The 144,179-nt window shown below is 42.5% G+C and overlaps 5 protein-coding genes across 5 annotated transcripts; 4 read left to right on the top strand and 1 right to left on the bottom strand.

Moving 5' to 3' along the window:
• The first annotated feature begins 10,733 nt into the window (after positions 1 to 10,733).
• LOC115457181 (olfactory receptor 11L1-like) lies at positions 10,734 to 11,687 on the top strand. The gene has a single exon (XM_030186605.1). It carries the CDS (start codon positions 10,734 to 10,736, stop codon positions 11,685 to 11,687), a length of 954 nt encoding a protein of 317 aa, XP_030042465.1.
• Positions 11,688 to 33,460: 21,773 nt separating this feature from the next.
• On the top strand, positions 33,461 to 34,396 carry LOC115457674 (olfactory receptor 11L1-like). The gene has a single exon (XM_030187209.1). The coding sequence runs from the start codon at positions 33,461 to 33,463 to the stop codon at positions 34,394 to 34,396; it is 936 nt and encodes a 311-aa protein (XP_030043069.1).
• Positions 34,397 to 42,185: 7,789 nt separating this feature from the next.
• LOC115457180 (olfactory receptor 6N1-like) lies at positions 42,186 to 43,193 on the top strand. Its single transcript, XM_030186604.1, has one exon. It carries the CDS (start codon positions 42,186 to 42,188, stop codon positions 43,191 to 43,193), a length of 1,008 nt encoding a protein of 335 aa, XP_030042464.1.
• Positions 43,194 to 64,243: 21,050 nt separating this feature from the next.
• On the top strand, positions 64,244 to 91,828 carry LOC115458317 (cytosolic phospholipase A2 gamma-like). The gene is made up of 16 exons (XM_030188199.1): positions 64,244 to 64,313; positions 64,691 to 64,737; positions 67,326 to 67,360; positions 68,948 to 69,062; positions 69,990 to 70,132; positions 73,693 to 73,891; positions 75,016 to 75,133; positions 78,223 to 78,363; positions 79,630 to 79,683; positions 81,484 to 81,561; positions 83,335 to 83,448; positions 83,535 to 83,660; positions 84,113 to 84,208; positions 84,665 to 84,822; positions 88,387 to 88,552; positions 91,525 to 91,828. Exons 2-16 carry the CDS (start codon positions 64,723 to 64,725, stop codon positions 91,683 to 91,685), a joined length of 1,719 nt encoding a protein of 572 aa, XP_030044059.1. The 5' UTR covers positions 64,244 to 64,313; positions 64,691 to 64,722; the 3' UTR covers positions 91,686 to 91,828.
• A 10,933-nt stretch (positions 91,829 to 102,761) lies between these two features.
• LOC115457584 (cytosolic phospholipase A2 gamma-like) lies at positions 102,762 to 128,272 on the bottom strand. Its single transcript, XM_030187044.1, has 16 exons — positions 128,169 to 128,272; positions 127,802 to 127,846; positions 125,167 to 125,201; positions 123,486 to 123,600; positions 120,086 to 120,228; positions 116,138 to 116,336; positions 114,918 to 115,035; positions 113,638 to 113,778; positions 112,290 to 112,343; positions 110,758 to 110,835; positions 109,903 to 110,016; positions 109,691 to 109,816; positions 109,143 to 109,238; positions 108,515 to 108,672; positions 105,786 to 105,951; positions 102,762 to 103,065 (listed from the first exon to the last, which is right to left on the bottom strand). Exons 2-16 carry the CDS (start codon positions 127,814 to 127,816, stop codon positions 102,905 to 102,907), a joined length of 1,719 nt encoding a protein of 572 aa, XP_030042904.1. The 5' UTR covers positions 127,817 to 127,846; positions 128,169 to 128,272; the 3' UTR covers positions 102,762 to 102,904.
• Positions 128,273 to 144,179: the final 15,907 nt, after the last annotated feature.

The following is a 144,179-nucleotide window of genomic DNA, read 5'->3' as shown; positions in this document are numbered from 1 at the left end:
CAGCCTTTCCTCATTACCATATCAGCAACCATTTTGCCTTTTGAAATGCACAAACTACATCTGGTCTGCACTTCCAAGATGACATTTTTAAACAATGTAAACGCTTTATTTAAATATAAATTTTTCTTTTCAAGTTAACAGATTTTCAATGCCTCAGGGTTTTTTTTTTTTGCCTATGATGAAGAGAGGACCATTGTGTCAGATCTATTTCATAGTCTCTAAGCTCTTTGAGGCTTTTCCCCTGATTGTCATTTCGTATCTTGTGGATTTTTGTTTCCCTTTTCTGAATTTTGATCTTTATCCACACCACACATTATTTTTTAGTGGATTTTTAAACAATGTCCATGACTTATGTAGACTCCTAACCTTTACAGCTGTTTGTTTTAGTATTTTTATAAATGATTTTTCTCATGTTGTCCGTCTTGGGCTTACTGCCACTTAGTAAAAGAGATCTCTTTCCTATATAATTTTCTTATCCAAGCAAGCCAAAAGAAATAGTCAACTCCAGGCTCTGCCCTTTCTGCCTCGTCTCACCCTATGCTTGGAATCAACTTCCTGAGCCCTTACGCCAAGCCCCCTCCCTACCCATCTTCAAATCCTTGCTCAAAGCCCACCTCTTCAATGTCGCCTTCGGCACCTAACCTTTATACCTCTATTCAGGAAATCTAGAGTGCCCCAACTTGACATTTCGTCCTTTAGATTGTAAGCTCCTTGAGCAGGGACTGTCCTTCTATGTTAAACTGTACAGCGCTGCGTAACCCTAGTAGCGCTTTAGAAATGTTAAGTAGTAGTAGTAGTAGTAGTAGTTAAGATAGTTGTTTTTGCTGATAGCATGGGCGTATCTGCGTGGGGCCTCAGGGGCCTGGGCCCCCGCAGATTTTGCCCTGGACCCCCCTACCGCCGTCAACCGTTCCCCGCTGCCGTTGCTTACTTTTGCTGGCAGAGGACCCCAACCCCCGCCAGACGAGGTCCGCTTCCACCTGCCGCTGCCTTAAAAACTATTTCTTCAGCTGGCGGGGGACCCCAAACCCCCGCCAGCCGCCCTGAGGTGTTTAAAGTTCATCTTCGGCCTCCGTGGCCGTGCTGTTGTTGATAGGAGCTGTTGAATCCAGTTCGGAGTCTGACGTCGCAGCTTTAAACATCTTGGGGCGGCTGGCGGGGGTTTGGTCCCCCGCCAGCTGAAGAAATAGTTTTTAAGGCAGCGGCAGGTGGAAGCGGACCTTGGCTGGCGGGGGTTGGGGCCCCCCCGCCAGCAAAGGTAAGCAATGGCAGCGGGGGAGGGTTGGCGGTGGGAGGGGGGGTGGAGAGAGTCGTTGGTGCCTGGGGGGGGTCTGACAATGGTGGGGGGGGGTCGGTGGCGGCGGGGGAGGGTAAAATGTGCCCCCTCCCTCTGGCTCTGGCCCCCCCCTACCGCCGGAGTCCATATACGCCCCTGGCTGATAGCAAACTAAAGAAAGCTGAAACCAATCAGTATGGTTTTTGAAAAAAACAAAATGGGATAAAAGAGATGAAAGCAAAAAATAAATGAGCCTGTAGAAGGTTCCGGGGATAACCCAAACAAAAGGAGTATAGGGAAAAGGCAGAAAATCTAAAAGAAACTGGGATAGAGGGGGTAATAAAACAATCGAAATAAAGAGATGAAACTAGGAGGATGATTTACTAAGGTATACAAAAAATTGTCTGCCCTATTAAGTTTCCTCAACAGAAAACAATCTCTCCTCAGGAAATGTTAAAAAATTACCTAAAAGAGGTTTGGTGGTTGGGGATGATAATATCCCCCCCCCCCCTCCATTTTGACAGGTTTATTACCTCCCCATTAAAGGTGATGGAAATCAACAATTCCGGAACAATCAGGCTTTAGATGTTTCAGCGTTGCTGGAAACATCTGACTTAGGACATGTAACATCAACTACTCTGGTGGCTACAGTCGCCTTAACTCCAGATAAAAATTTGGATTCTAAGACTATTTTTTTTCAAAATAAAGAAAAGACCTTCAAAGGCTTTAAAGTTCGAATTTACCCGGACGTTTCAAGGGACACGCGAAAAAGACGTCAGCAATTTCTTCAAGTGAAATCTGAAGTACTTCAAAACTAGGAGCAACTTTTTTACTTAAATATCCATGCAAATGTTTGATCGGATACCAGTCACAGAAATTTGCTTACTATGAACCTTCTCAACTTGCAGCCTTTATATCATCGAGACGAGATGCTGGAAGTAGCAACACTTAGCACTTACTCTTATTAATAACGAGTAAAAAAGGCCCGTTTCTGACACAACTGAAACGGGCGCTAGCAAGGTTTTCCTCGGCGTGTGTATGTTTGAGAGAGTGTATGTGAGATTGACTGTGTGTGTGAGAGAGAGTGAATGTGTGTGTGTGTGTGAGAGAGAGAGAGTGAGTCTGGGTGCGAGTGTGTCTGTGAGAGAGAGTGTGTGTGTGAGAATGAGAGTGTGTGCAAGTGCGTATGTGAGATACAGTGTGTGAGAGAGAGTGTGTTTCACACAGATACAGTGTGTGCGAGAGAGTGTGTGTGAGACACAGACTCTCTGAGAGACTGAGTGTTTGAGACCAAGAGAGTGTGTGAGTGACTGTGTGACACATAGAGAGTGAATGTGATACAGTGTGAGACATAAGAGTGTGTGAGAGACAGTGTGTGACAGTGAGAGAGAGAGTGTGTGAGAGAGAGCGTGTGTGTGACAGAGATAGCTCTGCCCCCCCCCTCTCTGGTGTCAGGCCCCCCCCTCCTTCCCTCTCTCTGGTGTCTGAGCGTTACTGTGCAGGATGCTGAGCTCTGGCTGTGCTTCAAGGAACTGAACAATCCTATTTAATAGAATGCATCTCCAACATTCTGAAGCCGAGAAACCTCGTGTGGTTGGTCACTTCTGCTTGTGACGAACCCGGAAGTACGTGATGTCAATTCAGGAGATGGATACAGAGAGCAGGAATGCCTCAGCCATGCAGTCAGCGTCAGAATGTTGGCGGTGCCTTTTATTATATAGGATTATAATCCTTTACACCCCTTGAGTTTTCCTTTTTACTTTACTTCCTTAAATTCCATTTGTTAGGAATCTTGGACCCATATTGTGGACTTACGTAAGAATACATATTTTCTTTTTCTTATATATTACTTTGGTATTAATATTCATAATTAACCGAACTTCTCTGTACAAGTATTTTTGCTTGTTTAATAATGTAAATTAATAAAAATAAAATTAAAAAAAAATTGTCTGCCCTAAAGCTTGTTATTGTTGAATGTCAAAGACCGATTTTAGTACAAGTTACCTTACAGCAAAAGTATTTTGTTTTTGAAGGTACTCAATGTGTGTTTTCATGTTATCTGGCCACTAGATAGCAGCATTATTCTCTGCATAAAAATGCAAGGCAGGGGCATGATAATTTCGGTTAAGAAAAAAAGGATAGCGACAGTCATAGCAGCTACAATTCTTTTGATTCCAAGCATAGTAGTAAATTTATCTATTTATTTATTAAGGATATACCGCCTTAAACTAGTGGGTAGATCTAGGTGCTATGCAATAGTAACAAAATATAGGAAAGGAACTACAATTATTGACAGGAAAGTACACAAACATCCATTTATATAAAATAAAGCAAAACCTAAGAGGGAATTGGGACTTGATATACCACCTTTCTGTGGTTTTTGCAACTACATTCAAAGCGGTTTACATATATTCAGGTACTTATTTTGTACCAGGGGCAATGGAGGGTTAAGTGACTTGCCCAGAATCACAAGGAGCTGCTGTGGGAATCGAACTCAGTTCCCCAGGATCAAAGTCCACTGCACTAACCACTAGGCTACTCCTCCACTGGAGCTGATACTGTGATGTCATAATGCCTCATTCCACCAATGCCTGAGCCAACCTCATCAGTGATGTCACAATGGCTTGATTGCCCAATACTTGGCTCACTTCTGATATTATGATGTCATAAGGGAAAGGGGGAAAGGGAATTGGGACTTGATATACCACCTTTCTGTGGTTTTTGCAACTACATTCAAAGCGGTTTACATATATTCAGGAACTTATTTTGTACCAGGGGCAATGGAGGGTTAAGTGACTTGCCCAGAGTCACAAGGAGCTGCAGTGGGAATCAAACTCAGTTCCCCAGGATCAAAGTCTGCTGCACTAACCACTAGGCTACTCCTCCACTCCTTACTCTTTGGGATTCCGGCAGTGGTGTAGGAAGGGGGGGGGGGGGCGGTCCGCCCCGGGTGCACACCGCTGGGGGGGTGTTGTTTCCGTTGGTTCCTTGCTCCCTCTGCCCCGGAACAGGTTACGTCCTGTTCCGGGGCAGAGAGAGCATGGAACCAATGGAGGCGACCCAGCGACGTGGACTCAAGGGCGGATTGGCCCTCCCGCCCGCCCCTCGCTTCTAGTAGTAACAATGCGCTCCGGGGGGGGAAGGGTGCACGCCAGAGGAGGGGTACGCGCGCCGAGGGGGGGGGGTGCGCAGCGGCGACTCGCCCCGGGTATCACCCGCCCTCGCTACAGCACTGGATAAATGGACTTGGGGAAAATCCACTATTTCTGGGATAAGCAGTATAAAATGTTTTGTAGTTTTTTGAGATCTTGCCAGGTATTTGTGACCTGGATTGGACACTGTTGGAAACAGGATGCTGGGCGCGACAGACCTTTGGTCTTTCCCAGTATGGCAATACTTATGACACCTAAGTAATGAAAGGATGAAACTGAGGTAATATGTGTCTCAAACAAAGTTAGAGCTACAGTAGGCGTAGGATTTCCTTCCGTGAGCCAACAGGCCACTGTTTTTTCTGTGATCTTGTGATCTAGAAGCCAGTTCTGAACAGCAGACAAACAATTCTGTAACGGATGAATGAAGGGGGGAATACGGATTGGTTGGAAAAAGTAATAAGATGTTGTCTGCATAAAAATGAAAGGAAACACTGTATGATTGAATTAATGTAGCAAGAGGGCTAAAGAATATGTTAAAAAGAAGAGATGAGAGGAGAGAACCCTGGGGAACACCACAAGTCAGTACACAAGGAGTGGCTTTAGAAGAAGGAGTGACCACTAGAAAAGGGGCGGGGGGAAGGCCGACAGTCGCTCAAACTACAGTGTAGTAAATTTAAAACAAATCGGAGAAACCTTTTCTTCACCCAACGCATAATTAAACTCTGGAATTCGTTGCCGGAGAACGTGGTGAAGGCGGTTAGCTTGGCAGAGTTTAAAAAGGGGTTAGACAGTTTCCTAAAGGACAAGTCCATAAACTGCTACTAAATGGACTTGGGAAAAATCCACAATTCCGGGAATAACATGTATAGAATGTTTGTATGTTTGGGAAGCTTGCCGGGTGCCCTTGGCCTGGATTGGCCGTTGTTGTGGACAGGATGCTGGGCTCGATGGACCCTTGGTCTTTTTCCAGTGTGGCATTACTTATGTACTTATGCACCTGGTAAGTGCGACTTGAGAGGAAAGATATGAACCAGTGTCAAGAAAAATATCTCACAGCCAGCTACCCCCTTCCTATCTCCAAGTGCCTTGCTCTCAAGAAAACAAGGTTTACAGAATATTAAGGGGGTCGAATAATACATTCTGTAAATTAGACCCTTGCCCTTTTTCTATTTTTAAGGCCATGAGTGACAGATTAGTTGAGTCTATAACTGGCCTTGTGAATAGATCTCTTACTGAAGGGGTAAGGCCTCAGGGCCTAAAAAGAGCTCCATTTCTCTGCTTTTAAAGAATGAAAAATTGGGCGCCTCCGTTCTAAATAATTATCATCCAGTTTCTTCCATTCCTTTTTTAGCTAGTTTTAGAGAATGTTGTTCTTCAACAATTCATAATTTCCTTGACAAAAATCATTTTGAATTTCAACCAAAATACAATACAGTAAACTGTCCTTCTATGTTCACAGAAAAATATGGAAATCTAGAAACTTCCAGATTGATACTCAAAAGATAAACAGCATCGAGCTAAAGGAGTTAGGCGCTTAGATCTAGTAACACTCAAAAATTCTGCTCATTTCCTACGTTTAGAAAGACTCCTGAGGCAGGTCTTTGGCCAAAACACAGTGCCGTGCCAAGTTTTCTAGCAATAAAACTTGTGTTGTTAAGAATTTGAAGACTCTTTGATTTGTCCCCGGAGAACCTGGTCCGTTTCCCACTCTTCTTCTTTCTTTGTGTTCTCCGTGGGATGTCAGTGTTCTTCCACCTAGTTGGACTTTCTCTGTACTCAATGGCACAGTCCCCGAGATTCTGTAAAGGTTGCCCAAATTTTGGCACGCAGGGCAGATGTGCCTCCGTATTAATTAGTTAATGAGCCATTAACAATCAATTATTGTTAGTTGGCACTAATTTGGATTTACAGACACATCTGCCTATGAGCTATTCTGAAACGCTGTGCACCCAAAGTGTCTGGCACGCAAAAGGGGGCGTGACCACGGGAGGGGCATGGGTGGGTCTGAAACGTTCCAAACATTTAGGTGCAGTGTTATAGAATACTGGGGTTTTTGCACCCAACTTGCATGCCATGATTTCAGCAGGCATAAGTCCTTGTTCCCAAAATTGGACGCAGGAATTGATTCTAAGTGCTAGTCTATAAATATCACTTGGCGCAGAGTATCCTTTACAGAACATAAGTTTAGCGCAGATCTTTCCGGTGCCTACATTTTGGTGCTATTTATTGAATTTTTACTTATGTATTATCTATTTAAGCCTAGACCTAAGCAGTTTACTGTTTCTTACAGATACTGGCACTGTCCCAAATCGACTCACAATCTAAGTAGTACTTAAGCCAATGGAGGGTTAACACGCTTATTTTTGAAAGAGAAGGACGCTCATCTTTCAACACAAATCGGGAACGTCGTCCAAATCGGCATAATCGAAAGCCGATTTTTTTTGACACCCTCGACGGCTTTCTGTCGCAGGGACGACCAAAGTTCACGGGGGCGTGTTGGCAGGGTAGTGAAGGCGGGACTAGGGCGTGATTAGGAGATGGTCGTTCTCGGCCTATAATAGAAAAAACAAGCGCGTCCCCGATGAGCACTTGGCCGGCTTTACTTGGTCCATTTTTTTTCACAACCAGATGACCGGCCCAACGTGAGTTCTCAATGCTGAGTCACGTCAGGCTTCTTTATTGCCAGCCGGTTTCTAGAATTGTATCAGTGATCATTCAAAGGAGCAGAAGGTCTTCAGAAAATATTAGCTCCTTCAAGTCTTGACTTCCTGGATTATTAAACTGGTGTTAATGAGATTAGAGTGTCTGAAGGTCTTTGGAGAATGTTAAACACCTCTCAGGCTTTCAGAGGCTATATAATGTGTTGGAATACAAGCCCTTGGCGTGGCATTTATCTTAATAAGAATGACATCAAGGAAGTCTGTGTGTATGCATATGTCCATTGATGAAGACATAATCCACATATGGCTATGCACCAGAGTAATTCATTAGCCATTAGCACAGTGCATGTGCACCGTCTCTCAAGCCACAATGACAAACAGGGGAAAGTTCATTTTTATTAAAGGACAGTAAAGACTTCCTGATTATGACTGTGGGATTTTCGCCCTTTCTGAGCTTTCTATGTTCCACTAACACCATGCTTGAATTCTCTGGAGGACAGAAATAATGTAAGTGTTTCTGTCCTACCCACGTTAGTCACTCAAGGAGGGCCAGGATGCAAATTTGGAAGAAAAAAAGCACAGAAGAGATGAGAGGAAATCCAGATGCAGAGAACGTTATTGGCACGACAATTTTGCAAGTCTTTTGAGGTATACATCTGATAGAGCTCATTTAGAAAAAAAGTAATATTAATAAGACTTGCATTGGATTTTTATTTTACTTGTAATTCTCATTGAACTTTGTGGTAGTTGCAGAATATAAGAATAAATATATTATAACAAAAACAAATTAGCAGGGAAGACAAGAACAACCTTAATTCTCAGGTTCTGATTCTGTCTTGGTCAACATACATTTCTGCTCCAGCTTCCGTTTCTCTTCTGTCTTCAATGATTATGCAGAATTTTTCCTGTTTAATTTTTTTTTTTTTTTTGTGGGAAGCCTTGGAGCTTCTCTGATATCGCTTTGAGATAAGTGCATCTCTGATATCCTTGTCATTTGCACAGTGCAATAGGAAAATAATCTCAACTTGCAGAGTCTGGCTTCTTGAGATTTCCAGTCTACTATACGCCTGCATTATTTTGCTGAGAGGGTGGCAGATGCCCGGCATCACCCTTTTTTTAATTGAAATTGTGTTATATATGCATTACAAGAATGCAAAGGAACATAATTTATTGATTTATTTGCTACATTTGTATCCCACATTTTCCCACCTATTTGTAGGCTCAATGTGGCTTACATAGTACCGGAGAGGCGTTTGCAGACTCCGGTGTAAACAAATACAGAGTGATGTTGTGGTAAGATAAAGTTCATGTGGCACAACCACACTAGGGAATGTACAACGGAAGAGTTGTGTTATGTCCATTACGTACTTTAGTTTTGTTGTGTTGCAGAGATCAGGCATTTATGTTGGATCGGTAGGGTGTGCCTTTTTAAACAGGTTCGTTTTTAGTTTTTTTCTGGAAGTTTAGGAGGTCGTACGTAGTTTTCAAGGCTTTTGGTAATGCGTTCCACAGTTGTGTGCTTATGTAGGAGAAGCTGGATGTGTAAGTTGATTTGTATTTGCGTCCTTTTCAGCTTTGGTAGTGCAGATTTAGGTACGTCCGTGTTTATTCATCAATGCACTGAGCCAAATTCATGTCAATAAACAACACAGCAAATCATAGCTCATATCGTGAAGAAGGTACAAAACACATCAACACTCTAACTGCAATCTAGGATTAAAACAAACAAAAAAAATCTCAGATTTGCCAAGAAGGAAAGTTTCCAAATCCATCGGTTCCAAACCCCCCCCCCCCCCAAAAAAAACAAATCATCCCCTGATACCCAATTACTGAAACCTTGAAAATAGTCATTCTGAGGGCCAATTCCCTTGGTTTAAGTTCGGGAAAATCTCTTCTATGCACCTGAGTAGCCCTAGAAACATCAGGAAAAATATTTAGGGGTTGATATTCAAAGCAAAGTAACTGGACATGAACCATTTCTGTCAGGTAAACTTGCTTATTCAGGGTCAACTGGTCATATTCAGCAGCATTTAACGGGTTAGTGACGTTAAAATTTTGTCCTACTTCTGTTGTATTATTGGGGCAGGAAATGTTTGCTCAAGACAGAGAAAAACGTGGTGGCTTTGGTTGGATTATATTTGCCGTCTGTCCTTTGCTGCTTTCAATCAGCATCAGAACATGCTCACTGCTTATAAGGTTAATGGCCGCAAGTCTCATCTTGACCCTTTATCTTCCCTTCTTGCTTCAAGGCCACTGATATTCCTCTGATTATACTTATGCTTCATTGCAGCAAAAGATCCTCTGTTTCATAGTCATTACCATGGGCTGGAGAGAGAAGTTATGAAGGAGTCAAATATCCCACCCCCCACCCCCCAAAAAATAATGCCTCCTTTTCTCCCTCCACTCTTTCTTCCACTTTCCGAAAAGACCCAACAAATGGAACCAAGCAACATTACCACTCAAGAATGGACAGGAAGTGCTTCTCGGCCCCTTGCCGTTGTTGGCTTATTGCACCCAGTAGAAGCAATGGAGAGAGATGGGGAAGAAACATTTGCTGCTCGGAAGCATGTTACATAAGTACATGCCATACTGGGAAAAGACCAAAGGTCCATCGAGCCCAGCATCCTGTCTCCGACAGCGGCCAATCCAGGTCAAGGGCACCTGGCAAGCTACCTAAATGCACAAACGTTTTATACAAGTTATTCCCGAAATTGTGGATTTTTCCCAAGTCCATTTAGTAACGGTCTATGTATGTATGTATGTTATGTACTTTTGTATCTGCCACGTCTGATGAAGAGCCATTACAAGAGCTTTGTGCCACAAACCTAGTTAAAAGACATCATGGGCCTTATTAAAAGTTATGCTTCTAAATTTATGTTCCTAACATTTATGCTCCTAAATTACAAGCATAATCTATTTTGGAGCATAGAGTATGCTCGTAATTTAGGAGGATAACCTTTATAGAATAAGGCTCTATGCTCCTAAATTTACGCTTTTAAATTTACGTTCTTAAATTTACACTCCTAAATTTAAGCTCCTAAATTACGAGCATAATCTACGTTCATAAATTTATGCTCCTAATTTAGGGCCTAATATGCTTATAGATTTAGCATACGTTTAGGAGCATAAATTAAGGGCCCCTTTTACTAATCAGCGTTAAGTCCAATGTGGGCTTACTGCTAGCTAAACAGGAAGTACCGCTGGGCTACCGCCAGCAGCCCGGTGGTACTTCCCACTCCTAGCGTGCCATCATATTTGCGCACTGCCCGGTTACTATCAGGTTAGCATGGAAGCCCCTACTGCCACCTCAATGGGTGGCAATAAGTGCTTCCCCCTGAAATGGCCACACGGCAAGTGCTTTACTTGCCACTTGGCCATTTCCTGCAGTAAAGAAAGACTTCCCTTTACCAGCTGTGGTAAAAGGGGGCCTCAGCAAGTCATTGCAGGCCCCCTTGTGCTGCAGCTTGGTAAAAGGGCCCTATGCTCCTAAATTTATGAGCGTACATTTAGGCGCATAACCTTTATAGAATAAGGCCCCATGTAACTAATTTCATTTCAGTAAAATGTAGTTAAACTGACAACACATTTTCCATGACTGATTATTTCTTACTGCTATTTATTCTTTCTGCAGGTATCAAAGCCAACATGGACAGAGGAAATCATACAAGTGTGACTGAGTTCATTCTTCTAGGGCTCTGGGACCTTCCAGAGCTTCAAGGTGTATTTTTTGGGTTGTTTGTGGTCGTCTACAGCATCACAGTTCTGGGGAATCTCATCATTATGGTATTAATAATGGTAGACCCTTGCTTTCACATTCCTATGTACTACTTCCTCAGTAACTTAGCCGGCCTGGAAATTTGCTATATAACTGTCACTGTACCTCAGATGCTGGTCAACTTCCTGGTCGAGAGAAAAATAATTTCCTTCAGTGCTTGCATAGCACAACTATATTTCTTTGGTTCATTTGGGTCAACTGAGTGTTTTCTCCTAGCAATAATGGCCTATGACCGATATTTGGCCATATGTTCCCCACTGCATTATAATATGCTTATGAATGGTAAGATCTGTACTAAACTCGTCCTTTGCTCTTGGCTAGTTGGCTTTAGCTCCACTTTGCTGTCAATAATGTTAATTTCCAGTTTGTACTTCTGTGGACCTAACAGGATCAAACACTACTTCTGTGACATTGCTCCGCTCTTAAAGTTGGCCTGCTCGGACACTTCTTTTACCGAAACTGTGATTTTCCTCTTGGCATCTGCTATCTTACTGATGTGTTGTTTTCTGACAGTGCTATCGTACATCAAAATCATAGCCACCATTGTGAAAATACCGTCTTCCTTAGGACGAGAAAAGGCCTTTTCAACCTGTGCCTCGCACATCTCCGTGGTTTTGGTGTATTACGGGACCATGATTTGCGTGTATGTTCGACCAACGGCAACCAGCGTTTTTGACGTCAGCAAAGTAGCCTCTGTACTGTACACCGTAGTGACTCCACTGGTCAATCCATTCATCTATACCCTACGAAACAAAGATGTAAAGAGATCCATCCGAAGGCATGCTAACAGAGCAGTTGCTCTCTTGGAGACCATAGGAAAATAAATCAAATGTATATATATTTAGTAAACATAACAAATATATAGGGGTAGCATTTATTGTGGAATTTAGGTGCTTTATGAACGATAAAACATTCTAAAAGAACAGTTTAACATTGTTTTTATGGGTCTGCCACTGTCTATCATGAAAACATTACAGGCTCAATATTCGAAAGGGTTTAACCGGACTGGAGAGCCTCCTGCCTGGCTAAAACCTATCGAGCTAGCCAGCCGCTGTATTCATCAGCATTTAACTGGGTAGTACCACTAATCGGTCAACCCCTTACTAGCTAGGTTAGGGGTGAGCCGAGGGGAAGGAGTTAGGGCAGAGTGCCAACATAGCCAGTTAGTAGCGATATTCAGTCTGTTACCCAAATAAATAAGCATGAAAAGTTAGCACAGTCTTTTTGCAGTCCTAACCGTATGCACCGAGTTAACCAGGCATCGGTCTGAATTTTGGCTTGGCGCCTGGAACTGTTCCCCCCTAAGCTGAGCTGGTGTCCTCCAAGTGCATTGCTACCAGTAGGGGGTGGTGCTTCAAATATTGTGCTTTTAATCTCCAGGGACAGGCAAGTTCCCTGGAGTCCCTCACTATTAGAAACAGCACCCCTCACTGGCAGGATTGTAGGTGAAGCAGTGGCTTAGGAAGGGGGGGGGCGGGAGGGCCGGTCCGCCCCGGGTGCACGCGCTCGGGGGGGTGGGGGGTGTGCCGGCCCCGCTGGTTCCCTGCTCTCTGTGCCCCGGAACAGCTTACTTCCTGTTCCGGGGCAGAGAGAGCAGGGAACCAGCGGGGCCGACGCAGCTCCGAGTGACGTGCACTCGGGGCGGATCGGCCCTCCTGCAGGTAAGAATGCGGTCCGGGGGGGGAGGGTTTGCACTCCGGGGGAGGGTGCGCCGTGCTGCACCCGGGGGAGGGGTGTGTGCAGCGGCGACCCGCCCCGGGTGCCATTAGCCCTCGCTACGGCACTGAGGTGAAGGGCTCTCACTTAGAGGGAACAGTGATCACCGAGCTGCACATGTCCTGGCATTGAATATCCAGGGCTAGGTAAGCCACTTACCACAGCTGGCTGAAAATTACTGCATGCAAATTTTACAGAATGTTGCTGCTCAGATTATCTTTGGTATTTCTAAATTTGAACACATAACTCCATTTGCATCAGCTTCCGATAGCTTTTCAAGCAAAATTTAAGGCAGTGATGCTGATTTTTAAGGCGTTGCTTGGGATGTCCTCTCCCTGTTATCTCCACTTCAGCCATTTTTAGATTGCTGTACTATGGTAGACTTTTGTAGTTCCGTCGGTGAAGGTGATGTGGAGGTAGCGCACCTGGAATTGGAGTTTTGTAGCAGTTAGTCCAGTGATTTGGAATTTGTTTTCTCTTTAGGATTGAGGTGAACGTGGTTTTAAGCAGTTTCATTGAGAGATAAAGACTTGCTTATTTAGGCAAGCTTTTAAGGCAGAACTGGAGCTAAATTGTGAATGTAAGATGTTTGTATGTTTTATGTGTGGTGTATGTTATAATTGCTGTTAATGTTTTCTGTGAACCTCCTAGTACCTAGGGCTGCACACTGATTAAAACTTTTAATCGCATGATTAATGGCAAGCCCCCCCCCTCGCATTTTCTCCGGTATATTGCAAAATTTAAAGACAGCGGATGTAAATTCACAAAACTGGTGGTCCAATGGGACCCTTGACAGCCCCCTGCTATCCCTGATCTAGCAGTGGTGTCTCCCTTCCTCCTTTCCTCCCTGAACCTAACCCCTTCCCCTCATGCCTCAGAATAGAGGAGGGAGGGACTAGCACTCTCCCCCTCCTCCGGGTGCCACCTCAAAATGATGGTGCCCTGCCCAGTACATCCTGGGATACACTGGGTGTGGCTTAATTTCCATATAAGGGAGTCTCCAAGCCTTGTGTTTGGTGGGGGAGGTTTACGTGCTGGAGGTGAGGGGTCTGGGGGTCCACTGGACCTCTAGCTCCCCTGTATTTGAGGCTTGAGGTTTGACAGATCTGGGCTTTTTTATTTTGACAGCCTGGACCTGTCAAACAAGTGCAGGAGGATCGTGCCTGAGCACATGCCCAGGCACAATCCTCCCGCGCCTTTCCCCCCAATGATCAGCGCTAAAAATGTGACTAAATTTGCATGTTATTAGCATTGATCATTTGGGAACTAATTCCTCGCAGTGTTCCAGCACTATTTCTTATAGAGCTGTTTCGGAATTGATCATCGGGTCCTTGGAGTGGAAATTGGCTCTAAGCGCTATTCGATAGACAGCACGCAACTCTGAGCGCCGTCTGCAGAATGGGGCTCTACTTGGATTTTTTGGGGGGCGCCATTTTTGGAGCACCATTTACTGAATCTAGGCCATTAGGCATGACGTAATGTTTTCCTTATGATCTATAGCCAACTGGTCAACACCTCTACGTTTCAGCCAAGTATGGAAGTTCATGTGCCTGTTTAATGACATTCCCCATTGCCAACGTCACCAAATCTGAGTTTCTGACTAATTTTAGGAACGTGGCTTTTATTTTTTTTTATGAATCACAATGAGCTATCATGATTGCAATTCTTGCCTCTGCAGTTGTAACATTGCATCACTTTGCAGATTCTTTGAATTGAGAGTTACGAGGTGTAGTACTTTGGCATTAAACCAACTAAATCAATTGCTTTTCTTTTTTTTAACTTAATCTAATTGTCATTATCCTACTTGAACTGCTTTGCCCTATACTTCAATCAAGCTAATTGGGAAGGTGCCTGAACTGTACCTAAGTCTCTAATGGGCTTAATTAACCGCCAGTTTATTGACCTGGGAGTCACTATCAGAAGACTAATTAGTGTTTGTTTCATTCTTCCTCTGACAAAGTTTCCTGAATCCCCCAGAAACTAATTAAACAGAGATAGAAGGCTTAGCAAGCTGACACTTAATGAGGAAATGCTAAAGTTAACTTTGTAATTGAGCAACCATGCGATTGCTTAGAAGCATTAATGCGTTGCCTGGCTACGCTGTTGTCTGCAGGCCTTTGCTGACAATGTGGGCATCTCATAGTACCGGTTACGGACATCATTATACAGAAAGAGAACCTCACATCTTCTGCACGTTAATTACAATGCCAGGCCCAGGGTATCACTCTAGTTTTGGTACACATGAAATTGTAATTCTGTTTTTCTTAGGACACGTAGCTCTATCAGTTCATCTGTGCAATGGGCTATGACCAGAACAGGCTCACTATATCCCCTTTGAAATAAAAGCATTGGCAGCTCTAACAGACACTGTTTTTTTTTTTAAGAACCTAAATTACAACTTGGGATATGCAAGAGCTGAAACTGGGGTTGCCTTGCTCTATTTCTGTTGCACAGGAGTCATCCGTTAATTTTGGCTGAACAGGCCAACTGAAGGCCGTGACTTAATAGGATGTTGGCACAGTTCCTGTTGCATCCTGTTACATAACAAGTGGCAGACTGCCTAGGGAATTGTGGTTAGAAAATCCTGGGCTGTGTTGAAATCATCTGTCAACACGAAATCAGCACAGTGGAGCTTTTGTTTTGCATTAGACTTCGCGTATAACCTCTGCTGCCTGGCTCTAGGCCATGCTGTACGATTTCAGCCTACTGTTATTTTTCATGTTTCTATGAGAATTCTGGGGTCCAGAGTCCTCTTGTTCCTCCTCTCAAAATATCCACAATAGGGCTGGACCAATAGTCTCCTTCCATGTGTGGATTGAGCTACTTGATGTTTAAAATAAACAGTGTACAGTTTAGCTATGCCACCGCACTGCACCTCACCCAGCCCAGCCCAACCCAGTTCATCAGAGTACCCTAAACATAACAACTGCAATAAATTATATATATTAAAAGTTGAATCCAGGATACTCAATGACGTCTTTTAAGCATCCATTTTTACTACCCTAAAGGATGGGTGCGCGTGCTTTAATTTTCCATTGCAGTCTAAAATCGCCGACAAATACTTGCATGCATGCATTGAGCCAATTGGCACAATAATTGAGATCTTAATAAGCAATTATCGGTGCTAATTGGAATTAATTAAAATTTACGCATGTAAATTTAGATGCAGGATCTGCTGATCAGCTTCCTGGCAGACAAGAAAGTGATTTCCTTCTATAGATGGGCTGCTCAACTATATGTTTTCCTTTTCTTGGCATCGACTGAATCAATTGTCCTAGCCTCTATGGCTTATGACCGTTATGTGGCCATCTGTAAACCCTTACGTTACACCATCCTCATGGATAGAAGAGTGTGCACCCAGATGACAGTGGCATCACGGATAGTTGGAAACATTTATGTGGTTATCCACACAATGAACACTTTCCGATTACCTTACTGCAGGTCCAACATCATCAACCATTTCTTTTGTGGTATCCCTGCCTTGTTAAATATAGCTTGTGCCGATACCTACATCAGCCAAGTAATGGTCTTTGCTGTTGGTGGTTTTCTAATGTTAGGCTGTGGTTTATTAATAGTAATATCTTATCCTATATAATAATTCTCACCTCCAACGTTCTGAGGCTGCCTGGAACCATGGTCTGCTAGGTGCTGTAGATCAAACTGACATCATGAATACCACTGATTGGCTGTGCCTTGGGTGAAGTCACAAAGCAAGCAAACCTATGAGATGCTGCAGGGCGTTTAATAGACAGGAGTGGAAGTGAGCAAAGCAAGTCTATGGTAAGCAAGGAAGTCCATTGGGTAATCTCTGTTTCCACTCCCCTACGCAACCGTCATTGGTATACACTCAAAAACAAGCAAACCTAGGAGCTGCTGCTTCACATTTTTGTTTTAAAATTGTTGATCCATCTGAAACAAGTCTAAAGCTGTTTCAGCTGGATAGACAGTGCCTTAAAACGTGGAGGACAAAAGGAGGGGGGAGACAGACAGACTCTGCAACTGGGAGGGAGGGAGGGTGACCGACCCTGCAACTGGGTGGGTGGGAGGGAGGGAGGGGGGACCCTGCAACTGGGAAAAAGGGAGAGAGGAAGGAAGGAAGGGAGGGAGGGGGGACCCCCCTGCAACTGGGAGGGAGGGGGGACCCTGGCACATACTATCATTCTCACACACACACACTCGCACCAGTCTCACTCTCTCTGTCACACACACACACTCGCACATTCACTCTCTCTCACACAGTCACTCTCACACACACTCTCTCAAACATATACACTCCGAGGAAAAGCTTGCTAGCGCCCGTTTCCTTTAAAACAGAAATGGGCCTTTTTTTATTAGTATTCATATAATTTGCTGTTGTGGAAGGACTTGGATTCTTCATGGTCTTGCCAGTCTAACCTCTCAAGCATGGGAACCTTTCTTTGTTTTGTTGGTAGTATTAAGAGAGTGACTTGTAGTGGAGGGCAGCTTAGTGGTTAGTTAAAAAAAAAAAAACCCAGTTAAAACAAAATTCACACAGAATTGCACCTGTTCTTTGGTCTGCATAATTTTTCAATAAAAGTCTATTTACAGACATATAAATAGGTCCCCCAACTCAGTTCTCAGAAATGCCTTTGCTTAAACAGTGTGTGCATAATTTGCAAGAAATGATGTAAAAATATTTCTGCAGTGCAAATTGCTCTGAAATTTATCCTTTTAAAACCCACAGCAATTCTAAATACATTTTAAGACTGTCTGTTCTTCCATTTAGGTGTGTTTCACAAAAAGGTGTGAGCTGTTTTTGGGGAGAGTCTTTCTATATATTTGTTAGGAATGTACAGGCCAAAAATAAATGTTTAGTTTCCCATGTCATTTGTGGGATTTTTCATGTCATTAAAGATTATTGATGTTTTTGTTTGCTTTGGGTAAAATGTTGTGCAATATTTAGAATCAGTAATCTCAGTGTTGAAAGATGTTAACTGCTGATATGGAAATTAGTACTTGTAGTACCCAACTGGCCTTCACCAGTCTAAAATGGTGCCTGAGGAAGAAGCATATTACACTGAAGACCAAGATGAGAGTTTTGCGTGCCGAAATCATGCCACTCCTTCTCTAAACATCGAAAGAATGGACACTGCTAGCTGAAGATTTGCGAAAACAACAAGACAAACGGTCTACAAAATCCAATATGGAGAATAGAAGATAAGCAGATTATTATTTTATTATTTATTGCATTTTTGTCCCACATTTTCCCACCTATTTGCAGGCTCAATGTGGCTTACATGATTATGTTAACATTGTCATATCAGGATATCAGATACAGTAGAATTGAGCATAGTATAAGTAAGGGAGGATAGAAGAAGGAAGGGAGTGATTAGGGTAGTTGTAGAGGGTGGGCTTTCATAACTGATTGGGTTGTGAGGTATGTTAGTGAGGCTGCCGGTTATTGGATCTCATTGTAGGCTTTGTTGAAGAAGTATGTCTTCAGAGATTTGCGAAAGATAGTTATTTCGTTGATTGTTTTCAGGTCTGTAGGTAGTGCGTTCCATAACTGCGTGCTCATGTAGGAGAAGGTAGTGGCATGCATCAGCTTGTATTTTAGTCCTTTACAGCTGGGGAAGTGCAGGTTGAGGAATTTGCAGGATGATCTTGTGGCGTTTCTGGTAGGTAGGTCTACGAGGTTGAGCATGTAGGTTGGGGCGTCTGCGTGAATGATTTTGTGTACCATCGTGCAGATCTTGAACGCAATTCGTGTGAAAATCATATGAAAAGCACAGTCTTTATTTGCCACTTTTAACTCCGAGATCTAAACAAGGTTGCCCAACATGGCCATGTTTCGCCACATGGCTGCCTCAGGGGTGGATGAATACCAGCTGGTGTGAAATCTCAAGCCTCGTCAAACTGATGAAAACAGTATCTCCAACCTGGGGCAGCTTGTGGCGAGTCAAAACCTGGCTGGAAGATTCTAGAAAGTCCTCCAAGAAAGTTTCTGGCATAGGCAAATTGAGGCTGAAGCAAAATGGCTCTTCTTCAATATGAACGATTTTTATTGAAGCTGCTCAGGAACAACTGAATTGAAAGAGACTCACTATGGATGCCTTTTACATAACCAGCACTTCACCTGGGGACTTCTCTAAAAACTAAGGGTGTGCTGTACCAAGACTAGAGCATTAACACAACAATTCTTGGTTCAACCCTCTGGATGCCTACAGAGTATAATATGAAACACTAGTTGTATGGTATTGAACTGTGTTACAATTTGTATTGGCAATTCCTTTTCAGATTAATACAACAATAACTATTGAACCACTTATTGACAGAGTGAAGCCGATATCATACCCTGTCCTTTAGAAAGACCTTCATCTTATTTGGTTTAACTTATGATGTTCAAGCAGTGGCGTAGCCAGACCTATCATTTTGGGTGGGCTCACAGTTAGGATGGGTGGGCCTCCTAAAACTACCCCCCCCCCCCTTTGTCTTGCGTCTCTCTCCCTTTTCTCCAACCCCGGATCCAGTTTTATCCCCCTGCCCATGGCCTGGCAGCCCTGCAGGTGTACCTCAGCATTTTCTCTGGCACGGGAGCAACACGGCTTCATTGTCTGCACCGTCGCCACGATCCTGCATCTATCTCCCTATGTCTCAGCAGCAGCGGACCAGTGGTAGAGATTCATGCTGCCTCCTGCTTCGTTCTAACCCGGAAGCATCTCCTCTGCCGCGCGCCCGCATCCTGCCCCAGCAGAAACAGGAAGTTGTAATAATGGGGGTGGGACGCGGCAGAGGAGATGCTTCCGGGTTAGAAGCAGGAGGAAGCAAGAGGCAGCATGAATTGCTACCGCTGGTCCGCTGCTGCTGAGACAGAGGGAGGTAGATGCAGGATCGTGGTGGAGGTAGGCAGCGTCTGGGAAGCAGATGCAGGATCGGAGCTCAGCCTGCTCCCTCCGCTGCCGTTCTGACGAAGGTGCTCCACTGCTGGGTGGGCCTGAACCCAAACTGGGTGGGCATAGGCCCACCCAGGCCTACCCGTGGTTACGCCCCTGTGTTCAAGGTCTCTGTCATTGTACTGTGCCTGTGTCTTTATGTCTTCTCTGAGTGAAGCTTTACCTTTTGTAAAACACTGTATAAATATGTATTTAGCAATGGGGGTGCAGAGAGTAGGCTCGCCCGGTGGTAGCCCAAGAAACATATGTGTGTCTTTATTTATCCATCTCTCCCAGTGCCAGGTTGTACAAAACATTTGCTGCTCTTGCTGTAGCTCAGAGCTCTGGGAGCCATTTTGGTTTCTATAGAAAACTGAATTTTTGGGAAGATTTGATTTGTGTCTTTTGTTAACTGAAGTAAGGCAGCTTGGTTCTGTTCCCCTCGTTCCCTTTCTTCCATCTGATTCTCTGTAGTTCCTGGCACTTGTCCAAATTATCATTAGACATGTCTTGTCCTGTACACAGTCATATATATTATTAACTAAATAAACACAAGCACACCTTTGTGGTGCTTCTTAGAGGGCTAGCATATGAATTATCCAAAAATGCTGCAGGGTAATCCTTACCTCAATGAACAAAAGACACCGATCGTGTCTTGCAAAAAGTACAGTTTTCACTAGAAACCAAGGGGCCTTTTTACAAAGCTGCAGTAAAGAAGCACTAAAGCAGCAAAGGACTCAAATACAAATCAACGCATGCATCCAGCTTTTTCCTATTTAAGCGCACAACTATGGAGCGCACTGCCCAAAATAGTAAAAAACAACGTACGACCACCTGAATTTCCGGAAAGAACTAAAAACAAACCTGTTCAGAAAGGCATATCCCACCGACCCAACATAAAAGCCTGAGGACCTGCAACACAACCAAACCAAAAAAATCATTAATGGACACACCCCAACTTCCCTCTTCCTTCCTAAGTTCCCTAATATACCTACCTTACGTGAACCAATTCTACTACAATAACACCTGTATTAGCTCATTCCGGAACTGGCGAACGCCACTACGGTACTACGTAAGCCACATTGAACCTGCAAATAGGTGGGAAAATGTGGGATACAAATATAACAAATAAATAAATAAATGGTTTACCACAGGGTATGCTGAGGCGTCCTGTGATTATTTTTAGATGTGCGCATGCTACCCATGCACTATAAAGTTATTTTTTAGCACTGGGGGCAGGCCTGGGGGTGGAGAGTGGGTCTGTTCTGCACTAATGAGTTAGCGCATGGATATTGCTATATGCTAACCAATTAGCGCAGGTTTAGCGCATGAGTCCGTACCGCCTACAAAATAGGTGGTGGAAGGGGCTGTCACGTCTGTGGCCATGACCCCTCTCAGGTTCACCTTATTTCCTGTGGTCAGCTTCTGAGCTGGCTTCTGTCTGTTCTTTGTGAGTTAGTTCTGTCTCTGTCTCTGTGTGCTGGCTGTATTAGATTGTCGGTGTGCTGTCACCCGTTCCAGATTTCAGCTCAGTCCAGTCCGGATCTTCCAGGCTGCCCGACCCTTAGTTGCTTGGTGATTGTTGCACCTGAGTCTCAGCTGCCTGCTGGGCTTATTAGCCATTTGGAACCTCTCTGCCTTTGCCTTTGCATTGCGTCTAAGGCCCTGGTACGTTGGTGCTTGTTGCACTTCTGCTAGTCCGGTTGTTGCCTGAGATTCTTGCCTGTTTCTAGTTAGTCTGTGTTTAGTTTAGTTTAGGTTTTTCTTGCTTTCCTTGCCTGGTTTCTTGTTTGTAATTCTGTGTTTAGTTTCTGTTTGTCTGTGTTCTGCCTTTGGGGCTGCTTGCAGCTCTTAGTTCTGTGTCTTGTTAGTCACTGTTTGTTCCCTGTTTATTGGCTGTTCTGCAGCTTTCTGTTCTGCCCTTTAGCTTTCCCTTCCTTGCCCAGTCTCCTGCCTTGCTGCCCATGTTCCTCCCTTTCCCCTCTGACCCTCAGTCCCTGTGCTGCCTAGCTGTTATCCAGCTCCTGCCCTGTCCAGCAAGTCCTGCCGGCCACCTGAAGCCCAGAGCTCAACTCTGGGTGAAAAGTGGCCAAGTGCAGGTGATGGACCGCTTCATGGTGCCAAGAAGTATTTCGGGGCTAGTTACCCCGCTGCTAAAACTCTTAGGCTGATTAATTTTCCAAACGTTACTTCAGTTGCACCATTTAAGAAATATTTGTCTGAAATTTTGAAGATTCCAGAACAAGCCTAGCCACCTGTTTCAAAAATATTTTATTTACCGCCGTACAAGAAGGGGAATAAAGAATCTAATACTCAAATTGAACGAGCAGAAGCTTCTTTTGATATACTCAATTTAACTCAGATAATTCAAGAGGATGAGATGGGGACACCAGCAACACTAATTGTGACATTTGTATTAGAACCTGATCGTGATTGGATCCTGACACAATTCTTTTGTCACCGAGATGAACTTTTCATAAATTGTAAGATAAGAATATTTCCTGATATTGCAAGAGTAACCCAAAAGGGACGCCAATTATTCCTAAAATTACGCCCTAGGGTTTTACAATTGGGTGCCTTATTTTGGTTAAACTTTCCCTGTAAATGTGTATTGAAAGTTAACGCAGTTAGATGTATCTTTTTTGACCCTACTCATTTGAGTTCTTTTCTAGATTCTAAGATTGCTATTACACCTATGGTACAACCTTCAATACTATTCACATCTACTCCGTAATTATTATTGATTTGGCACCTTAGGTTTCCCTTTAGAATTCTTTCTTTAATTAGTTGAAATATATTTCATGGAATTTTACCTTGTTTTCCCATATTTTGTGGACTTGAAATGGAGTAAGAAATAATATATATATATACACTTATGTATAACTATATTACTTTGTTTATTGTATTATAATTTTTTATTTCTCTCCATTTTTGCATATCAAGAGTTTTCTTGACATATTGTTAATACTTATATAATAATAATAATAAAAGTGATATTAAGTAATTGACAACTACTAAGAACATGCATAGAAATAAAGAGGAGGTGAAATAAACTCATGTACTCAAGAGGTGTAATACAAATATATCACTAATTGGTTAAAAGCTAAGGGCCGATAAGAATCATCCATTAAAATAATTGCAAGACCATCCCTATATTAAACAACAAATCTTGCAGAAATCAAATCAACCAGCTCAACAAAAAACCTAATATAACATGGATGTAGTGAAGGGAAATCTTGCCTTACCAATCTACTACATTTCTTTGAAGGGGTGAACAAACTTGTGGATAAAGGCGAGTCAGTAGATATAGAGGGGCATAATCGAACGGGGGCGCCCATCTCTAAGGACGGCCCCGTAAAGGGGTGTCCCCGACCACATTATCGAAACAAGATGGGCGTCCATCTTTCGTTTCGATAATACGGTCGGGGACGGCCAAATCTCAACATTTGGGTCGACCTTAGAGATGGCCGCCCTTAGAGATAGCCAACCTTGGTTTTCGCCGATAATGGAAACCAAAGACGGCCATCTCAAAAACAGCCAAATCCAAGCCATTTGGTCATGGGAGGAGCCAGCATTAGTAGTGCACTGGTCCCCCTCACATGCCAGGACACCAACCGGGCACCCTAGTGGACTTCACAAATTGCTCCCAGGTGCATAGCTCCCTTACTTTGGGTGCTGAGCCCCCCAACCCCCCCCCCCTGAAGTACACTGCACCCACTACAACTGCTCCAGGGACCTGTATACTGCTGCGATGGGCCTGAGTATGGCATTTGAGGCTGGCAAAAAAGTATTTTTAACCTGTTTTTTTATGGTGGGAGGGGGTTAGTGACCACTGGGGGAGTAAGGGGAGGTCATCCCCGATTCCCTCTGGTGGTCATCTGCTCAGTTCAGGCATCTTTTCACAGCTTGGTCATGAAAAAAAATGGACCAAGTAAAGTAGGCCAACTGCTTGTCAGGGACGCCCTTCTTTTTTCCATTATCGGCCGAGGACGCCCTAATCACACCCCAGTCCCGCCCCAGTCCCGTCTTCGCTAACCTGCCGACACGCTCCCGTGAACTTTGGTCGTCCCCATGACGGAAAGTCGTTGAGGTGTCAAAAAATCGGCTTTCGATTATGCCGATTTGGGCGGCCTTGCGGGAAGGGTGCCCATCTCCCGATTTGTGTCGAAAGATGGGCGCCCTTCTCCTTCGAAAATAAGCTGGACAGTGTATCTGGATTTTCAAAAGGCATTTGACATAGTACCTCATGAAAGACTCCAGAGGACATTGGAAAGTCATGGGACAGGAGGTAGGGTTCTATTGTGGATTAAAAACTGGTTAAAGGATCTATTCTTACTGTACACCTCCTTGAGTGAATTCCTTCAAAAAGGTGGTAAATAAAGAAAAACAGAGAGTAGGGTTTAATGGTCAGTATTTTCAATGGAGATGGGTAGATAGTGGGGTTCCCCAGGGTTCTGTGCTGGGACCACTGTTTCCAACATATTTATACATGATCTAGAGATGGGAATAACTAGTGAGGTAATTAACTTTGCTGATGACACAAGCTTATTGAAAGTTGTTACATTGTAAGAGGATTGTGAAAATTGCAAGAGGCATCCAAATGTCAGATGATGTTTGATGTGAACAAGTGCAAAGTGATGCATGTGGGAAAGAGGAACCCAAACCGTAGCTACATGATGGAAGGTTCCACATTAGGCGTCACCGCTCAGGAAAAGGATCTAGGTGTCATCGTTGATGATGCTTTTATGTGGTGAATAAATTTTGGGACTTTTATTATCATCAATCTACTGTTTTGCTGCCTATCTTCGATCTTATAGATTGCATGATCATTTGTATTTAGCTAATACATATCTTAGCCCTTTAAGATGCATCAAAATAGCAAAAAACGAGAGAGAAAACAAGCTATGTTCATTTTCAATAATTATATGTGGACTTATTTAAGACATATATGACTTAAATAGGTCCATGCACAGTTGTTTATGGTCTAATGTATATATGAATATACGTTAGACCAGAAACAACTACATCACATTAATTTGAAAAAAAAATGGCTATTACTATGGACAATCAAAGGGAAGGAAGGAATTGAATCAATCAGCCGCCAGCCCTGCGATTCTATATATTGCGCCCTGGGATTCTATATTTTGAGTGGAAATCGAAGCCTGTTTACTAAGGCGCATTAGCGTTTTTAGCAGGCACTAAAATTAGTGTACGATAAACACTAGAAACACCCATAGTAATATATGGTTGTCTTTAGCATTTAATGCATGCTAAAAAGGCTAGGGCGCCCATAGCACAGCTTGGTAAACAGGGCCTCTAATTTGTTAACAAGCTAATCAACGCTGATAATTGGATGTTAGCAACCAGTTATCAGGGCTTAAATGGCATTAGTTAGAATTTATGCACATACTTCATTCACCAAGCATATTCTGTAAGGTGGTGCATGCAAATTCTAATGCATGCTGCTAAAAAGGGGGTGGGGCCATGGAGGTTTTGGGCGTTCTGAAAAAGTATGCACAGGGATATAGAATACATCTGCTCAGCCCATAAGTTAGATGCCGATATTTATATCAAGTTTTACTTGACATAAATGGATACACCTAGAGTTGCCCGCATTGGGCTTACGCCTCTTAGTAAAAGGAGCCTTGTGTAACTCGATGTAAACAAGAAATCAAAAGTGAATTATAGTAGAACATTCATGCCTGCCAGTGACTTGAATCTAGACATGTTAACGAGGGATTACACTATCATTCTATTATGGAGTCGGAGAGCCCAGATACTGTGAGACGTCAATGGAATCACCTCCATTGTACTGAGTTATTTTTTGAGGCTCTTTCTCCTTCCACGTTTTGAATGTTGAAGAAAAGGTATCCGTGGAATATTGTTAGTAACCTTTCTTTAGTGGGTTAATATCCAGCTCGTATTAATCCCTCGAAGTGAAATCTAAATCCTATTGGACACCTTTTTGCAAAGTTTCATCAGCACTCAGATATTAAATGATGAAGTTAGGAATTATCTGAGATAATTAGTCAGTAGTGGCCAGAGTTATCCCTGTTGTGTGATTAGAGCTCCATCCCGGGTGGGGTCTGCAAAGTGTTGAAATACTAGTGTGCTGCCAAGTCTAGGTATTGGTACTGGTTTGGAGTCAGAATACAAGAAATTTCTCTCCAGTTGGTGAGAGGTAAGATTCCATTTCTAGCACTGGTTTACACAAATAACGCAGAGAAAGGATAACCCTCAAAATGCAACTTTCAGGAATATCTAGAACTAAGACAATCTAATGCCTAACTAAAATTAGTATTTATGGTTTATTCATTTACTAGCCGTTAAGCCCGTAAAAACGGGCGAGTATTGCAGCCCTCCTCTCTCCCCTGGCCTCACCCCGTCCACCGATCCTCCCCCCATATCCAGCGACCTTCCTCTTTCCCTTGGCCTCCCCCCTCCCCCATGTCCAGCAACCCTCCTCTGTGCCCTGCTCTCACCCCAATTCCAGCAACCATGGCCTCTCCCCCCTGCCCTCCCCCCATGTCCAGCTACCCTCATCGCCACCGCTCCCTCCACCCTCCGTGCCGGGCCCCCTGCACTGACCTGACAGCGCCTCTCACCTCGGTGTGAAAGCGCTACAGGCAGCACCAGATCGCGGGAGCGGCGGTGGAGATAGGGGGGGAGGGTGGAGGTTGTTTCGCGTGATGTTCCTTTCCAGGTGGCAGCGGTGGCGGCGTCCAACAATTCGGCTCCGTTTCCCTCTCTGTTCCGCCCTCTGACGTCATGACGTCTTGACGCGAGGGCGGGACAGAGAGGGAAGTCTGTACTGTGCATTTGCAAGTGAGTATGGTCACTTGCCGTTTATATGTTTGATAGTCCACCTTTAGAACTTACATGTTTAAAACAATGAGCTACAAAACAACAGAAACGCAGTGAAGTAAAAACAGTCAGTAAGGCTCATGCAAATCAATGCATATCGTAAGCTTGGCCCAACAGATACTGTTTTAACATTGCTTTGAAGAAGGCGGCTTTTTTTATTTTTTGTAATTTTAAAGCCCAAGGCAACTTGTTCCATTCTGTGGATCCTGCCTTACTGAAGGTACCAGTTCCGGTAATGTCTAGTCACAAGTCTCTCAAGTTTGGGACAACAAATGCACAGGCACTTGCCGAACGCAGTGCCCCATAGGAAAATGTTGAAGCAATTTATGATTTCCCCAGCGTCCTCCAGCCTACTCTCTCCTTCCAACTGAAATTTAAATCCCTTACAACAGCACAAAGATTCGCGATACCTTGTGATGATAGATTTTGAAACGTGAAGCCATATTTTTGTAAAAAATGGCTTTAGCGCGTACTTACACAGGTCATTCCCAAGCTCTAAAGCCATGTGGGTAAAATGGGCAAATTTCTGAGGGCTCCTTTTACTGAATAGTGGTATACAGGAAGTACCATTGGGCTACTACAGCAGCCTGGTGGTACTTCCCAACCCTAACGTGCCATCATTTCTGGTGCTACAAAAATGTATTTATGTAGCACCAGAGTGTACCCGGCGGTAATCGGTAGTGCTGCACGCTGCCTGGTTACCACCAGGTCAACACGGGAGCCCTTACTGCCACCTCAATGGGTGGTGGTAAGGGGTCCCCCCCTGAAATGATCGCACAACAAGTAATTTACTTGCCGCCTGACCCTTTCCTATAGGAAAGCGAGACTTCTCTTTTACCAGCTGCAGTAGAAGGGGACCTTGGCGTGCAAGTAAAAGCATGCCGATGCTAGAGCCAGCCCCCTTTTGCCATAGCTTGGTAAAAGGGGCCCTCAGTGAGCAGCGAGCATGGAATTTTGGTACATTCTTTTACCCATTAAGTCTATAGATTTAAGGTCCTTGTTTGGAGAATAAGGCATACGGTCTTTAGATGTTTTGTTCCTCCTCATTGCAGATTTGACTATCAAAGAAACATGAGACAATTGTTGCTTGCCGTGTCCTAAAACTTCCTACACTCAATATTTATTATCTGAATTTCGTTTACTTGGTCTAACTAAATAAGGAGTTGACCAAATGGATATGTACAGGTCTTGAAGTATTTCATCTCTAGGGAGCCGCAATACTCTCTCCTTATGAAGGTCATATAATGGACATAGAATAACTCTTCCACTCTACGATTGCCTAATGTGTCTGTACACACGAACCTTATTCTACCACAACATTACTGTATTTGTTCATACCGGAATTGGCCAACGCCTTTACGGTACTATGTAAGCCACATTGAGCCCTGCAATAGGTGGGAAAATGTGGGGTACAAATGTAACAAATAAATAAATAAATATTAATAGTCACATGCTAATTTTCCCATTAGCACATGAGCACCTACTGCCACCAATTTCGTAGGCGATAGGGACTCGTGCGCTAACCGATTGCTAATCAGTTAGTGTGCCATGGCCATGCACTGACCGAATCAGTGCAGAACACACTTACTCTCCACCCCCAGACCTGCCTCAGCCCTTAAAAAATAGAATCTGTTTTTTAGCACATGGGAAGCAGGCATTACTGTCAAATTTACTGCGAGATACCTGAGCACACCCCGCGGTAAGCCCTTTTCCTAAAGTTTAGCACATGCTCACAGAATTAGAACACATTAAGAAGCCCTTTTACTAAAGGGTTGCCACGGAGCAACAGGCTTCCTCATGGCAACCCAGAGCTACCTCCAGCCCAACACGGATGTTGGCGCTCGTTCTGCCTCGAGCGTGCACCATTTCTGGCAGTACAGAAAATAATTCCATAATTTCTAGCACGGCACTAACGCAGCAGTAATCTTTGACTCCTCTCTCTCCTTCTCTGCTCATATTCAACAGATTGCCAAAACCTGTCATTTCTTTCTCTATAACATTAGCAAAATCCGTCCCTTCATCTCTGAACATTCTGCCAGAACCCTTAACCACACTCTTATCACCTGTCGTCTTGATTATTGTAACCTGCTTCTCACCGGCCTCCCTCTCAGCCATCTCTCTCCTCTTCAATCAGTCCAAAACTCTGCTGCGCGACACATTTTCCGCCAAAGTCACTATGCACACGTTAGCCCCCTCCTTAAGTCACTTCACTGGCTCCCTATCCATTTCCGTATTCAGTTTAAGCTTCTCTTATTGACCTATACGTGTATTCACTCTGCTGCTCCCCAGTACCTCTCCACTCTCATCTCTCCCTATGCCCCACCTTGGGTACTCCGTTCTGTAGATAAATCTCTCTTATCCGTCCCCTTCTCCTCTACTGCTAATTCTAGACTCCGTTCCTTCTGTCTTGCTGCACCTCAACGCCTGGAATAGACTTCCAGAGCCTGTGCATATAGCCCCGTCTTTGGCCGTCTTCAAGTCCAAACTTAAAGCCCACCTCTTTACCACTGCTTTTGACTCCTAACCTCTACTCACTTGCCCTGTCCTTTTTATCCTCACCTCTTTATTCCCTTACCTTTAATTGTTCTGTCTGTCTGCCTGTCTTATCTAGATTGTAAGCTGTTTGAGCAGGGGCTGTCTTTTTGTATATGGTGTACAGCACTGCGTATGCCTTGTAGCGCTATAGAAATGTTAAATAGTAGTAGTATTTTATACCTATCTTTTTTTATTTAGATTTTGCTCACACCTTTTTCAGTAGTAGCTCAAGGTGAGTTACATTCAGGTACTCTGGATATTTCCTCTGTCGCAAGAAGACTCACAATCTAAGTTTGTACATGAAGCAATGGAGGGTTAAGTGACTTGCCCAAGATCACAAGGAGCAGCAATGGGATTTGAACCGGCCACCTCTGGATTGCAAGACCGGTGCTCTAACCACTAGGCCACTCCTCATGGACCATGTAGCTCTTAGCGAGTGCTAATGTCTATTAGTACATGCTGAGTTTTAGTAAAAGGGCTATTTTGATTGTAGACTGCCTTCAGTAGAGTGGATCTGGAAGATGGTATGTAAATGTATAAATTGAATTCTGTGTTGAAAGTAAATGTATGAATATTTGTGAAAACGAGATCATTTGCAAGTAACTCTGTTTGAAATCACAGTAAAATGTTGCTGTAAAGAAGTTACACATATGTACTTCTGACCTTTCTTTCTGAAGGATGGAAGAGTAAATGAACCCTGATTCAGATAATAATGCACTGTGGAACTGATGTGTATTATATATTCTAACGGCCATGTTTCTCCTGATCAAAGATATAGTGTTGAGTGCCATTACCCAATCAACTTTTGTGTGTCTCTATCTATGTTTTTCTCTCAGTACTAGATATCACAAAAAATGTTTGCTGCTTTTCCTTTAAGCGCTGATGGTTTCTAGAGAAGACGGAACTTATTGCAAGTTGTGACTGGTTCCTTTGAGGTAAGGATTATCCCGCAGCATTTTTGGATAATCCCCATGTTAGTCCATCGGAATTGCAAAATATAAGAAATCAAACAAGCTATGTTCATTGCTATGCTTCTTCTTATTTACTTAAGTACATAAGCACTGCCACACTGGGAAAACACCAAAGGTCCATCAAGCCCAGCATCCTGTCTCCGACAGTGGCCAATCCAGGCTTCAAGAACCCAGCAACCTCCCCCCCCCCCCAAAAAAAAAAAAACGTAATTCTTAATAATGTTCAATGGACTTTTCCCTCAGGAATCTATCCAAACCCCCCTGAAATTCTGTAAGGCCATCCGCTGTCACTACATTCTCCAGCAACGAGTTCCAGACTCTAACTACAGGCTGAGTAAAGAAAAACTTTCTCCTGTTTGTTTTAAATCTACCATATTCTAGCTTCATCTTGTGTCCCTTGGTTTTGTTGTTGTTTGAAAGTGTAAACAAACGCTTCACATCTGTCCGCGCTATTCCGCTCATTATCTTGTAGACTTCTATCATATCACCCCTCAGCTGCCTTTTCTCCAAGCTGAAGAGCCCTAACCTTCTCAGCCTTTCCTCCTAGGGAAGTCGTTCCATTCCCTTTATCATTTTCGTCGCTCTTCTCTGCACTTTCTCTAATTCCTTTATATCTTTTTTGAGATGCGGCGACCAGAATTGGACACAATATTCTAGGTGCGGTCGCACAGTGGCGCGATACAACGGTATTATAACGTCCTCGTGTTTCGCTTTCTTAGCTGCCGCAGCACACTGAGCAGAAGTTTTAACGTCTTATCTACGATGACTCCCAGATCCCTTTCTAGGTCTGTAACTCCTAAAGTGGAACCTTGCATGACATAGCTGTAATTCGGGTTCCTCTTACCCACATGCATCACTTTGCACTTGTCAACATTGAACTTCATCTGCCACTTACACGCCCAATCCCCCAATCTCTCAAGGTCCTCTTTTAATCTTTCACACTCCTCCTGCGACTTGATGACCCTGAATAATTTTGTGTCATCTGCGAATTTAATTACCTCACTAGTTACTCCCATCTCTAGGTCATTTATAACTATGTTAAAAAGCAGCGGTCCCAACACAGACCCCTACGGGACCCCACTAACTACCCTTCTCCACTGAGAATACTGACCATTCAACCCTACTCTTTGCTTCCTATCTTTCAACCAGTTCTTAATCCACAGTAATACCCTACCTCCGATCCCATGACTCTCCAGTTTCCTCTGGAGTCTTTCATGATTCACTTTGTCAAATGCCTTTTGAAAATCCAGATACACAATATCCACAGGCTCCCCACTGTCCACATGTTTGTTCACTCCCCTCAAAAACATGCAGTAGATTGGTGAGGCAAGACTTTCCTTCACTAAATCCATGCTGACTTTGTCTCATCAGCCCATGTTTTTGTATGTGCTCTGTAATTTTATTCTTAATAATAGCCTCTACCATTTTGCCCAGAACCGACGTCAGACTCACCGGTCTATAATTTCCCAGATCTCCTCTGCAACCCTTTTTAAAAATCGGCATAACATTGGCTACCCTCCAGTCTTCCGGTACCACACCTGATTTTAGGGATAGATTGGATATCACCAACAGTAGCTCTACAGGTTCATTCTTCAGTTCTATTAATACTCTGGGATGAATACCATCCGGTCCTGGTGATTTACTACTCTTCAGTTTGCAGAACTGACCCATTACATCCTCCAAGTTCACAGTGAATTCATTTAGTTTCTCCGACTCGGCTGCTTCAAATACCCTTTCCGGCACCGGTATCCCTCCCAAATCCTCCTCGGTGAAGACTGAAGCAAAGAATTCATTTAATTTATCCACTATGGCTTTGTCTTCCCTGATCGCCCCTTTAACACCACTTTCATCCAGTGGCCAAACCAATTCTTTAGCCGGGGTCCTTTTACTACAGTGTGGTAACACCTGGGCTTAGTGGGTCCAAAATAAATAAAACAAATAGCAGGAAGTATTTTTTCACACAAAGAATAGTTAAGCTCTGGAGCTCACTGCCGGAGGATGTGGTAACAGCGTTTAGAGTATCTGGGTTTAAAAAAGGTTTGGCCAAGTTTCAGGAGGAAAATTCCATAGTCTGCTATTGAGATAGACATGGGGGAAGCCACTGCTTGCCTCAGGATTGGTAGCATGGAATGTTGCTGCTAATTAGGTTTCTGCCAGGTACAATGTTACTACTCTTTGAGATTCTGCATGGAACCTTGCTATTCGTTATGATTCCGGAATCTTGTTACTCTTTGGGATTCTGTAATGTTGCTACTTCTTTGTGATTCTGGAATCTTGCTACTGTTTTGGATTCTGCCAGGTACTTGTGTCCTGGATTGGCCACTGTTGGAAGCAGGATACAGGACTAGATGGACCATTGGTCTGACCCAATATGGTTATTCTTATGTTCTTAATGCAAGTTCTTTCACACACACTAAGCCCAGAATTTATGCAGAAGGTTTTTTTTAAGCATTTTGTTTTTTGCAGGTTATTTGCTAATATTGGAGGAAAGAATCAGGAGAAAAACTTCTACAGTGACACACAGGCAGCAAAGACAGCAAAGGTGATCCAGGGAATGAGGAACAGATGAGAGTTCATCAAAACAGATTGCATTGATGAGAGTCCCAACTTGGCCAACTTTTGCCTTTGTCAGGAGTCACCAAGTTCCTTCAGACAAATTCTGAAAGGTTCAATGCAAAGACACATTATCGATAACGTATATAGTAGCATCTCCCTCTCATCACATCTATTCAACAATATGTAGATTATGTGTCTTTGCGCTGAACCTTTCAGGATTTGTCTGAAGAAACTTGGTGACTCCTGATGAAGGCAAAGCTGAAACCTGGCTGTTGGGTCCCTCTTCAATAAAATCTGTTTTGATGAACTCTCGTTTGTTTCTCATTCCCTGGATCACCTTTGCTGTCTTTGTTACCTATGTGCTAATATTGCCATAGATAAATAGATAGATAGATAGATAGATAGATAGATAGATAGATAGATAGATAGATAGATAACTCCTAATTTTGCTATAAAAATCTTTTTCTCTTTAACATTCAAGGTCATTGGCTCGTAGACATTCTTAATGAAGAGAAGCCACCACAGAACAATTTCATATGGATTTTACAAGCTTTTCAAAGAATTATTCCAAAGATGCCTACAAGCCACTTTGAACCAAAACCTGTTTTTGGAAAATAATGGGATACAAGAATGCATAAATAAATAAAATAAATACATCATTGACATTAGTTTTCTATTAATGCCTACACATGAGAGACTGCTGATAAACTGGTTTAAATCTCTTCAGCTACTAGGCACATTCCCTCTAAGTCTACTCTACTTGGACATTGACTCAGCCTCCATTAAGTCAAGTGGACAAATTAATATGTTTGATTGGTCCAATTGCCAGATATTGTCAATAAATTCAGACTTGGCTTTTGTAGATGGCTTACCAAGAGATTTTGTTTAAAAAAATAGCATCCTGTCAGGAGCAAAACATGGTTGAGTGAAGATTGCTTGCTACAAGTGTTTACGAATTGAACACTGATCAACTGAAAAATAGAAGTTTATTGCATGCTGTATAGATTTTAAGAGTTTTCCTCCCCATTGCCATTTTCTTTGCAGGTCAAGACTGAAACAGGGATGAAAGCTTACAACCACACTATGGTGTCGGAATTTGTAATCCTGGGGCTTGTGAGCTCCCAAGAGACTCAAATATGGCTATTTATGGTGTTTTTATGTATCTACTTTCTAACCATCATGGGCAATGTTGTTATCATCACAGTAGTAAAATTAGACCGTGGCCTTCACACCCCCATGTATTTCTTCCTCAGTAACTTGTCTTTTTTGGAGATCTGGTACACCACAACGATTGTCCCTAAAATGTTGGCCAACTTCCTGTCAGTAAGCCAAACTATTTCATTCTCCAGTTGCATGATTCAGTTGTACTGCTTTGTTTGCTTGGGGGCTACTGAGTGTTACCTCTTGTCAGTGATGGGTTATGATCGATATTTGGCCATTTGTGCACCTCTGCATTATCCAACACACATGAATAGCACATCTTGTTTCCAGCTGGCGCTCGGTTCCTGGGTGTGTGGTATCCTCACAGGCTTGTTACCAGTGATGTTAATATCTAGATTGCAGTTCTGTGGTTCTAACTTCATAAACCACTTCTACTGTGACATTCCCCCACTCTTAAGTCTGTCTTGCACCGACACTTTTGTGGCGGAAATAACCATTTTCGTGCTCTCGTTCTTGGTTCTTCTTTGCTGTTTCCTTCTGACTGTGGTGTCGTACATTTTCATCCTGTTCTCCATATTGAAAATTCCTTCTGCCACAGGGAGGCAAAGAGCCTTTTCTACCTGCGGGTCACACTTGATCGTGGTGGTAATATATTACGGGACTATGATATTTATGTATGTCAGACCCAGCTCCAGTTATTCATCCAACCTCAATAAAGTTGTGTCTGTTTTTTATACAGTCATCACTCCAATGCTGAATCCTGTGATATATAGCTTGAGGAACAAAGATGTTAAAAATGCAACAAAAAGACTAGTGCGAAAATTAATTTTCTCCTAGATATATTGCACAGTTACATAAATGTATAATGCTGAATACTCCATTTGTGATGTCCATAAGAAGTCAATGGTGCAATGAGTCCAATCTTCCTTCAGTTTTCCTTCTCTGGACAGTTATTATCTTTGATTACTCAGGGGAAAAGCCAGGAACCATCCTTATACAATGGCATCCTGAAAAATGGCCTGCGGTAGTGTAGGTGCAGGTTTTGAGCGTGTGCCGATCCATTTTTCAACGTGCCTGTAAAAAAAAGTCCCTTTTTAAATTCTTTTTGCCGAAAATGGACGTGCGGCAAAATTAATATTGGCGTGCGGCCATTTTGGATCTGAGACCTTACCGCCAGCCATTGACCTAGCGGTAAAGTCTCACACAGTAACCAGGCGGTAATGACCTGCGTGCACCGAAAAATGAAATTACCGCAAGATCCACATGGTAGCTGGGCGGTAAATCCATTCTGGCGCACGTTGATGCTTACGCGGCTTAGTAAAAGGGCCCCTAATACTTTTACCACACATTTAAAAGACTTCATATAAGCAATGGTCAAAATACGTCTCTAGATCAAAATATATGAACCCCAGGAATGGATGGAGCTGAACTGTTCTGCATATGTATCTTCAACAACAGAAATCTGGTATCAATGTAAGAACTGTAATCAGTAATCTAATAATGATCTTTTTTGTATATGCAGTGAAAGCAAAAAAACAATGTTAAACTGACATAATGTTCCCCAAAACAGAATTTTAGAGGTTCCCTCGTTTCTTCTAAAGGTGTTTTAACAGAATATATTATATATATTTTACTACTGTGACAGTATCCTTCTGACACTGGTGGAATCGCCCTTTTACAGTGAAGACTCTTTTTCTTATATATAAATAAGTTGTAAAGTGAACGCTTGGCATGCAGGGACCCTTATTTAGCAGTATGGACCCAAGCAACAGTATCATCAGACTTTTACTAGGGGCCTTTTTATGCAGGACATTAGCAAGTGCTAAGTCCAGGGTTTTACATGGCAGATTTTTTGGCCATTATCTTTTTCCATTAACATGCATTACTGGGGAAAAATTAACATGGGCTCCCGTATTACTGCTACCTTATTTAGAAGGTAGTAAGGGCTCCCATGTTAACTCCGTATTAACCAATTCACATACACTAATATGAATATGTTAGCTTCCATGCCCATGACACGCCCTCTTAATTTTTTTAAAATTCCTAACACAGGAGTTAGCGCATACTAACAAGCAAAATGTGTTAAAACGCTTTGTGGTAGCCTGCATTCCTATGCTAATCATGTCTTAAGGACCTAAAACATGCCTTGTTAAAAAGGCCCCTTAAAGAGGCATCCACTAGGGAAGGTGCAAGTGGAATCACTCCTGCCTCCATCACCCTTTGGAACACCACTAACTACCCTTCTCCACTGAGAATACTGACCATTTAACCCTACTCTCTCTTTTCTTTTAACCAGTTTTTAATCCACAATAGAACACTACCTCCTATCCCATGACTCTCCAATTTCCTCTAGAGTCTTTCATGAGGTACTTTGTCAAACGCCTTCTGAAAATCCAGACACACAATATCAACCGGCTCACCTTTATCCACATGTTTGTTCACCCCTTCAAAGAAATGTAGTAGATTGGTGAGGCAAGATTTCCCTTCACTAAATTCATGTTGACTTTGTCTCATTAATCCATGCTTTTGAATATGCTCTGCAATTTTGTTCTTAATAATAGTCTCTACCATTTTGCCCGGCACCAACGTCAGACTTACCGGTCTATAATTTCCCGGATCTCCTCTGGAACCTTTTTTTAAAAAAATTGGCATTACATTGGCCACCCTCCAATCTTTAAACCCAATTTAAAGCTGATGTTAAGACTTTTCTGTTTCAGGATGCCTTCCACTAAGCCATTTCCTTCCTCGTGCTCTCAGGCGTTACAGACCTTTGGGCACACTTCTGAGATGTGTGTGCAAAAGAATTGGATAATGAGCTCTGAACCATCAATAATTGGGTGCAATCAACAAATTATTGATGTTGACTGGCAGTCATTAAAACTTGTGTGTGCATCTGGATGCAAGTTATTTTATACGGTACAGGGCCAGATTCTATATAAGGCGCCTAAAAAAATCCAAGCGGTAAACATTTCCACCTAAGCATACTCTACAAAGGCACAGCATATAGAATTCGCTTAGTTGATATCCCAGTGCCTGAAACTATGGGCCTCTATTTACACCAATGAAATCATGGCGTAAATCCCTGTGTGTAGATTTACGCACACTGAGCCATATTCTATAACTATGTGTGTAAATTTTGGGATGCCCATGGGATGCCCATTTCCCCACCCAAAGCCATGCCCCTTGTGTTTGACTTTGGGTCATCAGCATTTTTCTGATTTAGACATAAAAAAACAAAGCAGACATTTTGGGGCCCTTTTACTAAGCTTTGGTAAGCACTAAGGGGGTCTTTTACTAAAGTTTGGCTTGAGTTATCTGCAGCAGGGCTCATAGGAATAAAATGGGCCCTGCTGCAGATAACTCGAGCTAAGCTTTAGAAAAAGACCCCCTAAAACATGCTTATCACAGGTTAAAAAACCACTACCATGGGGTGTGCTAGGGTATTGTTAATTTCCACAGGGATAGTAGAATAATATCAAAATATATAACCCACAAATTCCACTATTGTATACCTGGGTATTGGAGGTGTGTGATCGCTAGCATATATGAAATGTGGAGAAAAAAAGACTTCAGAAATCCTAGAGAATGCTCCTGTGTGGAAACCACCATATGTCTGTGGAGCACCCCACTTCTTCAATCACTAGTCTTCACAAAAAAAACTCCACTCTTCTTATTCATATACTGCGTGCACAAACACCTAACACAATACTCAAAGGTGAAGGCAACTAATCCAAAACATTCGGTGAAAGAAAAACTACTTAACTTAAATATTCTTAGAACTGTCCAGTCTTCATCTATTTCCAAAGCCCAACAGGAGACCCTGTTTCGCCCCAAATAGGCTGTTTCAAGGGCAAAAACTTTAATCCAGACAGCTGATTTCCATAATTCAAAGTCACCGCATTCAACTGCCTCCGGTTGGCGTCTGACGCCAACCGGAGGCAGTTGAATGCGGTGACTTTGAATTATGGAAATCAGCTGTCTGGATTAAAGTTTTTGCCCTTGAAACAGCCTATTTGGGGCGAAACAGGGTCTCCTGTTGGGCTTTGGAAATAGATGAAGACTGGACAGTTCTAAGAATATTTAAGTTAAGTAGTTTTTCTTTCACCGAATGTTTTGGATTAGTTGCCTTCACCTTTGAGTATTGTGTTAGGTGTTTGTGCACGCAGTATATGAATAAGAAGAGTGGAGTTTTTTTTGTGAAGACTAGTGATTGAAGAAGTGGGGTGCTCCACAGACATATGGTGGTTTCCACACAGGAGCATTCTCTAGGATTTCTGAAGTCTTTTTTTCTCCACATTTCATATATGCTAGCGATCACACACCTCCAATACCCAGGTATACAATAGTGGAATTTGTGGGTTATATAGTGTGCTAGGGTATCCCATGGTAGTTTTGGGATAGGTGGTCGTGATGGAGGATAGGCATGTTCTGCACGCCTATTGGTTTGCACAGCTACATTGCCCTGCACTAACCGATTACTGCAGGATTAGCACATGAACCCTTATTGCCTAGAAAATAGATGCCGGTAAGTACTCATGCAGTCATGGCCATGCGCTAATGGGGAAATGAGCAAGTGGCCGATAATGGGAATAATGGAAAATGGGGCCATTTTACCACCATGCTAAAAGTGGTCTCAGTATGTGGGAAAGACCCAAACTGGTGATAGCGTTGACCAGTTTTAGCAAAGTTTAGTAAAAGGACACCTTTATTTTTATGCAAATGACATGAAATGACAACCAGAAAAAAAAGTTGGAATGTTGAACTGGTAAGGTCGCAAATTCCGTCCCACTGAGATCTTGCTTCACCTATTGGTAAATGTGCGGAGATTTCTATTTTTACCACAGTCTTTGGTAGAACCAAAATTAATGATGGGATTTGTGTGTGTGTGTGTGTGTGTGTGTGTTTTAAGCCCTTGGGGTGAAATGGAGAGCCTACTTAATTAGACCCTTTGAGTATTTTCAATGACTATAAAACGATGCTTCTCAAGACTTACCTTGTATCCTAGACCAAATAAAGAATCCTGAGTATTCACAGAAACAAGTAACTACTTATTCCCAAATCTTTTTGTGTGTGACTGCAGAATGCAGACTTTATGTCTCGATATGAGTAGCACAGATCTGAATAATGTTTTGTAACATGTTTTTTTATGGTATGATTTATTTTTAATTTAAACCTAGAATGAAGAATTCAATGCATTATCCGGAAAAAGATGGGCGTCACCTGACAAACTGAGCCAGGAACATAAGAAAACACAAACCGATACACGCAATAAAGGGATACAATATCTTAGGCCTGCCTAGTACCTGTCACTGCTGCTTAGGAAGAAATTCTGCTCCTTGATTAAATTGTGACCGTGCCAAGAAGGTAATGTCAAGAAACAAAAACATGATTGCGACGTTCTGCCATAATAGGATTTTAATCCAGCAAAATAACTTTGGCTCTCTTAAGACACCCTAAAAAGTAAAGTTCACAGAGTTACTTTCACTACATCGAGAAATTTGCTTAGAACACGAGTCCCAAAATCAGGATCCTCGCTGAGACCTGAACATGCAAATTACCCTACGGGGCTAACTTCTGGCAAAAGAACAAAAACATTAAAAAATCAACGAGCTTCTGTCAAACCTCTGAAATACAAAGCTGTAAGTATCAGTACTAAATTCAACTCTACCATGATAGCAACGGTGGCATATTTTCTTTTCTATTATTTTAATATTGTGCAAGGCATTGATTGCTAAATAATATATTGCATTTGAATACCTTAAATGCCACAGAAATTGATTTACAAGTGGGTGAACCTTATAAATGGCAGCCTAGATCACGTTGATCTTCCAGTTAGGATTCTTCATTGACCACGTGATAGACATACTTTATTAGGCATGCTGAATAATATTTTATTTATTTATTACATTTTATTGAACATTTGCTATATTGTTATTTGCCGATCCAGTACTAGATAGTAGAATAAATGAGACTTAAGAACAATACAATATTAAGGGGTCCTTTTACTAAGCTACAGTGTGTGGGGTTATTGAACAGTACAAGGAAGATGTCCATGCAAATAATAATTACTGCTCACGCTTTCCAAAAATACTAGGACTAGGGGGGGGGGGGCATGCGATGAAACTACAGTGTAGTAAATTTAAAACAAATCGGAGAAAATTTTTCTTCACCCAACGCGTAATTAAACTCTGGAATTCTTTGCCGGAGAACGTGGTGAAGGCGGTTAGCTTGGCAAGTTTAAAAAGGGGTTAGACGGTTTCCTAAAGGACAAGTCCATAAACCGCTACTAAATGGACTTGGGAAAAATCCACAATTCCAGGAATAACATGTATAGAAAGTTTGTTCGTTTGGGAAGCTCGCCAGGTGCCCTTGGCCTGGATTGGCCCCTGTCGTGGACAGGATGCTGGGCTCGATGGACCCTTGGTCTTTTCCCAGTGTGGCATTACTTATATACTTATAATGGATTGTTAAGATGCTAGTTAACGGCTTGTGAGCTAATTAATTTGCATGTGCATCTTTGATAGGCATGGTTATAGTTATGGTTAATTTTATTGATGTACTGCTCTTCCTTTAAAATAATAACAAAGTGGTGTACATCAAATGCAAAATTTAAAATACAATCCACAAAAGAACAACAATATTGATTAAAGAACAAATGGAGTACAATGTCAGCAGAGCAGAAAAGTTCAATTTGAACGTCATATGTAGAATCTGGGGGATTGTGTGTTGTGCGATTTTTTTTTCCTCACAAGAAGGGTCTGGAGACCACACCTACAGAAAAATATAAACAAGATGGAGTCAGTCCAGAGGGCAGCTACCAATTGGTAAGCAGTCTCGGTCATAAAGCATATACTGATAGGCTCATGAACCTCAATATGTATATGCTGGGAGAGAGGGGATACGATAGAGACATTTAAATACCTCAATGGTGTTAATGTACAGGAGGCGAGCATTTTTCAAATGAGAGGGCATAAGATGAAGTTAAGAGGAAATAGGCTTAGGAGGAATCTAAGAAAATACTCTTTCACGGAAAGGGTGGTGGATGCGTGGAATGGCCTCCATAGGCTTAGGAGGAATCTAAGAAAATACTATTTCACGGAAAGGGTGGTGGATGCGTGGAATGGCCTCCCAGTGAAGGTCATGGAGAAGAGAACTGTGTCGGAATGTAAGAAAGCTTGGGACAGGCACGTGGGATCCCTTAGGAAAAGGAGGAGTTAGTGGGTACTGCAGAAGGGCAGACTGGATGGGCCATTTGGTTCTCATCTGCCATCATGTTTCTCTGTTTCTAATAGCAGAGACAACTATATTACAATACCCCCTAATTGTATAAAAGTCCCCAACAACTGCACATACAAATTTGTACACACAATTTAATTGAATAACAAGCCAATTAGTGCCAATAAATGTCTTTTTAAAAAGCAATTATTGGCGCTAACTGAAATCAATGATCATGTACGTGTGTAAATTTAGGTGCGTCATTCGGATCCAAATTTTACCATGTCCGGAAGAAGGGCACAAAAATGGGATAGTCATGGGCATTTTGGGGCAAAGAGTGGGTGTGGATTCCAGTTACCCATGCAATTATAAAATAAGGGAGGAGGGGGGTCAGCATCTAAATTTAGGTGGGAGCATTTGCACCAAATTTTCGTTGGTATGAATAGATGTACTTACATTTATGTACAACCCCTGTGCTTAAGTGCTAGTCTATAAACCGTGCCTAATTTTAGGCGTGGCTTATAGAATAGAACTTAAGCATTTTTTGCACCTATTTTGTTAGGCACGATTTATAGAATTCACCCCTATATGTATGTATATTATAACGCCACTCCCACTCAGCCCAAACTGGGGGAGATTCTATATGTGGCGCCTGAGAAATCTGCACAGAGAAAAATTATGCCTAGGCATAGTCTCTAAAGTGGAGGAGTGGCCTAGTGATGTGAGCACTAGGCTTAACATCCAAAGGCAGCCAGTTCAAATCCTCCTGCTGCTCCTTGTGATCTTGGGCAAGTCACTTAACCCTCAGTTGCCTCAGGTATGAACTTAGATTGTGAGCCTTCCATGGACAGAGAAATACCCAGCGTACTTAACTGTAACTCACCTTGAACTACTACTGAAAAAGGTGTGAGCAAAATCTAAATAAATGATGCCTACGTTTTATATAGAATAGGCTTAAGTTCAGCGCGGTATATAGAACATGCCAAGTGGCTCGCCTCACAACTAAATTTGGCTGCATCCATTTAGGCCAACCCCGATGCTCATAAATTAAAGAAATGCCCATGCCCCACCCATGGCAAAAAGCATCCTCTTTCTGCATAACTTGAACACATAAAATAGATCTGCAAAAAAAACAGGTCTAATGAGTAGACGCAGAGACATGGTTGCTGCTTAAACATATCTTCAGCAGCACCATTTCAACAAACGTACTAATGACATAACTCGTCACCACTGGCACTTTATCCGGCGACTGCTACCACTGAACTTCAAAACCAGTAGAGGTAGTGGGCAGGATACAGTGCAGATGACTTTTGGAATGGTAATACACATTCAATTTAGAGTAGTCATGAGATAATTACTAACAAAAGTCCTTTGTTCTTAATTCTTTCTGTAGCTGAAACATAAAACTGCCATGAGAAGAGGAAACCAGACCTCAGTGACTGAATTTGTCATCCTGGGATTTCCTAGCCTGGAGAAATTCTCCATTTTGCTATTCGTGGTGTTTTTAACTATTTATCTCTTCACACTTGTGGGTAACACTCTAATTTTTCTGCTTGTCAGGACTGATCGTCGCCTTCACAAGCCCATGTTCCTCCTTCTCAACAATCTGTCTCTCCTAGAAATCTGCTACACCTCCGTTATTGTTCCCAAGATGCTTTCTGGTTTTCTGCCAACCAGCAAGAACATCTCCTTCACCGGCTGCATGGTCCAGTTGTACACGTTCAGTGCCCTGGGAGCTGCAGAGTGTTACCTCCTGACAGTAATGGCCTATGACCGTTACTTAGCCATATGTAAGCCCTTGCACTATGCTACCTTGATGAGCAGCACGTCGTGTCTGAAGCTAGCTGCAGGTTCTTGGATAGGAGGTTTCATTTCCCCGGTGCTACCTGTAGTATTGATATCCAGGTTACCTTTCTGTGGCCCCAACGTAATCAACTATTTCTACTGTGATGCCCAACCCTTGCTTAAGCTGTCCTGCATGGACACCTTTACCACAGAGGCTTCCATTTCCATTCTGGCCTCCACCCTCATAGTCAGCTCCTTTGTGCTAACAGTGGTATCCTACATTTATATCATCTCAACCATTCTAAGGATGTCATCCGCCACTGGGAGACAGAAGGCCTTCTCCACCTGCGGCTCCCACCTCACTGTGGTCATCGTATTCTATGGCACCATTGTATGTATGTATGTGCAGCCTACAGGAGGCTATTCCTTGGATGTGAACAAGGTGTTATCTTTGTCGTATACAGTGTTCACACCCATGCTAAACCCCATCATCTACAGCCTGAGGAACAAGGACATCAAAGATGCCCTGAGAAGAGTAATACGAAGGTCAAACGTTTGCCCAAGGAAAAGAAGTGATTGTCATATGAAATCGGGATGGAAGAGAGCTAAAGTAAAGGTTATATCAGTACATTAACTAACTAGAAAGATAACTTTACAGAGAGGTTGTCGGAAAATGGCCATTTATGAATATTTGTTGAAAAAACACAAGAGTCCTTGTACTAAAGCACTAACCTGTGCTTAGTGCAGCAAAAATAGCCTAATATGGTGTCTTATACGGTCTGTGCCAGAGCCGGTGGTGGGAGGTGAGGCTGGTGGTTGGGAGGCGGGGATAGTGCTGGGCAAGTCTCCCAGCGTCTGTGTCCTGAAAATGGCAGATACACATCAAGGTAAGGTATACACAAAAAGTAGCACATATGAGTTTGTCTTGTTGGGCAGACTTGATGGACCGTGCAGGTCTTTTTCTGCCGTCATCTACTATGTTACTATCCTGCTTATAATTGAAAAAGAAAAACGCCTATATTGCGACCCAAATCGGGAGATAGACGTTTATCTCACAAAAACGAATAAAGCGGTATAATCGAAAGCCGAATTTGGACGTTTTCAACTGCACTCCGTCGCGGATGCGGACAAAGTTGATGGGGGCGTGTCGAAGGCGTGGTGAAGGCAGAACTGGGGCGTGGTTATCGGCCGATCAGAGATAGGCGCCTTTCGCCGATAATGGAAAAAAAATATGCGTTTTTAGTGAGAATTTAGGGCACTTTTCCTGGACCCTGTTTTTCCACGAATAGGGCCCCAAAAAGTGCCCTAAATGACCAGATGACCACTGGAGGGAGTCGGGGATGACCTCCCCTGACTCACCCAGTGGTCACAAACCCCCTCCCACCACAAAAATATGCCGTTTCACAACTTTTTATGTTCACCCTCAAATGTCATACCCACCTCCCTGGCAGCAGTATGCAGGTCACTGGAGCAGTTATTAGGGGGTGCAGTGGACTTCAGGCAGGTGGACCCAGGCCCATCCCCCCCCCACCTGTTACACTTGTGCTGGTAAATGGGAGCCCTCCAAACCGCCCCCCCAAACCCACTGTACCCACATGTAGGTGCCCCCCTTCACCCCTTAGGGCAATAGTAATGGTGTAGACTTGTGGGCGGTGGGTTTTGAGGGGGATTTGGGGGGCTCAACACCCAAGGGAAGGGTGCTATGCACCTGGGAGCTCTTTTACCTTTTTTTTTTTTTTTGTAAAAGTGCCCCCTAGGGTGCCCGGTTGGTGTCCTGGCATGTGAGGGGGACCAGTGCACTACGACTCCTGGCCCCTCCCACGAACAAATGCCTTGGATTTATTCGTTTTTGAGCTGGGCGCTTTCATTTTCCATTATCACTGAAAAACAAAAACGCCCAGCTCACAAATTATCGAATAAAACATGGACGTCTATTTTTTTCGAAAATACAGTTCGGTCCGCCCCTTCACGGACCCGTTCTCGGAGATAAACGCCCATGGAGATAGACGTTTTCGTTCAATTATGCCCCTCCATGTTTGCTAACTGGTTAGCATATGGATAATGTAGGAGCCCTCGCTGACTCCTAAATAGGTGATGGTAGGACTCCCTAGGTAATTCTTTTAACGGCCAGGCGCTAAGCTCTCATTTTGTCTTGCATATTTTGTTTTGCTTATTTTAAATATTTTATTTATTTATATCAAATCCCATCCCCTTTCCCAGTGATCAAAGTCCATGTATGAAATATTTTTTTGAAAAAAAAAAAACATCTATAATTTACAATTTATGAGACAGTCCCATAATGATACACACCACATTATCAGCATCAAACATATAAACGGCGAGTGACCGTACTCACTCGCAAATGCGCAGTAGAGACCTTCTCTGCCCCGCCCCCACGTCAATACGTGATGACGGGGGGCGGAACACAGAGGGTTTGTACTGCGCATTGCTGAGGGAGGGACACCGCCGTCTAACGCTCCCCCCACCCGAGTCACCGCCGCCACCCACCTTCTACCCGGTCGGGCCCTCGCTCCACTATTGAAACAGCGAGGGTCCGGGAACGCAGCACTGAGCTCTGCTGAGCTGCCGACATCGCCCTTCCTTCTTCTTCTCTGCCTCTGTCCCACCCTCGACGACGTTACGTCACACGAGGGCGGGACAGGCAGAGAAGAAGAACGAAGGCCGACGTCGGCAGCTCAGCAGAGCTCTGTGCTGTGTTCCCGGACCCTCGCTGTTTCAATAGCGGAGCGAGGGCCCGGCCGGGTGGAAGGTGGGTGGTGACGGCTCGGTGGGGGGGCGCGAACTCGGAGGGGGAGGGCAGCGGCGAACTCGGCTGTGGGGGCGGCCCTTTCAATCCCCCCTTCCTATAATAGCCCGTTTTTACGGGCTCAAAGTCTAGTAGGAATATAAATGATCTTCACCCTGGATTCTTACATCAGCATGATGAGTTGAAGCTTATATTGCATTTCAGGAGCTCAACAAACTTACACACACACACTCACTTTTTTTCCTGCCAAACATAAGTAAAGACCAAGAGCAATTATCCAATATTTTCACTAGAATAAAATAAAGAGGATTAAGGCCTTTTCAGGGTTTGAAATATTTTTTTTTTGTTACATTTGTACCCCGCGCTTTCCCACTCATGGCAGGCTCTATGTGGCAGGCAATGGAGGGTTAAGTGACTTGCCCAGAGTCACAGGGAGCTGCCTGTGCCGGGAATCGAACTCAGTTCCTCAAGACCAAAGTCCACCACCCTAACCACTAGGTCACTCCTCCGCTCTAAATATCAAGAGAACTGTTAATGTTTCCTGTTCTGTTGCTTGAAAAAATAAAAAAAACAACAACCAGGAGACAGCTATCAGATTTCATCTGGTTCGGCAAGTCAAAGATAAATCTCTTCAGGATTAGAAACTGCTGATCTTGCGGCTCATTTTTGGAACCTAAGGGCTGAATATGTCTAGCAGCTCAGCAAATAGCTTTCAACAGGTCCAACCTGTCTCTCTCCTTAAGGTCTTTGGCCTGCTGCCTGACAGGTAGGAACAAAATGATGTGCTGGGGGGACCCTGATGGTGCTTGAGAACTGAGAAAGGGAGACAGTTTGTCATCATAGAGGATTCAATTAGCAGAGAGGATTTAATTATCCATCATATACATGCTGTTTTGCACACTCACAAAAGATGCTTTCTTTTAGCAAAGGGCAAACAAAAAATAAATCCACAATCCACTCCCCCCCCCCCCCCCCCCACCTCCTCTTCCACCACACACACACAAAGGAGCATAAAGAATTGTCCTGTGGCCTTATAAATAATTTAGGCTTCAGTGACGAGAATTTTCATTATTATATTGCTCGAGACTGTTCATTATCAAGTGGATTATTATTGGAACCACTGTTCCCTCTAAGCTGAGCAGGAAGTCCTCCACCTATAGTCCTGCCAGTGGGTGGAGCTGTTTCAGTATCATATTTTCAATAATGAGGGACAGGTAAGCTCTGTGGGTCTCTTGGGGAACTGCATGTCTTTAGTGACTGAAAACACAGGGGCCCTTTTACAAAGGCGCGCTGAAAAATGGCTTACGGTAGTGTAGACGCATGTTTTGGCCAAGCACAGAATCATTTTTCAGCGCACTGCAATTTCCCCACCCCTAGCTGTCTGTTCGTCTGTCCAATTTAGATTGTAAGCTCTGTTGAGCAGGGACTGTCTCTTCATGCTCATTTTTTACAGCGCTGCGTAAATCTAGTAGCGCTATAGAAATGTTTAGTAGTAGTAGTAGTTTTTAAGATTTTTGCCGAACGTGGACGTGCAGCAAAATAAAAATCGCCGTGCGTCCATTTTGGGTCTGAGACCTTAGCGCCAGCCATTGACCTAGCGGTAAGGTCTCACGCAGTAACCGTGCAGTGATGGTCTACGAGCGTAAAATGCCAATTACCACCCGATTACCGCCCATGCGCCAGAAAATAAAAATATTTTCCGGCGTGCGTAGTGGACGCGTATCAAAAATGAAATTACCACAAGGGCCACGCTGTAGCCGGGCGGTAACTCAAACTTGACGCTCATTGGGCATGCGTAGGCGCCTACACAGCTTAGTAAAAGGGCCCCACAATATTGAAACACCACCCCCATTGGCAGCAAGGCGTTTGGAGAACTCCTGCTCAGCTTAGAGGGAGCAAGGACTGGAACACATCTCTCAGATATAATTTTGCCTCTTGGAGATAAACTGTATAAGGCGAAGTAACAATTGTTTATGCTGTTGATGCAGGTATAAGCCAAAACATGCCCACATTGGGCTCATTTGAATAAAAATGACTTTCACCATACTGCAGTGGACTGTGTGTTTTATCTAACTCTTTTTCATACCTTCATCTTCACAAAGGCCTAGTCAGTGGGTTATGTCCACCAACCAGCAGATGGAGACAGAGAAACAAAGCAGCTCTGTGTGATTTGCTCCTTAAGGACACCATGCCACAGAATGCTCAGTATTCCGAATGACCAAGTAATAGTGCTCATATTCACAACTCCAGTCAAGTCCGGTCCTGGAGTACACCTTGCCAGTCAGATTTTCAAGATGTCTTCAGTGAATATGCATGAAAAACATTTGCGTATATGGAAGCAGCGTATGCGAATAAAATTCATACATATTCATTGCGGATATCCCCTGAAAACCTGACTGGCAAGGGGTACTTCAGGACCGGACATGGGAAACACTGGTCTAGTAGGACTAAAGAAAAGAAAATTTTCGGATATGACGTAACTTCTCCTTCCTTAGCATTCATACAAGACCTGTCAAGAACCTCTGGGATTTTAGTGCAGCTTTATGGGTAATTACTTCATAGGCATACCCCCTCCCCCCCCACACACACATAAATAGTAGTTCACACTTAGCTATGTACAGTGCAGGTCTTTACATGCTGTCATTACTATGAGTGTATGAAGGAAGACAAGTTGGATTATTCAACCTCTGGGAACGCTACATTGATCATGAGAATGGCTTTTGAGAATTAACATTCATACTTAAATATTTAGACAGAGCAGCTCATGTTGCCACTGTACAAAGCCAATTAAGCAAGGTAAGAGGAGGATTAAACAGTGTACCTGGATCTGCTTCAATTTCTAAAGAAGGGATTTATTTAAGTTTGAAAAGGAGTCAGCAAAGGTGAAATTTTGATTTAGACAGAAAAAGAAACATATTTTTGTAGATACATTTATTTATATATTATTTACCGTCTTACATTTTTCAACGCTTCTTTAGAGTGGAGAGTGGTTCTGGAGGGCTGGAGAAAGGCAGATGTGGTCCTTCTCCACAAAAGCAGAAGAGGAGGTTGGGAACAACTGGCCAGTTGGTCTGACCTTGATGGTGAATAAATGAACGCAAGTGCTTTTAAAACAGGGGATACTGAGGGTTTAGGAATCCAATGGAATTGCAGACTTAGAGACCCCAATATGTATACTTTGAGAGAAAGGCAGGCCAGGGCTTAACGGCTAGTCTGAAAGTATAGCATCATGCTTCCTTTAAAATAATGTAAGAACTGTAATCAGTAATCAGCATATGCTGTGAAAGCGAAAAACAATGTTAAACTGTCATAATGTTCCCCAAAACAGAATTTTAGAGGTTCTCTAAAATAATATATATTTTACTACTGTGACAGTATCCTTCTGACACTGATGGAATCTCCCTTTTACAGAGAAGACTCTTTTTCTTATATATAAACAAGTTGTAAAATGAACACTTGGCACGAAGGTACCGGCACCTTTTCCATTGGCTGCTAAAATTGACCCATGGACCCCAAGTTTTAATGAAAGAGCTCAGGCTCTACACACCAATTCTGCCTTGTCATAGATGCTGTGCCTGGCTGTGGGGTGGGCACCTCAGTGATCACCCCACCCCTGAAGGGTGGCCTAGCATTTGAGTACTGGCAGTGGCGTACCAAGGGGGGGGGGGGGGCGGTCCGCCCCGGGTGCACGCCGCTGGGGGGGGGGGGGGGTGCCAAGTGCCTGTAGGCTCCGCTCGTTCCGTGCTCCCTCAGCCCCGGAACAGGTTACTTCCTATTCCGGGGCAGAGGGAGCATGGCACGAGCAAAGCCGAGAGGCGCTTGGCACCCCCCCAGTGGCGTGCACCCGGGGCGGACCGCCCCCCCCCCCCCCTTGGTACGCCCTAGGAACTCCACTGAGTACTGGCACCTTTTTCCCTAGAAAAAAACGCACTGCCTATGAGAATCTACTGGGTATTTCCTGGGGACTCCGCCTGGCCACAAAGCTGGAAGGACTATTGGTCTGATCATGAATTACCATTGCTACCACAACTCTACAGCAGCAGGGGGGGGTAACCTAGCAGCTCTGTCAGGTATATTGGGGGGTGGGGTCACTGATACTCCCAATACCACCCCTTCCAGTTCAGCTGGGGCCAGAGAGAGGACAAGAAAGCAAAGCACCCGCCCTCAGTGCCTACAAACTCAGAAGCCCCGCCCCCTTCTCTCTTTGTTTTGGCGCGCGCCGCGCAGGGGAGTGGGCGGGACTATCTCACAGCATGCGCAGTACTTCTGCTCGCAAGTACACGCTTTCGGAGAGCGCGCACTGAAGCCAGAAGGGGGGGGGAAGAGGGCGTTGGTTAGGAACCGCTTCCGAGCATGCGCGTTTCTTCCCGTTGCACGTCACGGGCGTTCTTTTTCTCTCTCTCTCTCTGGGCACGCGTAGTACTTCCTGTCCCGCTCACGCCAGTTCCGGCGCGGGGATGCTCGGAGCATGCGCACCTTTGTCTCGCTCTGTGGGTGGGGCTGGGTCTGTTGGGTGGCGCGCGGGAGTTTCTTTGTTGCAGAAACTGAGCAAAGTTGCTACAGAGGTTACTTAGTTGCATCTGCCAGTGGGGCTTAAATCCAGGCATTTGGGGGCTTTTAAAGACCTTCAGGGATTCATAATCTCCTTGTTCTGGGAGCCAGAAATCAACTCTCCTGTTAAATTAGCTTTAAAAATGAGCTAGGGAAACTGACCTTTGATTAGCCTAAAAGATGGCAAGAGAAATACTCCTAGAAGCCATCCTGGATCTGCGATTTCTCTGACCAGATTGAGCCACTTAGGTTTACTCTGTTATATACAGGGGCTTGAAGTTCTGATTTCCCAGTTGCATTCCCTAAGAAAAGTGGAGACATGTAGTAGCCATCTTAGGCCACTTCTTTTAGTTTACTTTATTTCTATTGAGGATTACTTAAGAAAAGTAAAACTCCCATTTGCTCTAGTTGTCTTATATTGTAATTTACCAAACTATTTTAGGGGGTAGTGGAACATAAGATTTTAAACTGTAATTGTTATAAGAGCTTACTCCCCACCCCTACCTTGACTGCCCACAATATAGCTTAGGATATTCAGCAGCATTATCTGGCTAAGCCCTATTGAAAATGCACAAATAGCCATACACAGGTGATTTGACTGGCGTGGAGCCTCTCCTGCCGCTTTAAATCTCTTTAAATATTGACCCCTTCAAAATGTTGACTGAACTCTACAAACAATAGAGCTATCTCCCCAGAATAATCTCCAAGAAAGCTTCATTGCTCAAAAACCAAGACGAAATCTGCTCCAATACAAGGAAAGAAAAACTGTAGGACGTAGCAGTTTTAGTAGCACACAATCCAGAACTAGAAAACCTAAGGGAAATTATGAAAGACATTCAACTGCTGTTTAGGGAGAGTGAATTACTGAAAGATATGTTCCCTACTCCTCAGTTCCAGGAACCAAACGAATACAAAGTAAACTTCAAAGAGAATCCCAAATTAAAGGAAATGGTACAAAACCCAACCATCGCCTATCAGAGATGGGCCCTCCTGCAGATAACTCGAGCAAACCTTTAGTAAAAGACCCCCGTTCTGATCTTCCTAGATACACCATAAAATATCACAGAGAAAAACAGAATGACAGCACAGTCCATGAACATTTCTGAAAGGAAGATCGATCCTGTAATGACTCAAGATACCTAAGGAAATGTGAGAACTATATAGGAATGGAGAACATCTGACGTTAGAAACTAACACAGAAATTTTCAGTAGAGACACAGAGGGGGGTCTAAGCCACAGTATCATTTTTAGCTCATGGTAGACATCAGTTGGTGGTAAACGCCAAGACACCCATAGGAAAATAATAGGTATTTTGGCTTTTACCGCCAGCTGTTTTCTACTGCGATCTAAAAGCGCTACCACGTCCTAGTAAAAAGACCTCCAGAGATTCTCCCCCATTATCTTATGTGCGGACTTTCAGCTGGAAAATGTTACTGCCTCATCTCTGTCTACTTACACCTCCCCTTTTTCTGACCTGCAATCACTTATATAAGAAGAGTAAGACATTGATTATTCTGTACGTTTTAAATTCAGTCAAACTGTGCTGTTTATTCACAGGTCTGATAAAGAAACTAACTTTTGAAAGCTTGTCACACATTAATTTAGTCATAAAATACTATCAACATCCACCCGATAACCTTAAATCCATTTAACTCTGTGCAACTATTCATCAGTGCTGTTCATTTAATGGAGAAAGATATCAATTTAACGTTATTGGGGTACATAAGTAATGCCACACTGGGAAAAGACCAAAGGTCCATCGAGCCCAGCATCCTGTCCACGACAGCGGCCAATCCAGGCCAAGGGCACCTGGCGAGCTTCCCAAACATACAAACATTCTATACATGCTATTCCTGGAATTGTGGATTTTTCCCAAGTCCATTTGGTAGTGGTTTATGGACTTGCCCTTTAGGAAACCGTCTAACCCCTTTTTAAACTCTGCCAAGCTAACCGCCTTCACCACATTCTCCGGCAACAAATTCCAGAGTTTAATTATGCATCTGCAACACTCGAAATACCTGTGCTGCGCATGTAAAAAAAAAAAACCACATTTAGGTTTTATAAAAGAAAGTACAAATGCATGATTGTTTTTGAGGTCAGAAGCCACAGCGTAACATAAAATGAATGTTTACTCTGAAAAGAGTTATGAGCCAAGAGAACCTAAAGCACTTGGTGGAACTTGTTATGTGTAGTTACTGCAATGCGAAACTTCCAACAAAGCACTCCTTTGTTCTGTCAGATACAATGTTGCTGTAATTAAAAAGGCAGCGCAGATACAATTAGTAGGGTTGTAATGAATATTCATATTCAATTCAGTTCCACCTAATTGTCCCACGTCTCCAGCTGTAAAGGGGAAGTCTATAAATCAGCCCATATCGTCAGCTTTCCAAAGACATACGACACGACACCACCTATGAAAACATTTGTAAAAAAACTGAAGACTATTTTATACAAGACATTTTTGTTGATAGATGGGACTTAGATTACCACATGGATCTATTCACTAATAGGCTTCATGCCACTACCAAGGAACAGTCTACCCTCCACTCGATCTCCTCCCTATCCTTGTAAGCACAGTTCTATAGCTCTCTGCCTTATCATTGTATATCTGCTTTATTTTATGTAAGTCACATAGAAATGAGTACTCAACTTGGATGATTGTGGGGTATAAATCCAATAAACACATAAAATAAATAAATGTTCGACCAAATAGTAATTTAAATTCCAGTATGAGTAATCCTGGGCTCTAGTGTACTACTACTACTACTTATCATTTCTAAAGTGCTACTAGACGTACGCAGCGCTGTACACTTGAACATGAAGAGACAGTCCCTGCTCGACAGAGCTTACAATCTAATTAGGACAGACAAACAGGACAAATAAGGTATAAGGACAAAGAGTAGCAAGATTCTGTGCAGAATCCCAAAGAGTATGAAGATTCCGGAATCCCACAGTAGCAAGATTCTATGTGGAATCCCAAAGAGTAGCAAGATTCTAGAATCCCAAAGAGTAGCAAGATTCCGTGCAGAATCCCAAACAGTAGCAAGATTCTGTGTGGAATCCCAAAGAGTAGCAAGATTCCGGAATCCCAGACTACTACTACTTATCATTTCTCTAGCGCTACTAGACGTATGCAGCGCTGTACACTTGAACATGAAGAGACAGTCCCTGCTCAACAGAGCTTACAATCTAATCAGCACAGACAAACAGGATAAATGAGAGATAAGGGAATCACTAAGGCGGGAATGATAAAATATGGGTACTGTGCTAAATCCTACTGAAATAAAGATGTTGAGGGGCAATTCTGATATGACGTCTAAATCCGATTTTGGATGTTTTGCTGAAAAAGTCCAAAAATCAAGTAGTGAACACAGCAATTTTCAAACCAGAAAAATGCCTATCTTTTTGTTTTGTGCATCTATCTTTTTAGTCGCACCATGGAGCGATACAGAGGCACTATAATATTCTTGGTCTTATTTACCATCCCTTTCCTAATAATTCCTAACATCCTGTTTGCTTTTTGGTTGCCGCCGCACACTGGGTAGAAGATTTCAGCATATTGTCTACAATGGCACCTACATCTTTTTTCTTGAGTGTTGACTCCTAAGGTGGACTCTAGCATCAGGAAATTATTTATTTATTTTATTTATTTAGATTTTGCTCACACCATTTTCAGTAGTAGCTCAAGGTGAGTTACATTCAGGTACTCTGGGTATTTCTCTGTCCCGGGAAGGCTCACAATCTAAGTTTGTACCTGAGACAACGGAAGGTTAAGTGACTTACCCAAGATCACAAGGAGCAGCAGCGAGATTGAACTGGCCACCTCTGGATTGCAAGACCGGTGCTCTAATCACTAGGCCACTCCTCCACTCCATATTTGAATTATTCTTCCCAATGTGCATAATACCGTTGCATTTGTCCACATTCTATTTCACCTGTTATTGGATTTCCAGGGGCCCCATTACAGAGTGGCAGTACGTTCAATGTGGGCTTACTGCACACTAATCTGGAACTACCCCCAGCCCAAAGCGAGCATCGGTGGTAGCTTCAGCCCTAGCGTGTGCCAATTGCCGAGCTAGGGAAAGTAGGTAGCTATTTTCCAGCGAGGCACTAACTTGGCAGTAATCGGGCAGCACCTCATACTACCTGGTTTCCATTGGGTTAGCAAGGGAGCCCTAAATGCCACTTCAGTGGTTGGAATTAAGTGCTCTCCCCACATAACCATGTGGTAAGTGAAATCTTACCATACGGCCAAGCCATTTTTTGGCCTTTTTACCCGTTGCGGTAAAAAGGGCCACAGCACGTGGTAAAAACAGCTCCCGCTGCAAGCACAGGGCCCTTGTTACCGCAGCTTGGTAAAAGGAACCCCCAGTTTCCTAAGGTCTTTCTGTAGTTTTTTTTTTTTTTACAGTCCTCATGTGTTTTGACAACTTTGAGCAGTTTTGTGTCATCTGCAAATTTAATCAGCTCACTTGTCATTCCAATTTCCGGATCATTTATAAATATGTTAAATAGCACCGGTTCCACAGTACCGATCCCTGCGGCACTCCACTATCCGCCCTCCTCCATTGAGAAAAATGGTCCTTTAACCCTGTTTTCTGTCCAGTAACCAATTCCTAATCCACAGAAGGACGTTGTTTCCTATCCCATGACTTTTAATTTTCTTAGGAGTCTGTCATGAGGAACTTTGTTAAAAGATTTCTGAAAATCTAGATACACTACTACATCAACCGGCTCACCTTTACTGACATGTTTATTCACGCCTTCAAAAGAAATGAAGCAAATTGGTCAGGCAAGACTTACCTTGGCTGAACCCGTGCTGACTCTGACCCATTAAACCATGTTTGTCTGTGCGTTCCGTAATTTTATTTCTTTTTAATAGTTTCCACTATTTTATCTGGCATTGTAGTCAGACTTACCAGTTTGTAATTTCCCAGATCACCCCTGGAACCCTTTTTTAAAAACAGGCGTTACATTATCCACCCTCCAATCTTCAGCTACTGCAGATGATTTTAATGACAGGTTACCTACCGCTCACTAACTGCAGATCAGCAATTTCATGTTTGAGTTCTTTCAGTACCCCAGGGTGTATATCATCCAGTTTAGGTGATTTATCACCCAGTTTGTCTTCCAGGTTCACTGATTTTTCTTTCATTTCCTCTGCTTTGGCACCCTTGAAAGGTAGACCCCTTACATCTTCTTCCATAAAGACCAAAGCAAAGAATTCATTCAATCTCTCCGCTATGGCTCCCTGAGTGCCACCCTTTGCTCCTTCATGATATAACAGTCCCACAGATTCCCGCACAAGCTTTCTGCTTCTCATGTACCTGAAAATGTTGTTCCTATGAGTTTTGTCTCCGTGGCACGTTTTTCTTCATATTCTCTTTTAGCCTTCTTTATCAATGCTTTGCATCTATTGTTTTGCTTCTTATTTTCTGTAGTCGGCTCCTTTTTCCGTTCTTCGAAGAATGTTCTCTTGTGTCTAATATTCTAAAAAGACGTGTGTGAGTAAAGTTTTCCACGTGGATCTGAAAGGGGGGGGGGTATGGCCATGGGAGGGGCATTCCTGGAATTTTTTTGCGGTGTTACAGAAGAAAGCAGATCCGTGTCTAATTTAGGTGTGATCATTTCCTGTGCCCCAAATTTGGCATGGATCCCAACACCAAACATTATTCTAAAAACGGCCCCCCCCCCCCCAACACGGAGCACCAATTATAAAATAGCACTTAGCACTCGCTTTTTTTTTTGTGCCGATTTTCAGCACCATATACAAAATCTAGCCACAAAGGATTTCATTATGAATTTATTTATTTGTTGCATTTGTACCCCACATTTTCCCACCTATTTGCAGGCTCAATGTGGCTTACATAGTACCGTCAAAGGCGTTTGCCCAGTCAGTGGATAACAAATACAAAGTTGTATAGTGATCGTATGAGGTATAAGTGGAGGGTCGGAATGGATGAAGATTGCGTGTTGTCCTGTTCGATCATAGTCATGCTGTGTTGGTAGGTGAAGAGGGTTACGAGGGGTCGTTGGGGTAGGCTTTTTTGAAGAGGTTGGTTTTTAGTGATTTCCTGAAGTTCATTTATTTATCCTCAATATAATTTCAATCTTATTATCATTTGCCTTTGGTTTCTTTATGCATGCATTTCATTTTGAGTTTGATTTTTATGTCTGTGTAATATTTTATGTGTTTAGTTATATTTGATTTATCCTAACAGCACAATTTGCCCCTAATGAAGCCCAGGAAGGGCAAAAGTTGGCCAAGTCAAGCATGGGTTTTTACCCTTCCTGTGCTGTTGCTAATTTTTTTGTAAATAAAGGATGCGCCAATGCTGGGTTACACTAATATTCTATAATGGAATCCGGGCGCCAGGACTGTTATAGATAGGCTCGCATAGTGCAGAGTTGGGGTGACTTAAAGGAGGAACCCATAAGAACAGAAGAATAACCATATTGGGTCAGACGAATGGTCCATCTAGCTCGGTATCCTGCTTCCAACAGTGACCAATCCAGGTCACAAGTACCTGACAGAAACCTAAATAGTAGCAACATTCCAGAACTCCAAAGAGTCACAATAGTCTGGAATCTTAATGAATAGCAAGATTCCATGCAGAAACTGAAAGAGTAACAACATTATACCTGACAGAAACCCAAATAGCAACAACACTCCATTCTACCAATCCCAGGGCAAGCAGTGGCTTCCTCATGTAAATATTAATAACAGACTATGGACATTTCCTCCAGGAACTTGTCCAAACCTTTTTTTAAACCAGATACACTAACCGCTGTTGCTACATCCTCCAGCAGCGAATTCCAGAGCTTAACTATTCTTTGAATGAAAAAATACTTCCTCCTACTTGTTTTAAAAGTACTTCCATGTAATTTCATTGAGTGTCCTCTGGTCTTTGTACTTTTTGCAAGAGTAATAAATTGATTCACTTCTGCACACTCTACACCACTCAGGATGTTATAGACCATAATCATACCCCCCCCCCCCCCCCAGCCATCTCTTTTCCAAGCTGAAGAGCCCTATCCTCTTTAGCCTTTCCTCTTACGGGAAGACTTCCATCCTGTTTATTATTTTTCCCATTTATAAAATTCCTCCTTAATTTATTTATTTATTTATTTTATTGCATTTGTATCCCTCATTATCCCACCTCTTTGCAGGCTCAATGAGGCTTACAATTCATTGTGGATATTGGAAATAGAGAATAGAAAGTATACATTTGGTTTATAGAGAGTTTGGGTTACATGGTGGTGAAGTACATGGTTGTATTACAGCGAAAGACTTTATAAGACATTCCTATCTATATTAGAGATTAATTATTATTAATGAAGGTTTTTCTCCCAAATCTATTTGTAAAAAAAACCAGGCTCAGTGTCTGGAGTTTCCTTTCTAACATAGACATCCCAAAGTTGGGAATCTTCTTCCCAGGACTAAAAAACAGATACAGAAAGTGAACAAAGGGTAGATGGACTCTTACGTGAGACTGAATAAAGGATCAGCTCTTTCCCTTGGGATTCAAAAGTGATTGGATATGGAAGAAATTTTAGAAAATTTGACAATTTATTTTTTCAAATGTTCTGGTAATAAAGAAATTGTTTCCCCCCCCCCCCCCCCCCCCCCTACTTTTTCTTTTTTTTTTTTTTTAAATATCAACCTAATAAAAGGGAAGAGGGAGCTTATGAATCAACAAGGAAGACATGAATAAGACGGAAAACATTCAACAATTGCAAGGGATAATTATCAATTAACTTATGAATTGTTTTATTATAATTTGTCCCTATCAAAAATACAAGTTAGAATGGGCTGTAACCTAAATGCTACTGTTCATTACTTGGGTTTTAATAATAATAATTATTATAATTATACAAGGTTAGTCAATGTTTCCTTATTTCATATGGTCATAAAAAAAGAAGAGACAGATGGGAAAGGGGTTGGGAGTATTATTTTATAAGGGGGAGGAGGGACCCTTCAGGGTAGAGAGGTGTGCCCTCAGTGAGAAATGGTGGGGAAAGAGGGTGGAAAAAAAAATAAAACAACAACATTATAATTAATACACTAGTAACATGGTCGTCAGCCAAAACAAACTCCAGTACCTATTAAAGCAGAAGGAGCTAACGTCATTCATCTTTAAATCACTCTTTTTTTTCTTTGGGCTACAGGTAAGCATCTATTTCTTTCAAACAAAATAGTTTCTATTACTACAGCTTAATTTCTCTGATTTTGGTTAATCAGTGCTTCCGTGCCTATTCAGTACAGATGTGTAATTAAGTTTAGTAGCTTCTGTTGATATTCCAGGAATGAAATACATATATGTCAGACCTAATAGAACTACCACCCAAAAATCTTCTCGCACATTCCTTAACCTTCATCCTCCCAAGTGCAAAGGCTTGAAATACAAATCAATGCATGCATCAACCTTTTCGTATACAAGCACACAGCTCTGGAACGTGCTGCCACGCAACCTGAAAACGGTCTATGAACTGACCAACTTCCGCAAACTACTGAAAACTGACCTCTTTGAGAAAATATATCATAAAGATTAACATGTATAACTGCACTATCTCTAATATATCCAGAAATGTTCTTTAATGTCTTTTGCTTTAAAACCATCATGTGTTTCACCACCATGTAACCCAAAACCCTCTGTAAAACCAATTGTATGTTCTCTTGTACCTCCAGCATCCATGAAGAATTGTAAGCCACATTGAGCCTGCAAAGAGGTGGGATAATGTGGGATACAAATGCAATAAATAATAATAATCAAGACATTTATGTTGAAAATATAGATGATTACGGGAGAATTGGATATTTAAAATTGTGATCAAGAGGGTAACCTTTGAAGGAAAAGCAGTGATGAATATAAGAAAGAGCTTTCATAAGAAAGAACGATAATATAGTAGATGATGGCAGAAAAAGATCTAAGGGGCTCTTTTACAATGGTGCACTAGCGTTTTTAATATTCATACGGGTATCTGCACGGTTAGCCCACACTAAAAATGCTAGGGCATCTTTGTAAAAGGGGCCCTAAATGGTCCAGCCAGTCTGCCGAACAGTCAAACTTGTTATCAACTCATGATTAAACCGTAGTATACTTGATCCTGATCTTTCTTTGCTTAATTGGTGAAGACTTTTCTTTCGTCACTTTCTTCTTCTGTCATTGAAGATGATTGTGTTTTATCGTAACTATACAAATAAAACCTGCTTATATCCGAACACCTTTTTCAATATACTGTCCTTCCTTTTGGTTTGCATGATGCACCTACCATCTAAATGTATAGAAAAACAGCTACTGTGCACATAAGTGGCTGAAAAGTGACTTAAGAATTATTCTGTAACGGTGTCGTAGGTGGCATTGTAAAGCCAATGTTGATTATGGGAAACGTTCTACAAAAATAAAATCGCTTCAACAATATTCTGCAGGTTTCTTAGCAACTTTCCCTCTAAGGTGTGTGGAGTCCTCCACCCATGTTCCTGCCATTAGAGGTGGTAATACAATGTTGCAGTTTCAGGGGTCCTTTTACTAAGGTGCACTGAAAACTTGCCTGTGCTGGTGTAGACACTCGTATTGGTCATGCATAGGTCTATCTTTCAGCGCGCCTGCACAAAAGCCTTTTTTTGGGGGGGGGGGGGGGCTGAAAATGGACGTGTGGCAAAATGAAAATTGGCACATGTCCATTTTGGGCCTGAGACCTTACCGCCACCCATTGACCTAGCGGTAAGGTCTCACGCATTAACCGGGCAGTAATCATCAGCGTGCATACAATGCTGATTGCCGCCCGGTTAGTGCCACGCCCCAGAAAATAAAAAAAATATTTTCTGGCACACATGAGTGGACACACGTAAAAAATGAAATTACCATCCGGGCCACACGGTAGCCAGGCAGTAGTTCAAAACTGACACGCATGGGATGCATGTACGCGCCTCCACGGCTTAGAAAAAGGGCCCCTCAGTTGCAAAGCAAAAGCAAGATACAAGATTCCTGAAAGACCTCCCTGCCTGGTTGATGACTGAAATCACAATATTGATGCACCACCCCCAACGATAGCGACAAGGGAGGAAGACCAGGGGACATAATGAAATTAGTAAAAGGATCCCCCAAGTGTGTAGACAAATACAATTCTCCATAAATGCTAATTACACATATGCATAAACAAATTCTGTGGTATCCTAGTCATCCCTTATTTACAGAAACAAGGCTGACTGGCTTAGTCAAAAAAGGAGGTCTGTCATGTATCCCGGGGTCTCACCATAGATGACTTTGAGGGGCATAATCGAACACAAACGCCCATCTCTAAGGACGCCCATCTACTACTACTACTACTACTTAACATTTCTAAAGCGCTACTAGGGTTACGCAGCGCTGTACAGTTTAACATGGAAGGACGGTCCCTGCTCGAAGAGCTTACAATCTAAAAAGACAAATGTACAGATAATCATATAGGTCAGACAGATTGGGGCAACCTATATGTTCAAAAGGTTAGGTTCCGAATGCAGCATTGAAGAGGTGAGCTTTAAGCAAGGATTTGAAGATGGGTAGGGAGGGGGCTTGGCGTAGGGATTCAGGAAGACTGTTTCAGGCATAGGGTGAGGCAAGGGAAAATGAGCGGAGCCTGGAATTGGCAATGGTGGAGAAGGGTACTGAGAGGAGGGATTTGTCATGTGAGCGGAGGTTACGGGCAGGAACGTAGGGGGAGATGAGGGTAGAGAGGTAGGGTGGAGCAGCAGAGTGAGTGCATTTGTAAGTAAGGAGGAGAAGCTTGAATTGGATGCGGTATCTCCGGGAATGTCTATGAGAAGGGGTGGTCTGAACTGTATTTTCGAAAAAGATGGGTGTCCATCTTTTCTTTTGGAAATGCGGGTGGAACCGGCCAAATGCCTAGGATTTGGGCAGATTTGAGATGGGCGCCCTCGGTTTTCAGTGATAATGGAAATGGCGTCCAGCTCAAAAATGAACAAACCCAAGGCATTTGGTCGTGGGAGGGGCCAGGATTCGTAGTACACTGGTCCCCCTCACATGACAGGACACCAACCAGGCACCCTAGCAGGGACACTTGTAACAATTAAAAAAAAAAGTAAAATACCTCCCAAGTCCATAGCTGCCTTCCCTTGGGTGATGAGCCCCCCCAAATCCCCCCCCAAACCCACTGCCCACAACTCTACACCATTACCATAGCACTTATGGCTGAAGGGGGGGGGGGCACCTAGATGTGGGTACAGTGGATTTTGGGGGCAGTATGGAGCACTCTCATTTACCAGCACAAGTGTAAGAGGTGGGGGGGGGGGGGGTGGGCCTGGGTCCACCTGCCTGAAGTCCACTGCACCCACTAACAACTGCTCCAGGGACCTACATACTGCTGTGATGGAGCTGGGTATGACATTTGAGGCTGGCATACAGACTGGAAAAAAGTTTTTAAAGGTCTTTTTTTGTGTGTTGGGAGTGGGTTAGTGACCACTGGGGGAGTCAGGGGAGGTCATCCCCGATTCCCCTCGGTGGTCATCTGGTCATTTAGGGCACTTTTTTGGGACTTGTTCGTGGAAAAAAAGTGACCTAAATTCCCGTAAAAAATGCCCAGTTTTGTTCGATTATCGGCTGAAGGCGCCCATCTCTCCTTGGCCGATAACCACGCCCCAGTCCCACCTTCACCACGCCTCCAACATGCCCCCGTCAACTTTGGCCGTTTCCGCGACGGAGTGCAGTTGAAGACGCCAAAATTGGCTTTCGATTATACCAATATGGGCGCCTTTGCGAGATGGGCGTCCATCTCCCAATTTGGGTCGAAATGTGGGCGCCCATCACTTTCAATTATAAGGTGGTTTATGCACTAGAGTACGGATTTTGAAGGCAATTCGTTCTTTGATCAGCAATAATTAATTGGCAATAATTATCAATAGAAATCAAACAAAATAAAACATGGAAAAGAAAATAAGATGATACCTTTTTTGTTGGACATATCTTAATACATTTCTTGATTAGCTTTCGAAGGTTGCCCTTCTTTGTCAGATCGGAAATAAGCAAATGTGTTAGCAGATAGTATATATAAGAGAAACATCAAATCATTACTTTGACAGTCTGACAGAGTGGGAGGGTGGGGGTATGCATGGGGACATCAAAGCATTTCATTGATATTCTAACAGGATGGGTGTTGGTAGGTGAGAGGAGGGTAATAAACAGAGAAATACAGCTTTATGGTTTATAATTGGTTAGAAAACCCAGATCCTTATTAAGTCCTGTTTGTTGGGTGTCAAAATATTCAATCATTCTTATTTCAAAGGTCTTACGTTCCTGTATTGTTTTAAAATTACCTTTCAATATTCTTACTGTGAAATCACTGGTGCAGTGTTCTGGTCTTGTGAAGTGTTGGCCCACAGGGGTGGGGGCTTGACTGGCACCGGCTATTTTCATGTGATGTCTGTGCAGATTGAATCTTGTCTTAAGCATCTGGCCTGTTTCTCCAATATAGCATCTTTCATTACATTTTTTACACTGAATGATATATACCACATTGGAAGATGAGCATGTAAAATAGTCCTTTATGTTGAATATTTTTCCTTTGTGAATGACTGTGGAGTCTTGTGAAATGTTTTGGCATAGTTTGCAGCTGGCTGTGTTACAGGGAAACGTGCCCTTTTCTTTTTCCGTCTGTGTTGGAAGTTTACTTCTGATCAGCTTGTGTTTTAAATTTGGTGGCTGTCGGAAGGCCAGCACTGGTGGGGATGGGAATATCTCTTTCAGTAATTCATCTTCCTGGAGTAGTGGCAATAATTATAATTTACACGCACATATTCTGTAATGCATTGCGCCTAACTTCTAATGTGCACAGGCATGGTTATAGGTGGGAAAAAATTTTCATCTGTATTTATAGAATGTGCCTAAATCTACATGCCAGGATTTATACCATGTTTTCATTGGTGTAAATGGAGGCACCTAGTTTTAGGCGCTGGGATATCGAATAAGCTTATTCTATATATCGCGCCTAAATCTAGGCTCCGCTTATATAATATTCTTAGTCAGAAATGGTTTCCGTGTGGATATTTTAGCTGCCATATATAGAATCTTCCCCTTAGTGCATGTGAAAACACGTAGCATATATGGAGTGGCCTAGTGGTTAGGGTGGTGGACTTTGGTCCTGGGGAACTGAGGAACTGAGTTTGATTCCCAGCACAGGCAGCTCCTTGTGACTCTGGGCAAGTCACTTAACCCTCCATTGTCTGCCGCATTGAGCCTGCCATGATTGGGGAAAAAGTGCAGGTACAAATGTAACAAAACAAAAAAATAAATAAAGAAGGTTGAAGCATTTTGTGGTAGGTGTTTTACGCATACTAAGCGTGCATTATCTATGATTTTGTTTTTATTTTTTGGAGCAGGCATATCAGGTGGAAAATGGACTTGGACACGCTATTCAGCTAGCACATCGACATGTATGGTGTTAACTGGTTATCTCAAGGGCATTTATGTACAGGAAAAGAGCCTTTTTCAAATGAAGGAGAGCTCTGGAATGAGGGGGCATATGACAAAGTTAAGAGGGAATAGGCTTAGGAGTAACCTAAGGAAGTACTATTTCACAGAAAGGGTGGTGGAGGCATGGAATGGCCTCCCGGTGGAGGTGGTGGAGTCAAGGACTTTTCCAGATTTTAAAAAGGCATGGGATAAGCATGTGAGATCGCTTAGGAACAGGAAGAATTAGGGGTTACAGAGGATGAGCAGACTGTGGATGGGTCATATGGCCTTTATCTGCCGTCATGTTTCTATGTTTCTAACATGTCCAAAACGCAGGATCCCTTACTTCCTCCTAGAATACAGGGTGGTAAATGCTTATGCATTGTTTCTTTTTTAAGTTACATGCACTAATCTGAACATTAGCACACAACCGGATAAAGAAATACCTGAAAATGCCATATTCCTGGCTTAGAATGATGGAACGTCTTCTGTTAGCCTGCTCTAAGCTCATTTCCAAGCACCCTTTGGTAGACGTACCCCTATGAATCATTGAGAACCATATAACTAAGATGGAAGCAATTCAATAGTGCCAAGGGTTAGTGGTAAATTTTCTCTTGATTTGTTTTTGTTGTACGATGAACTATTATTCAGAAAGGCTTATATCACATCATTAACTAAAAATGTTACAGTTCTTTTCTTTTAATAAAAGAAAAGGCCAGTCAAGAATTTTTTTCTTTTACTTGTGGACTTAAGTAGCAGAGATGGGTGGGGAAGAAGTATTATGGTATGAGGGGGAGCAGAGACACCAAAGGGAAGGGAGGTGCGCTCTTGGTAAGGAAAGGAGGAAGGAGTTGGCAGACTAAATAAAAAAAACATATTTACCAATACATATTTGAAATAGCATTCAGCCAAAAAAAGCCCAGAACCTATAAAAGCTCAGAGTTCAATTCCTTCATCTGCAGATCCTTTTATTCCTTTTGAGGCAGAGGTAAGTAAAGTTAGTTTTAATAGTTAATAAGTAGATCTAAAACATAAAAAAAAGAAAGAAAATTGAGATAGCGCTTTTTTGTTGGACTAAATGCATTTTTGACTATAAGTACATAACGTAAGAACAAAAGCATTGCCTTCCTGAGAGAAAACCATCATTCTGTTACCGTTTGATGTTTTTTTTGGCTTTTTTAAAGTTTTATTTTGAAAATGTGCCTCACTGTTGTGTTATTTGTCATACCTTCCACGCATACGGGATATCGAAGTGCTAAGCAATGAAACATATGTAGGAAGAGGAAAATAAAAGCAATGTTTGATGCCTTGCTAATTGAATATAAATGACATTTTAACTGTTTCTTTTTTTATTTCATTTGACAGATCCTGTAACAGGGAATAACCAGAAGCCCAAAATGGCATCTATTCTGGTAATTATTATTTCTTAGAAATGAGAGTAGTAAAAACATACGATACGAATCATTAGCAAAGAATTAAAATATAACTTTTATACAGTAATGTATTGCTATGAAGATTAACTCACTGGGTTAGTACACACATGAATCACAGAGTTATAGGGGTCCTTTTTACTAAGGTGTGCTGAAAAATGGCCTGCTCCGGTGCAGGCGCATGTTTTGCACGCACGCAGATCCATTTTTCAGTGCACCTCTAAAAAAACACCTTTTTTGTGGCCAAAAATGGGTGTCGTCGTCGATAATACACTGAAACCTTCTGCTCAGTGTGCTGCTGCGGCTAGGAAAGCGAATAGAATGTTGGGTATTATTAGGAAAGGTATGGAAAACAGGTGTGAGGATGTTATAATGCCGTTGTATCGCTCCATGGTGCGACCGCACCTTGAGTATTGTGTTCAGTTCTGGTTGCTGCATCTCAAGAAACATATTGGAAAAGGTGCAGCGAAGGGCGAATAAAATGATAGCGGGGATGGGACGACTTCCCTATGAAGAAAGACTAAGGAGGCTAGGGCTTTTCAGTTTGGAGAAGAGACGGCTGAGGGGAGACATGATAGAGGTATATAAAATAATGAGTGGAGTGGAACAGGTGGATGTGAAGCGTCTGTTCACGCTTTCCAAAAATACTAGGACTAGGGGGCATGCGATGAAGCTACAATGTAGTAAATTTAAAACGAATCGAAGAAAAATTTTCTTCACTCAACGTGTAATTAAACTCTGGAATTCATTGCCAGAGAATGTGGTAAAGGCGGTTAGCTTAGCAGAGTTTTAAAAAGGTTTGGACGGCTTCCTAAAGGAAAAGTCCATAGACCATTATTAAAGGGACTTGGGGAAAATCCAACTATTTCTGGGATAAGCAGTATAAAATGTTTTTGTACATTTTTGGGATCTTGCCAGGTATTTGTGACCTGGATTGGCCACTGTTGGAAACAGGATGCTGGGCTTGATGGACCTTTGGTCTTTCCCAATATGGCAATACTTATGTACTTAAATACAAGAGAAAAAGTTGAAGACTAAGAGGTTTTTTTCCCACCTCTGCTATTGGTTTAAAAAAAGGATAAGAAAGGTGTATCCCTACTATCAAGGAAAATAAATAGCAAGGTAAATATCTGTATCAGTTTCACAGTACACCTCAAAAGTATGGAACATTCAAATCCCTTACTCCCCTCAACTCCCTCAAAAAAAGAGAAAAAAAACCCGCAAAGATATAATGACAATCCTTACCACAACAATTTGTAAGTCTTTTCATGTAGGAGTTTACTGGGGAAAGTTGCCCTGGAAATTTGTTAAACTTGCTTATCAAGACGCTACTAATAAAAGCGATACAAAATTAAAAAAAAAAAAAACAGCACTCTGATCTCTGATAAAACTGCAGTAAGTCCTTGTACTAGGGAGTAGATTTAAAACCTGATGGCTAAGGAAGCTGCTGGTAATTAAAGCTCTGCTGAAGCAGAACAAACCAGAGGTGAAGCTGAAGGAATGCAAACAGGAACAACCACATCCTGAAAGCTACTTGCGAGCATTACAACATCTTTGATAGTTTCGAAAAAGAAACAAATGAAATATACATTTCCAAACTGATGTGTGTGTGTGTGAAACAACGGTTCTAGAACTTGAGAGGAACATTTTAAATAGCCTGCAGTGTTGCAAAAGTATGTGGACACATTTATCACATATAACAGCAGACTGAAGAAGCTTTAGGTACTTTTCATGCTTTGCATTTGAAAATATTGCAGCTGATTTAACCTGCAGAAGGGAGATCTTTGATGAAACCATAATACATCAGCATTGAAGGTTTCGAATTTGTTTCCAGTAGCCACCCGGGTAAAATTCACGGGGCTACTGTTAATTTTCAGATTTTTCAGACCTGAGCAATCTTTTCATTCAGTGATTTGATAGAAAAAAATATGTCCCTTTAAGATCCCAGGATCAAGACCTTTTGGGATTTTTTTCTCCTCTTTCCCTTGTTAAATTATCAACATAAAAATAAACCCCCAAAACACAAGAAATACCCAAAACACCTAAACCAAAGGTTTGCCTGTACTTCACTAGATTATCAGGTCATGTTTAATAAAGGGATCATATTTCTGGAATATTTAACCTGTTGAATTGAGAAGTGCCCTGACATGAATCGTTTGAAAAACAATCTGAAAATGTGTCTTTGTCTGGAAGTTTTTCTGGAGTAACATTTAAGCGTTTGTTTCATGATATGAGATGTTTATTCTGTCAGATTTTAGAGATATATTCTACCAGGGTAAATCATAGTATATCTCATTCTACACTTCCCTAATTACAAAAATATGTAATATAAATCCACTCTTAACTCGAGATTTCTCTCCGGGTGCGCTATAAAGAATCGGGGGGTATGTTTAACAGTACCCATGGTGATACCTTCCCCCCTTAGCCCTGTGGGTGGAGGGGAGGGGAGCAGTGTTCACCCAGGCCAACCAATCTGGGCACATTCCTATTTATCTGAATATATTGTTTTCTAATGTCTGTCCAAAGGGCTATTCTGCTTTAATAATGTTGTATGATTAATTTTATTTCAGTTTCCGGGAGGAAATACTGCAACATCTGAGAAAACGTAAGGACTTTTCTTTTTTATCTTTTCATGCTTTAAAACTATTAGCCCCAAAATATATACCCCAAATTCTTTAAGGTACCAAGAGACCAGGGGCGTAGCTAGGTGGGGCCACGGGGGCATGGGCCCCCACAGATTAAGCCCTGGCCCCCTTTACTTTGGACTCCCCCGTCGCCACCGCCGCCAGGTACCTTTGCTGGGGGGTCCCCAACCCCCGCCAGCAGAAGTCTTCTTCAGCGATGGTTGACTCCGACGCCTTCACTGATGATCTGTTTCTGACTCCTGACATCCTGCGTGCACGTCCTGCACGGGGCTACATGCAGGACGCGCACGCAGGACTTTGGGAGTCAGAAACAGATCATCAGCGAAGGCGCTGGAGTCGACTGGCACTGAAGAAGCCTTTGGCTGGCAGGAGTTGGGGACCCATTGCCAGCAAAGGTACTTAGAGGCGGTGGCGACAGGGGAGGGTCGGCGGCGGCAGGGGGGGTTTAAAGTGGCGGGGGGCTCGGCAGCTGGGGAGGCAGGCTAAACTGTGCCCCCCCACCTCGGGCTCTGGACCTCCCTCCTGCCGAGGTCTGGCTACGCCCCTGCAAGAGGCTTTTACAAAGCCGCGCCTGAAAGCGGCCTGCGCTGTTGTAGGCGCCTGTTTCGCATTTTCTACCATGTGGCGTTATCCAGGCGGTAATCGGCATTTTACGTACGTTGACAATTACTGCCTGGATAATGTGTGAGACCTTACCGCTTAGTCAAGGGTGGCAGTAGGGTCTCAGGGTCAAAACGGATGCGGGCAGATTGTTATTTTGTCACACATCCATTTTCGGCAAAAAAAAGGCCTTTTTTGCAGGTGCGCTGATAAATGGACCTGTGTGCATCCACACCAGTGCAGGCCATTTTTTGGCACGCCTTAGTAAAAGGGTCCCTAACTGAACACACCTGCTCTGCCCACAGACCCGCCTCCAGTGCTCAAAAATAAATTTTTTAGCGCATGAGTAGCATGCACCAATCCCAAAATTTACAGTGAAATGCCTCAGTGAGCTTTGTGTTCAGCCATTTTTTTACACTATAAGCACATATTAGTGCTTACTGAAGTTTTGTAAAACCACCGCAAAGTGAGTACCACCGGTTCAAAATCAACATCAATTCAAAAATGATATGCAAGGTAAAAGAGGAACTCAGAAGTGATAACGTGTGGCCAGAGCTTAACACACAATGACACACCTGCAAAAGTAATCATGTTCTTAGCTCAGTAGCCATCACTGATCTTCTAAATTTGCACAGTGCGCCCAAAAGTTAAGTTCAGTACTGGTGCGACTCACTAAAGTTCATTCATTAGATTGCCAGCATGAGTCTCAAAATAAGCATAGTTGCTGAAATTAATCCTGAGGTACTAACATCGTCAAACACCTTGATTGTGAGATCTCCAAAGTATCGCCTCAAGAATCTAATAAACAAACCTAAAACATAAACGTACATCGAGGTGGGACCATTTCTGGCTATATCCAGGTACTTGAGCACCTTTTACGGAATCACCCTCTTAATGTGGAATAATATTCACTTTCCCTCTTAATGTGGAATAACATTTACTTTCAGGAACAGTAAGATACGATTTTCTTCTGACCTCTCAGCTGGAGAAAAGAAGTCCATCGAGAACAGAAAAGCAAAAGTGTCTGCCTGCCTGACAAGTCTGGGAATGAATGTGGATCAGGTACTGTGAACTGATTATATTCTAACATAGGTGCACCTAGAATCCTGAGGTAGCTCTTCCACTTAGTCAAGATAGTCTCAGTGGATTCCAGCTTTTGTCCATTCAGTTATACCCCAGATCCCTTTTCAGTTGGCTATGGGTAGGCCTCTCCAATTCCAGTATCTTCTGAAGCCTCTCTTTTTGTCTGTGCTAACAAATACTTGGCTGAACTTCCTCTCCAAGTAGTCTTTTGTCTTCTTCTTCACCACCACCACCACCAAGAAGGAAATACTGTGAACTTATTCCAGTATTAATCCTCAAAAATACAACCTCATGACCTCTTCTCACAAGCTCCAGGCCCTTCTGCATCACAGGGACCTACCTTAGACTTCCATAAACAATGTTGCTACAGAGGGAGCCATCGTAGCTCCCATCGCCACTCCATGGTGCTGTAAATAATATATTCCATTATGCCAAAAATAATTCTTCTTAATCACCATCGAAAGCCAACTCCATCAGAAATGTTGAAGAGATTTGTTGTGGGGACGGGCGCTTCTCCAAGTTCACTTTAATAATATTCAATGCAGCCTCCTGCTAAAATGTGCATAAGGCATCCGTGTAGTTGGGAAATAAAATACCAGAACAAAGGGACGTGAGCATACTCGAACGGGGTAGGAGTACTGTACAAAAATATTTCTTCATAGATAGAGCACTGGAGGAAAGGAAATAGCTGGAACAATAACAATAAAAAAAAACCCTATTGTAATAGAATTCAAGAATTTGAGGAGCTCCTTCGAATTCTTAGGAGGAGGTGAAGCAAGCGGAAACTGACGCTCTAGTCAAACCTGCCGCACTGTGGCCAAAACAGAAATAAATGAACAAGAATGATGAGCCATTAAGTCTTTATCTTCTGTCTTACTTTAGCTTTCTCTGATTTTTATTCCCCAGAACAAAATTCCTCAAATTGCTGTCATACTGTCTGGTGGAAGCATGACGGCAGCCATTGGTAGCCTTGGCACCTTGGTAGAACTTAAAAACCAAAATCTACTGGATGCCGTTACTTTTATCTCTGGATGCTCAGGAGCAACATGGTAAGTACAGAAGCTTTTGCAACAACAGGGATATTTTAAAAATACTTCAAGAATCATTAGCGCACGCTCAGCAGTGCGGATAAAGCAGTGTGACTGCTGTGTTAGTCGACTTTAAAGGTAATAATAAACAGAAATTCCTCGTGGCATGGCTTTCCTGACAAAGGCTTGCAGTGCGAACTGGATCGCATGTAGGGATTGATGGATTTTGTTGAGATAAGTGGTGTGTAAAGAGAATAGATCCAATATTTCCTATTTTACAGATCTGAAAACCATATAATACCGGCAGACAGGGGAAACCAGCGGGATTGGATTGATTTTTCTGCTAGAACCTAGTGATGCACTGCTTACTACTATCACTGCGAAACATTTCTGTGCTGCTTTTGGATGTATACAGCATTGTACCATAGAGCATGAGATGCAAAACAAATTTGGGTTTTATTTAAGCCAAAAATGTCACCTAAAGCCTCAGGTCTTGTAAATGGAATGTCTTATAGACCAGCACAGAGGATGTTACACAAAACATTATGCTGAATGGATTAATATAGTTAGCTGGGTAGATGCTTAGGAGGGGAGGGTTACTTAGGGCTATTTTTTTTTTTTAATTTGTAGATACTGTTTCTTGAAAAATATAGGTTAAAAATGCTGAGCTAAAAACAGACAATATAAAGAAACAAGCTCTTACCACTGCAAAGCTTCATATCAACAATGAGAATACAGCCAGTCTCCATATTTTATAATCAAGATTAATAACAAACTACTACTACTTAACATTTCTAAAGCGCTACTAGGGTTACGTAGCGCTGTACAATCAAACAAAGAAGGACAGTCCATGCTCAAAAGAGCTTACAGTCTAAAGGACACAAAAATACAGTCAGTCAAATTGGGAGAGTCTAGATTTCCTGAATGGAGGTATCATGGTTAGGTGCCGAAGGTGACATTGAAGAAGTGGGCTTTGAGCAAGGATTTGAAGATGGGCAGGGAGGGGGCTTGGCGTATGGGCTCAGGGAGTTTATTCCAAGCATAGGGTGAGGCGAGGCAGAAAGGGCGGAGCCTGGAGTTGGCGGTGGTGGAGAAGGGCGCTGAGAGTAGGGATTTGTCCTGTGAGCGGAGGTTATGGGTAGGAGTGTAAGGGGAGATGAGGGTAGAGAGGTATTGAGGGGCTGCAGATCGAGTGCATTTGTAGGTTAGTAGGAGAAACTTGAACTGTATGCGGTACCTGATCGGGAGCCAGTGAAGTGACTTGAGGAGAGGGGTGATATGAGCATATCGGTCAAGGCGGAAGATAAGACGCGCAGCAGAGTTCTGAACAGATTGAAGGGGGGATAGATGGCTAAGTGGGAGGCCAGTGAGGAGTAGGTTGCTGTAGTCAATAACAAAGTTGTACCCCCTTCCAACCCAACCCTCAACCAACACCCCTCCCCCCTTCACCATCACTAAAATATATTCGCACATCTTTCTCACATTCAGGCAGCACCCTCTTTCAAAAAGGTCCCCCACACCAATTCCCATTTGGGCAATGTCTTCTTTCTCAAGGCCGTCAAACGCTCCATCTCACATATATACCACAATTTAGACATCCACCGCACCAACGAAGGTACCATATTAGATTTCCAATGCTTTGCCAAATTTAAGCGAGCAGCGTGCATTACATGATGAACCAACAATGAATGATGGAGAGTAAGTCCGTCTGCCTTTTTACCTAACAAAAATACCAACGGATGCCACTGTATCGGTCTACCCAACCACTTCTGAAGACGGGACTGTATCGCCTTCCAATATGCCCGCGCCTTTGGGCACAGCCACCAAATATGACCCATTGTCCCTGGTACTGCACAACCCTGCCAACAGTTAGGAGACACATTAAGAAAGATGTGGGATAAGCGTACCGGTGTGAAGTACCATCGGTAAAAGACCTTAATCACATTTTCTTTCAAGGACACCGAAATAGATGAGTTTTACAAGCGCCCTTTCCATAATCAACCAATCAGCATCCGGTAATTGGAAGTCCAATTGTTTTTCCCAATTCTGTCTATGTAAAGTATAGGGTTTAAGACGCTTAGCTAGGAAGCCATACAAACATGTACTTAGGGCTGCTTTTAAAAAGTGGCGGTAAGCCCAATGCGGGCTTAGTGCTCATTGTACTTTAGGGAAATGAATCAACAAGGACGAAAGCCAGCGGTTCTATTAAGAGCCCTTTTATTAAGCCGTGTAAGCATCCACACGCTCCCCACATGCCCCAAAATGGAGTTACCACCCGGCTATCACATGGCTCTTACGGTAATTTCATTTTTGGAGCGCATTCGATCCGAGCATCTGAAAAATAATTTTTATTTTCGGGCCCGCATATTGGATGTGCGTCAAATGGCATTTCATATGCATAGGTCATGACCGCCCGGTTATCGCGTGAATCTTTACCGCTAGGCCAATTGCTGGTGGTAAGGACTCAGACCCAAAATGGACGTGTGGCAACTTTGATTTTGCTGCACGTCCATTCTCGGCAAAAACTGTAAAAAGACCTTTTTTTTTACAGGTGCGCTGAAAAATTATTCTGCGCGTGCCCAAAACACACGTCCACAGGCCAGTTTTCAGCACACCTTAGTAAAAGGACCCCTTAGTCAGCTAGAAACCGACAGCCGTACTCACACAAGAAGCTTGATTAGCTGTTGTTGACACTCACCACATGAGGGAGCTCACTGTACACTTTTTTGTTAACCTCGTTTCATTGGAAGCATAAAACCACAAATGTCATCCATATTTTGGTCATTTTTACTTTTTTTCTGATTCAAGAAAAATGATCTGGAGATCGCAGGTTAAAAACCTATAATCAGAAATGGCTAACATTAGATACATAACTATGCGCTTAGACTCACATCCCTCCTATATATTGGTAATTTTTCCCAACATAAGGCAAGTGACGGAGAAAGAGTTTACTTAATGCCAGTCAAGATCATTGGCTGGAAAAGAATTTGATCTTCTGTCCTTCTTCTTGATCAGGGGGTCCTTTTACAAAGGCTCACTGAAAAATGGCTTGCGGGAGCGTAGGCGCGGGTTTTGGGCGTGCGCCGATCCATTTTTTAGCAGCCTGTAAAAAAAGGCCTCTTCTTTTTGCCGAAAATGGACGTGTGGCATAATGAAAACTGTTGCACGTCCGTTCTGGGTCTGAGACCTTACCGCCAGCCATTGACCTAGCGGTAAAGAATCTGGGCGGTAATGACCTATGCGCATCAAATGCCTCTTGGCTCATGTCCGTTATGTGTGCCAGGAAATAAAAAATAATTTTCAGACACATGCCAAAGTTGAAATTACCGCAAGGGCCACATGGCAACTTGGCGGTAACTCCAATTTAGCACGCATAGGTACCCAGGGCCCCTCAGTGATGTAACTTCTTCTGAAGAGAGAAGTAATTTCTATCACCTAGCAAAATCTCTTATGATAGAACATGACATCTCTTAAAGAGTTCGGAGAACATATTAAAAGTCCCACTAGAGTCAATCTAATTGGTTTCTTTTACAGATAATTTGCCATATCCTTTTGTCCCTATGTCTCTGCCCGGTTTGCAGGTTAATGACTTCACTCTATGATAAGGGCGACTGGACAAAGAACCTGGATTCAATTGACAACGAGCTCCGTGCCCAGTGGGCCAGCCTGAATTTTGACGCCACAAAGGGTATCCAGAAGCTCATAGCAGCTGCTGAGCAGGACAACTACTCGTTAACACACTTTTGGGCCTATATTATTGTTAACTTTACAGTTAGCGAGGTAAGTGAAGTATTATCACTATTTAAAGTGTAACATTTTTTGATGGTTCCAGTACACTTAATACTCGTAAGCCCAATCTATTCAGCTCTTATTTTTTTTGTTACATTTGTACCCCGCGCTTTCCCACTCATGGCAGGCTCAATGCGGCTTACATGGGGCAATGGAGGGTTAAGTGACTTGCCCAGAGTCACAAGGAGCTGCCTGTGCCTGAAGTGGGAATTGAACTCATTTCCTCAGTTCCCCAGGACCAAAGTCCACCACCCAAACCACTAGGCCACTCCTCCACTTACAACTCAAAAGCTGAGTGAATTTTTTCAAGACGTCACTAGGGGAACAAGTTACCAATGTGGGTTGCCATCAAGACGTTTTATTAGTAGGTAGGTTATGCTAAAATAGCATGAGTTAGTGGTAAAATAACACAGTAGCCCGCACTGAGAACTACACCCCTAAATCTTAATAAATAAATAAATACATTTACGTAGCTGTGATAGCTATTAACATGACAATTTGCATATGCTAATGGTTAACACAGGGTCCACGTTTTAATTTCTGCAGTAACAGCTAACATGGAACAGAGCAGCAAGTAGGTGGGGAAATAAGCAGAGAATGGACAGCAACTATGCCTTAATTTAACACAGAGATGGGGGAGGGGGAGTTATCAAGCAACATTAGGGCTTTAAGTTGTGTTATTTGATCCTTGAGTCACGCTAATGGGCAAATAACTTGACTTAAGTATCTAATGCAGCTTGTTTTGTCCTACTGAAGTGATAGGAGTGGAGTGACCTAGTGGTTAGAGAACTGCTCTTGACATCCAGAGGTGCCCAGTTCAAATCCCACTTCTGCTCCTTGTGATCTTGGGCAAGTCACTTAACCCTCCATTGCCTCAGGTACCGACCAGAGTGTGAGCCCTCCATTATGTATTGCTGAATAACGACACTTGGGCAGACACAAGCGATTTAACCAGTCATGTACCTCTCCTACCTGGTTAAATCATGTTCAATATTGGGCAGTGTACATCAAGCTATTTGGTTCATTCATTATAATGTGCATTCATGTTGACTTTGAGGTAAAAACTTTGCTTTCTCTGCCTTCATCAGAGTTGTTATGTGCTCTGTTGTTTCCAGCTGAATGAGAAAGTGATATCGAGTCAACGGGCTGTCTGTGAAAGTGGCAATGTCCCATATCCGTATTATTCATCAGTTGACAAACAGCAAGTGGATACCAAAGGCAAAAACAATTTCGGTAAGGTGCAAGAAATCTCTGTTTTTTTCTTTAGAGGAGGGTACAGTTCTGAAACATAATGGCATCGTCCCTAAAAACTATGTTCATGAGTTATTCGATTATCTTTAGCATAGTTCTTAGGATGGGGAACAAATATTTGTAAACCAATTACAAGTCAGAGGAACAGGACTTGTAACTGTTTTAGGGATAAGCAAGTTGGTTAACATTGGGTTTGGAATATTCACAGGCATGGAGCCTTTCTTCAGTTTGAACAATCCAAGCCAGATCCACCTCTGGCCTAATGCAGTTGGTTCTACAAATTCACAACACTTCTTGACTTGTGATTTTTAATTGGATAATTGTTGAGAGTTTCTCTTACTTATGTACTTAGGGCGTATTTTACAAAGGTTGACTAGCATTTTTAGCATTCACTACTCAATAGTGTGTGCGAAATGCTAGAGACCCCCACAGGAATATATGGGTGTCTCTAAAGTGTAGTGCAAGCTTATTTTTAGTCTGCACTAAAAATGCTAGCATGCCTTTGTAAAAGGACTCCTTACTGAATTGTACGATGTTGTCTTACATCAAGCACTGGCTTCTAGTTTCAGCTAAACTCTAATTCAAAGTTCTCACTCGTATTTTCAAGAGCAGCTTACCTATAACTCTTCCTCATTATCTACTTCTGCCATATATTTCACCAGGGGTTTTGCACACCTCTCAGGCTTCCCTACTTGCTCTCCTGCCACCTACCTGGACCCAAATTATGTATTTATTTAATTTATTTCTTAGGATTTATTTACCGCCTTTTTGAAGGAATTCACTCAAGGCGATGTACAGCAAGAATAAGTCAAACATAAGCAGTAGACAATTACAGAAGGAAAAGTATTCAAACAACAATACAAAGTATGACATAATAGTATGCTACATTACAATGTCAACACAATACACAATAAAATATTTTTGTAAGGAAAGATGGAACATACAGATATATATTAACAGGAGTAAGAAAATAACGGACTAGTTTAAAGAAAGTTACAAATGAGATCATAAAGTTGCTTGAACGTTATCTTAGATAGGGTAGGAGTGGAGAAACATGTCCTGCTATAGTATGTGGAGCCAGTGTCATTTACGTCTTCCATTAAAGGCCTAGTTGAAGAGCCAACTTGACATTTCTAGGGACTCTGCCTTCAGTTACCAGGGACTGTAACTTTGGAACTCATCTCACCAACATCCATTTGGAACCCTTCAAGCTTAATTTTTTTGCTCAAAGCATGGTCATATAAGCTAGCATGTGGGTTGATCATGGTTTTGTAGTCTTGGTGTGTATCTGTCACAACTCGGGCATTCGGCACACACTCAGACGTATCAACCCCCGCCCCCTTCAATACCACACTACAAGCCATATCTTCGATAGAATTGGATTTATTTTGGCCGCAGCCAGGAACATCAAAATTGTTACAACTTAAACAAATTACATTACATCTTCTACTAATCATTATGCCAGCATGCATTTCTACCCGGGTACACAGCTTCTACACGTAGTTGCATATTCTGGGCCACAGGCCAAGCCGTACCAAGCCCCTGTGGCCCCCTGTGCTGTTTTCCAAGCACCCGATGTCACTTGGTGTCTCCCGTTGAAGGAGGCACCTACCACATTTACAAAATGACGTTCTAGGCCTCCCGGCCGCCCAAGCCAGGAGACAAGCTGTATACACGTTGTTTCCCGTTGAAGGAGGCACCTACCACATTTACAAAATGACGTTCTAGGCCTCCCGGCCGCCCAAGCCAGGAGACAAGCTGTATACACGTTGTTTCCTTATAACAAGGCTGCTCACATGCAAGCCTACCATTTGCATCAACTTGATAATTTTCCACACAACTCTTTCTGCAGCAGTAGTTACCCCAAACTTGTAACTGTTATGTGTCAAGCTGCTGTGTACCCATTGCTGGCTGTGCGTAAACATTGTAGTCTAACGCCTCGCTGCGACAAATCTTGCCTCTCAAGTGGGTGGGCGGGTGGGCGTTGCTCTTCTCCTGCTTCCAAATTCAAAAGGACTTCCTGTGCAGTTCAAATTCCTCTCTCCTCCTCCCTTGCTCCTCCCCTTTTTTCCTGCCCCCTCCCCTTGCTACCCCTTGTTTCCCTCCCACTACTACCTCTGCTCTCTAGCTAGGCCCTCCCTGTACCCTCCCCCACACTTCTGTCTTTGCTGGCCTTCAGCCCGGTTGTGGTCGGCCCCCCTTTAATGGGTGTGCCTGGTTCTTTCCCTCCCTTTTCCTTTCCTTCCATCTTACCAACTCTTTTTTTATTTTTGTATCTGTTCTTTGTTGAATCATAAAATGACCTCAGTGATGGTCCTGGTGTACATGGAATGGTTAACGAGGACAAATTACTACTACTACTACTACTTAACATTTCTAGAACGCTACTAGGGTTACGCAGCACTGTACAGTTTAACAAAGAAGGACAGTCCCTGCTCAAAGGAGCTTGTTTTCCTGTGTGGTGGACGAAAGATTGAAGGATATTTTCCTGTAATGCTTAAGTGAAATTTTTATTTTTCAATGTTTTCTGATTATCTCTGATATTGTTGAGATATGTATTTCAAAATTCAATTTAAAAAAAGAATGGAATTTTGGAAACCAAAGTCCACTTAATATCATTCTTTGCATTATTGTTCATTTCCCTTGACACTACTGATAGCTTTATCTTGTCTCTCCTTTTGCTATTTGTCATCTCTTTATATTACCCAATCTCCACTTAGCTTCTGAGGATCCATTCCTTCTGAACAGGATTCCTTTATGTTTATCCCACACATTTTTGAATTCCGTTACCATTTTCATCTCCACCACCTCCAGCGGAAGGGCATTCCAAGTATCCACCACTCTCTCCGTGAAAAAATACTTGGTAATTGTAAGGTAATTTTGGGCGGCCATATTGGTTCCAGAAAACAGAGAAGTATTTGTTTAGCTTGTGGCTACTACTGCAACACATTAATATGCAAAAGCATCTAGATCTTTTCTCCCTCTATTATCAGATTATTATTCTTAGAGAATTTGTTTCCTTTACAATCCACGTTAAATCATCTTCATAAATATTTCTTGTGTGTCTCCAGGAACCTGGTTTCAGAACACTCCTCATGAGGCTGGTTACCCCTTGATTGGAGCATTCCTCAACAGTGAATACTTTGACAACAAGTACAGTAATAGCCAACTAGTCAAGAAGGAACCTGAATTAGACCTCTGTTACCTTCAAGGTGAGCTAGTCTTCCCTGTCTAATCCCTTGTCATGTTCAGAAAGTTGCACTGGGTGAATGGTGATAAGGCCTCTCCACTTCTTAAAGGGGTTCATTAAAAAATGGTTGAAGAACACACACAGATAAGCAGAATACTGGAATGTACACAGATATGTATGAGCATACATGATTAAATACCAATATTCTGGCCAGGGAAGCCACATTCAAATTCTACTCTGATCTTGGGTAAGTCAATTAACACCCTACTGCCTCAGGTACAAACTTATAAGCCCTCTACGGACAGGAAAATGCCTACTGTGCTTGAATGTAGCTTTTACCTTGAGCTACTACTGAAAAAGACATGAGCTAAATACAATATCCTTTTCCCTTTCCTGAGATTCTGTTATCCTTGATTTTAGTGATAGTGGAGGAGTAGCCTAATGGCTTCTGCAGTTGGCTGAGAACCTGGGGAACTGGGTTCAGTTCCCACCACAAGTCCTTGCAAGTCACTTAACCCTCCCATTTCCCCATATTCAAAACTCAACAGGAACAGAGAAATTACCTGCATATAATAAATTTAAGCTACTTTGGCTATACCACACAAAGGTGGTATATCATATTCATGACCCTTAGCTTTTACACTTATGAAACAATAGCAAAGATGTACGTGTAATTATTCACAGATATATATTTGCTAAAATGTCATGACAATAACCAATACCAAATTGCTGATCTGTATTGATTGACAAAGCATACGTGATGTCAACATATTAGTACAACCTTAATTGATCTGTTATTTCCTATAGCAGAAATTTGTGTGGTCCTTTTACTAAGGTTCACCGAATAACGGCCTGCGCTGGTGTACATGCATGTATTGGATGTGCGCAGGTCCATTTTTCAGCGCACCTGCAAAAAAAGGCCTTTTTTAGGGGGCTGAAAAATGGACGTGCGGCAAAATGAAAATTGGCGCAAGTCCATTTTGGGCCTGAGACCTTACCACCACCTATTGACTTAGCGGTAAGGTCTCATGCGCTAACTGGGTGGTAATCGTCAGCGTGCGTACAATGCCGATTACTGCCTGGTTAGCACAGTGTGCCGGAAACTTTTCCGGCGTGCGTAACGGATGTGCGTAAAAAATGAAATTACCACCCAGGGCATGCGGTAACTGGGTGATAGTTCAAAATATATGCGTGTCCTTAGTAAAAGGGACCCTGTATCATATGTCGGTGTGTGCTTTTTATGTTAATTGCACACTGTTATTTTAACTAATTTCTTCTCTATTTCCAGGAATATGGTCCAGTGCACTGGCTGCCCCTGAACAGACGTTAAAACTTGTGATAGGTACAGTATCACAATTTCTTTTAAGAAGAAGTGGCGATAGTAGAGTTTTCTTAATGATAAAAATAGAGTTCTTGTCTTTGATGTTCGGAACAACATTTTCAAACTGTCTACATTCCAGTTGATATTCAAAGCAGTTTTAGTGTGCAAGAGAGGATCTTGCCTGCGTAAATTGTGCTTGACAGGTTAGTCATTAATATTCAGCAAGGTGGCCATTTTCAAGGAGGAACTGAGAAGGACAGGAGCGAGTGGGATTCACTCCTGCCTTAACGACCACTAGCAAAAACTATAAAATCCCTGTAGGAAGAGACAAAAAAAACTGTATCAAAAAGTAAAGGAACTCAATCCCTCCAGTGCATTAGTAGAGTTGGCGCATTGCCATTAATCAGTCTTAAGTGGGCAATGACTACATTTCAGCATGCCAACGCAGTTGTATGCTAGTGCTCTACAGAAGCTTAGGTGCACCCTGAAGTTCACTTATGTTTTGTCATTGTATATTTTTACTATGGTTTTATTGTAACTCTCTAGGATTGCCTAGTAACTGATTGTGATCCGTCGTGAACCATGGAGGTAAACGCGGAGTATAAAGTGTTTTTAATGTAATGTAATTTATTTATTTTTAAAAAATGTATAGACCACCTACAAACTAGGTGGTTTCCAGTTATGAACATAGACATTAAAATACCATCGAGAGTAGAAAAAGATTGCAGACTTAACATACAAAACTAAAAAAGAATTGATCTCTTCATTTCATGACATGACTACTATAACCGCTTCAAAAGTAGGCTGCCACAAATAAGCGTATCTTTAAAGATTTCTTAAAATGTGTCAAGCTGCTACAAAGGCGGAGTTGGTCAAGAAATGCATTCCTTAGCGAACTTGCTGCTGACGCAAAGGCCGTAGCCCATTTATCAGCATAATGAGCACACAGTTGTGGAATGCATTACCTAAAGCCCTGAATACTATTGACGAAATAACTAACTTTCGCAAATCTCTGAAGACACATCTTTTTAACAAGGCCTACAAAGATAACCCTTAACCTTATAAAACTACCTCAACAACCCATCCAGTTATTAAAATCCACCGTCTGTATCACCCAGCCTAACACCTCCCCTCTCTCTTCCCTTACTTAATTTTGGCACTTTACCAATTGTATCTGATTTAATCTTTGCACATTACAAACTGTATTTGATATCCTGTAGACTATGTCATAACTACACTCTGTAAGCCACATTGAGCCTGCAAATAGGTGGGCAAATGTGGGATACAAATGCAATAAATAAAATAAAAAATAAAATAAAATGTAATCGATTCACAACATCCATTGAAAGTCTCATAGCTGTTCCTGGTAGACAGACAAAGATTCCTTCAACTAACATTTAGCATAGAACGGTTACTGTTATAGAGCTGGTGCTAAGCGTGTCTCATTGTGACACCTATATCATGTCACCAAGTTATAGAATTACCCCTTAGTGGATGCTGCTAAATGTATAAGTCAAGGAGGATAGATTAACAGGAGATGACAGGAGCATGAAGCCAGTAGGTGGAGCTTGTTGCCCTATCAATGACATTGTTTTGGATGTACCAAGATGGTGGTGGCTGCATTGGGGAGAATGAAAACGTCCTTGGGTGGAGTGGCTTCAGCCTTATGACATCACACCATCTCCTCTTAATCAAACCTCCTTGGTATAAGTGCTTTGGAATATTCTGCCTTTTAATTATTCATTTATTACTGGATGCTACTGAAAGAGATATTGATGAGTACATGTTCTAATATGTGCATTATTTGAATTCATTTTAAAGAGAAGATCGTTGAGTACATAGTACAGCCCTATGCACCGAAATCAAAACCATCTACTGGTCTTTTGTCAGGACTGCCTGGTATGTTCTTATCATTCACATTCCATTCGTTTTCTCCTTTTAATCATTTCTTCCATGAGATCAGTCTATCTGCTAGATAATACAGATTTCTCTGGTAGGAAAGATGTGGCTCTCCTGTAGCGAGTCTTGCTGCAAAGCCAGGCTTCAGGAAATGATAGGGTACGGACATTAAGTTTATATAATCTGTGTTTTAGGATCCACAGCCACTATCACTATGACAGTGAAAGGAATTAGCATTACAACAGAAGGTCCAAAAGAGAAAGAAGACTTATAAGTTTGAAATGGTGTATTTAGACGTAGGTCCTGGCTGGTTAAATTGCATTTTAGAACCTAACCGCGGATATTCAGTGGGAGATAACCAATTTTCTCCGCTGAATATTCACAGTTTATCGTTTATTTATTTACTATACCGTTACTTATTGAATTGGCAATGCAGAACGATTTACATTGTAAAAATATACAATTAGAACACAAACATGCAAACTAAGAAATCCATTAGTCGATAGCAACTAGCTGATAATTGGCCTTATCGAGTCATTACCAAACCAGCTATGTTTAGCAATTAAAATAGGCCACATAAAGAGCAGTCCTATCTTTAACCACTCAGCAGCTAAGGGCCCTTTTACTAAGGTGTGCCTAAAAGCGGCCTGCATTGGTGTAGGCACATGGTTTGGACGTGTGCTGGTCCATTTCCTCAATGCGCCTGGAAAAAAGGCCTTTTTTTTGCAAGATAATGGACGTACAGCAAAATTAAAACCAGCGCACATCCATTTTTGGTCTAAGACCTTACCGCCACCCATTGACTTAGTGGTAAGATCTCACACGCTAACCTGGCGGTAAGCATTCAATGAGCGTAAACTGCTGCTTACCGCGGGATAAGCACCAAGCAGTAGAAAATAGAAAATATTTTCTACCTTGTGTTTTGGATGCATGCCAAAAATGGAATTACCACCTGGGTAGGGTTTCCATATGTCTGGATTTACCCGGACATGTCCTCTTTTTGAGGACATATTCGGGCAACCGGGCGGGTTTTGGAAATCCGGACAAACGGGCAGATTGCTAGCATCCCCTCCCCTTATTTACTACTGCCCTGGTGGTCTAGTGACCTCTTCCACCTTTGGGGCAGGAAAGAGCCCCCCTCTTTCCTGCCCGGAGCGCTGCCCTGCATGCATCCTTCCTGTTGCTGATCTCGGTGCTGATTCAGAATGGCTGCCAAGAGTTCAAGTGACCTCGTGAGACTTCAACTCTCGGCGGCCATTTTGAATCGGCGCCGAGATCAGCAACAAGAAGGATGCATGCAGGACAGCACTCCGGGCAGGAAAGAGGGGGCTCTTTCCTGCCCTGAAGAGGCCACTAGTCCACCAGGGCAGTAGTAAGGGGAGGGGGCTGACAGGGTGTGTGACAGGGGGAGGGGAAAATGTGACATGGGGCGGAGCGAGGGCGTTAAAGGGGGTGGGGCGTGTCCTTTTGTGGGGGATAAAATATGGTAACCCTACACCTGAGGCACATGGTAGCCGGGTGGTAGTACCAATTTGATGTGCGTTGCATGTGCGTAAGCGCCTATACGGCTTAGTAAAAGGGCCCTTAAACCGGTTAGTGCCGAATATCGGCCTAACCAGTTAAATTTCTGTGGTTGAAAATGAAACAATATTTAATGCTGGTCGCCAGAAACAGCCTGGAATTGAATATCCAGTTTGATGGTTGGCGCTGGGCAGTCACCATTCTGCCAGCTCAATTTTAGGGGGACTGATGAGGTTTATGTCATTCCTACAGTCCTAGGTAATTTGAACCTAATTACATCAATTTTATCGGATCTGGAGAAGATTCTTAAAGAAGGTGCAGAAGGCAGCAAGGTTCTGGTGGAGCAGCTGCTAACAGTCTTGAGTGGTAAGAGACCTAGTCTAATTTTAACTCCAATGTCAATGGTATGCTTCCTACCCCTACTGACTTCCTTATGAATTTTGTTTGAACAGTGGTGCGTGACACTGTCACCTACCAACTTGTAAAATGGATGAACGATAGATGGGATACAAATGATCTGGAAGAAAAACTGAATCTTTTTTCCATACTGAATCTCCTTCAGCTTGTGGAGCTTGCAGGTTAGTGGAGCTTCAAAACACGTTATTGACTTCAAGGGCCTTGACAGAGAGCACTGGCAGCTTCAGTTAAGCATCAGTTTGCAAAATGAAGAAGGCACAGAGTAGGCATGGGGATGTATTTTGCAGGGATTTGGCATACTAACCCTTAGCAGTGCATCACTAGGGGTCATGGGCCATCATTTAAAACAGATGGTGGACCAGAAAAAGGTGTAATTGGGTAGCACTCCTAAAGTATTGGAATGGATCAGAGGGATGTCCAGGGTGGCCAAAGGAAGGTCTGGGGGAACCTGTATTGACTTAAAAACATGTTGACCAATGAATTAGTGCATATTATTTTTATTGAAATAAAATGTCCCCCCCCCCCTTAAAAGTCTAAAAATTGGGGTAAATGAACCAAAACCCAACACAAAACTGTTCTCCTGTGGGACTTATCTTCTAAGTTTTCATTGCAGGTCTTGTGATACCTGTGGCTAAGGTACTTATTAAAACAGTGTTATGCTTGGTTGGCTGGATTTGGGGAACCACAGATAACTTCCTCTACAAGAGCGGTGAGTACATCTATTTAGCTGGTAAGTTTGTATTTTCATATTTGATTTGGACATGTTTTAGTTGTCTTTTCCTTTGACATTTCCTGGCTGCACCTTTCCTGTGCCACTTACCCCTGGGTGGGAACGTGAGGTTTAAAGTGGTTCTGCCACTGTGAGGTAGTGTCATTAAAGGAAATTGGTAGCTTTCTGTAGACTCCCTCACAGGGACACCCAGGACAGTTGCCTGTCTCTTGTGGTGGAAACTCCAATATTGTTATACTTCTTGACATTAGGAATACCAGTGGCAGACTTTCACATACTTTAGAGGGAATATTCTCTAGAAGCAACCGGATTATCCTAATGAATTGATTTCCTGCCAGTGGACTTTGCCTACCAATCAAATTCTGAGTGCTGCTAAGAAATCAGCGTATCTCATTAAAGACTGAATTTCCCATCAAAATATTTTCTTTATTTTAGGTGCCTCTGTGCCCAGTGACCTCACAGACAAAGAATTCCGGTTTCTCATCGATGCAGGATTCGCAAATAACTCACCTTATCCTTTAATTCTACGAAAAGAACAACAAGTGAAACTCATCCTCTCATTTGAATTCTACCCAATGCTTGATCCTTTCTTGGTAATTGGATTAATATCAGTTAATATTTTTTAAGTAGACTACATAGTTATCTGCCCAAGAGGAACGCACATTCTAAGTTATTCGATAACTTATCTACAGTATGTAGATACATAAAAGGCAAGACTATACGATGCACCTACACCAAAGAACCGATTGCATACCAAAGAATATGGCATCATTTATTGGCGGTGACATTTGTATAGGCTTAGCTCTATTCTATAAACTAGAAGCACACCTTATTTAGGGCTCCTTTTACTAAGCCGCGTAAGCGTCTATGCGCCCCCAACATGTGCCAAAACGGAGTTACCGCCCGACTACAGTGTGGCTCATGCGTTAATTTCATTATTTTTTATTTTCAGGCGCATGTGATGGACGTGAGCCAAGTGGCATTTGGCACCCATAGGTCATTACCGCCCGGTTACCGTGTGAGACTTTACCGCTAGGTCAATGGCTGGCAGTAAGATCTCAGGGAAGATATTCATCAATTGACCGAATATGTCTAGGTAGAGCATTTCAGAGCTGGGATCCCAGGTAGGGGAAGTTAGATGCATGGTAGGTTTTGTACTTTAGTCCTTTGCAGTTGGGAAGGCGAAGGTTAATAAGGTATGATCGTGAAGATGTTGACATGTTTCTGTATGGAAGGTTTAATAGATTGACCACACCTACACTAGCGCAAGCCATTTTTCAGTGCGCCTTAAAAGGACCACTTAGGGTCCCTTTTACTAAAGGGTGGGAGCACCACCCCCTGCATGCACCCTTTCCGGTGCTACAATACGTTTTTTAGATTTTTGTAGTGCTGGAACTTAACCGGCAATAATCGGGCAGCGTTTCTGCTGGGTAGCGCGGGCGCCCTTAGCACCATTTCAATGGGTGACGGTAAGGGCTCCCTACCGAAATGGCCAGCCTTTTACCCACTGCGGCAAAAGGGCGCCTCAACACTTGTTGAAAACACACGCTAGCTCAGGCCCTGTTTCACCACAGCGTAGTCAAAGGACCCCTAAGTGAAGGAAAGAGAGAGTTGTTCAAAATATGCTAGCAGATAAATGAGTGATAAATTCTGTATGGCACAATGATTTTATCTTTGTAATTGTGACTTGGGATTTGCAGAGAAAAGTTATTATTATTATTATTTTTTGTTACATTTGTACCCCTCGCTTTCCCACTCATGGCAGGCTCAATGTGGCTTACATGGGGCAATGGAGGGTTAACTGACTTCCCCAGAGTCACAAGGAGCTGCCTGTGCCTGAAATGGGAATCGAACTCAGTTCCTCAGGACCAAAGTCCACCACCCTAACCACTAGGCCACTCCTCCACTTATAATTCAAAAGCTGAGTGAATTTTTTCAAGACGTCACTCAAAGCAGGTTCAATGCGGCTTACACAGTAAAAGGAATACAGAATATTGTTAGAGAGGGTAAAAGTTAATTATACCAGAATAATAGACATGATGAGTAGGTAGGTAGTAGGTGATTTTTGTGACCCCCCCCCCCCTTTAATTGCACAGGCAATGCAGGATATGTATTTAATAACTAAATAAGATTGTAAGCTCTTTGAGCAGGGACTGTCTTTCTTCTATGTTTGTGCAGCGCTGCGTACGCTTTGTAGCGCTGTATAAATGCTAAATAGTAGTAGTAGTAATACATAACTGCAAGTGAGCTGTGTTGTCTTAATTTAGGTACCACTTTATATAGTTGCCCCCCCCCTCCCACCAATGCGGTACAAAATGAAGGTATATCCAGTCTGCTCGTCCATACCAACTCCTAAACTCTATAATCCCTTCTTCTCTTGTAGAAAAGGAGGAGGTATAGCCTAATGGTTAGTGCAGTGAGCTGGGAGACTGGGTTCCATTCCCACTGCAACTCCTTGTGACACTGGCTAGGTCACCCAAAACCCTATTGGTGATATTAATCCTATGTCTCTTCTTACATCATTTATTCTATCTCAAAACAATGGGGAAAAATATATGAAAATTATGGGATAATAAACTGACCCCTGACTGCCACGCTGGGAAAAGACCAAAGGTCCATGAAGCCCAGCACTCTGTCTCCGACAGCGGCCAATCCAGGCCCCAAGAACCTGGCAAAAACCCAAAATTTAATAAACGATCAATGGACTTTTCCTTCAGGAATCTATCCAGACCCCCTTTAAACTCAGCAAGGCCAACTGCCGTCAGTACCTTCTCCGTCAACTAGTTCCAGAGTCTAACTACGCGCTGAGTAAAGAAAACCTTTCTACGATTTGTAAACTTTACTAATTTATTTTTATTTATTGCATTTGTATCCCACATTTTCCCACCTCTTTGCAGGCTCAATGTGGCTTACAATACATCATGAATGGTGGAAATACATTAGAAAATGGACATTTTGTGTTATAGAAGGATCTTGGGCTGTATGATAAGGATAAAACATGGTAATGGTATAACAAGCAGAATATTTAAGACAGTTCTGATTATATGTGAAGGAGTTGTGTATATTCACATTGGTTGGTCTTTGTGGTATGCCTTGTTAAAGAGATGGGTCTTCAGTAGTTTGCGAAAGTTCGTTAGTTCGCAAATCGTTTTTAGGTTGTGCGGCAATGCGTTCCATAGCTGTGAGCTCATGTAGGTAAAATTTGATGCGTGCATTAGTTTGTATTTCAGACCTTTGCATTTAGGGAAGTGCAGGTTAAGGAATGTGCGGGATGATCTTTTGGCATTTCTGGGTGGTAGGTCTATCAGGTCTGACATGTAGGCTGGTGCATCTCCGTGAATGATTTTGTGGACTAGGGAGCATATTTTGAACGTGATACGTTCTTTGAGTGGGAGCCAGTGTAATTTTTCTCCTAGAGGTTTAGTCTGGAATTTAGTACAAGGGCCCCTACGTGCAGTAGGTATATTCTATAAACTGCTGCTAAATTTAGAATACACCTAGGCGGAAGGTTTTTTTTTTCAGCGTTGATTTTTCAGGCACCATATATACAATTTAATTATAAATGACTTTCACAAGAAGCACCAGTGGAAGAAGTAAGGTTTGAGCCTTGAGTCCACAGCTTTAAACCCCAGGCTAAGCCTAAACCCCAATAATCAAGAACACAAAGGTTGACATTATTATTATTATTATTTGTGGCATTTGTATCCCACATGTTCCCACCTATTTGCAGGCTCAATGTGGCTTACGTAGTACCGTCAAAGGCGTCGGTGGATAACAAATACAAAGTTGTATTGTGATCGTATGAGGAATAAGTGCAGGGTCGGAATGGATGAAGGTTGCGTGATGTCCTGTTCGATCATATTCATCCTGTTAGTGTTTATTAGTGATCATTGCTTTTTTCTATTGTTTTCAATAAATCCTTGGGTGAATACCTAATGGTTCTGGGAGCCCTCACTGACTACACAGAATATCTGCACATTTTGGAGGCCTATCATGCATATTTACTATGAATATCCTAACAACCATATTACTTTGAGATGCCGACACAAAGCTATCTAGTTAGTCATCATTGCATGTTTTTATGATATATCTCTCATTATCTCTAAATGATAGCTTTAAAAATATCTGTTCTGACATCTGTGTCTTTCTGTCTTCAGGGCATTAAACAGGCTTCAGATTACTGCAAAGCCAATAACATACCATTTCCCAAGGTCGAGATAGATCCAGCTGACCAGTTTAATCCCGATGGCTGTTACATCTTCGAAGACGTAAACACTCCGACTGTATTCCACTTTCCAATCTTCAATAGGGTCACCAGTGAAGGTTTGTCATAGTTAATTCACAGGATCTCTTCTCTGTCTTTGGCATGTGCTTTCTCCAAAATCCCATCCCATCCATTGCTTATTGTTCATCTTGCAGGAAATCTATTTCGCAATATGGTGTTTTATGGAAACGCAGGAGTGTTTTTCTTAATGAGCACACTCAGTTGGGTTATTCTATATATATTGCACCAAACGTTAGTCGTTGCTTGGCATTCTAATTGGTGCAACACACCGAAATGGGGCAGAAATGGCAGATCCCTCTGAAAAGACACCTAAGTGTATCCATGTGCATCTGCAAAATGGTGTGGCCATGAGAAGGGAATGGGTGAGTCAGGGGTGTTCTCTTAAAATGCACGCAGAGTTATAGACAGTGAGGATCTGTACCCAACTTGTCCACTGGGATTTACACCTGGTTTCACTTGGTGTAACTCCTCAAGTCCAAAGCTGAGCATGGATCCCAACACTATGCACTATTTGAGTGGTTACCAAACCTGTTCCTGGACTCACCCCAGCCAGTCAGGTTTCCGGATATCCAGAATGAATATGCATGAGAAAGATTTGCATGCAGCGGAGGTAGTGTATGCAAATATCTCTCATGAACAGTCATCCTGAAAACATGACTGGCTGAGGTGCCTCCAGGACCAGGTTTGGGAAATACCGCACTATTCTATATAGGGCACCAATCCTGAAATGCTCATTACAGAAAACCATTCAGCGCTAATTTTTTTTCAGTGCTGAATTTCATGCATCATGTACTGAATTGAATCCAGCCCTGTTTGTATAGCATATGCTGTTTCCCGATAGATCACGCACGACGGTTTGCACATGCATAGTGGTTCACACATACATGCCCTATTTGGAAACAGGGTGCACATTACCAATTCCTAAAAATAAAATAGAGAAAAAATACCATTTTTATTAGACTAACAATACACCTTTTTATTTGCTTTCAAAGGTAACCCTTTCTTTAGATCGGAAATAAGCAAATGTTGACAAATGGCAGAATATTTAAGGGAAACACAAAAGCATTCCAATGACGGGATCTGGGAGGGTTGTATATATTCTGATGTTTGTCAACATTTGCTTATATCTGATCTGAAGAAGAAGGGTTACCTTACGAAGAGATCACTGAAGACTTGCCTATTCAACAAGGCATTCCACAGTGACTCATCCTAACTACCAGACAACGAAACTCAACCTAACTCTTTATACTCGACTACCAAAGCCCACCCTACCACGAATGAACTATAACACAATACCACCTATCTCCTTTCCCGAATGTGAACTCTTTGTACTTGACTGGTTAACCTACTATGTCAATCATGATCTTTAATGTAATACCACTTGTATCTCTCACTCCGGAATGGCGATCTCCATGACGGAACAATGTAAGCCACATTGAGCCTGCAAATAGGTGGGGAAATGTGGGATACAAATGCAACAAATAAATAAATAATCAAAAAATGTATTGTTAGTCCAACTAAAAAGGTATCATCTTATTTTCTTTTCTACGTTTTGTGTTATTTCTATTTATCACCTTTAAAAGTGGACTAACATGGCTACCGCATCACTTTACTTAAAAAGAAAATGAAAGCATGCCGGACTCTGCAGGTTGTGAAGCAATGGGAGAACTGAACAGTGAAATGCATGGGCTCCATTCAGCATTTAATCCCTATGCTTGGTTGCATTCCAATTTCCAATCACCCAGGGGCCCTTTTACAAAGGTGCAGTAAAAAGCGGCCTGCGGTACTGTAGGCACAGGTTTTTGGGTGCTCTCAGAAGTATTTTTCAGCGCACCTACAAAAAAATGCCTTTTTAAAATTTTTGCCGAAAATGGATGTGCGGCAAAATCAAAATTGCTGCATGTCCATTTCGGGTCTGAGACCTTAACACCAGCCATAGACCTAGCGGTAAAGAATTTGGGCAGTAATGAACTACTCATGTCAGATACCACTTGGCGTGCGTTTGCTACGCGTGTCCGAAAAAAATGTTATTTTTGCAGATGCGCGTAGCAGACATGCACCAAAAATGAAATTACCGCAAGAGGTATGTAGTTGTTGGGTGGTAAGTCCATTTTGGCACAAGTTGGGCATGCATAGAGCCTTACACAGCTTAGTAAAAGGGACCCCCAATAAAAATTAGCACGACTGCCATTTTTTTTTCACCTTTTGGTAGGTTGTATCAATTTAATTTTTCTTTTAAAGGAGCTGATACACCTGAATCGATTTTGCCCACCTTTCTTACCTGCCACTGTCTACAACACCATGATATTACCTTTTTATCTTGAGTGTTGTTTTTAATGTTTCGCTTTATTTTATTTATCTGTGTACGTATTTATTGGAGAGAGTAGTGGATGCTTGGAATGCCCTCCCGCGGGAGGTGGTGGAGGAGAAAACGGTAACGGAGTTCAAACATTCGTGGTATAAACATAAAGGAATCCTGTTCAGAAGGAATGGATCCTCAGGAGCTTAGCCGGAATTGGGTGGCAGAGCCGGTGGCGGGAGGCGGCATTAAGGAACATTCATATCTCTCTATATAAAAGGCAACACCAATGTTCTATGAAGCCTCCAGCCGGAAGTGTGAAGGGGGCGAGATATCCGGTTTCCCTATGAGTGTCTGCCCCGCCCTCTCTGTAACACAGTCACTGAAGGAAAACAGCAGAGCAGGAAATCAAATCGCTGGCTCTGTAACAGTGAAGGACTCAGAGGGGGGAGGGGAGAGAGGCTAGAGGGCAGGGACACACACACTCCCACATGCACACAGAAGAAAACATTGCTAGCCCCCGTTTCATTTGCATCAGAAACGGGGCTTTTTTACTAGTAAAATATAAATGATACTCACAATGTATTTTCTTAGTACATGGTTAGATAATACTTTTCAGTGCAACACACAAGCTCCTGGAATCTAATTGCTGGCAGTCTAAAGTTTCCCTTATTTCTGATTCATGTCCTTGTGTGCTTCTCTCCTTCCTAGGTACTGTACAGCAACGGACTGCCCAGTATAACATTGCCAACCTGAAGTACAGCATAAAGGATATAGACAAGTTGTATGATATAGCTCTAAGGAATGTAAGAAACTATGCCGAGAAAATGAAAGACAAAATTCAGCTGCTACTGTCTGACTTGGTTGATTGAGCTACACTGAAGCAATAAAAATTGAATCCCCCATCCATCCAGTGCATTTGTAAGCAACCTCATGTATCCGATCTGCATGCATATTGAGAGAAATTGTATTTCAGTATTCTTGCTACAGCAAAATAAAAATACTTCTCCTTCTCGGCTCTGTACATCATCCTTTCCTCCAGGAGGGCTCACAAACCTACTACTACTACTATTTAGCATTTCTATAGCGCTACAAAGCGTACGCAGCGCTGCACAAACGCAGAAGAAAGACAGTCCCTGCTCAAAGAGCTTACAATCTCCTGGGGACCCCCCTTCCCCTAGACCATCTGGATTTCAGGATATGCACAATGAATATAAGGGAGCTAATGAAATATGCTAATTCATGCCATCCACATTCCATGTAATATCAGGACAACTCAACAGACTGTGGGGATTCCCAGGACGGAATTGGGAAGCCCTTTCTTAGCTTGAGACCTGCTATAGCGGTTTTCCTTGGGACTTAACCTGCATGCATTTTGTAAAATATGAAGCAGAATTAGAGGGTAATTCACTAAAGTGCATTAAGCTGTTGGGAGTGAATTCTATATATGGAACCAAGCATGTTTTTTTTTTTTGTGTGATATTTTTCTTGGTTCCATATATAGAATTCAATCCCAACTGCTTAATGCACTTTAGTGAATTAACATCTAAAGTTAGGCGGAGTTTATAGAATACTAGTAAAAAAGGCCCGTTTCTGGAACGAATGAAACGGGCGCTAGCAAGGTTTTCCTGGGAGTGTGTATGTTTGAGAGAGAGAGCCAGAGTGAATGTGCGGGTGTGTGACAGAGTGAGACTGTCTGTGTGACAGTGTATGTGTGTGATAATGAGAGTGTGTGACAGGGCCCCCTCCCCTGTTCCTAATGCCCCTCACCCCGTTCCCTCCCCTCCTTTTCCTCCTCCTTCCCACACTTTGGGTTCCTTAAGGCTTTCAAAAGTCTATGTACCCCCGTGGCCCTAATGCCCAGTATGCGGATACCCCACCGCTTTCCTCCTCACCCCTCCCCCAAGATGTAATACTTTCACGTCCTTCATTTTTTAAAAAAAGTGTCCTATCTACCCTGTGTACAAATGGCCGGCATTCAGATTGTGTTCCTCTCGTAAATTTTCATTTCTTTCATTCATTCAGAACTTGCCTCCCCCCCCCCCCCCCCCCGAACACTTTTGGTTCCTTCAGTCTTTTAAAACTGTCCTATGTACCCTGTGTGCTAAAGGCCAGCATTGAGATTGTTTTCCTGTCCCAAATTTGCATGTCTTTCAGTCATTCATAACTCCCCCCCCCCCCCCTTCTCCAGTTTAACACTTTCGTTTCCTTCAGTGTTTTAAAACTCTCCTATCTACCCTGTGTCCTAATGGCCAGCATCCAGATTGTTTTCCCTTCCCAAATGTTCATGTCTTTCAGTTGTTCAGAACTCCCCCCCTCCCCCCATTTAACACTTTCGGTTCCTTCAGTCTTTTAAAACTCTCCTATCAACCCTGTGTCCTAATGACCAGCACTCAGATTGTTTTGCTTTGCGAAATTGTCTGTCACTGATGTCACTGAGGTCAGTGCGTGCCTGCCTAGCAGACCACTTCCGGCAGGCACGGTCCCAGGCACATCCTGTTGGAGGTGAGAATTATTATATAGGATGTGTAATACCCATTCCAGGGGTCCTTTTACTAAGCTGTGGGAAAAAGGGTCCTGAAGTAGTGGCAGGGGCCGTTTTTCCCGTGTACCAGGGGCCGCTTTCCTGCAGCCGATAAAAGCCCCCTCTTACTGCATGGACATGCGGTGGGGAAGCCCTTACCACCACCATTGAGGTGTTGATAAGGGCTCCTGCGTTAACCCAGCGGTAAGTGGGCAGCATGCGGTGCCGCCCAATTACTGCCACGCAAGACATTTCCAGGGATTTCCTTTTCCCCCCGGAAATAGTGCTTTCTCAGGGTGGGCCTACTGCCGGCTGCTGCATTGGGCTGGCGGTAGTCCAAAAAGAGCGAGTGGTAAGTCTGCATTGGATTTACCTCCACTCTGTAAAAGGGCCCCCCCCCCCCCCCCCAGTGGCTAAAATGTAGGCATGACCATTTTGCCAACTAAAACCTTCTGTAAATGCCCACACCTAACCTAGGCATGAATTGGATATATACTATAACAGTGCATGTAATTTTTTAGGAATGTCCATGATCCACCCATGCCTCTCCCATGGCCACGCCCCCCCCCCCCCCTTTGAGAGCCACACATTCGAATTTACATGCACCACTTTACAGAACAGGCTTAGAAAGTTGCGCACGGAAATTCTAATTAGTTATTTTTTTTTTTTTTTATTTTGCTCACACCTTTTTCTGGGCAGTTTACAAAATAACATTCACAATACTAATCAACATAATAACTAAAACAGACACCTCAACAATACATGAGAAATAAAATCATTATATTGGAAAAAACAAAACCATCAATAGCCTGCTGGTTAAAAAAATAAGGATTTTAACAGTTTCCTGAAGGAGAGCATTGGCTGAAGAAGACAAATGCATTGGGAATGAATATCTTCTCCCCGTATTCCTCCAGTCTCAGAGTCTTAGATCTTAACTAGTTCTCCAAAATATTCATTTGACGGTATATCAGAAGATTGTCTTTTATATGAGTTGCACCCAGATCTTGTGGCAAATGCCCAAATTTAGACGTTCTGATATTTCGCAACATTGTACAGTCAACGGTGCTAAGCCACACAGACTATTGTAACGGAATCTATGCGGGATGCAAAAACAAAATCATAAAGAAACTTCAAACCGCCCAAAACACAGCAGCACGGCTTATATACGGAAAAAACGCGTTTTGACAGCGCCAAACCACTCCGAGAAAAACTGCACTGGCTTCCAATTAAGGAACGTATCGCATTCAAAATCTGTACGACAGTTCACAAAATCATCTACGGCGAGGCACCGGGATACATGACAGACCTCATTGACCTACCACCCAGAACCACCATAAAATCAGCACGATCATACCTAAACCTCCATTACCCAAGCAGCAAAGGACTCAAATACAAACCCACCTATGCTTCCAGCTTTTCCTACCTGAGCGCACAATTGTGGAATGCACTACCAAAAGTAGTATAAACCACGCTCGACCACATGAATTTCCAGAAGGCACTAAAAACAACTGTTCAGAAGGGCATACCTCACCGACCCAACATAAAAAACCTGGACATTTGCGACACAATGTTACCAAAGATCTTAACGGACATATCCTAACTCTTCCTTTCCCTCTCTAAGTTCTCCCCAATTGTCTTTACCATACATGTATCTCACTCTACCATAATATCACCTTGATATTAATCGCAACTTGTATTTGTTCATACCGAAATCGGTTAACGCCGATTCCGGTACCAATTAAGCCACATTAAGCCTGCAAAAAGGTGGGAAAATGTGGGATACAAATGCAACAAATAAAAAAAAATGTAAAAATTTTTTTTAAATGTAGTCTTGGTTCCTGGTGCTAAGCGTTATTTTACTTTAAGCGCGGTTTATAGAATAGTGCTTAGTGCTATTTTTATCGGCACTGATTTTTAGGTGCCATTTATAGGATTTAGTCCTAAAAGTAGATGAGTGTGGTAGCCGTGTTAGTCCACTCTTAAGGTTACTTTAAAACCATACAAGAACGTAAGACCTTTGAAGTCAGAATGATTGAATATTTTAACACCCAACAGAAAGGACTTAACAAGGATCTGGGGTTCCTAGCCCATTATAAACCATAAAGCTGTATGTCTCTGTTGATCACCCCACCCCTCACCTATCCACACCCATCCTGTTAGAATATCAATGATATGCTTTGATGTCCCCATGCATACTTCCTACCCACCCCCCTCCTCCCACCCTGTCAGACTGTCATAGTAATGCTTGAATGTTTTCACTTATATACACTGTCAGCTAGCACATTTGCTTATTTCCGATCTGACGAAGAAGGGCAACCTTCGAAAGCTAATCAAGAAATGTATTAAGTTATGTCCAATAAAAAAGGTATCATCTTATTTTCTTTTCCATGTTTTATTTTGTTTGATTTCTATAGATTCTACATGGAATGTTGCAGATCAGCAATGTGGCCGCGCAGGCTTCTGCTTCTGTGAGTCTGACGTCCTGCACATACGTGCAGGACGTCAGACTCACAGAAACAGAAGCCTGCGCAGCCTTCTACATGGAATGTTGCTAGTGGAATAGCAACATTCCATGTAGAATCTCCAATATTCCATGTAGAATCTCCAATAGTAGCAACATTCCATGTAGAATCTCCAATAGTAGCAACATTCCATGTAGAATATCCAGTAGTAGCAACATTCCATGTAGAAGTCGGCCCTTGTAGATCACCAATGTGGCCGCGCAGGCTTCTGCTTCTGTGAGTCTGACGTCCTGCACGTACGTGCAGGACGTCAGACTCACAGAAACAGAAGCCTGCGCAGCCTTCTACATGGAATGTTGGACACTAGCAACATTCCATGTAGAATCTCCAATAGTAGCAACATTCCATGTAGAATCTCCACTAGTAGCAACATTCCATGTAGAATGTCCAATAGTAGCAACATTCCATGTAGAATCCCAAAGAGTAGCAAGATTCCATGTAGAACCCCAAAGAGTAGCAACATTCCAAGTAGAATCTCAAAGACTAGCAAGATTCCATGTAGAAGAAGGGCAACCTTCGAAAGCTAATCAAGAAATGTATTAAGTTATGTCCAATAAAAAAGGTCTCATCTTATTTTCTTTTCCATGTTTTATTTTGTTTGATTTCTATTGATGTCCTAAAAGTATTAATGACCTAGTAAATTTTCAAAGAGGCCAATTTGGGAGCATATCTCTCTAAGGGCCCCTTTTACCAAGCTGCTCTAAGCACTAATGTATGCTCACTGCAGCTTAAAATGGCGTACCATGGGGCATGCTGAGGTGCCCTACAGAAAATTGCCCATGTTCGCGTTAATGGCCATGGGCTTATGGCAACTTTAGTACAGGAACATACAGCAAAGTGGAAGTGAGACCGTACCAAGTAACCAAGACTGACCACGTGTAAAAAGAACACAACACAGGCCCTGTTTTGGCTGAAGAGCCTTCTTCAAGAGTCAAATCCTTCAAAACAATAACTTCACAGAGTTATATAATCATGTAGTACAACGTACTCCTGTAGTGTTGGAATCACTTTTGAGTAAGCAGGGCCGCCGAGAGGGGGGGGGGGGGGCTGGCACCGGGGTGCGGGCGCTGCAGTCCCCGGTCTCACCAGCCTGCCTCCTTGGCTCCGGGCCTCCTGCATTCTATTAGATTGTAAGCTCTTTGAGCAAGGACTGTCTTTCTTCTATGTTTGTGCAGCACTGTGTACGCCTTGTAGCGCTATAGAAATGCTAAATAGTAGTAGTAGTAGAAGCGGCAGTCACAGATCCCCTCCCTTCGGGCCTTCCCTCCCTGTGTCCCCCCCTCGCGGAAACTGGAAGTTACATCAGACGAGGGCGGGACACAGGGAGGGAAGGCCAGAAGAGAGGCGATCTGCGACTGCCACTTTGAATGCAGGGGGCCCGAAGCCGTGGAGGCAGGCAGGTGAGACCGTGGACTGCACCAGTGAGGGGGGGGGGGTGGCAGCAGCGGGGGGAGCAACAGGGGGCAGCAGCAGTGATGGGGAGGGCGGAGGTGAGGTGCCCTTGCCCTGGGCCCGGCCTAGTCTCTCGGCAGCCCTGGGAGTAAGCATTCCTGCTAGCATGACAAGGATTTGACCCCTGAGGAAGGCTCTTTAGCCAAAACTCGACCCGTGTTGGGTCCTCTTTATTGGGTCAGATTTACCACTGGCAAATAAACTTTTGGACACATTTTACCCACCGTCAGCCTTGGTTACTTGGTACAGTCCCACTCCCACCTTGCTGCGTGTTTTTGTTCTCTTCCTGTCGAAGATGCGTGGACCCCTTTTTTTGAGGTTTCTCTTCGTCAACTTTAGTACATGGCCATTAAATTGGAAAATGGTTCAACTGGCCATTTTTGGATGCAGCTCTGTAAGAGGGTCCCTAAAAGGCCCTATTACTAAAGATTTTTAAGTGCTGATGCACCCATAGCGTGGGAGAAACAGACCTCCATGAAACATGCTACAGCATTTTGCGGAATTTTGCCTGTTTGTGTGTGGTAATCCTCGCATGAGACATTTAAAAAAAATATATTTTTCTAGGGGGCTTGTCATGAGTGGAGGATATGTGGGGAAGCATTAACCAGCTAGAACCTTAGGATAACAGCATGCAAACTGGTTAATACTGGATTAACATGGGAGCATTTAGCGCCCTCCTAAATTGGAGACAGTAAGTGCTCTTGGGTTAAGATTTTGCAGGTACAGTGTGGTAATGGGAACCTTTGTGTATGACCTGCTTTAAAAATGGTACATAAAATCTGGGATTAGCACACACAAGAAAGTCCCATATTTGGAAGTGCTATGCCCAGATTTTAACACACTTTAGCAAAGGTCCATAAATTAACAGCATAAATCTTTTGAATGGCAGACCCTTTATTTGATAACGTTCTTCTATGAACATTGTGGAAGTACAGAATAAAGGCTGTACGTGTGTGTGCTTGTATGCTAGAGAGTGTTTTTCATAATGGTCAGCTAACTTCAATATCTCAAAGTTGCAGGCCTGTTTCTGCTGCTGTACATTGCTGATGGTGGTGTCGGAGAGCAGGGACATGTGCTTGAAGGTTCATCTAGGCATGCAATAGCCATGTACAAGAAGCATGGCATGGAAGAGTAGACTAATGGTTAAGCAGCAGACTGAAATCAGGGAAGCCCAGTTCAAATCCCAATGTACCTCCATGAGGGAGTCTATAGGATGTTGCCCTCTCCGTTGAGAGCACTCCATCACCGTGTTAGAACCACATTAAAACTTACTATACCACCCCGGAAGAAGTGACCTTGGAGGGGCGGAGTCAGGAGGGCATGGTCCAGGAAGTATAAACGCTCAGGGAACAGCTAATTGGGAAGGCCCAGAGGGAAGCAGTGATGCCCAATTGCAGTTGTAAGCATAGTGCATACAGGGAGGCAATAATGAATGCCATGACCAGTGGGAGCAGGCTACTGGAGAACCTTGTCGCATCTAAGGAACATTTTATGTTTATTTGAACAGGATCTCTACATTGTAATTTAAATAAATATTATTTGGTTCGTCTTAAGCCACTATCAGGCTTATTTTCGAAAGAGAAGGGCATCCATCTTTTGACACAAATCGAGGGATGGGCGTCCTTCTCCCAGGGTCGCCCAAATTGACATAATCGAAAGCCGATTTTGGGCGTCCTCAGTTGCTTTCCATCGCGGGGATGACCAAAGTTTACGGGGGCGTGTCGGAAGCATAGCAAAGGTGGGACTGGGGCGTGCTTAACACATGGGTGTCCTTAGCCGATAATGGAAAAAAGAAGGGCGTCCCTGATGAACACTTGGTCGACTTTACTTGGTCCTTTTTTTCTTATGACCAAGCCACAAAAATGTGCCCTAAATGACCAGATGACCACCTGAGAGAATCGGGGATGACCTCCCCTTACTCCCCCAGTGGTCACTAACCCCCTCTGACCCTAAAAATAATGTTAAAATATTTTTTTCCAGCCTCAGTGACAGCCTCAAATATCATACCCAGCTCCATTACAGCAGTATGCAGGTCCCTGGAGCAGTGTTAGTGGGTACTGCAGTGCACTTCAGGCAGGCGGACCCAAGCCCATCCCCCCTCTACCTGTTAAACTTGTGGTGGTAAATGTGAGCCCTCCAAAACCCATCAGAAACCCACTGTACCCACATCTAGGTGCCCCCCTTCATCCCTAAGGGCTATGGTAGTGGTGTACAGTTGGGGGGGGGGGGGGTTGGGGGTCTCAGGAAACAAGGTAAGGGAGCTATGCACCTGGGAGCTTTTCCTTAAGTCCACTGCAGTGCCCCCTAGGGTGCCTGGTTGGTGTCCTGGCATGTGAGGGGAACCAGTGCACTACGAATGCTGGCTCCTCCCACGACCAAAGGGCTTGGATTTGGTCATTTCTGAGATGGGCGTCCTCGGTTTCCATTAGTGCCGAAAATCGGGGACGACCATCTGTAAGGTCGACCTAAATGTTGAGATTTGGGCATCCCCGACCGTAGTATCGAAACGAAAGATCGCTGCCCATCTTGTTTCGATAATACAGGTTTCCACGCCCCTTCGCGAGGACGTCCTCAGGAAAACTTGGGCACCCCGTTCAATTATACCCCTCCATGTGGCTCCAGTGTATCCTGACTCCAGGGCCTGCCCTTGTTGACATTACCACAACCTCTTTGTGAACTTGGACAAATCACTTCTCTATTGCCCTAGGTACAAGTTCAGACCGCAAAAAGGTGGGAAAATGTGGGATACAAATGCAATAAATAAATAAATAAGACTGTGAGTCTCCAGGGACAGAACAATACCCTACCGTACCTGAATGCACACAACTGCAATAGTTTTTTCTTTCATATTGTATATCATGTTAATATCATATGCTAGGCGTACATACGCTGTGCAGCTAAAAGTGGTATTGTTGATTTAAACATAGAATGATAAGGAATCAGACTATACTGAAACCTGTCTGCTATGGATTTACAGCCTGTCTCACCGAGAAAGACTACTCAATACTTACCATGGATTCTTTTGGATTCGTATTAGATAAATGAAACCTTTATTAGAGGTGTTAAATTCTACAATGATTAAGGTACATACAATGATTAGTACATAAGTTCCTATGCCATCTTTGAGTTCCATATTACTGAGCTTTAGTTTTCAGTGTTGATTGGTATCAATGTTTTAGATGGATGTGAAGCGCCCTTCCTGAGGCAGCCACGAGGTTGGCGAAACAAGGCGCTCTTGTAGAAGGGTTGGCGATATTTTCGCCATCACACAAGAAGGGTCGGCGTTTTTTCGCCGCTTTACTAATTTTCAAGGCTCCGGAGCCCTACCCGGGGGGACTTTTTGATTTGGACTTTCATCTTTTTGAAGCAGTTATTCTAGCAATAAGATAAGTAGTTTTGACCTTACTATTTATACAGTTTTAGATAGGTCTTTTGTTACTATTTTGTTATTATTTATTGCACTGCAAGTTTTTTTTCCCTAGGGGGCTCCTTAGGTAGTCGGGTTTAGGCTGGGGCCACTTTTGGGTAATTTGGGTTTTGTTGGTGTCCTTTTGATTTATTCTATTTGGGAGAGAGAAAGAGTTTTTTTATCCTATACGGTTTTCTCATATTGTATGAGTTTTTACGTTGGGATCTTTTTCTCTCTTGTCTCTCTTAAATTGGAACCTATGATATTAACCTACTCCTTTATATACAAGAGATTGGCAATATTTGGCATGGCCTCTTGCTAGGAGGTTTGAGGTTCCATTTGTTAGATTCAGATTGTATATGGGGTGGAATAAATTGGTTTCACCCATTTAAAGGGACACCTCCAAACTTATTCAATATATAAACTCTATTTATTAGGTTTAGTACATAAGTACTGCCATACTGGGAAAGACCAAAGGTCCATCGAGCCCAGCATCCTGTTTCCAACAGTGGCCAATCCAGGTCACAAATACCTGGCAAGATCCCCAAAAAGTACAAAACATTTTATACTGCGTATCCCAGAATAGTAGATTTTCCCCAGTCCATTTAATAACGGGCTATGGATTTTTCCTTTAGGAAGCAGTCCAAACCTTTTTTAAACTCTGCTAAGCTAACCGCCTTTACCACATTCTCTGGCAATACATTCCAGAGTTTAATTACACATTGAGTGAAGAATCATTTTCTCTGATTCATTTTAAATTTACTACATTGTAGCTTCATCACATGCCCCCTAGTCCTAGTATTTTTGGAAAGAGTGAACAGACGCTTCACATCTACCCGTTCAACTCCACTCATTATTTTATAGACCTCTATCATATCTACTACTACTACTAACATTCATATAGCGCTACCAGCCGCACGCAGCGCTGAACACTTGACATAGGGAGACAGTCCCTGCTCAAAGAGCCCATAATCTAAGTAAAACAGACAGACAAGACATCACGGGCAAGGGAATTACAGGGTAAAGAGGAACAGGGAAGGAGGGAGGGCAAATGAGTAACGGTTAGGGGCCAAAGGCAGTAGTGAAAAGGTGAGCTTTCAACATAGATTTAAAAACAGGTAGAGATGGAACGAGACGTATGGGTTCAGGAAGACGGTTCCAGGCATAAGGTGCCGCAAGATAAAAGGAACGAAGTCTGGAGTTAGCGGTGGAGGAGAAGGGGGATGACAAGAGAGATTTTTTTTTACAGAGTGGAGTTGACGGGGAAGAGTGTAGGGAGAAATGAGAGAGGAGAGGTAGTGAGGGGTCATAGAGTGGATGCCTTTTCTCCAAGCTGAAGAGCCCTAGCCACTTTAGCCTTTCCTCATAGGGAAGTCGTCCCATCCCCTTTATCATTTTCGTCTATATAAACACAATGATTAGCTATATAAACCACCATTACATCACTGGTCTCTACAAGTCTGCCCCCCTTCAATCTCATTTCATGTCCTCTAGTCCTACCTCCTTCCCATCTCCGGAAAAGGTTCGTTTGCGGATTAATACCTTTCAAATTCTATATATATGGACCCAAGAAAAATATCACCAAAAAAAAAACCCATGCTTGATTCCATATATAGAATTCACTCCCAACAGCTTAATGCACTTTAGTGAATTAACCTCTAATTCTTTTTCATATTTTACAAAATGCATGCAGGTTAAGTCCCAAGGAAAACCGCCATAGCAGGTCTCAAGCTAAGAAAGGGCTTCCCAATTCCGTCCTGGGGATCCCACAGTCTGTTGAGTTGTCCTGATATTACATGGAATGTGAATGGCATGAATTAGCATATTTCATTAGCTCCCTTATATTCATTGTGGATATCCTGAAATCCAGATGGTCTAGGGGAAGGGGGGTCCCCAGGAGATTGTACGCTCTTTGAGCAGGGACTGTCTTTCTTCTGCATTTGTGCAGCGCTGCGTACGCTTTGTAGCGCTATAGAAATGCTAAATAGTAGTAGTAGTAGGTTTGTGAGCCCTGCTGGAGGAAAGGATGATGTACAGAGCCGAGAAGGAGAAGTATTTTTATTTTGCTGTAGCAAGAATACTGAAATACAATTTCTCTCAATATGCATGCAGATCGGATACATGAGGTTGCTTACAAATGCACTGGATGGATGGGGGATTCAATTTTTATTGCTTCAGTGTAGCTCAATCAGACAAGTCAGACAGTAGCTGCTGAACTTTGTCTTTGATTTTCTCGATGTAGTTTCTTAAATTCATTAAAGCTATATTAGCCAACTTGTCTATATCCTTTATGCTGTACTTCAGGTTGGCAATGTTATACTGGGCAGTCCGTTGCTGTACAGTACCTAGGAAGGAGAGAAGCACACAAGGACATGAATCAGAAATAAGGGAAACTTTAGACTGCCAGCAAATAGATTCCAGGAGCTTGTGTGTTGAACTGAAAAGTATTATCTAACCATGTACTAAGAAAATACATTGTGAGTATCATTTATATTTTATATGAATGTTCCTTAATGCCGCCTCCCGCCACCGGCTCTGCCACCCAATCTTGGCTAAGCTCCTGAGGATCCATTCCTTCTGAACAGGATTCCTTTATGTTTATCCCACGCATGTTTGAACTCCGTTACCGTTTTCTCCTCCACCAACTCCCGCGGGAGGGCATTCCAAGCATCCACTACTCTCTCCAATAAATACGTACACAGATAAATAAAATAAAGCGAAACATTAAAAACAACACTCAAGATAAAAAGGTAAGATCATGGTGTTGTAGACAGTGGCAGGTAAGAAAGGTGGGCAAAATCGATTCAGGTGTATCAGCTCTTTTAAAAGAAAAATTAAATTGATACAACCTACCAAAAGGTGAAAAAAAATGGCAGTCATGTGCTAATTTTTATTGGGGGCCCCTTTTACTAAGCTGTGTAAGGCTCTATGCATGCCCAACTTGTGCCAAAATGGACTTACCACCCAACAACTACATACCTCTTGTGGTAATTTCATTTTTGGTGCATGTCTGCTACGCGCATCTGCAAAAATAACATTTTTTTCGGACACGCGTAGCAAACGCACGCCAAGTGGTATCTGACATGAGTAGTTCATTACTGCCCAAATTCTTTACCGCTAGGTCTATGGCTGGTGTTAAGGTCTCAGACCCGAAATGGACATGCGGCAATTGTGATTTTGCCGCACATCCATTTTCGGCAAAAATTTAAAAAAGGCATTTTTTTGTAGGTGCGCTGAAAAATACTTCTGAGAGCACCCAAAAACCTGTGCCTACAGTACCGCAGGCCGCTTTTTACTGCACCTTTGTAAAAGGGCCCCTGAGTGATTGGAAATTGGAATGCAACCATACATAGGGATTAAATGCTGAATGGAGCCCATGCATTTCACTGCTCAGTTCTCCCATTGCTTCACAACCTGCAGAATCCGGCATGCTTTTCATTTTCTTTTTAAGTAAAGTGATGCGGTAGCCATGTTAGTCCACTTTTAAAGGTGATAAATAGAAATAACACAAAACGTAGAAAAGAAAATAAGATGATACCTTTTTAGTTGGACTAACAATACATTTTTTGATTATTTATTTATTTGTTGCATTTGTAGCCCACATTTTCCCACCTATTTGCAGGCTCAATGTGGCTTACATTGTTCCGTCATGGAGATCGCCATTCCGGAGTGAGAGATACAAGTGGTATTACATTAAAGATCATGATTGACATAGTAGGTTAACCAGTCAAGTACAAAGAGTTCACATTCGGGAAAGGAGATAGGTGGTATTGTGTTATAGTTCATTCGTGGTAGGGTGGGCTTTGGTAGTCGAGTATAAAGAGTTAAGGTTGAGTTTCGTTGTCTGGTAGTTAGGATGAGTCACTGTGGAATGCCTTGTTGAATAGGCAAGTCTTCAGTGATCTCTTCGTAAGGTAACCCTTCTTCTTCAGATCAGATATAAGCAAATGTTGACAAACATCAGAATATATACAACCCTCCCAGATCCCGTCATTGGAATGCTTTTGTGTTTCCCTTAAATATTCTGCCATTTGTCAACATTTGCTTATTTCCGATCTAAAGAAAGGGTTACCTTTGAAAGCTAATAAAAAGGTGTATTGTTAGTCTAATAAAAATGGTTTATTTTCTCTATTTTATTTTTAGGAATTGGTAATGTGCACACTGTTTCCAAATAGGGCATGTATGTGTGAACCATTATGCACGTGCAAACCATCATGCGTGCTCTATCGGGAAACAGCATATGCTATACAAACAGGGCTGGATTCAATTCAATACATGATGCATGAAATTCAGCACTGAAAAAAAAATTAGCGCTGAATGGTTTTCTGTAATGAGCATTTCAGGATTGGTGCCCTATATAGAATAGTGCGGTATTTCCCAAACTTGGTCCTGGAGGCACCTCAGCCAGTCATGTTTTCAGGATATACACAGTGACTGTTCATGAGAGATATTTGCATGCACTACCTCCACTGAATGCAAATCTTTCTCATGCATATTCATTGTGGATATCCTGAAAACCTGACTGGCTGGGGTGAGTCCCAGGAACAGGTTTGGTAACCACTCAAATAGTGCATAGTGTTGGGATCCACGCTCTGCTTTGGACTTGAGGAGTTACACCAAGTGAAACCAGGTGTAAATCCCATTGGACAAGTTGGGTACAGATCCTCACTGTTCTTTAACACTGCGTGCATTTTAAGAGAACACCCCTGACTTACCCATTCCCTTCTCATGTCCACACCATTTTGCAGATCCACATGGATACACTTAGGTGTTATTCTATAAATGGGGACGTAAGTGTGTTTTCAGAGGGATCTGCCATTTCTGCCCCATTTCGGTGTGTTGCACCAATAAGAATGCCAAGCAACAACTAACGTTTGGTGCAATATATATAGAATAACCCAACTGAGTGTGCTCATTAAGAAAAACACTCCTGCGTTTCCATAAAATACCATATTGCGAAATAGATTTCCTGCAAGATGAACAATAAACAATGGATGGGATGGGATTTTGGAGAAAGCACATGCCAAAGACAGAGAAGAGATCCTGTGAATTAACTATGACAAACCTTCACTGGTGACCCTATTGAAGATTGGAAAGTGGAATACAGTCGGAGTGTTTTCGTCTTCGAAGATGTAACAGCCATCGGGATTAAATTGGTCAGCTGGATCTATCTCGACCTTGGGAAATGGTATGTTATTGGCTTTGCAGTAATCTGAAGCCTGCTTAATGCCCTGAAGACAGAAAGACACAGATGTTAGAACAGATATTTTTAAAGCTATCATTTAGAGATAATGAGAGATATATCATAAAAACATGCAATGATGACTAACTAGATAGCTTGGTTCAGAAGGCATCTCAAAGTAATATGGTTGTTAGGATATTCATAGTAAATATGCATGATAGGCCTCCAAAATGTGCAGATATTACTTCTGTGTAGTCAGTGAGGGCTCCCAGAACCATTAGGTATTCACCCAAGGATTTATTGAAAACAATAGATAAAAGCAATGATCACTAATAAACACTAACAGGATGAATATGATCGAACAGGACATCACGCAACCTTCATCCATTCCGACCCTGCACTTATTCCTCATACGATCACAATACAACTTTGTATTTGTTATCCACCGACGCCTTTGACGGTACTATGTAAGCCACATTGAGCCTGCAAATAGGTGGGAAAATGTGGGGTACAAATGCCACAAATAATAAATAATAATAATGTCAACCTTTGTGTTCTTGATTATTGGGGTTTAGGCTTAGCCTGGGGTTTAAAGCTGTGGACTCAAGGCTCAAACCTTACTTCTTCTCTGGTGCTTCTTGTGACCTTGTGAAAGTCATTTATAATTAGATTGTATATATGGTGCCTGAAAAATCAACGCTGAAAAAAAAAACTTCCGCCTAGGTGTATTCTAAATTTAGCAGCAGTTTATAGAATATACCTACTGCACGTAGGGGCCCTTGTACTAAATTCCAGACTAAACCTCTAGGAGAAAAATTACACTGGCTCCCACTCAAAGAACGTATCACGTTCAAAATATGCTCCCTAGTCCACAAAATCATTCACGGAGATGCACCAGCCTACATGTCAGACCTGATAGACCTACCACCCAGAAATGCCAAAAGATCATCCCGCACATTCCTTAACCTGCACTTCCCTAAATGCAAAGGTCTGAAATACAAACTAATGCACGCATCAAATTTTACCTACATGAGCTCACAGCTATGGAACGCATTGCCGCACAACCTAAAAACGATTTGCGAACTAACGAACTTTCGCAAACTACTGAAGACCCATCTCTTTAACAAGGCATACCACAAAGACCAACCAATGTGAATATACACAACTCCTTCACATATAATCAGAACTGTCTTAAATATTCTGCTTGTTATACCATTACCATGTTTTATCCTTATCATACAGCCCAAGATCCTTCTATAACACAAAATGTCCATTTTCTAATGTATTTCCACCATTCATGATGTATTGTAAGCCACATTGAGCCTGCAAAGAGGTGGGAAAATGTGGGATACAAATGCAATAAATAAAAATAAATTAGTAAAGTTTACAAATCGTAGAAAGGTTTTCTTTACTCAGCGCGTAGTTAGACTCTGGAACTAGTTGACGGAGAAGGTACTGACAGCAGTTGGCCTTGCTGAGTTTAAAGGGGGTCTGGATAGATTCCTGAAGGAAAAGTCCATTGATCGTTTATTACATTTTGGGTTTTTGCCAGGTTCTTGGGGCCTGGATTGGCCGCTGTTGGAGACAGAGTGCTGGGCTTCATGGGCCTTTGGTCTTTTCCCAGCGTGGCAGTCAGGGGTCAGTTTATTATCCCATAATTTTCATATATTTTTCCCCATTGTTTTGAGATAGAATAAATGATGTAAGAAGAGACATAGGATTAATATCACCAATAGGGTTTTGGGTGACCTAGCCAGTGTCACAAGGAGTTGCAGTGGGAATGGAACCCAGTCTCCCAGCTCACTGCACTAACCATTAGGCTATACCTCCTCCTTTTCTACAAGAGAAGAAGGGATTATAGAGTTTAGGAGTTGGTATGGACGGGCAGACTGGATAGTCTGTGTAGTCTTTATATACCTTCATTTTGTACCGCATGGGGGGGGGGCAACTATATATTGTGTGGTACCTAAATTAAGACAACACAGCTCTCTTGCAGTTACGTACTATTTATTTAGTTATTAAATACATATCCTGCATTGCCTGCACAATTAAAGGGGGGTCACAAAAAGACATACATAAATCAAATAAAAGCATGAAATACAACAAGAAGGATATAAAATTATATTAATAACTTTTCACTGAAAATCCCAGGTCACAATTACAAAGATAAAATCATTGTCATACAGAATTTATCACTCATTTATCTGCTAGCATATTTTGAACAACTCTCTCTTTCCTTCACTTGGGGGTCCTTTGACTACACTGTGGTAAAACAGGGCCTGTGCTAGCGTCAGCATGTGTTTTCGACAAGTGTTGAGGCGCACGTTGTGTGCGCGTAGATGCTTACGCGGCTTTGTTAAATGACCCCTAAGTAAGGTGTGCTTCTACTTTATAGAACAGCGCTAAGCCTATACAAATGTCACCACCAATAAATGATGCCATATTCTTTGGTATGCAATCGGTTCTTTGGTGTAGGTGCATCGTATAGTCTTGCCTTTTATGTATCTACATACTGTAGATAAGTTATTGAATCACTTAGAATGTGCGTTCCTCTTGGGCAGGTAACTATAATAGTCTACTTAAAAAATATTAACTGATATTATTCCAATTACCAAGAAAGGATCAAGCATTGGGAAGAATTCAAATGAGAGGATGAGTTTCACTTGTTGTTCTTTTCGTAGAATTAAAGGATAAGGTGAGCTATTTGCGAATCCTGCATCGATGAGAAACTGGAATTCTTTGTCTGTGAGGTCACTGGGCACAGAGGCACCTAAAATAAAGAAAATATTTTGATGGGAAATTCAGTCTTTAATGAGATGACTGTGTTGTGATACGCTGATTTCTTAGAAGCACTCAGAATTTGATTGGTAGGCAAAGTCCACTGGCAGGAAATCAATTCATTAGGATAATCCGGTTGCTTCTAGAGAATATTCCCTCTAAAGCATGTGAAAGTCTGCCACTGGTATTCCTAATGTCAAGAAGTATAACAATATTGGAGTTTCCACCACAAGAGACAGGCAACTGTCCTGGGTGTCCCTGTGAGGGAGTCTACAGAAAGCTACCAATTTCCCTTAATGACACTACCTCACAGTGGCAGAACCACTTTAAACCTCACATTCCCACCCAGGGGTAAGTGGCACAGGAAAGGTGCAGCCAGGAAATGTCAAAGGAAAAGACAACTAAAACATGCCCAAATCAAATATGAAAATACAAACTTACCAGCTAAATAGATGTACTCACCGCTCTTGTAGAGGAAGTTATCTGTGGTTCCCCAAATCCAGCCAACCAAGCATAACACTGTTTTAATAAGTACCTTAGCCACAGGTATCACAAGACCTGCAATGAAAACTTAGAAGATAAGTCCCACAGGAGAACAATTTTGTGTTGGGTTTTGGTTCATTCACCCCAATTTTTAGACTTTTTAGGGGGGGGGGGACATTTTATTTCAATAAAAATAATATGCAATAATTCATTGGTCAACATGTTTTTAAGTCAATACAGGTTCCCCCAGACCTTCCTTTGGCCACCCTGGACATCCCTCTGATCCATTCGAATACTTTAGGAGTGCTACCCAATTACACCTTTTTCTGGTCCACCATCTTTTTTAAATGATGGCCCATGACCCCTAGCGATGCACTGCTAAGGGTTAGTATGCCAAATCCCTGCAAAATACATCCCCATGCCTACTCTGTGCCTTCTTCATTTTGCAAACAGATGCTTAACTGAAGCTGCCAGTGCTCTCTGTCAAGGCCCTTGAAGTCAATAACGTGTTTTGAAGCTCCACTAACCTGCAAGCTCCACAAGCTGAAGGAGATTCAGTATGGAAAAAAGATTCAGTTTTTCTTCCAGATCATTTGTATCCCATCTATCGTTCATCCATTTTACAAGTTGGTAGGTGACAGTGTCACGCACCACTGTTCAAACAAAATTCATAAGGAAGTCAGTAGGGGTAGGAAGCATACCATTGACATTGGAGTTAAAATTAGACTAGGTCTCTTACCACTCAAGACTGTTAGCAGCTGCTCCAGCAGAACCTTGCTGCCTTCTGCACCTTCTTTAAGAATCTTCTCCAGATCCGATAAAATTGATGTAATTAGGTTCAAATTACCTAGGACTGTAGGAATGACATAAACCTCATCAGTCCCCCTAAAATTGAGCTGGCAGCATGGTGACTGCCCAGCGCCGACCAAACTGGATATTCAGTTCCAGGCTGTTTCTGGCACACCTTAGTAAAAGGGCCCTTAGCTGCTGAGTGGTTAAAGATAGGACTGCTCTTTATGTGGCCTATTTTAATTGCTAAACATAGCTGGTTTGGTAATGACGCGATACGGCCAATTTTCAGCTAGTTGCTATCGACTAATGGATTTCTTAGTTTGCATGTTTGTGTTCTAATTGTATATTTTTACAATATAAATCGTTCTGCATTGCCAATGCAATAAGTAACGGTATAGTAAATAAATAAACGATAAACTGTGAATATTCAGCGGAGAAAATTGGTTATCTCCCATTGAATATTCGCGGTTAGGTTCTAAAATGCAATTTAACCAGCCAGGACCTACGTCTAAATACACCATTTCAAACTTATAAGTCTTCTTTCTCTTTTGGACCTTCTGTTGTAATGCTAATTCCTTTCACTGTCATAGTGATAGTGGCTGTGGATCCTAAAACACAGATTATATAAACTTAATGTCCGTACCCTATCATTTCCTGAAGCCTGGCTTTGCAGCAAGACTCGCTACAGGAGAGCCACATCTTTCCTACCAGAGAAATCTGTATTATCTAGCAGATAGACTGATCTCATGGAAGAAATGATTAAAAGGAGAAAAAGAATGGAATGTGAATGATAAGAACATACCAGGCAGTCCTGACAAAAGACCAGTAGATGGTTTTGATTTCGGTGCGTAGGGCTGTACTATGAACTCAACGATCTTGTCTTTAAAATGAATTCAAATAATGCACATATTAGAACATGTACTCATCAATAACTCTTTCTGTAGCATCCAGTAATAAATGAATAATTAAAAGGCAGAATATTCCAAAGCACTTATACCAAGGAGGTTTGATTAAGAGGAGATGGTGTGATGTCATAAGGCTGAAGCCACTCCACCCAAGGACGTTTTCATTCTCCCCAATGCAGCCACCACCATCTTGGTACATCCAAAACAATGTCATTGATAGGGCAACAAGCTCCACCTACTGGCTTCATGCTCCTGTCATCTCCTGTTAATCTATCCTCCTTGACTTATACATTTAGCAGCATCCACTAAGGGGCAATTCTATAACTTGGTGACATGATATAGGTGTCACAATGAGACACGCTTAGCACCAGCTCTATAACAGTAACCGTTCTATGCTAAATGTTAGTTGAAGGAATCTTTGTCTGTCTACCAGGAACAGCTATGAGACTTTCAATGGATGTTGTGAATCAATTACACTTCATTTTTTATTTTATTTATTGCATTTGTATCCCACATTTGCCCACCTATTTGCAGGCTCAATGTGGCTTACAGAGTGTAGTTATGACATAGTCTACAGGATATCAAATACAGTTTGTAATGTGCAAAGATTAAATCAGATACAATTGGTAAAGTGCCAAAATTAAGTAAGGGAAGAGAGAGGGGAGGTGTTAGGCTGGGTGATACAGACGGTGGATTTTAATAACTGGATGGGTTGGTGAGGTAGTTTTATAAGGTTAAGGGTTATCTTTGTAGGCCTTGTTAAAAAGACGTGTCTTCAGAGATTTGCGAAAGTTAGTTATTTCGTCAATAGTCTTCAGGGCTTTAGGTAATGCATTCCACAACTGTGTGCTCATTATGCTGATAAATGGGCTACGGCCTTTGCGTCAGCAGCAAGTTCGCTAAGGAATGCATTTCTTGACCAACTCCGCCTTTGTAGCTTGACACATTTTAAGAAATCTTTAAAGATGCGCTTATTTGTGGCAGCCTACTTTTGAAGCGGTTATAGTAGTCATGTCATGAAATGAAGAGATCAATTCTTTTTTAGTTTTGTATGTTAAGTCTGCAATCTTTTTCTACTCTCGATGGTATTTTAATGTCTATGTTCATAACTGGAAACCACCTAGTTTGTAGGTGGTCTATACATTTTTTTAATAAATAAGTTACATTACATTAAAAACACTTATACTCCGCGTTTACCTCCATGGTTCACGACGGATCACAATCAGTTACTAGGCAATCCTAGAGAGTTACAATAAAACCATAGTAAAAATATACAATGACAAAACATAAGTGAACTTCAGGGTGCACCTAAGCTTCTGTAGAGCACTAGCATACAACTGCGTTGGCATTGCCCACTTAAGACTGATTAATGGCAATGCGCCAACTCTACTATCGCCACTTCTTCTTAAAAGAAATTGTGATATTGTACCTATCACAAGTTTTAACGCCTGTTCAGGGGCAGCCAGTGCACTGGACCATATTCCTGGAAATAGAGAAGAAATTAGTTAAAATAACAGTGTGCAATTAACATAAATTGCAGTCAGATAAAAAGCACACACTGCCATATGATACAGGGTCCCTTTTACTAAGGACACACATATATTTTGAACTATCACCCAGTTACCGCATACCCTGGGTGGTAATTTTATTTTTTATGCACATCCGTTACGCACGCCTGAAAAGTTTCCGGCACACTGTGCTAACCGGGCAGTAATCGGCATTGTACGCACGCTGATGATTACCACTCAGTTAGTGCATAAGACCTTACCGCTAAGTCAATGGGTGATGGTAAGGTCTCAGGCCCAAAATGGACTAGCGCCAATTTTCATTTTGCCGCACGCCCATTTTTCAGCCCCCTAAAAAAGACCATTTTTTGCAGGTGCGCTGAAAAATGGACCTGTGCACGTCCAATACATGCATGTACACCAGCGCAGGCCGTTATTCGGTGAACCTTAGTAAAAGGACCCCACAAATTACTGCTATAGGAAATAACAGATCAATTAAGGTTGTACTAAAATGTTGACATCACGTATGCTTTGTCAGTCAATACAGATCAGCAATTTGGTATTGGTTATTATCATGACATCTTAGCAAATATATATCTGTAAATAATTACATGTATATATTTGCTATTGTTTCATAAGTGTAAAAGCTAAGAGTCATGAATATGATATACCACCTTTGTGCGGAATAGACAAAGTAGCTTAAATTTATTATAAGCAGGTAATTTCTCTGTTCCTATTGGGCTCACAATGTGAGTTTTGAATATGGGGAAATGGGAGGGTTAAGTGACTTGCAAGGAGTTGTGGTGGGAACTGAACCCAGTTCTCCAGGTTCTCAGCCAACTGCACAAGCCAATAAGGCTACTCCTCCATTATCACTAAAATTAAGGATAACAGAATCTCAGGAAAGGGAAAAGGATATTGTATTTAGCTCATGTCTTTTTCAGTAGTAGCTCAAGGTAAAAGCTACATTCAAGCGCAGTAGGCATTTTCCTGTCCGTAGAGGGCTTATAAGTTTGTACCTGAGGCAGTAGGGTGTTAATTGACTTACCCAAGATCAGAGTAGAATTTGAATGTGGCTTCCCTGGCCAGAATATTGGTATTTAATCATGTATGCTCATACATATCTGTGTACATTCCAGTATTCTGCTTATCTGTGTGTGTTCTTTAACCATTTTTAATGACCCCCTTTAAGAAGTGGAGAGGCCTTATCACCATTCCCCCAATGTAACTTTCTGAACATGACAAGGGATTAGACAGGGAAGACTAGCTCACCTTGAAGGTAACAGAGGTCTAATTCAGGTTCCTTCTTGACTAGTTGGCTATTACTGTACTTGCTGTCAAAGTATTCACTGTTGAGGAATGCTCCAATCAAGGGGTATCCAGCCTCATGAGGAGTGTTCTGAAACCAGGTTCCTGGAGACACACAAGAAATATTTATGAAGATGATTTAGCGTGGATTGTAAAGGAAACAAATTCTCTAAGAATAATAATCGGATAATAGAGGGAGAAAAGATCTAGATGCTTTTGCATATTAATGTGTTGCAGTAGTAGCCACAAGCTAAACAAATACTTCTCTTTTTTTCTGGAACCAATATGGCCGCCCAAAATTACCTTACAATTACCAATATATATAGCTTTTGAAAGCAATAAAAAGATATCATTTTATCATTTCTTTTTGTTTGATATCTATTTATTGCCTTTAAAAGTGGACTAACACAGCTAACACACCATTCTATCCAAAATGTATATAACACTGCTAACACCTTCAAGACCTGTTGGTCCAGTTCTACCTTTATTTTTCCTTCCGTATAAACAAACACATGGGTACAAACTGTACAGTACAAAATGCCTTTGTGGTTAGGTTGCACCATCTCTGATTGGTGGCTGGCCTCTTTAACTCTTCTCAACAATTATCCAATTAAAAATCACAAGTCAAGAAGTGTTGTGAATTTCTAGAACCAACTGCATTAGGCAGTTAGACTTATACAGTCTGTGCCAGAGCCGGAGGTGGGAGGCGGGGCTGGTGGTTGGGAAGCAGGGATAGTGCTGGGCAGACTTATACGGTCTGTGCCAGAGCCGGTGGTGGGAGGCGGGGCTGGTGGTTGGGAGGCGGGGATAGTGCTGGGCAGACTTATACGGTCTGTGCACTGAAGAGGACAGATACAAATCAAGGTAGGGTATACAAAAAAAGTAGCACATATGAGTTTATCTTGTTGGGCAGACTGGATGGACCGTGCAGGTCTTTTTCTGCCATCATCTACTATGTTACTATGTAGGCCAGAGGTGGATCTGGCTTGGATTGTTCAAACTGAAGGAAGTCTCCATGCCTGTGAATATTTCAAACCCAATGCTAACCAACTTGCTTATCCCTAAAACAGTTACAAGTCCTGTTCCTCTGACTTGTAATTGGTTTACAAATATATGTTCCCCATCCTAAGAACTATGCTAAAGATAATCGAATAACTCATGAACATAGTTTTTAGGGACGATGCCATTATGTTTCAGAACTGTACCCTCCTCTAAAGAAAAAACAGAGATTTCTTACACCTTACCGTAATTGTTTTTGCCTTTGGTATCCTCTTGCTGTTTGTCAGCTGATGAATAATACGGATATGGGACATCGCCACTTTCACAGAAGGCACGTTGACTCGATATCACTTTCTCATTCAACTGGAAACAACAGAGCACATAACAACTCTGATGAAGGCAGAGAAAGCAAAGTTTTTACCTCAAAATCAACATGAATGCACATTATAATGAATGAACCAAATAGCTTGATGTACACTGCCCAATACTGAACATGATTTAACCAGGTAGGAGAGGTACCTGACTGGTTAAATCGCTTGTGTCTGCCCAAGTGTCGTTATTCAGCAATACATAATGGAGGGCTCACACTCTGGTCGGTACCTGAGGCAATGGAGGGTTAAGTGACTTGCCCAAGATCACAAGGAGCAGAAGTGGGATTTGAACTGGGCACCTCTGGATGTCAAGAGCAGTTCTCTAACCACTAGGTCACTCCACTCCTATCACTTCAGTAGGACAAAACAAGCTGCATTAGATACTTAAGTCAAGTTATTTGCCCATTAGCGTGACTCAAGGATCAAATAACACAACTTAAAGCCCTAATGTAGCTTGATAACTCCCCCTCCCCCATCTCTGTGTTAAATTAAGGCATAGTTGCTGTCCATTCTCTGCTTATTTCCCCACCTATTTACTGCTCTGTTCCATGTTAGCTGTTACTGCACAAATTAAAACGTGGACCCTGTGTTAACTATTAGCATATGCAAACTGTCATGTTAATAGCTATCACAGCTACGTAAATGTATTTATTTATTTATTAAGATTTAGGGGTGTAGTTCTCAGTGCGGGCTACTGTATTATTTTACAACTAACTCATGCTATTTTAGCATAACCTACCTACTAATAAAACGTCTTGATGGCAACCCACTTTGGTAACTTGTTCCCCTAGTGACGTCTTGAAAAAATTCACTCAGCTTTTGAGTTGTAAGTGGAGGAGTGGCCTAGTGTTTAGGGTGGTGGACTTTGGTCCTGGGGAACTGAGGAACTGAGTTCGATTCCCACTTCAGGCACAGGCAGCTCCTTGTGACTCTGGGCAAGTCACTTAACCCTCCATTGCCCCATGTAAGCCGCATTGAGCCTGCCATGAGTGGGAAAGCGCGGGGTACAAATGTAACAAAAAAAAATAAGAGCTGAATAGATTGGGCTTATGAGTATTAAGTGTACTGGAACCATCAAAAAATGTTACACTTACCTCGCTAACTGTAAAGTTAACAACAATATAGGCCCAAAAGTGTGTTAACGAGTAGTTGTCCTGCTCAGCAGCTGCTATGAGCTTCTGGATACCCTTTGTGGCGTCAAAATTCAGGCTGGCCCACTGGGCACGGAGCTCTTTGTCAATTGAATCCAGGTTCTTTGTCCAGTCGCCCTTATCATAGAGTGAAGTCATTAACCTGCAAACCGGGCAGAGACATGGGGACAAAAGGATATGGTAAATTATCTGTAAAAGAAACCACTTAGATTGACTCTAGTGGGACTTTTAATATGTTCTCCAAACTCTTTAAGAGATGTCATGTTCTATCATAAGAGATTTTGCTAGGTGATAGAAATTACTTCTCTCTTCAGAAGAAGTTACATCACTGAGGGGCCCTGGGTACCTATGCGTGCCAAATTGGAGTTACCGCCAAGTTACCATGTGGCCCTTGCGGTAATTTCAACTTTGGCATGTGTCTGAAAATTATTTTTTATTTCCTGGCACGCATAACGGACATGAGTCAAGTGGCATTTGATGCGCATAGGTCATTACCGCCCAGATTCTTTACCGCTAGGTCAATGGCTGGCGGTAAGGTCTCAGACCCAGAACGGACGCGCAACAGTTTTCATTATGCCACACGTCCATTTTCGGCAAAAAGAAGAGGCCTTTTTTTACAGGCTGCTAAAAAATGGATCGGCGCACGCCCAAAACCCGCGCCTACGCTCCCGCAAGCCATTTTTCAGTGAGCCTTTGTAAATGGACCCCCTGATCAAGAAGAAGGACAGAAGATCAAATTCTTTTCCAGCCAATGATCTTGACTGGCCTTAAGTAAACTCTTTCTCCGTCACTTGCCTTATGTTGGGAAAAATTACCAATATATAGGAGGGATGTGAGTCTAAGCGCATAGTTATGTATCTAATGTTAGCCATTTCTGATTATAGGTTTTTAACCTGTGATCTCCAGATCATTTTTCTTGAATCATAAAAAAGTAAAATGACCAAAATATGGATTACTTTTGTGGTTTTATGCTTCCAATGAAATGAGGTTAACAAAAAAGTGTACAGTGAGCTCCCTCATGTGGTGAGTGTCAACAACAGCTAGTCAAGCTTCTTGTGTGAGTACGGCTGTCGGTTTCTAGCTGACTAAGTAAGGGGTCCTTTTACTAAGGTGCGCTGAAAACTGACCTGTGGACGTGTGTTTTGGGCACGCGCAGAATAATTTTTCAGCGCACTGTAAAAAAAAAAAGGTCTTTTTACAGTTTTTGCCGAGAATGGACGTGCAGCAAAATCAAAGTTGCCGCACGTCCATTTTGGGTCTGAGTCCTTACCCCCAGCAATTGGCCTAGCGGTAAAGATTCACGAGATAACCGGGCGGTCATGACCTATGCATATGAAATGCCATTTGACGCACATCCAATATGCGGGCCCGAAAATAAAAATTATTTTTCAGATGCTCGGATCGAATGCGCTCCAAAAATGAAATTACCATAAGAGCCACGTGATAGCTGGGTGGTAACTCCATTTTGGCGCATGTGGGGTGCGTGTGGACGCTTATGCGGCTTAATAAAAGGGCTCTTAATAGAACCGCTGGCTTTCGTCCTTGTTGATTCATTTCCCTAAAGTATGAGTATGAAAAAAAAATGATGGTGTTTTTAGGAATTATCTCTGACAGAGTGGCCCTTTTCTGGGGGGAGGGGAGCCCTTACCGCCAAACACTGAGGTAAGGGCTCCCGCATTAACCTGACGGTAACCGGGCAGCACACGGCACTGCCTGATTATCGCCGGGTATAATTTTTTATAGCATAAGAAATGACGGTGCACTAGTGCTGGGACGTACTGCCAGGCTGCTGTGGTAGCCCGGCAGTACTTCCTGTACAACGAGCACTAAGCCCGCATTGGGCTTACTGCCACTTTTTAAAAGCAGCCCTAAGTACATGTTTGTATGGCTTCCTAGCTAAATTACCGGATGCTGATGGTTGATTATGGAAAGGGTGCTTGCAAAATCATCTTTGTCGGTGTCCTTGAAAGAAAATGCGATTAAGGTCTTTTACCGAAGGTATTTCACACCGGTATGCTTATCCCACATCTTTCTCAATGTGTCTCCTAACTGTTGGCGGGGTTGTGCAGTACCAGGGACAATGGGTCATATTTGGTGGCTGTGCCCAAGGGCGTGGGCATATTGGAAGGCGATACAGTCCCGTCTTCAGAAGTGGTTGGGTAGACCGATACAGTGGCATCCGTTGGTATTTTTGTTAGGTAAAAAGGCAGACGGACTTACTCTCCATCATTCATTGTTGGTTCATCATGTAATGCACGCTGCTCGCTTAAATTTGGCGAAGCATTGGAAATCTAATATGGTACCTTTGTTGGTGCGGTGGATGTCTAAATTGTGGTATATATGTGAGATGGAGCATTTGACGGCCTTGAGAAAGAAGACATTGCCCAAATGGGAATTAGTGTGGGGGCCCTTTTTGAAAGAGGGTGCTGCCTGAATGTGAGAAAGATGTGCGAATAGATTTTAGTGATGGTGAAGGGGGGAGGGGTGGTGGTTGAGGGTTGGGTTGGGAGGGGGTACAACTTTGTTATTGACTACTGCAACCTACTCCTCACTGGCCTCCCACTTAGCCAACTAGCCCCCCTTCAATCTGTTCAGAACTCTACTGCGCGTCTTATCTTCCGCCTTGACCGATATGCTCATTTCACCCCTCTCCTCAAGTCACTTCACTGGCTCCCAATCAGGTACCGCATACAGTTCAAGCTTCTCCTACTAACCTACAAATGCACTCGATCTGCAGCCCCTCAATACCTATCTACCCTCATCTCCCCTTACACTCCTACCCGTAACCTCCGCTCACAGGACAAATCCCTCGTCTCAGTGCCCTTCTCCACCACCGCCAACTCCAGGCTCCGCCCTTTCTGCCTCGCCTCACCCTATGCTTGGAATAAACTCCCTGAGCCCATACGCCAAGCCCCCTCCCTGCCCATCTTCAAATCCTTGCTCAAAGCCCACTTCTTCAATGTCGCCTTCGGCACCTAACCATGATACCTCCATTCAGGAAATCTAGACTGCCCCAACTTGACTGACTGTATTTTTGTGTCCTTTAGACTGTAAGCTCTTTTGAGCATGGACTGTCCTTCTTTGTTTGATTGTACAGCGCTGCATAACCCTAGTAGCGCTTTAGAAATGTTAAGCAGTAGTAGTTTGTTATTAATCTGGATTATAAAATATGGAGACTGGCTGTCTTCTCATTGTTGATATGAAGCTTTGCAGTGGTAAGAGCTTGTTTCTTTATATTGTCTATTTTTAGCTCAGCATTTTTAACCTATATTTTTGCAGTATCTACAAATTAAAAAAAAAAAGTAGCCCTAAGTAACCCTCCCCTCCTAAGCATCTACCCAGCTAACTATGTTAATCCATTCAGCATAATGTTTTGTGTAACATCCTCTGTGCTGGTCTATAAGACATTCCATTTACAAGACCTGAGGCTTTAGGTGACATTTTTGGCTTAAATAAAACCCAAATTTGTTTTGCATCTCATGCTCTATGGTACGGTGCTGTATACATCCAAAAGCAGCACAGAAATGTTTCGCAGTGATAGTAATAAGCAGTGCATCACTAGGTTCTAGCAGAAAAATCGATCCAATCCCGCTGGTTTCCCCTGTCTGCCGGTGTTATATGGTTTTCAGATCTGTAAAATAGGAAATATTGGATCCATTCTCTTTACACACCACTTATCTCAACAAAATCCATCAATCCCTACATGCGATCCAGTTCGCACTGCAAGCCTTTGTCAGGAAAGCCATGCCATGAGGAATTTCTGTTTGTTATTACCTTTAAAGTCGACTAACACAGCAGTCACACTGCTTTATCCACTCTGCTGAGCGTGCGCTAATGATTCTTGAAGTATTTTTAAAATATCCCTGTTGTTGCAAAAGCTTCTGTACTTACCATGTTGACCCTGAACATCCAGAGATAAAAGTAACGGCATCCAGTAGATTTTGGTTTTTGAGTTCTAGCAAGGTGCCAAGGCTACCAATGGCTGCCGTCATGCTTCCACCAGACAGTATGACAGCAATTTGAGGAATTTTGTTCTGGGGAATAAAAATCAGAGAAAGCTAAAGTAAGACAGAAGATAAAGACTTAATGGCTCATCTTTCTTGTTCATTTATTTCTGTTTTGGCCACAGTGCGGCAGGTTTGACTAGAGCATCAGTTTCCGCTTGCTTCACCTCCTCCTAAGGATTCGAAGGAGCTCCTCAAATTCTTGAATTCTATTACAATAGGGTTTTTTTTTATTGTTATTGTTCCAGCTATTTCCTTTCCTCCAGTGCTCTATCTATGAAGAAATATTTTTGTACAGTACTCCTACCCCGTTCGAGTATGCTCACGTCCCTTTGTTCTGGTATTTTATTTCCCATCTACACGGATGCCTTATGCACATTTTTAGCAATAAATCTTAGCACAAACTCATTTACCTTACCGATTCGTTTTTTATCAGTCCCTTTTCAGTAGAATAGTTGAGATCTTTTGTTCTTTAGAAATGAAACCAGATTTTTTTATTAATTTTTAAATAACAAAAAGAAAGGAAATTAAGTACCAGAGACTTAATAATAGTTTAACAAGTTTGATTATGTACACTGACTTGTAGAAGAATTATAGACATTGTTTACATCAACTCTAGGATCCCTGATTCTGTTTCATTACAGGTATTGTATATCTATAGGAATAAGCATATTACTAAATGTTAGAGGTGGAGATAAGAAATTATATATATATATATGTAATTAGTACCCATTTATATTTGCATAGATTATAATAATTAATATTAACTGGATGAGTAATCGAGTATAGGAGATCAGGTTTTATTGAATGCTAAAAGGGAGCCGCATTTCTCTGCAGCAGCTTTTTCATATTTAGCGTAAAGACATACTGTATTCCACTACATATCATAAGATAACTTCGTAAAGTCCTTCCAATTTTGACATATCAGTTTTAAAGCAACTTGAATCAATATACGTAATAATTTGGCTATTTGAGGTTGTATTACCGTGTTTAAACCAAATTCTCCCGTGATTATGATTTTGTATGTTAGAGAGATCTTAAAATCTAGAATATGGGAAATAGTGTCCTCTGTACGAGACCAATACTCATCCAGTATTGGACAATGGTAAATTAAGTGGTCTAAAGTACCTACATGGTTGTTACAAGACCAGCATCTATTTGAGACTTCTTTAGATATTTTGGAAAGTTTGTAAGGTGTCCACATAGCTCTATGCAAGATGTAGAATGATGATTGGGTAAGAGCAGATGATTTTGAGGATTTATATAGTAATGTCCAGATTTTTTCCCATTGTTCTGCAGTTATTTGAGAATTGAGTTCTTTGTTCCAAATGTTTTGTAAGGCTGAAGGAGAGGGAGAGTGAGAAGAGTGTTTTTTACAGTCAAAGCAAGTAACAACAAGGGGTCCTTTAACTATACTGTGGTAAACGGGATCCTGTGATCCTGATGGCCGAGGACCCCTTTCACCGCTGCCAGTAAAAGCCTTTTTTTCTTTTATAGAAGGGGATGACCTAGTAATAAGTTAAACACTTACCGTGCCCTTGGTGCTAGAAATTTTTTTTTTTAAATTCTAGAATTGGTGTGCAACGGGAATCAGGGGAGCCTGGCAGTAGGGCCGAATCACTGAGCTGATGACCAAATACATCTAATTTCAAATTTTGAATCATCATTTGGACTGGAAAGTAATTGAAAATGCTGGGGTTTAATTTCTTCTAGTCAAAAAAAAAGGTTGTTTTGTTAAAACTTTCTTTAAATATAGTACTGTTTTGTGTCTGTTGGAAAAAAACAAAACTTAGAACATTTGTTTCTTAGAATATGGTTCATTCAGAGCCCTGTTTACAAAGTTGCGCTAGCGTTTTTTGTATACATTAAAAATTAGCGTGCACTAACCATGTAGACGCTGTGGGAAACAGAGAAACTACAGGTCCCAGAATGCATTGCAAGATAGGAGGAAGGAGAAACAGGGAAACTACAGGTCTCAGAGTGCATCGCAAGAAGGGAGGAAGCAGAAACAGGGAAACTACAGGTCCCAGAATTCATGGCAAAATAGAAGGCATCAGGAAAGGGAAAATCTTGTGATAAAGGGGGAGGGAGGAGAGGGGCTTGATTGGAAAATGGAATCAGCTGAGGAGAGTGTTGGAACACCTGAGGGAGGGGGTGGAGAATGAGGGTGTGGCAGCAGGAGTGACTGGAGGAGAAGATTGACTACTGGAAGTGCCCAAGGGAAGACAACAGTAACCAACAGAGATCCGGTGGGTGGGTGTCAGGGGGTAAATGCTGACAACGCCCATAGGAATATTGGGCCTTATTCTATGAAGGTTATGCTCCTAAGTTTATGCTCCTAAATTTATGTACCTAAATTACGAGCATACTCTATGCTCCAAAATAGATTATGATTGTAATTTAGGAGCATAAATTTTAGAAGCATGAATTTAGGAGCATAACCTTTATAGAATAAGACCCATTATTGGCATCTACATGGTTAGCACAGGCTAATTTTTAGTGCATGCTAAAAACAGTAATGCACCTTTGTAAGCAGGGTCCTCAGTTTGTTTTTAAATTATGTTCCTTGGGTTGGGGGGCATCAGTTATGGTCACTTGAACGGCTTGACTCTTACTTCTCCACTCATCTGGAATGGAGAAGGCCAGTGTTGAGCAAACTTCTACGGTCTGTGCCCTGGAGTGAAGCTTTTCAGGGGCTTCAAAGACAACTTCAGAAGTTTTAGAACAAGGACAGTGCTGGGCAGATTTCTATGGTCTATGCCCTGAAAGTGACAAGTACAAATCAAGATCAGGTATTCATATGAAGTATCAGATCATACCTTATGCATCTTGTTGGGCAGACTGGATGAACCATACAGGTCTTTATCTGCCATCATCTATTTATGTTACTACGAGATATGTTTGAGCCCAGTGGAAGTCTAAGGTAGGTCCCTGTGATCCAGAAGGGCCTGGAGCTTGTGAGAAGAGGTCATGAGGTTGTATTGTTGAGGATTAATACTGGAATAAGTACACAATATTTCTTTCTTGGTGGTGGTGGTGAAGAAGAAGAAGACGACAAAAGACTACTTGGAGAGGAAGTTCAGCCAAGTATTTGTTAGCACAGACAAAATGAGAGGCTTCAGAAGATACTGGAATTGGAGAGGCCTACCCATAGCCAACTGAAAAGGGATCTGGGGTATAACTGAATGGACAAAAGCTGGAATCCACTGAGACTATCTTGACTAAGTGGAAGAGCTACCTCAAGATTCTAGGTGCACATATGTTAGAATATAATCAGTTCACAGTACCTGATCCACATTCATTCCCAGACTTGTCAGGCAGGCAGACACTTTTGCTTTTCTGTTCTCGATGGACTTCTTTTCTCCAGCTGAGAGGTCAGAAGAAAATCGTATCTTACTGTTCCTGAAAGTAAATATTATTCCACATTAAGAGGGTGATTCCGTAAAAGGTGCTCAAGTACCTGGATGTAGCCAGAAATGGTCCCACCTCGATGTACGTTTATGTTTTAGGTTTGTTTATTAGATTCTTGAGGAGATACTTTGGAGATCTCACAATCAAGGTGTTTGATGATGTTAGTACCTCAGGATTAATTTCAGCAACTATGCTTATTTTGAGACTCATGCTGGCAATCTAATGAATGAACTTTAGTGAGTCGCACCAGTACTGAACTTAACTTTTGGGCGCACTGTGCAAATTTAGAAGATCAGTGATGGCTACTGAGCTAAGAACATGATTCCTTTTGCAGGTGTGTCATTGTGTGTTAAGCTCTGGCCACACGTTATCACTTCTGAGTTCCTCTTTTACCTTGCATATCATTTTTGAATTGATGTTGATTTTGAACTGGTGGTACTCACTTTGCGGTGGTTTTACAAAACTTCAGTAAGCACTAATATGTGCTTATCGTAAAAAAAAATGGCTTTAACACAAGGCTCACTGAGGCATTTCACTGTAAATTTTGGGATTGGTGCATGCTACTCATGCGCTATAAAATAAAATTTATTTTTGAGCACTGGAGGTGGGTCTGTGGGCAGAGCAGGTGTGTTCAGTTAGGGGCCCTTTTACTAAGGCGTGCCAAAAAATGGCCTGCGCTGGTGTGGATGCGCACAGGTCCATTTATCAGCGCACCTGCAAAAAAGGCCTTTTTTTTGCCGAAAATGGATATGTGACAAAATAACAATCTGCCCGCATCCGTTTTGACCCTGAGACCCTACTGCCACCCTTGACTAAGCGGTAAGGTCTCACACATTATCCAGGCAGTAATTGTCAGGGCACGTGCAATGCCGATTACCGCCCGGTTAACGCCACATGGTAGAAAATGTGAAACAGGCGCATACAACAGCGCAGGCCACTTTTAGGCGCGGCTTTGTAAAAGGGTATCTTGCAGGGGCATAATCAGACCTCGGCAGGAGGGGGTCCAAAGCCCAAGGTGGGGGGGGCACAGTTTAGCCCGCCTCCCCCAGCCGCCGATCCCCCCTGCCACTTTAAACCCCCTGCCGCCGCCGACCCTCCCCTGTTGCCACCGCCGCTAAGTACTTTTGCTGGCAATGGGTCCCCAACTCCTGCCAGCCAAAGGCTTCTTCAGTGCCAGTCGACTCCAGCGCCTTCGCTGATGATCTGTTTCTGACTCCCAACGTCCTGCGTGCATGTCCTGAATGTAGCCCAGTGCAGGACGTGCACGCAGGACGTCAGGAGTCAGAAACAGATCATCTGCGAAGGCGCCGGAGTCAACCAGCGCTGAAGAAGACTTTTGCTGGTGGGGGTTGGGGATCCCCCAGCAAAGGTACCTGGCGGCGGTGGCGATGGGGGAGTCCAAAGTAGAGGGGGCCAGGGCTTAATCTGTAGGAGCCCATGCCCCCGTGGCCCCACCTAGCTACGCCCCTGGTCTCTTGGTACCTTAAAGAATTTGGGGTATATATTTTGGGGCTAATAGTTTTAAAGCATGAAAAGAAAAAAAAGAAAAGTCCTTACGTTTTCTCAGATGTTGCAGTATTTCCTCCCGGAAACTGAAATAAAATTAATCATACAACATTATTAAAGCAGAATAGCCCTTTGGACAGACATTAGAAAACAATATATTCAGATAAATAGGAATGTGCCCAGATTGGTTGGCCTGGGTGAACACTGCTCCCCCCCCCCCCCCTCCACCCACAGGGCTAAGGGGGGAAGGTATCAACATGGGTACTGTTAAACATACCCCCAGATTCTTTATTGCGCACCCGGAGAGAAATCTCAAGTTAAGAGTGGATTTGTATTACATATTTTTGTAATTAGGGAAGTGTAGAATGAGATATACTATGATTTACCCTGGTAGAATATATCTCTAAAATCTGACAGAATAAACATCTCATATCATGAAACAAACGCTTAAATGTTACTCCAGAAAAACTTCCAGACAAAGACACATTTTCAGATTCTTTTTCAAATGATTCATGTCAGGGCACTTCTCAATTCAACAGGTTAAATATTCCAGAAATACGATCCCTTTATTAAACGTGACCTGATAATCTAGTGAAGTACAGGGAAACCTTTGGTTTAGGTGTTTTGGGTATTTCTTGTGTTTTGGGGGTTTATTTTTATGTTGATAATTTAACAAGGGAAAGAGGGGAAAAAAATCCCAAAAGGTCTTGATCCTGGGATCTTAAAGGGACATATTTTTTTCTATCAAATCGCTGAATGAAAAGATTGCTCAGGTCTGAAAAATCTGAAAATTAACAGTAGCCCCGTGAATTTTACCCGGGTGGCTACTGGAAACAAATTCGAAACCTTCAACGCTGATGTATTATGGTTTCATCAAAGATCTCCCTTCTGCAGGTTAAATCAGCTGCAATATTTTCAAATGCAAAGCATGAAAAGTACCTAAAGCTTCTTCAGTCTGCTGTTATATGTGATAAATGTGTCCACATACGTTTGCAACACTGCAGGCTATTTAAAATGTTCCTCTCAAGTTCTAGAACCGTTGTTTCACACACACACACATCAGTTTGGAAATGTATATTTCATTTGTTTCTTTTTCGAAACTATCAAAGATGTTGTAATGCTCGCAAGTAGCTTTCAGGATGTGGTTGTTCCTGTTTGCATTCCTTCAGCTTCACCTCTGGTTTGTTCTGCTTCAGCAGAGCTTTAATTACCAGCAGCTTCCTTAGCCATCAGGTTTTAAATCTACTCCCTAGTACAAGGACTTACTGCAGTTTTATCAGAGATCAGAGTGCTGTTTTTTTTTTTTTAATTTTGTATCGCTTTTATTAGTAGCGTCTTGATAAGCAAGTTTAACAAATTTCCAGGGCAACTTTCCCCAGTAAACTCCTACATGAAAAGACTTACAAATTGTTGTGGTAAGGATTGTCATTATATCTTTGCGGGGGGGGGGGGGGGGTTCTCTTTTTTTGAGGGTGTTGAGGGGAGTAAGGGATTTGCATGTTCCATACTTTTGGGGTGTACTGTGAAACTGATACAGATATTTACCTTGCTATTTATTTTCCTTGATAGTAGGGATACACCTTTCTTATCCTTTTTTTAAACCAATAGCAGAGGTGGAAAAAAAACCTCTTACTCTTCAACTTTTTCTCTTGTATTTAAGTACATAAGTATTGCCATATTGGGAAAGACCAAAGGTCCATCAAGCCCAGCATCCTGTTTCCAACAGTGGCCAATCCAGGTCACAAATACCTGGCAAGATCCCAAAAATGTACAAAAACATTTTATACTGCTTATCCCAGAAATAGTTGGATTTTCCCCCAAGTCCATTTAATAACGGTCTATGGACTTTTCCTTTAGGAAGCCGTCCAAACCTTTTTAAAACTCTGCTAAGCTAACCGCCTTTACCACATTCTCTGGCAATGAATTCCAGAGTTTAATTACACGTTGAGTGAAGAAAATATTTCTTCGATTCGTTTTAAATTTACTACATTGTAGCTTCATCGCATGCCCCCTAGTCCTAGTATTTTTGGAAAGCGTGAACAGACGCTTCACATCCACCTGTTCCACTCCACTCATTATTTTATATACCTCTATCATGTCTCCCCTCAGCCGTCTCTTCTCCAAACTGAAAAGCCCTAGCCTCCTTAGTCTTTCTTCATAGGGAAGTCGTCCCATCCCCGCTATCATTTTATTCGCCCTTCGCTGCACCTTTTCCAATATGTTTCTTGAGATGCAGCAACCAGAATTGAACACAATACTCAAGGTGCGGTCGCACCATGGAGCGATACAACGGCATTATGACATCCTCACACCTGTTTTCCATACCTTTCCTAATAATACCCAACATTCTATTCGCTTTCCTAGCCGCAGCAGCACACTGAGCAGAAGGTTTCAGTGTATTATCGACGACGACACCCATTTTCGGCCAAAAAAAGGTGTTTTTTTTAGAGGTGCACTGAAAAACGGATCTGCGTGCGTGCAAAACATGCGCCTGCACCGGCGCAGGCCATTTTTCAGCACACCTTAGTAAAAAGGACCCCTATAACTCTGTGATTCATGTGTGTAGTAACCCAGTGAGTTAATCTTCATAGCAATACATTACTGTATAAAAGTTATATTTTAATTCTTTGCTAATGAATCGTATCGTATGTTTTTACTACTCTCATTTCTAAGAAATAATAATTACCAGAATAGATGCCATTTTGCTTCTGGTTATTCTCAGTTACAGGATCTGTCAAATGAAATAAAAAAAAGAAACAGTTAAAATGTCATTTATATTCAATTAGCAAGGCATCAAACATTGCTTTTATTTTCCTCTTCCTACATATGTTTCATTGCTTAGCACTTCGATATCCCGTATGCGTAGAAGGTATGACAAATAACACAACAGTGAGGCACATTTTCAAAATAAAACTTTAAAAAAGCCAAAAAAAAACATCAAACGGTAACAGAATGATGGTTTTCTCTCAGGAAAAAAAAGCGCTATCTCAATTTTCTTTCTTTTTTTAATGTTTTAGATCTACTTATTAACTATTAAAACTAACTTTACTTACCTCTGCCTCAAAAGGAATAAAAGGATCTGCAGTTGAAGGAATTGAACTCTGAGCTTTTATAGGTTCTGGGATTTTTTGGCTGAATGCTATTTCAAATATGTATTGGTAAATATGTTTTTTTTTATTTAGTCTGCCAAATCCTTCCTCCTTTCCTTACCAAGAGTGCACCTCCCTTCCCTGTGGTGTCTCTCCTCCCCCTCATACCATAATACTTCTTCCCCACCCATCTCTGCTAAGTCCACAAGTAAAAGAAAAAAATTCTTGACTGGCCTTTTCTTTTATTAAAAGAAAGGAACTGTAACATTTTTAGTTAATGATGTGGTATAAGCCTTTCTGAATAATAGCTCATCGTACAACAAAAACAAATCAAGAGAAAATTTACCACTACCCTTGGCACTATTGAATTGCTTCTATCTTAGTTATATGGTTCTCAATGATTCATAGGGGTACGTCTACCAAAGGGTGCTTGGAAATGAGCTTAGAGCAGGCTAACAGAAGACGTTCCATCATTCTAAGCCAGGAATATGGCATTTTCAGGTATTTCTTTATCCGGTTGTGTGCTAATGTTCACATTAGTGCATGTAACTTAAAAAAGAAACAATGCATAAGCATTTACCACCCTGTATTCTAGGAGGAAGTAAGGGATCCTGCGTTTTGGACATGTTAGAAACATAGAAACATGACGGCAGATAAAGGCCATATGACCCATCCACAGTCTGCTCATCCTCTGTAACCCCTAATTCTTCCTGTTCCTAAGCGATCTCACATGCTTATCCCATGCCTTTTTAAATTCTGGTTCAGTCCTTGACTCCACCACCTCCACCGGGAGGCCATTCCTCGCCTTCACCACCCTTTCTGTGAAATAGTACTTCCTTAGGTTACTCCTAAGCCTATTCCCTCTTAACTTTGTCGTATATCCCCTCATTCCAGAGCTCTCCTTCATTTGAAAAAGGCTCTTTTCCTGTACATAAATGCCCATGAGATAACCAGTTAACACGCATACATGTCGATGTGCTAGCTGAATAGTGTGTCCATGTCCATTTTCCACCTGATATGCCCGCATAGAGGCTGGCAAAAAAATGCTTAAAAATTTTTTTGGGGGTGGGAGGGGGTTGGTGACCACTTGGGGATTAAGGTATACCGATTTGGCCGGGTTCAGGAGATGTCCGGCCATCTTCCGATTTTGTGTGGGAAGATGGCCGGGGATCTCCTTCTAAAATAAGCAGGAACACCAAGTGACTCGACATAGCTGCTGTGTTTTGGCACCTAAACACCTGCCTGAGGAGTCTATAAAACATATGATGCTGAGGAAGACAATAAAAATGAAATATATAATAAGTGAACCATTTGCCGCATAGCTATTTTTGGCATGGAACCCTTACCGCCACACATTGAGGTGGCAGTAGGTACCGGGCAAAATGGTAGAGGCTATTATTAAGAATAAAATTACAGAGCACATACAAAAACATGGGCTGATGAGACAAAGTCAGCACGGATTTAGTGAACGGAAGTCTTGCCTCACCAATCTACTGCATTTTTTTGAGGGGGTGAACAAACATGTGGTCAATGGGGAGCCTGTGGATATTGTGTTTCTGGATTTTCAAAAGGCGTTCGACAAAGTGCCTCATGAAAGACTCCAGAGGAAACTGGAGAGTCATGGGATCGGAGGTAGGGTATTACTATGGATTAAGAACTGGTTGAAAGATAGGAAGCAAAGAGTAGGGTTGAATGGTCAGTATTCTCAGTGGAGAAGGGTAGTTAGTGGGGTCCCGCAGGGGTCTGTGCTGGGACTGCTGCTTTTTAACATATTTATAAATGACCTAGAGATGGGAGTAACTAGTGAGGTAATTAAATTCGCAGATGACACAAAATTATTCAGGGTCGTCAAGTCGCAGGAGGAGTGTGAAAGATTAAAAGAGGACCTTGAGAGACTGGGGGATTGGGCGTGTAAGTGGCAGATGAAGTTCAATGTTGACAAGTGCAAAGTGATGCATGTGGGTAAGAGGAACCCGAATTACAGCTATGTCATGCAAGGTTCCGCTTTAGGAGTTACAGACCTAGAAAGGGATCTGGGAGTCATCGTGGATAAGACGTTAAAAACATCTGCCCAGTGTGCTGCGGCGGCTAAGAAAGCGCACAGAATGTTGAGTATTATTAGGAAAGGGACGGAAAACACCTCGAGTATTGTGTCCAGTTCTGGTCACCACATCTCAAAAAAGATATAAAGGAATGAGAAAAGGTGCAGAGAAGGGCGACGAAAATGATAAAGTGAATGGAACGACTTCCCTATGAGGAAAGGCTCGGAAGGTTAGGGCTCTTCAGCTTGGAGAAAAGGCGGCTGAGGGGTGATATGATAGAAGTCTACAAGATAATGAGCGGAGTAGAGCGGACAGATGTGAAGCAATTGTTTACACTTTCAAACAACAGCAAAACCAGGGGACACAAGATGAAGCTAGAATATGGTAGAGTTAAAACAAATAGGAGAAAGTTTTTCTTTACTCAGCGTGTAGTTAGACTCTGGAACTCGTTGCCAGAAAATGTAGTGACAGCAGCTGGCCTTACAGAGTTTAAAGGGGGTTTGGACAGATTCCTGAGGGAAAAGTCCATTGAACATTATTAAGAATTACGTTTTGTTTTTTGGGGGGGAGGGGGGGTTGCCGGGTTCTTGAAGCCTGGATTGGCCACTGTCGGAGACAGGATGCTGGGCTTGATGGACCTTTGGTGTTTTCCCAGTGTGGCAGTGCTTATGTACTTACATAAATAAGAACAAGCATAGCAATGAACATAGCTTGTTTGATTTCTTATATTTTGCAATTCCGATGGACTAACATAGGGTTTATCCAAAAATGCTGCAGGATATTCCTTACCTCAAAGGAACCAGTCACAACTTGCAATAAGTTCCGTCTGCTCTAGAAACCATCAGCGCTTAAAGGAAAAGCAGCAAACATTTTTTGTGATATCTAGTACTGAGAGAAAAACATAGAAAAACATATGGCCTAGTGGTTAGAGCACCGGTTTTGCAATGCAGAGGTGGCCGGTTCAAATCCCACTGCTGCTGCTTGTGATCTTGGGCAAGTCACTTAACCCTCCATTGCCTCAGGTACAGACTTAGATTGTGAGCCCTCCTGGGACAGAGAAATATCCAGTGCACCTGAATGTGACTCACCTTGAGCTACTACTGAAAAAGGTGTGAGCAAAATCTAAATAAAAAAAGATAGGTATAAAATACTACTACTATTTAACATTTCTATAGCACTACAAGGCATACGCAGCGCTGTACACCATACACAAAAAGACAGCCCCTGCTCAAAGAGCTTACAATCTAGATAAGACAGGTAAACAGACAGAACAATTATGGGTAAGGGAATAAATAGGTGAGGATAAAGGACAGGGTAAGTGAGTAGAGGTTAGGAGTCAAAAGCAGTGGTAAAGAGGTGGGCTTTAAGTTTGGACTTGAAGACGGCCAAAGATGGGGCTATACACACAGGCTCTGGAAGTCTATTCCAGGCGTTGAGGTGCAGCAAGACAGAAGAAACGGAGTCTAGAATTAGCAGTAGAGGAGAAGGGGACGGATAAGAGAGATTTATATACAGAACGGAGTACCCAAGGGGGGGGGGGTATAGGGAGAGACGAGAGTGGAGAGGTACTGGGGAGCAGCAGAGTGAATACACTTATAGGTCATAAGAGAAGCTTAAACTGAATACGGATAGGGAGCCAGTGAAGTGACTTAAGGAGGGGGCTAATGTGTGCATAGTGACTTTGGTGGAAAATGAGTCGCGCAGCAGAGTTTTGGACTGATTGAAGAGGAGAGAAATGGTTAAGAGGGAGGCCGGTGAGAAGCAGGTTACCATAATCAAGATGACAGGTGATAAGAGTGTGGTTAAGGGTTCTGGCAGAATGTTCAGAGATGAAGGGACGGATTTTGCTAATGTTATAGAGAAAGAAATGACAGGTTTTGGCAATCTGTTGAATATGAGAAGGAGAGAGAGGAGTCAAAGATGACCCCAACGTTTCGAGCTGATGAGACAGGGAGAATGTGAGTGCCATCCAGAGAAATAGAGAAAGGGGGGAGAGGAGAGGTAGGTTTAGGGGGAAAGACGAGAAGCTCGGTTTTGGCCATGTTAAGTTTCAGATGACGTTGAGACATCCAGCCAGCGATATCAGATAGGCAGGCTGAAACCTTGGTCTGGATGCTGGTTGAGATTTCAGGGGCAGAGAGGTAAATTTGGGAGTCGTCAGCATAGAGATGGTATTGAAAGCCATGGGATGAGATCAGACAGCCAAGGGAAGAAGTGTAGATGGAGAACAGGAGAGGACCGAGAACAGAACCCTGAAGTACACCGATTGGTAGAGGGATAGAAGTGGAAGAGGATCCACCAGAGTGTACACTAAAGGTGCGAAGCGAGAGGTAGGAGGAGAACCAGGAAAGAACAGGGCCCAGGAATCCAAATGAAGACAGCGTATCAAGAAGTAGGCTGTGATCAACATGCAGCATTTAGGGGTCCTTTTACCAAGCTGCAACAAAAAGGCCCTGTAGTAACAGCAAGAGCTCTTTTTGCTTCACACCAGGACCATTTTTACCGCAGCGAGTAAAAAGCCCCTAAAAAAAGATGTGGCCACTTACTGCCACCCATTGAGATGGCGGTAAGTGCTCCTGTGGTAACCCACTTCCCGATCACTGCTGTGTTAGCCCTGTGTTAGAAATTATGGAATTATTTTCTGTAGTGCCAGAAATGCTGCACGCTCGAGGCAGAACGACCGCCGACATCCGCATCGGGCCGGTGGTAGCTCTGGGTTGCCATGTGGAAGCCTGTTGCTCTGTGGCAACCCTTTAGTAAAAGGGCTTCTTAGCGTGTTCTAATTCTGTGAGCATGTGCTAAACTTTAGGAAAAGGGCTTACCGCGGGGTGTGCTCAGGTATCCCGCAGTAAATTTGACAGTAATGCCTGCTTCCCATGTGCTAAAAAACAGATTCTATTTTTTAAGGGCTGAGGCAGGTCTGGGGGTGGAGAGTAAGTGTGTTCTGCACTGATTCGGTCAGTGCATGGCCATGGCTGCACACTAACTGATTAGCAATCGGTAAGCGCACGAGTCCCTACCGCCTACAAAATTGGTGGCAATAGGTGCTCACATGCTAATAGCCATGTGCTAATGGGAAAATTAGCATGTGACTATTAATATTTATTTATTTGTTACATTTGTATCCCACATTTTCCCACCTATTTGCAGGCTCAATGTGGCTTACATAGTACCGTAAAGGCGTTCGCCAATTCCGGTATGAACAAATACAGTAATGTTGTGGTAGAATAAGGTTCATGTGTACAAACACATTAGGGAATCGTAGAGAGGAAGAGTTATTCTATGTCCATTATATGACCTTCATAAGGAGAGTATTGCGGCTACCTAGAGATGAAATACTTCAAGACCTGTACATATCCATTTGGTCAACTCCTAATTCAGTTAGACCAACTAAACGAAATTCAGATAATAAATATTGAGTGTAGGAAGTTTTAGGACATGGCAATCAACAATTGTCTCATGTTTCTTTGATAGTCAATTCTGCAATGAAGAAGAACAAAACATCTAAAGACCATATGCCTTATTCTCCAAAGAAGGACCTTAAATCTATAGACTTAATGGGTAAAAGAATGTACCAAAATTCCATGCTCGCTGCTCACTGAGGGCCCCTTTTACCAAGCTATGGCAAAAGGGGGCTGGCTCTAGCATCGGCATGCTTTTACATGCGCGCCGAGGTCCCCTTTAACTGCAGCTGGTAAAAGAGAAGTCTCACTTTCCTTGCTGTACGGCCATTTCGGGGGGGGGGCCCTTACCACCACCCATTGAGGTGGCAGCAAGGGCTCCCGTTTTTGTAGCACCAGAAATGATGGCACATTGGGGGTGGGAAGTACCACCAGGCTGCTGCAGTAGCCCGGTGGTACTTCCTGTATAGCGAGCAGTAACCCCCTTTGGGCTCACCACCATTTAGTAAAAGGAGCCCTCAGAAATTTGCCCATTTTACCCACATGGCTTTAGAGCTTGGGAATGACCTGTGTAAGTACGCGCTAAAGCCATTTTTTTTTACAAAAAGATGGTTTCACGTTTCAAAATCTATCATAACAAGGCATCGTGAATCTTTGTGCTGTTGTAAGGGATTTAAATTTCAGTTGGAAGGAGAGAGTAGGCCGGAGGACGCTGGGGAAATCAAAAAATTCCTTCAACATTTTCCTATGGGGCACTGCGTTCGGCAAGTGCCTGTGCACTTGTTGTCCCAAACAACTTGTGACTAGACATTACCGGAACTGGTACCTTCAGTAAGGCAGAATCCACAGAGTGGAACAAATTGCCTTGGGCCTTAAAATTACAAAAAAAAAAAAATTAAAAAAAAGCCGCCTTCTTCAAAGCAATGTTAAAACAGTATCTGTTGGGCCAAGCTTACGATATGCATTGATTTGCATGAGCCTTACTGACTGTTTCTACTTCACTGTGTTTCTGTTGTTTTGTAGCTCATTGTTTTAAATATGTAAGTTCTAAAGGTGGACTTTCAAACATATAAAGGCTAAGATATGTATTAGCTAAATACAAATGGTCATGCAATCTATAAGATCGACGATAGGCAGCAAAACAGCAGATTGATGATAATACAAGTCCAAAATGTATTCACCACATAAAGCATCATCAACGATGACACCTAGATCCTTTTCCTGAGCGGCGACGTCTAATGTGGAACCTTCCATCATATAGCTACGGTTTGGGTTCCTCTTTCCCACATGCATCACTTTGCACTTGTTCACATTAAACATCATCTGACATTTGGATGCCTCTTGCAATTTTCACAATCCTCTTACAATGTAACAATTTTCAATAAGTTTGTGTCATCAGCAAAGTTAATTACCTCACTAGTTATTCCCATCGCTAGGTCATGTATAAATATGTTGGAAACAGTGGTCCCAGCACAGAACCCTGGGGAACTCCACTATCTACCCTTCTCCATTGAAAATACTGACCATTTAACCCTACTCTCTGTTTTTCTTTATTTATTTACCACCTTTTTGAAGGAATTCACTCAAGGAGGTGTACAGTAAGAATAGATCCTTTAACCAGTTTTTAATCCACAATAGAACCCTACCTCCTGTCCCATGACTTTCCAATGTCCTCTGGAGTCTTTCATGAGGTACTATGTCAAATGCCTTTTGAAAATCCAGATACACTATCCAGCTTATTTTCGAAGGAGAAGGGCGCCCATCTTTCAACACAAATCGGGAGATGGGCGCCCTTCTCACAAGGCCGCCCAAATCTGCATAATCAAAAGCCGATGTTTTTGACACCCTCAACGACTTCCCATCATGGGGATGACCAAAGTTCACGGGGGCGTGTCGGCAGGGTAGCGAAGGCGGGACTGGGGTGTGATTAGGAGATGGGCGTCCTCGGCCGATAATGGAAAAAAGAAGGGCGTCCCTGACAAGCACTTGGCCTACTTTACTTGGTCCATTTTTTTTCATGACCAAGCCGTGAAAAGATGCCTGAACTGAGCAGATGACCACCAGAGGGAATCAGGGATGACCTCCCCTTACTCCCCCAGTGGTCACTAACCCCCTCCCACCATAAAAAACAAGTTAAAAATACTTTTTTGCCAGCCTCTATGCCAGCCTCAAATGCCATACTCAGGCCCATCGCAGCAGTATACAGGTCCCTGGAGCAGTTGTAGAGGGTGCAGTGTACTTCAGGCGGGGGGGGGGGGGGGGGGGGTTGAGGGGCTCAGCACCCAAGGTAAGGGAACTATGCACCTGGGAGCAATTTGTGAAGTCCACTGCAATGCCCCCTAGAGTGCCCGGTTGGTGTCCTGGCATGTGAGGGGGACCAGTGCACTACTAATGCTGGCTCCTCCCATGACCAAATGGCTTGGATTTGGCCATTTTTGAGATGGCCGTCTTTGGTATCCATTATCGGCGAAAACCAAGCTCAGTCATCTCTAAGGGTTGTTACCTCTAAGGTCGACCCAAATGTTGAGATTTGGCCGTCCATGACCATATCATCGAAATGAAAGATGGACGCCCATCTTGTTTCGATAATGTGGTCGGGGACACCCCTTTACGGGGCCGTCCTTAGAGATGGGCGCCCCCGTTTGATTATGCCCCTCTATATCGACTGACTCGCCTTTATCCACATGTTTGTTCACCCCTTCAAAGAAATGTAGTAGATTGGTAAGGCAAGATTTCCCTTCACTACATCAATGTTATATTAGGTTTTTGTTGAGCTGGTTGATTTGATTTCTGCAAGATTTGTTGTTTAATATAGGGATGGTCTTGCAATTATTTTAATGGATGATTCTTATTGGCCCTTAGCTTTTAACCAATTAGTGATATATTTGTATTACACCTCTTGGGTACATGAGTTTATTTCACCTCCTCTTTATTTATATGCATGTTCTTAGTAGTTGTCAATTACTTAATATCACTTTTATTATTATTATTATATAAGTATTAACAATATGTCAAGAAAACTCTTGATATGCAAAAATGGAGAGAAATAAAAAATTATAATACAATAAACAAAGTAATATAGTTATACATAAGTATATATATATATATATTATTTCTTACTCCATTTCAAGTCCACAAAATATGGGAAAACAAGGTAAAATTCCATGAAATATATTTCAACTAATTAAAGAAAGAATTCTAAAGGGAAACCTAAGGTGCCAGATCAATAATAATTACGGAGTAGATGTGAATAGTATTGAAGGTTGTACCTTAGGAGTAATAGCAATCTTAGAATCTAGAAAAGAACTCAAATGAGTAGGGTCAAAGAAGATACATCTAACTGCGTTAACTTTCAATACACATTTACAGGGAAAGTTTAACCAAAATAAGGCACCCAATTGTAAAACCCTAGGGCGTAATTTTAGGAATAATTGGCGTCCCTTTTGGGTTACTCTTGCAATATCAGGAAATATTCTTATCTTGCAATTTATGAAAAGTTCATCTCGGTGACGAAAGAATTGTGTCAGGATCCAATCACGATCAGGTTCCAATACAAATGTCACAATTAGTGTTGCTGGTGTCCCCATCTCATCCTCTTGAATTATCTGAGTTAAACTGAGTATATCAAAAGAAGCTTCTGCTCGTTCAATTTGAGTATTAGATTCTTTATTCCCCTTCTTGTACGGCGGTAAATAAAATATTTTTGAAACAGGTGGCTAGGCTTGTTCTGGAATCTTCAAAATTTCAGACAAATATTTCTTAAATGTTGTTAAGGGTGCAACTGAAGTAACGTTTGGAAAATTAATCAGCCTAAGAGTTTTAGCAGCGGGGTAACTAGCCCCGAAACACTTCTTGGCACCATGAAGCGGTCCATCAGACCCAACGATCTAGCAGGTGTAGCGGGGCTCACACGCTGCTTGCCCCTCCATTTTGACATGGAAACAGGAAAAGTTTTTTATTTTTCAATGGAGGAAGTCGGGTGAGGAACTGCTTACTAGCGTCCTCTTCACGACACCATCTTGGATTCCCCCTCTAATATCACTTTTATTATATATATATATATATATATATATATATATATGTGTGTGTGTGTGTGGCCATTAGCATATGAGCCCCTGTCACATACTCAAAGCAGGAACTGGGTTGTGAGCCCTTGTGAGCCGAGGAGCGGCAGTGGCAGGCAAAACCACCCCACACCAGAGACTAGGCAGAACAGGACTGGAACTCCGGACTGGAGTTGCAGCAGAGGCAAACAGGCAGGACTTAAGCAGAGCAGGCCCCCTTAAACATCACCTGCACTTGGCCACTTTTCACCCAGAGTTGAGCTCTGGGCTTCAGGTGGCCGGCAGGACTTGCTGGACAGGGCAGGACTGGATAACAGCAAGGCAGCACAGGGACTGAGGGTCAGAGGGGAAAGGGAGGAACATGGGCAGCAAGGCAGGAGACTGGGCAAGGAAGGGAAAGCTAAAGGGCAGAACAGAAAGCTGCAGAACAGCCAATAAACAGGGAACAAACACTGACTAACAAGACACAGAACTAAGAGCTGCAAGCAGCCCCAAAGGCAGAACACAGACAAACAGAAACTAAACACAGAATTACAAACAAGAAACCAGGCAAGGCAAGCAAGAAAAACCTAAACTAAACTAAACACAGACTAACTAGAAACAGGCAAGAATCTCAGGCAACAACCGGACTAGCAGAAGTGCAACAAGCACCAACGTACCAGGGCCTTAGACGCAATGCAAAGGCAAAGGCAGAGAGGTTCCAAATGGCTAATAAGCCCAGCAGGCAGCTGAGACTCAGGTGCAACAATCACCAAGCAACTAAGGGTCGGGCAGCCTGGAAGATCCGGACTGGACTGAGCTGAAATCTGGAATGGGTGACAGCACACCGACAATCTAATACAGCCAGCACACAGAGACAGAACTAACTCACAAAGAACAGACAGAAGCCAGCTCAGAAGCTGACCACAGGAAATAAGGTGAGCCTGAGAGGGGTCATGGCCACAGACGTGACAGCCCCTCCCACCACCTATTTTGTAGGCGGTACGGACTCATGCGCTAAACCTGCGCTAATTGGTTAGCATATGGCAATATCCATGCGCTAACCGATTAGTGCAGAACACACCCACTCTCCACCCCAGGCCTGCCCCCAGTGCTAAAAAATAACTTTTTTTAGTGCATGGGTAGCATGCGCACATCTAAAAATAATCACAGGATGCCTCAGCATACCCTGTGGTAAACCATTTATTTCTTTATTTGTATCCCACATTTTCCCACCTATTTGCAGGCTCAATGTGGCTTACATAGTACCGTAGTGGCGTTCGCCAGTTCCGTTATGAACAAATACAAGGTGTTATTGTGGTAGAATAAGGTTCATGTAAGGTTAGGTATATTAGGGAACTTAGGAAGGAAGAGGGAAGCTCAGGCTTTTATGTTGGGTCGGTGGGATATGCCTTTCTGAACAGGTTTGTTTTTAGTTCTTTCCGGAAATTCAGGTGGTCGTATGTTGTTTTTTACTATTTTGGGCAGTGCGCTCCATAGTTGTGCGCTTAAATAGGAAAAAGCTGGATGCATGCGTTGATTTGTATTTGAGTCCTTTGCTGCTTTAGTGCTTCGTTACTGCAGCTTTGTAAAAAGGCCCCTTGGTTTCTAGTGAAAACTGTACTTTTTGCAAGACACGATCGGTGTCTTTTGTTCATTGAGGTAAGGATTACCCTGCAGCATTTTTGGATAATTCATATGCTAGCCCTCTAAGAAGCACCATAACTGCAACTATAAGCAAACTATGTTCAAAGCTGTGCTTGTGTTTATTTGTCCTGTGTACAGGACAAGACATGTCTAATGATAATTTGGACAAGTGCCAGTAACTACAGAGAATCAAATGGAAGAAAGGGAATGAGAGGGAACAGAACCAAGCTGCCTTACTTCAGTTAACAAAAGACAGAAATCACATCTTCCAAAAAATTCAGTTTTCTATAGAAACCAAAATGGCTCCCAGAGCTCTGAGCTACAGCAAGACCAGCAAATGTTTTGTACAATCTGGCACTGGGAGAGATGGATAAATAAAGACACACATATGTTTCTTGGGCTACCACCGGGCAAGCCTACAAAAGGTAAGGCTTCACTCAGAGAAGACATAAAGACACAAGCACAGTACAATGACAGAGACCTTGAACATCATAAGTTAAACCAAATTAGAAGATGAAGGTCTTTCTAAAGGACAGGGCATGATATCTGCTTCACTCTGTCAATAAGTGGTTCAATATTTATTGTTGTATTAATCTGAAAAGGAATTGCCAATACAAATCGTAACACAGGTCAATACCATACAACTAGTGTTTCATATTATACTCTGTAGGCATCCAGAGGGTTGAACCAAAATTTTGTTTTGTTAATGCTCTAGTCTTGGTAGAGCACACCCTTAGTTTTTAGGGCAGTCCCCAGGTGCAGTGCTGGTTATGTAAAAGGCATCCATAATGAGTCCAGGGGAGTAGCCACGGGTGGGCCTGGATGGGCCCAGGTGTGGCCACTTTTGCTCCAGGCCCACCCAGCCTCTTCTGCCTGCTCTCCCCGTCCGCGTAGTCCGCTCACGTTTACTGCCCTGAAGCGCCGTTCTCCCTCCAGCACCCACCTTTGCGTAAAACAGGAAGTTGCAGAGTAGGCAGGACATGTGGTGACCAGAACTGGACACAATACTCGAGGTGTTTTCCGTCCCTTTCCTAATAATACTCAACATTCTGTGCGCTTTCTTAGCCGCCTGTGCACTTGTTGTCCCAAACAACTTGTGACTAGACATTACCGGAACTGGTACCTTCAGTAAGGCAGAATCCACAGAGTGGAACAAATTGCCTTGGGCCTTAAAATTACAAAAAAAAAAAATTAAAAAAAAGCCGCCTTCTTCAAAGCAATGTTAAAACAGTATCTGTTGGGCCAAGCTTACGATATGCATTGATTTGCATGAGCCTTACTGACTGTTTCTACTTCACTGTGTTTCTGTTGTTTTGTAGCTCATTGTTTTAAATATGTAAGTTCTAAAGGTGGACTTTCAAACATATAAAGGCTAAGATATGTATTAGCTAAATACAAATGGTCATGCAATCTATAAGATCGACGATAGGCAGCAAAACAGCAGATTGATGATAATACAAGTCCAAAATGTATTCACCACATAAAAGCATCATCAACGATGACACCTAGATCCTTTTCCTGAGCGGCGACGTCTAATGTGGAACCTTCCATCATATAGCTACGGTTTGGGTTCCTCTTTCCCACATGCATCACTTTGCACTTGTTCACATTAAACATCATCTGACATTTGGATGCCTCTTGCAATTTTCACAATCCTCTTACAATGTAACAATTTTCAATAAGTTTGTGTCATCAGCAAAGTTAATTACCTCACTAGTTATTCCCATCGCTAGGTCATGTATAAATATGTTGGAAACAGTGGTCCCAGCACAGAACCCTGGGGAACTCCACTATCTACCCTTCTCCATTGAAAATACTGACCATTTAACCCTACTCTCTGTTTTTCTTTATTTATTTACCACCTTTTTGAAGGAATTCACTCAAGGAGGTGTACAGTAAGAATAGATCCTTTAACCAGTTTTTAATCCACAATAGAACCCTACCTCCTGTCCCATGACTTTCCAATGTCCTCTGGAGTCTTTCATGAGGTACTATGTCAAATGCCTTTTGAAAATCCAGATACACTATCCAGCTTATTTTCGAAGGAGAAGGGCGCCCATCTTTCAACACAAATCGGGAGATGGGCGCCCTTCTCACAAGGCCGCCCAAATCTGCATAATCAAAAGCCGATGTTTTTGACACCCTCAACGACTTCCCATCATGGGGATGACCAAAGTTCACGGGGGCGTGTCGGCAGGGTAGCGAAGGCGGGACTGGGGTGTGATTAGGAGATGGGCGTCCTCGGCCGATAATGGAAAAAAGAAGGGCGTCCCTGACAAGCACTTGGCCTACTTTACTTGGTCCATTTTTTTTCATGACCAAGCCGTGAAAAGATGCCTGAACTGAGCAGATGACCACCAGAGGGAATCAGGGATGACCTCCCCTTACTCCCCCAGTGGTCACTAACCCCCTCCCACCATAAAAAACAAGTTAAAAATACTTTTTTGCCAGCCTCTATGCCAGCCTCAAATGCCATACTCAGGCCCATCGCAGCAGTATACAGGTCCCTGGAGCAGTTGTAGAGGGTGCAGTGTACTTCAGGCGGGGGGGGGGGGGGGGGGGGTTGAGGGGCTCAGCACCCAAGGTAAGGGAACTATGCACCTGGGAGCAATTTGTGAAGTCCACTGCAATGCCCCCTAGAGTGCCCGGTTGGTGTCCTGGCATGTGAGGGGGACCAGTGCACTACTAATGCTGGCTCCTCCCATGACCAAATGGCTTGGATTTGGCCATTTTTGAGATGGCCGTCTTTGGTATCCATTATCGGCGAAAACCAAGCTCAGTCATCTCTAAGGGTTGTTACCTCTAAGGTCGACCCAAATGTTGAGATTTGGCCGTCCATGACCATATCATCGAAATGAAAGATGGACGCCCATCTTGTTTCGATAATGTGGTCGGGGACACCCCTTTACGGGGCCGTCCTTAGAGATGGGCGCCCCCGTTTGATTATGCCCCTCTATATCGACTGACTCGCCTTTATCCACATGTTTGTTCACCCCTTCAAAGAAATGTAGTAGATTGGTAAGGCAAGATTTCCCTTCACTACATCAATGTTATATTAGGTTTTTGTTGAGCTGGTTGATTTGATTTCTGCAAGATTTGTTGTTTAATATAGGGATGGTCTTGCAATTATTTTAATGGATGATTCTTATTGGCCCTTAGCTTTTAACCAATTAGTGATATATTTGTATTACACCTCTTGGGTACATGAGTTTATTTCACCTCCTCTTTATTTATATGCATGTTCTTAGTAGTTGTCAATTACTTAATATCACTTTTATTATTATTATTATATAAGTATTAACAATATGTCAAGAAACTCTTGATATGCAAAAATGGAGAGAAATAAAAAATTATAATACAATAAACAAAGTAATATAGTTATACATAAGTATATATATATATATTATTTCTTACTCCATTTCAAGTCCACAAAATATGGGAAAACAAGGTAAAATTCCATGAAATATATTTCAACTAATTAAAGAAAGAATTCTAAAGGGAAACCTAAGGTGCCAGATCAATAATAATTACGGAGTAGATGTGAATAGTATTGAAGGTTGTACCTTAGGAGTAATAGCAATCTTAGAATCTAGAAAAGAACTCAAATGAGTAGGGTCAAAGAAGATACATCTAACTGCGTTAACTTTCAATACACATTTACAGGGAAAGTTTAACCAAAATAAGGCACCCAATTGTAAAACCCTAGGGCGTAATTTTAGGAATAATTGGCGTCCCTTTTGGGTTACTCTTGCAATATCAGGAAATATTCTTATCTTGCAATTTATGAAAAGTTCATCTCGGTGACGAAAGAATTGTGTCAGGATCCAATCACGATCAGGTTCCAATACAAATGTCACAATTAGTGTTGCTGGTGTCCCCATCTCATCCTCTTGAATTATCTGAGTTAAACTGAGTATATCAAAAGAAGCTTCTGCTCGTTCAATTTGAGTATTAGATTCTTTATTCCCCTTCTTGTACGGCGGTAAATAAAATATTTTTGAAACAGGTGGCTAGGCTTGTTCTGGAATCTTCAAAATTTCAGACAAATATTTCTTAAATGTTGTTAAGGGTGCAACTGAAGTAACGTTTGGAAAATTAATCAGCCTAAGAGTTTTAGCAGCGGGGTAACTAGCCCCGAAACACTTCTTGGCACCATGAAGCGGTCCATCAGACCCAACGATCTAGCAGGTGTAGCGGGGCTCACACGCTGCTTGCCCCTCCATTTTGACATGGAAACAGGAAAAGTTTTTTATTTTTCAATGGAGGAAGTCGGGTGAGGAACTGCTTACTAGCGTCCTCTTCACGACACCATCTTGGATTCCCCCTCTAATATCACTTTTATTATATATATATATATATATATATATGTGTGTGTGTGTGTGGCCATTAGCATATGAGCCCCTGTCACATACTCAAAGCAGGAATTGGGTTGTGAGCCCTTGTGAGCCGAGGAGCGGCAGTGGCAGGCAAAACCACCCCACACCAGAGACTAGGCAGAACAGGACTGGAACTCCGGACTGGAGTTGCAGCAGAGGCAAACAGGCAGGACTTAAGCAGAGCAGGCCCCCTTAAACATCACCTGCACTTGGCCACTTTTCACCCAGAGTTGAGCTCTGGGCTTCAGGTGGCCGGCAGGACTTGCTGGACAGGGCAGGACTGGATAACAGCAAGGCAGCACAGGGACTGAGGGTCAGAGGGGAAAGGGAGGAACATGGGCAGCAAGGCAGGAGACTGGGCAAGGAAGGGAAAGCTAAAGGGCAGAACAGAAAGCTGCAGAACAGCCAATAAACAGGGAACAAACACTGACTAACAAGACACAGAACTAAGAGCTGCAAGCAGCCC

The sequence above is a fragment of the Microcaecilia unicolor genome, chromosome 14 (assembly GCF_901765095.1).
Source record: "Microcaecilia unicolor chromosome 14, aMicUni1.1, whole genome shotgun sequence".
Classification (NCBI taxonomy): domain Eukaryota; kingdom Metazoa; phylum Chordata; class Amphibia; order Gymnophiona; family Siphonopidae; genus Microcaecilia; species Microcaecilia unicolor.
The sequence above is the reverse complement of the archived record's forward strand: the minus strand, read 5'-3'. Positions and strand labels throughout refer to the sequence as shown.

Bases quoted from the DNA above. Each gene is read 5' to 3' on its own strand.
- LOC115457181 (XM_030186605.1), top strand. From the start codon at position 10,734: ATGGACAGAGGAAATCATACAAGTGTGACTGAGTTCATTCTTCTAGGG.
- LOC115457674 (XM_030187209.1), top strand. From the start codon at position 33,461: ATGAAAGCTTACAACCACACTATGGTGTCGGAATTTGTAATCCTGGGG.
- LOC115457180 (XM_030186604.1), top strand. From the start codon at position 42,186: ATGAGAAGAGGAAACCAGACCTCAGTGACTGAATTTGTCATCCTGGGA.
- LOC115458317 (XM_030188199.1), top strand. The intron at 73,892-75,015 runs GTAAGTGAAGTA...TGTTGTTTCCAG, and splicing joins TTAACTTTACAGTTAGCGAG to CTGAATGAGAAAGTGATATC. The intron at 84,823-88,386 runs GTAATTGGATTA...TTCTGTCTTCAG, and splicing joins CAATGCTTGATCCTTTCTTG to GGCATTAAACAGGCTTCAGA.
- LOC115457584 (XM_030187044.1), bottom strand. The intron at 115,036-116,137 runs GTAAGTGTAACA...TGTTGTTTCCAG, and splicing joins TTAACTTTACAGTTAGCGAG to TTGAATGAGAAAGTGATATC. The intron at 109,817-109,902 runs GTAAGAGACCTA...TTGTTTGAACAG, and splicing joins GCTGCTAACAGTCTTGAGTG to TGGTGCGTGACACTGTCACC.